Raw genomic sequence first — 130,940 nt, forward strand, 5'->3', positions numbered from 1 at the left:
GACCTCATTCAGATGGATGGTCTTCTCTCTTGGGGCCCAGCAGAGCTCCACAACATTCAGGAGTCCTCCAGACATTCAGGCCTAGTAGTAAGTTACAGTATGTTGTTATTGTCTCTGCTCTGACTCTGTTGGAAAAACTCTGAACCTAGCGAGAGATCTGACTGCACCCAACCTTTATTTTCCATGAACGCCTCTTCAGTGACTCTCACCTACTGCACATTTTCCTCGTCTAAAATTTCCCTTTTACTGTAGATGTATGAGCTCATATGTAGGCTGTGATGGCGTCTTTTCTTTTCTCAGTGTTTGTTAACTATTTGTACTGCAGTTTTCTCTCATACTGTATTGCATGAAGTAAGATGTTGGTGAAATGTATGTCAGTATTGTATAAGTATATTAGCAATGTGTGACCCATCTCACTCATAGACAGTCAGAGGGCGGGATGTTGTAACATCCGCAGCCCTCTATCGCCGGGCATCGCATTATTAATAACGGCATATGCTGTAACATATGTGGTTATTAACGCAAGGGACAGCTCTTGCGATAAGAGCTGTCCCTTGCGATGCGGTGCATGCTGGGAGGGATCCGTGACAGATCCCTCAAACAGCGCTGTGGTAAGAAGCCCATAGGCTTCTGCACAGCGGCATAACTATAATTTGGGCTCCCCCCCTTCCGATAATTAAGCACACCCACCCCCTCCACCTCCCCGGCCGCCCATGCCCCCCCATCCCCCACATATTTACCTGTATTCGCTGCACTGGTCCCGGCTCCCCTCCTGGCTTCATTCTGATGCTAAACACGGACCAGCACAAAATGGCCGCTCCCATACAGCAGACAGTTTCATAGAACAGTTTGCTATATGGGGGCGGACATTTTATGATAGCCCGTCGAAATAGCATCAAAATGAAGCCAGGGGAGCCGGGACCACCGCAGCGAACATAGGTAAAGCTGCGGGGGATGGGGCATTATAATAGCACCGCAGCCCCCCGGCGCCCGCACTTACCCAGCGCCTCCCCGCGACCGTGGGGGCTGCGGTGCTGTAGTTACGCCACTGCTTCTGCAGGGAATCGCCAGCTTTTGCTGGCGATTCCCTCCGCAGCGCTGCCACTGCGGAGGGGCCATACAGCATACAGAAATGCGGTAAAAACCCTGATAACGGGGTTTTTACCGCATTTCTGCTTTAGAGAATGTCCCCCAGAGTGAGGCAAAAGGCCAACCATTGGAATGTAATAGTAGAGTCCCATGTTTAGGGGTGTTACCAGTCTTCAGAGGGGGTGTGGTCAGCTGCCACAGATGATTGGCTAACCATTAGAGAGTGCATGGGCTTGGCCTATTGAAATATGTATATAGTAAATACTGCTAGTGTATGTATGGTAATGTACCAAATTCATAACAGAAATGTTCTTTACAGTCTACACACCATAGTTGTATATAGCAGTATAAGGTAACATATGTATAATGTATAATTCAAATGCACAGTCTGGAACCTGATCCATAGAAGAGGTTGTGTGCCACTGAGTCAGTCCAACGCTGATTGTCTTAAATCCTACATTGAAAAGCAGGAATCTGGTATCAGTCAAACACACCAGGAAAAGGGGCTGTAATGAAGTTTCTGTTCCAGAGCTGTTATCAGGAATTTTATCAGGTCCTGGTTCACTGTAAGGTGTGTTGGCTGGCTGGATGTTTGTCATAGACCGCTGCCTAGTAAAAGGCTGGGAGTATGCATTTGATTTATGAACCAAGATTTACAAGTGTTTAAATTATTCTATAAGATAACACTCTTTAAACAAATTCCTTTGCATTACACTTTATGGGAATTTTGAATCATTATTTTGTAACCATGAACCAAGCTTGTCTATTGCATTATTGATGTTCTGCCTCTGTGCCTCTTGGACTATTTACAAGCATCAAAAATAACTACTAGGAACTTATTTAAAAAATGAGACTGTAGACACAACACTTTTGTTGGTAAGCTGCTCAGAGGTGTGTCACTCAGGTGCCAAAAGGGAGGGGTAATTCTGTCTAGGAAAAAAACATGTTGTATCCCAATTGCACACTGAGTGAGAAAATAACTACATAATAATCAAATAAAACAGAGACCTTGGTTGCATATATCTGCAGATATAGGGCTAAGCCCCCAGGCCGTACGTCAAGGCATCTCTGTCACTGGGGGTCCCTAATACTGGGTATGGGTCTGGGGTGTGGGCCCCCAACATGCCGACACAGGCTGAGTACTCCAGGGCAGCACGAACCCTGATAATTAAGCAGAGCTGGTAAATGAAATCTTGGGGCCCCGTATCCTCATATCTCTGGGCCCCCCTTTAACACCATTGAAAACCAACTCCCCACCTGACCTCTGTGCTGGAACACAAACTAGAAGCTCCCTGTGCCCATTATTGGGGGGCAACCGCAAACACATTACACATGTTGACGGCACAATATCAGCATCATGATGTCAGCGTTATCATCATCAGCATCACACGCACTGCCGGGGCTGGATCAAGTGACAGGGTAATGGGAGGGGGGATTCCTTAATAGCTTTTAAAATTAACTGCTGTCAAGCAGGCAATCAGTTTAAAAAGTATTAAAAGGCACTGCAGCCCCATAATTTGTGCCCCTGATCCATGGCCGGGTCCCTCTGCCCAACAGGGCCTGGTACTGTTGTCCACTTTGATCCTACCTGTCACCAGGCCTCTAATTAAGTTTTAATTAATTAGTCCAGCTGAAGCTTTACCTAGAAAAGCTGTGTGTGACTGAGCACCTACACACTTCACCAATACAACCTCTCTACTGAGCATACAGTATGTGCTCAATCCAATGGAATGTTAGTACTATAGCTATAATGCATAATCTATAAATGACAGAACTGGTAAGCCACATTATTGTGGGAACTCACAATCGGCACTCAGTCTCACTCCAGGGTTAAATATAAATGGCCATGGGAGCATTGTATGAAATCTGCGAAACTGTACAAAAGTAGAGGATTGCTATAGCAACAATTATTTATTTATTTACAGTTACTTATATAGCGCAGCATATTCCTTTGCACTTTACAATTAGAAACAACAGTGAAAAAACAAACTGGGTAGAAACAACCCAACAAAGAGGCAGGAGGGCCCTACTCGCAAGCTTACAATCTCTGCTTCATCCTAACATTTAATAGAATGTAATTGATAAATACAAGCTACAAGTGGATTGGTTGTTGTAGACAACTATTCTGTTTGTCCACTCTTTAGAAGGCTTGATAAATCCCCCCCTTCATAATCCCATAATGTGTCTATATCAACTCTAGTTTATGAAGTCTTCAGGTTCCTCTGCCAACTGACGGATGGCTTTCACATGACCTCAGTGCCTCACAGCACTGAGGTCATGTGTTCAACTCCCACCATGGCTCTAACTGTGCAGAGTTTGTATATTCTCCCCGTGTTTGCGTGGGTTTCCTCCCGGTACTCCGGTTTCCTCCCACAATCCAAAAATATACTGGTAGGCTAATTGGCTCCCAACAAATGAACCCTAGAATGTCTGTGTGTGTGCGTGTACATGTAATAGGCAATATAGATTGTGAGCTCCACTGGGGCAGGGACTGATGTGAATGTTCAAATATTCTCTGTAAAGCGCTGAGGAATATGTGTGCGCTATATAAGAAACTGTGAAAAAAAATACTGAATATCCACATTTTCACTATGTTAACCTGTCATGTTGAAGTTGCAGCTGTCATCTTTCTAGTGTTGACTTAGTAAATGTCGACATTCTAACTGCATACCCATCAAAATGAGGTAAACCCTGTGAGGTCAGGTGGCAAACTTCCAATTGGCCACCGTTGGCTCACAGTAACTGTTGCTCTTTGCATAAGGTTTCTAAATTTCATCTTGTTGTCATGTGTTCCTGTATTTTCCCTAAAAGGACAATGTACTCCTGACCTAATGCTTTTTCTCACACAGCTCACGCTGAAATCACTACTTCCTCTGGAAGTAAGTCACACAGAAAAGGACAATAATGGCATTTCCTATCATTTTCTTCGAAATTCTTGCGGTAGACTTGATCGTGAAGTTAGTGCACACCAGATTTACTATTAAGATATGTTTTTTTTGTTTGTTTTACTTATTCACTATTCGACATCCCACATAATTATTAATAGACGGATAATTCTGAATGCACGGAATTGATGCAAAGACTTGTGTATTAAAAAGAGCCGGTCCAATTACATACCTTACTGGATAACTGGGAAATATGTTCTAGGACAGCGGTTCCCAACCTGTGGTACGCGTACCCCTGGGGGTACGCGTCCACAGGCTGGGGGGTACGCCGCGACCCGGCCTGTAATGGCGGCCGCGGCCGCCAGACAGGTCGCTGGAGGGGAGGAGAGTGCATTGCGCATCTCTCCTACCCCTCCGTGTGCTTCCCTGTGACTGGCTGCCCGTCCGCCAATCAATCAGAGCTTGCGGGCCGGCAGCCAATCAGGAGCCGGCCCGCGAACTTTGATTGACGGGCAGCCCAGTCACACTGAAGGGAAGGAGAGATACGCAGTGTGCTGTACTCTCCTTCCCGGCCTGAGAGAAGCACTGCAGCGCGGCAGCTACATGACAGGGGGACACTGGACTGTCCTCTCCCCAGCAGCAGCGTCAATGGTGAGTGTGCTGCTGCTGGGAAATACTGTGGGGCATTGCTGGCACTGTGGGGCATTGTTGGCACTGTGGGGCATACTTGTTACTGGCACTGTGGGGCATTGTTGGCACTGTGGGGCATTGTTGGCACTGGGGCATACTTGTTACTGGCACTGTGGGGCATTGCTGGCACTGTGGGGCATTGTTGGCACTGTGGGGCATACTTGTTACTGGCACTGTGGGGCATTGTTGGCACTGTGGGGCATTGTTGGCACTGTGGGGCATACTTGTTACTGGCACTGTGGGGCATTGCTGGCACTGTGGGGCATTGTTGGCACTGTGGGGCATACTTGTTACTGGCACTGTGGGGCATTGCTGGCACTCTGGGGCATTGTTGGCACTGTGGGGCATACTTGTTACTGGCACTGTGGGGCATTGCTGGCACTGTGGGGCATTGTTGGCACTGTGGGGCATACTTGTTACTGGCACTGTGGGGCATTGCTGGCACTGGGGCATTGCTGGCACTGTGGGGCATACTTGTTACTGGCACTGTGGGGCATTGTTGGCACTGTGGGGCATTGTTGGCACTGTGGGGCATACTTGTTACTGGCACTGTGGGGCATTGCTGGCACTGTGGGGCATTGTTGGCACTGTGGGGCATACTTGTTACTGGCACTGTGGGGCATTGCTGGCACTGTGGGGCATACTTGTTGCTGGCACTATGGGGGTATACTTGTTGCTGGCACTGTATGGGGCATTGTTGGCAATGTGGGCACATACCCAGTACCATGGGGTCATACCTGGCACCGTTTTGGCATTCCCATTTATGGCACTGTGCGGGCACACCTGGCACCATTGGAGCATATGTGTATCTGGCACTATTGGAAGGCTAACGTGATCCGTTGAATGTCGGTAATAGAGATTTGACAAGGTTCTGTTATTTTATATGCTGTCCGCAGAATGGGCTGAGCTTATATTGTGGCCAAGTGGTTGCACTTTTTTTTTCCCCGTCATTGCCAGTATGACTTGCCCCTGTTAAGCCACACCCCTTTTTAGGCCACGCCCCCTGAAAATTTCATGAGGGGGTACTCCTAAATGAAAAGCCTAATCAAGGGGTACGGGAGACAAAAAAGGTTGGGAACCACTGTTCTAGGAAAAAGGTTCCCACACAAGTAACAGAAGTGTATTAGTGGAGATCTTGCAACAAACTTGGTCATTTTATTGCCCAGGTCCCTCTGAGGGGGGAGATGACCCAAATGAGAAGTATAGCAGGGTGTACATTGGTGTCGAGATTTGTATTGTTGTGGCTGCAATGATGTCATTTTCTGCCAGTTATGTCAGCGAGCCTCTGGGGCGGGACGCCAGTGTACTCTCTCAGGAGTCGCGAGGAGAGCGCGCCAGATATTCTGTTTTATAATAAATTCTATGTTTGTTTGGTAACCTTTGTAATATAGTTATTTTAGGACGCAAATTAAAACATGCAATTAACATTTGTTGGAAATAGGGATTACTCTATACAATACAATCCAGAAATCTGATCATAATACCAGTCAGAAATCTCTGGGAATGTTTTTTTCTTACACTTTACACTCAATAGTGTAAGTACGGCTCCTTGACGGTATTCCTCCAATCTTTGCTGCCTGCCTTTATGCCCATCTCCAGGCCTTGCATGCCGGTCAGCACCCTTCCAGTTCTCATCTATCTGCCCATACACTTCTAGTACTTACATACCTTCAGTACATGCCTGACTGTCACTCGCCTTGCCCACTCACCACCCTGAGTGACTGTAATTACTGCTGGCTGAGTGCCCTCTGCAGTTGCCCCCTAGCAGCTGTAGAGGGGCTTAGAGTGGTACTGATAGGTTAATAATGAAATTACAGTGTGACTGGGGTATCAATTCTCCATGTCTTTGTTATTCATCTGATGCTTTTCTTCATTCTTTTCTGTTGATTCATTTTTTACGAAACACTTTAAAGTCTTTGGGCCAGATTCACTTAGCTTCCAAAGTGATAAAATGGAGAGTGATAAACAGCCAGCCAATCAGCTCCTGCCTGTCATGTCACAGACTGTGTTTGAAAAATGTCAGGTACAGTAGGAGCTGATTGGCTGGTTGTTTATCACTCTCCATTTTATCACTTTTGAAGCTTAGTGCATCCGGCCCTTTGGGTGTAAACATAATGCTCTGATTGAGATGTTCTCATATACATTCTCTCACAGTTTGTCTCTCTTTACACTGTCTCTGTGGAATTATGGGCCTGATTCAGGCCTGTTTGCTAGGCTGTATAGACTCGCAGCCTAGCGAATAGGTCAGCGCCGGCCCATCAAATGTGCTTGCATGTTAGAAGATATGTACGGGAACACATCACCTCGCATGCAGCCGAAGGGGAGAGAAATCAGTCGATGGTCGCCGACCATCGACTGATTTTTCTCCCCTTTGGTAATAAAAATTAGTCAGAACTGACTTTTATTACCATCGGAGATCGCCGAAAAGGGGCGGGCACTGATGTCATGTGACCTCAGCCACCCACCCCGAACAGGAATCGGCCTACATGCTTTCCCAAGGGAACGCCCAGCGTTTCATGGGGACGCCCATAAAATGCAGGGCGTTCCCCTGGGCCAGCATCGGGTCCGCCCTCACCCGCCCCCTCGGAGTGAACTGCTCGGTGAGTGTGAAATTTGCCAAAGCCGCCACATAAATGTGCATGCGCAAACCCCCCACCATCAGACAAGGGGCCAAGTTCCGACCCAAATCTGTCCCTATGTGCCTTCAGTTTATTTTCCTCCTCTCACTCTCTCTCTCTCTCTCTTGCTCTCTCACTCTCTCTCTCTCTCTTGCTCTCTCTCTCTTTAGCTAACTTCTCTCTCCTCTTCTTTGTCTCTCTCTCTCTCTCTGCTCCACTCCTTGGGGTAAATTTACTAAAATGGAAGTTCTATTGAAGATGGGATGTTAGCAACCAATCAGATTGTACTTCTTATTTATTTAGCAACTTTTTGTAAATAATAGATACAATCTAATTGGTTGTTATGGGCAATATCCCATCTTCAATAGTACTTCCCTCTTAGTAAATTTCCCCCTTTCAATCTATGCCCCCTCGCTCCGCTATCTCCCTATATCAGCGACTTCCCCTTGCAGCAAATCTTGGATTATAAAAATATACTACAAAACTTTTCATGTATGAATAATGACAGTCAGCTGTCTGCACTTCAGTGAAGTCACCTCTACCTCAGGGCCAGATGTATCAAGCTTCAAAAAGTGATAAAATGTGCGCTAAACATAAAACAGCCAGCCAATCAGCTCCTACCTGTCATATTACAAGCTGGGTTTAAAAAATGACAGATAGGAGCTGATTGGCTGGTTGTTTATCACTCTCCATTTTATCACTTTTTGAAGCTTGATACATCTGGCCCAAAGACTGATGGCAACAGGGACGGTCTGACTGCATGTTGGGGCTCCCTGATAGCTAAACAGGTGATTGCAACATGTGGAGCAGTAGAGGTGATGGCATAGAAAGGGGCTTGCGGAGCAGACGGCACATGTTACGTTTGCCCTACCTGCAGTGCAGCATGGTTTTAACCATTTTGAGAACAATTTGTCCTGCAATCAGGTCTGAATTAGGCCCATAGTGCAGACATTACCAGAGAGGGATCCAAAGGAAAAAATAACCTCTACTGTAGCTAAACTCTCGTTACTGGCTAATATACTCTGTTAACAGACAAACATCATCTTCCAGTCACGGTGTGCAGATGTTGCTGACCACCTCCTTCCCTCCCAGATCCTGTCAGCTTTGTTTATATTTCATGTTTAATCTGCTAGAACATTATTAAGTATTTTTTAATGTTGCAACACCATATTTTCAAGTTATGCTAATGGAGCCTGGTTTCATACAACTATTTTTCTTCCAGACAATATATCAAGACTGTTGCATAACTTTTTTGGGAAAGCATTTCAATTAGTCCTGCCAGGTTGCTAAATGGTCTAAATTGTTATTCAATGTAAACTTCTCGAAAGGTCCTTCAAGTCATTGAACCATGATAGAGGAGTTTCTCCTTATTTTATAAAAAGTGAAACGCCTAATAAATTCCTATGTACCTTGCTAGCTATTTCAGACGCAGATGGGAATGTTATTGTGGTGCGGAATTGCAGACATGTTTTTGCCAATTTTCAATGCTCTTGTTACATATTGTATATAAACACAAATTTTATATAAATAAAAATAAAAAATAGTTCATCCTGTACACTAGTAACTCATTGTAGTGCCCTTTTACAAATAGGGCACTACAATTAATTATAATTATCAATCCTCCCAACTGTCCCGATTTGCAGTCTGCTAATGGCCCAGTATTGCAAATTATCATCCCCTTACCCTACTTCTCTTTAAAATGCTTAATGATTTTTTTGTCCCTTTCCACTTGCATATATTCCTAGTGAACTATTGCATTATTAGGGGGCTACCCTTTAAAATGAACACATATATTTATTTATGTATTATTTATTACCAGTTATTTATATAGCGCACACATATTCCGCAGTGCTTTACAGAGAGTGTATTAAGCCTGGTGAAGAGATAAAGTGGAGATAAAGTAGAATGTGATAACGCACCAGCCAATCAGCTATGTTTGAAAAATAAAAGGAGTTGATTGGCTGGTGCGTTATCACATTCCACTTTATCTCCGCTATTCTCTTCACCAGGCTTAATACATCTGCCCCATTATTTGAACATTCACATCCATACCTGCCCCAGTGGAGCTTAGAATCTGCATTCCCCAGCACAGTGATTTTCAACCTTTTTACCTTGCGGCACACTAAATAAGATTTTAATATTTCCAAGGAACACCAGGAGATCCCCACAGGGAAAAACACATTGGCCCCCACAGGAAAAAAAAAACTATTGGCCCCCATATAAAAAAAAAAACAATCACACTGGTACCCACAGGTAACAAAAAACAAATACACTGGCCCTTTACATGAAAAGAAAACACCAGCAAATAACAGTTGAACTGGTGGTGGCTGTAAACTGGTTTGGGCATCTCTAGATCTGGGGGCGCACTTGAGAACAGCTAACAACTAATGTGCAACATCACAGTGGTTGAAAACCACTGCCCTAGCAGATGTACACGCACACACATATTCATTCTAGGGTTCCTTTTTGTTGGGAGCCAATTTACCTACCAGTATATATGTTGGGGGGGTTGTAGGCGGAAACCAGAGTAGCTGTCGTAAACTCACACAAGCATGGGGAGAGTATACAAACTTCATTCAGTAAGGGCCATGGTGTGAATTTAATCCATGACCTCAGTGCTTTGAAAAACTGCAACTAAGTACTGAATTAGTCCCACATTATCTAAAAGACAGATCTTTTAACTCCACTAGAGATACGTCAACTATATTGAAGGGCGATAGCGAACAACCCGTAGTGAGACAGTTCGCTAAAGCAAAGATGATGGATGATGTCACTGCTATTAATTTAAATATAGAATATTTGATCACTTTCCACCACTACCTAGAGGTGAGGATAGAGGTAATATATTGTTACAATTAGAAGCATGCTGGATAGATAGATTAGGTATATTGGGGCAGATGTATAAAGCCTGGCGAAGAGATAAGCTAGAGATAAAGTGGAAGGAGATAACGCACCAGCCAATCAACTCCCAACTGTCATATTTCAAATTGGCTGGTGCGTTATCTCCTTCCACTTTATCTCCAGTTTATCTCTTTCCCAGGCTTAATACATCTGCCTCATTATCCCTGAAAGTGTTCAATAGAACTTTGGGCCTGTGCCATATTCGTTGCTCTTTAGTGCGCATGCGCCATCTTTTCATATATCACTGGGAAGAAGCGGAGGCACCGGCTTCCCAAAGCAGCTAAGGTAAGATGATGATGAACCCCATCACCCTCCCTGCTGGATATTCATGTTCCCCCCTCCCATGAAGCACACACTGCTGCTTTGTGGGCCTGCAGTTCACTGCTTGTTATATGTGTTTATTTGTAGAATGCCACACACCCTCTCATTAGGCTAAGACACCGCTGTGGTCAGCCCTGGTTATAAAATAAATGGATGAGTTTCCATCTCTGCCAGCGCAGACCTTGACCCTTATTCTGGTTCACTCGCAAAGGCAAATTCCTTTGTAAATGGACAACACCATGTGCACTGCAGGGGGGGGCAGTTGTAACTTGTGCAGATAGAATTAGATTTGGGTGGGGGTGTACTTCAAAGTGAGATCTATTTAGCAGTGTAAAAATAAAGCAGCTAGTAATTACTCTGCACAGAAACAAAATAACTCACCCAAATCTAATTCTCTCTGCAGATGTTACATCTGCCCAGGGTTGCCAACCCTCCCGGAATTTGCGGGAGTCTCCCGAAAATCAGGTCCCCCCTCCCGGCCCCCGGAAGGGTGGGCAACCCTCCCGGAATCAGGGGGACCCCCACTGAGCCCCCCGATCGCGGCATTTAAATGCCGCAATCCGCGGGTCTCAGAGGAGGGGGCGGAGCTAAAATGGCACAATCGTGTCATTTTAGGCCCGTCCCTTCCATGGAGATCAGTTTTTTCGGCTATTTGCCGTAATGGAGGCGGGGCTTAATGACGTCACCATTAAGCCCCCCCAAACTCATCGTGAAAGATTCCTCTCCGGGCTTCTCCCGGAGAGGATTTTATGCAAGTCGGCAACCCTGCATCTGCCCCCCTGCAGTGCTCATGGTTTTGTCCATTTGAGAAGGAATATGCCTTTGCGAGTGAATCAGAATAAGGGCCCTTATGCAGATGTGAAGTCCTATTACAAACTGGAATTGTACATGCTCGCCCCTGTATTACAAAGCAATGTCCCTACAAACGTCTTCTCACCATCACAAAAAAATGCCCTTACTCCACCCTACTCCCCCTTTCCCCATACTTGCCTACTTTTGAAAACTAGTTTCAGGGAGCTTATAGTTGGTAGTAGAATTGTGCACAGCGCCCCATTGAGGGTGTGTGTCATGCTCCCCCCAAAGGGTGTCTAGTTCCATATATGGAGAGATTGTGAAAAGAGATTGTGAACGTGGCACCTAGAAGTGTGGGTGTGTACTGCTACATCTGAGAGAAATCTTCTAAAATGACATATCCAAATGTAGATGAGCCCCAAAGCAGTTAGTAAGAGCTACTATAATTTCTAAAGTGCTAGTAAATGGTGCTGATGATTCAATGTTAAATGTATCTAGCTCTCATTCCTTTTTTCCCCAAAAATGTAACAGTGTAATGTGGGCTAGGTGAAATGAGGGAGATTGCTAGACTAATGCGGGAGAGAGGGAGAGTGCTGGTATTTCAGGGAGTCTCCTGCAGAATTCAGGAGGGTAGGTAACTATGATGTAACAGTGTAATGTGGGCTAGGTAAAATAAGGGGGAGATTGGTAGACTAATGAGGGAGAGTGGGAGATTGCTATTATTTCAGGGAGTCTCCTGCAGAATTCAGGAGGGTAGGTAACTATGCCTTTCCCCATTATTTGTTACAAACCTTTGTGCACTAAGGCAGAAATCTAGGGACTTTTTGTCCACTACGTTTCATCCATGATGTGCTGCTTGAATGACCACCACTACTGACAGAATGTCATTGATAATCAAAGCAGATAAGTTCCTCGTGTTGTTGTATTTGTAATAGTTTTTCATCTGGCGATATAAAGAGCTTTAGTGAAAACTGCCGTCAAGATCAAGCTTTATGTAAACAGGCGTGATAGCTCAATAATCAATCATTTTCACTGTCTGCATGATTGCTTATACTGTATATGCCTGTTTGTTTTACATGATATCACATTGTACACAAGACTGGTATGTAGAAATATGTCATAAAGTGATAAGTATTAAAGGAATTTAATGTATTTGACAAGGTGAGTTTACCTTACATACCGACTCACCTGAGACAAGGTCATAGATACTAAAATGTGAAAAATAAAGTCTGAGACAGTATTTCTAATACATGATTTGTTGGAATCTGGCAGCATTGAATGGGATTGCATGCAATACATGGTCAGCAAAATGGCTGCATATGATGTATCACATGTGATCTAGACAGCGGTAAGCCCGGTGATTCTCCGGTGGGGAGTTGCCGAGGTATCGCATGCAATACCTTGGCACAGGGCAGGCGACAGGGGGGGTCAAGGGGGACAAGTGTGACAGGCCCCAGAGATATGAAGGGCCCCAGAGCTTCCATGCCTGGGCACGGCCACTGCCTGTACTAGCTGGCCTGTCAGTGACCCTTGCGGGCCGGCCGTCTACTGTGCACCATCTGTTTTTGACTGACTCTGACTGACTCACTGTGTGCCACTGCCATCTACTATGTGTGTGCCCTGCCCCTTGGTTCTCAGAGCCATCTACTCTGTGTGTGCCCATGGCCTGGTGCCGCAGGCGCACAGCCTTACCCACCGCTGGTGCTGTGGCCTCAGTCTCTGGCTCCTGTACTTTTACTGGTCGTCTGTTCCTCACTCTGCGAAAGACCTGCCCTGCCTGCTCGTAGTGCTCAGCATTTTTTTTGTGAAAGTGACAGGCCAGCAGCACCCAGGAGTCAAGTCAGCAGGACTGAGAACGAGAGATGTCCGCACCTGAAAGCAGGATCTGGAGCTGCGAAAGGTTAAGGCTCATGCAGAAGAGCGTTGTGTGGATTTGGGATTAGGTGGGGGGCCCCAGAAATATCATTGTACAGGGCCCCAAGATTTCTGTTGCCGGCCCTGCCTTGGCATAGTGTATGGGGGCCTTTACTTGTATTATATTTGCACTGGCCACACACAGAATATGGGCACACACAAGTGAGGAGATGCACAGTTCTACACGTCTATGCATGCAGTGGCATAACTGGGCTGTAATGCAGTGGTTTCATGTAAGCAGTGCTTAATGAGGACGTGTGGGCTATACACAGATGGACATAAGTATAAATACAACCAGTGGAGGAACTCGTGAGTGGTTGGCCCAGGTGCAAAAGTATAACTTGGGCCTAGGGTTACCACCTAGTCCAGGAACGCTACCACCACCCCTCCGGTCTTAATTACCAGACTGTCCGGAGTAATCACGGATGGGTGGTAACCCTTCTTGGGCCCCCCTCCTCCTCTCCAACCCAAGTTCACAATATGCCACACAGCCGTGGGTGGCAGTAGTGGGCCCCTTATTCCTCAGGGTCCAGATACAGTGCACCTGCTGCACCAATGGTAGTTCCGCCCAAGGCTAGTGCTTCCACTAGGCAGCTTTAGGCAGCTGCCTAGGGCGCAGGAACCTGAGGGGCGGTCACCTGTCACTGCATAGCGGAAACACAGTAGCCACACAGAAAAAAACAGTACCCCGCCGCCCTCCATTCGCCCGCCCGCTACCCTCCATCCAGCCAACCGCTGCCCTGCATCCAGCCGTCCGATGCCCTGCATCCATTTACCTGCCCGCCTGCTCGCCTCCATCCACCCGCCCGCCCGCCTCGAGTCCATCCTATCAATACCGATATTTATATGACCAAAGAACAATAAGTGAAAAGCGTAGGTTACGTACTTTTTCCGTAACTTGCGTACCGTTTATTTCTAGCTACATGCGAACAAAGCAAGCGAACAAATGCGAACAAAGCGAGATCCCTTCACAGTACTTAGTCTCTAATCTGCGAATACACTTTAAGGACAAGGTCCGTAATACACTTTATCGCTAGATGCAAATAATTAGACGAGACCACGATATAACAAGTGAGGATATAGATTCTCCGTAAATAGTGTATTTAGTCCCTAGCGGACAAAAGGGGATTACAGACAGAAGAAAATACAGGGTAACACGTGATACAATTATCTAACAATAATAAATACTTTAAAACACTTACAAAGGAACAGAAACAGATACAATTATAATCAGCCACATTTACATAGAACAGGAATACAAATTTTACCGTCATATACTTGTAGAAATATCGCAGCGCAGTCCGGTCGGAGCTCGCTATGTTAAAATTGAACTTAGCCCGGTCAGGATGAGGGGAGAGAAAAAAGTGCCAAAAAGAGAGAGAGAGCCTCAGCCAGCTCAGGGATAGCTATCTTTATAGTTTACAAACAAAGGGGGGTCAAAGGCCGTTTCCATTGGTTCCACAGGTTCAAATATCAAGTAGCAAAATACTGCACCCAATAAGAATTGGTGCAGGGGGGGGGGGTGTACTTCAGTGTCCTTTGTGTGTTGGCATCGTCGTCGGGGGTCGTAAACAGCAACAAGAACCGGTTTTTAACTGGATTCCATTGTCTCACACAGTATAAGAGAAATAGTCCTTGAAATATGGATTTTGTCCGTAATTATCGGACCATATGAGTTGCGAAAACTTGGCAACGACCGGAGTGCTGCGCATGAGAAATGGAACATAACGATACTAAACATTATACAGACAGAAGTATGTAATGCTGATTAAACTATGTGTAGTGCTCTAAAACTTTAATTAACTATATTTTATTTGGTGTAAGTATGGTATTATGAATTTATGTGTAATAGTATGGCTGCGCTTCTGGTCCACTTTGTCACACAGACTCGGGTATGTATACTTTATTTGCGCAACTCTGCGAACCAAAATGGCGGCCATACTATCCTAAAATGGCGTGTGTGCAACTCGACTTTAACAATCCGACCTCCCGCCTGCCTCCATCCACCCGCGGCTTCCGGCCTCCATCCTCCCGTTACTGCTACCTTCCCTCCGGCCGCCTCTGCTACCAGCGTGTCCCGGATCCACAGTCAGTAGGCGGCCGGGGACGGCAGCAGTGTGACTGCCCACAGTGCCCAGCATCACCAGAGACCAGACACGAACAGCGGCGTCTGGCAGCCGGCCAGCACCCGAAGTGAATCCCCGCACTTTTATGAGAGGTGAGGGGATGCCGGGCTAGAGCGGGGGGGCGGGCGGGCTACTGTGTGTTTTCTAGTTTGCCTAGGGCGCAGACGAACCTTGCACCGGCCCTGGTTCCGCCTCTGAATACAATTGTTTCCAGGATTATTATTTGCACCTAATATGCAGTAGATGCAAATGTTCACTGAGGATGAGGAGTGAACCAAGTGTTTACATAGGGGGAGGGGCAGCACAAGATTCATACAAGTGCGCATACATTGTGCATTTTTCTTGGTTTAGAAGTACATACAGTATACTTGATTTTCTTCCAACTCAGACAGAGCATCCGTGTATATGTTTGCACAGAGAACACACTCATTCCTTATTGGGAAATATACAAGAATGTAAACTGCAGAAATTATTATAGTTTCCATTTTTTTTATATTGTGGTATAGAGATGTGGACAGGTGCAATACACACTGATCTGACAGCACATTTAGGGGGTCATTCAGGTGTGAATGAAGGTGTGGACAAAGTGGCTATTGTGGCAAAGTGGCAAACTGGATCACTGTTTTCTTATGTGTGTGAGCGACAGTGTGAACACGTCGTATTCATGTGTGTGGTTGCAGCGATATTTGAATCTCACAGTTAGTGACAGGAAGTCAGCATTTGGGGGCGGTAACAGAGTATGGTCAGGCGAAGGCAGTAGTGTCATGGCTGTTTGGACAGCATTTTCTCATCATCTGTCCATTAGTATCTGCCATCACACTTGCTACTGGAGAGGCATGTGCAGAGGTGCTCATAGGTTCTTTGCGGTGACCCGATGTATAACAATGTTAGCGATGTTTCTTCAATGAAGCGACGTTGTGCGCAAACTGTATGATCATAATGACTGTACTTTTGAATGGGTATACTTCTGATCATATTGGCCTATAAGCGCAATTCCATACGGCATACAGTTTTTTACATTTTATTTAAAAAAGGACATATGTATAATTGCTTTTATACATACTTAGAATATGTAAACCTCACCTTTCTCTCATTTGCTTCTATGGTTTATTTATAAGGCCAGGATTAATTGCAAATGAATCATTCAGGTGGATACACCTATGCAGAAAACATTGATCAGCTTACTGTGGGTGGGCCTAGACATGGTCAGAATGGTCCACAGGCAGATAGGGGGAATCGTGAGAGGTCCCACTGCCATAGGGTCACACCCATTACTATAATGCCAGATTCCAAACTGTGCACGTGAATTATACATGGGTACTCTATTAGAGGATCAGATACAGGGCTGATGGCTTGTCAAACTGCAGTAGGGGCTCGCAACACCATTTAATCATGGGACAGTAATGTTGAATTCCAGGAGGGACCCAATGCTCTGTTCCTGGACTTCCCCCTGAATGTATGATTGCCATCACCTGTTTTAAACAGGTTCATTGATAAGAAAGGCGTTTCACAACAGGTGATGGTAATCATAAATTAAGAAGAAAGTCCAGGAAAGGAACATTGTGTCCCTCCTGGGGAGAGTCATGTTGGGAGGTATGCACCTGTCTGAAACTGCTTGTCTGTGTAGTGTGGCGGTAGAGGTGGTGTAGACTTTACTACAGCTGCATGACTTACCCTTAAAAGCATTAGCCTGCTCCTTATCTGCCTTTGGTCTGCCTCCTATACATATTATACCCCGTTCTCACTGCCGTAAAAACCCAGGGAATTTTCCGGGGCAAGCGGAAAATTCCTGTGTCGCGTCTCTGTGTGAAAGGGTCTTTGTGAAATTCCCGGGTGTTATGCCCCGGGAATTAGGCACAGGTTTTTTGCAGGGTTTTTCCTGGGTAATACACGGGTGTACAGCAGTATGAACAGCACAGACGTGTGTTTTTAACACATGATGCCAAAAAACAAGCTCATTGGGGGATGTAATCATGTGATATATGACAGCAAGCCAATAAAAGCTGTTTTTAAAACAGCCAATCACAGCAATTTGTACAAATTTCCCAACACCCAATCAAATCTGCTACTACATTCCACACACTTGTTGGAAGGCAGACCATGGAAAGCAGTGTGAAAGGGGCAGATGCGGGAAATTCCCGGGTCTGAGGTGCAGTATGAAGGGGGTCTGTTGGGCTGAGAAGCTCTGTGCCCCGCCAAAAATCCGGCAAGAAAAACCAGGGATTTTGCAGGGGTGGCAAGGCCCTGCTCTGACCTTTAGACGTCACGGCGCACAGCGCACACACCCGCTCCGTCCCACAACCTGCCTGTCGGGTCTCCTACCTGCTCTATCCCACCTCCCGCCCGCCTGGTCTCCCATTATGGTAGGTGGCAATATGCTTGGTGGGCATTAAAGTGTGTGTCAGTATGTGTGACGGGCATTACAGTGTGTGGCATTATGTGAGATGGGCTTTAATGTGTGATGGGCATTACAGTGTGTGGCATTATGTGAGATGGGCTTTAATGTGTGATGGGCATTACAGTGTGTGGCATATAAGAGTTTATAGACACGCCCAGAAGGCGGTGATGGACACGCCCAGAAGGCGTGATGGAGACACCCCTCCAATGGTGCACCTCCTAAAACAATGGGCTGCGCACGCCTATGGGTACCACTGAGTAGAAGCAGTCAGTTCATGAATTGATGGTGAAAAAAATATCGGCATGGAATCCAATGGTCGGTCTGAGAACCGATGGAGCTGGTATTTGGTCTTGGAATCAATGGTTTGTCTTGGAATCATTGTTGCTGGTATTTGGTCTGGGAAATGATGGTTGGTCTATAAACTGATGATTCTGGTATTCTTTCTGTTAACCGATAGTCGGTCTAAGAACTGATGATGCTGGTATTTGGTCTGGGAACCGTTGGTTGTCCTGTGCTGGTAATCTTGGGTTAACCACCAGATAACTCAGGGAAAGCTGGATATGGAAATAGAAGCAGTGTATCTGCTAGCAGGTGAGTTAACCAGGTGCAGAATGCAGCAGCAGGACACAGGTAGTGACAGGTATCTGGTAGTAAGCCTGGAGCCTTGAATGCAGCCTCTGGGAATTCTCTCAGGAGGAAAAATCTTGTTCAAGGCACTGGAGACTTGTGATCTCTCCCCCTTATATCCCCCCCAGTGGCTGCTGATTGGATGTCTGTGCACATGACTGCAGCTGGGTCCTGGGTTGGACAGCAGGGCTCAAACTGTAGAGCAGGGATGTGCAGTCAGAGCCTCACCTGTCATAAATCATAAACATTTTTACAAAGATGATATTTACAACACATATAGGGGGAAATTTACTATTATACCGTGTTCACACTGCGAGTGAGAACTACACAGCTTTTACCCGGCATTAAAACCTGGGGTGTATACAAAAGGAGTTGACCACAAGTTCTGGGTGTTGGCTTCGCAACACTGCGCATACACTCTCAGAGGTGGGGATGAAAATCATTCACAAATCTAAGTGACTCTCAGTTCTCGCAGGGCTCCAGCTTAGCGGACTGACTTTTGCAACGCCAATCACCACACTTAGGGCGGTATTCAATGAGGCTGATTCGCCAGGTTTTTATGGCGATTTTGTGCTGTAAGGCGAATTTTTGACTAAAACGGTGAATCGACCTATTCAATGACCAGATGGCGAATACATTTCAAGGTTTTTTTCGCCATGATTCACCGAGTAGCAATCGCTATCTTTTTATGGTGAAGTTGAATGTGAACTTTTAAAATAAAGTGTTTTGTTTTTTACATTTGGTGTAAAAAAATCAGGAATTTTATTCTGAGGAGGGGCATGCTATTTTTATTCATGTGCTGTAAGCACATGAATATATATTTAATTTAAAAAAATATATATATATATTTTTTTTTTACACAGACCAGCCAGCAGGGGGCCGGAGCCGAGCCGCTAATTAGATATTCATATATTCACTGCACCTGATCATTACATATGCATAGTGAATATACCCGGTCCCCTGCTGGCACCCCCGGGGGGCAGCCTGTGCTGCCTGGCACCCGGGGAGCCCACCTCCCCCCCACAAACGTTCTGGGGCAGGCAGGGAGACTTCCATCTGCCTGCCTGCCACCATCCTCGGGCTCCCTGCGGCATCGCCGCAGGAGTTAAAATTTGCCAGTCAGGGGCAGCGAGCCCCTGACTCGTTGAATACTGGAGCCAGCGAGGCTCCGGAACGCAGCGAGCAGTGGTGAATGTGCAGCCAATCCTAAACAGGATTCGCTGCACATCGCCAAAATGCTCATTGAATACTGCCCTTAATAGCTAAAATACATGCACCTGCACACACTACTCACCCGTGCACCATACAAGTATTTCTCCTTAAGCAATTAAATCACCACATCTACTGAATGCAGGCCCACAGTAAGCACAGTTTTGTAGCTCACACATTTATCCCTTTCATGCTTCATATCTAATATCTATGTGTGGGAATATGTCACACCTTAATATCATTCGCTTAACAAACTGTTGCTTTGTGCCTGGGGGCACTTTCATGTGGAAACCGATTGCATATTACACTAAGCTGACATAGCAATATAAATATAATATCAAGGGCATGCATGATTTAAATGTTTATATTTATTTTAGCAACATTTAAAAATACATAACCATTGAAACATGCGAGTATACATTAAAGAGCACACTTATTTTCAGATAAACACACACATTTAATATAATAAAGGCACTGATGTGTTTTTAACATTCATATTCATGACTGTGTGTTACTGCCGTTCGCATGGATGCGTGCGAACGAATCAACCAGAATAAGGTCAACTGTGTATAATGTGAACTAGTGCACTACTAATGGGCATAACAATAACCATGTGCCCCCCGGGCCAGTAGATTTATGCAGCATTGGGCCGTGTGTGGCTGGGAAGGATCAGCTGACAGCCTGGATGTATCTTTTTCCTGCCTTCTCGGCTGTCAGTGTCAGGCAGCGACTCAGTCACTGCTGTGACCGGCCGCTTAGGAGAGCTCAGAGAGGGCACAGGGCTAATGGAGCTCCACAAAGGGGTGGGACTTAGCAGGGCTCCATGAGGGGGTGGCAATTAGTGGAGCTCCATGAGGGGGTGGGGATCATACTTCCGCTAAGCTCCGATCAGTGAGCTCAGCATGCAGCCAGCAGATTGGAACAGACAGTAGGGGCAGCAGTGGAGCAGTGGCACGCTGGTTGCCGGAGGAAAGAAGAGCAGCAGCAAACACTTCCTGGATGGACCCTGGCCGCTCTGCCTGTGCTGTAACACTACAGATGCAGCCGGACAGCTCCACCCCCATGAGCTCCTCATCATCACCTGACGTGAGGATGCACACCACTATGCAGGGGAGCAAGCTGCAGTCGAAGGGGCTAAAGTCAAGTGGGCTAAGAGACCTTGTCACGTGACAGGGGAGGAGGGGGGGGGAGAGGAGAAGCAAGGTCGGAAAAGGGGACCCAAATGGACTCTCGTGGGCTCGCTTTGGGCACGGTGGCGAGCGGAGCTTGCCACCTAGTTACTAAAGGCAACCAGTGGTGGCATGGATAGTTAAGGAGCAAGCCCCCCAGCCTTGCTCCTCCCCCTGGGCGTGGAAGTCCACTAGAATTTAGCAACTACCATTGAGGAATATCTGCAGAATGGATAAAAAGCATATAAAATGTAAAAAGCAGGTAATCTTTCTGGCTATGGAGAGAGGTTGGCAACGGGGGGCTGCGAGCTGGATATGAGGGGGACTGCGAGGTGGATATAAGGGGGGCTGAGAAATGGACATAAGGGGATGACTGGGTGGTGGACATGAGGGTGGGACTGCAAGGAGAACATGGGGGGGGGGACATGAGGGGTGGACTGCTAAGTGGACATAAGGGGGGACTGCCAGGTGGACATAAGGGGGAGGGGGGTTGTCAGGTGGACATGAGGAGGGGAGCTGCAAGGTGGACATGAGGGGGGGTACTGCAAGGTGGATACGTGGGTGGGACTGCAGGGTGGACATGAGGGGGGACTGCAAGAAAGACATGTGGGGGTGGACTGAGAGGTGGATACGTGGGTAGGACTGCGAGGTGGACATAAGGCGGGACTGCCAGGAAGACATGAGGAGGGTGGACTGAGAGGTGGACATGAGGGGGGACTGCGAGGAAGACAGGAGGGAGGTGGACTGCGAGGTGGATATGAAGTGGGGACTGTAAGGGGGACATGATGGTGGACATGGGGTAGCTGGAGGGGCTGCGAGGTGGGCATGAGTGGGCGGTGCAAGGTGGACTCTGAGGTAGTGGGGGCCTGTGAGGTGGCTTAACACAGTGCCAATCTGGCGACGGCCAGTCCGAATTCGATTAACCCATGCCATCTCCCCCCCCCCCCCCCCCCCATAAGGTGAAAAGGCATGGGTGAAAAATGTACTATAAAATGAACGAAAACACCTCTAATTGAATGCAAGTGGCCATCTGTCTCTTTTTGCTTCCCTGTCATTGTAGTTGACTCCATTGTCTCTCCCCCTTTTGCTTGCCTATCTGCTTGTATGCCTTTTATTATATCTGCCCCCCCCCCCCCCCACTGGCTTCTGCATTTATATAATAATCCATTTTTACCTGTGCCCTTCACACTTTTCCTCTTTTCCTACCCTTCTTCTTTCATCTTTTTCTGGGGTAGTCAGTGGAATCATGGTGGAGGCCAATCCTCGGTGACGGGTGCTGTGCTGGGTTAGGGTTACTGATTCAACCACAGAACTAACGCTGGTTCAGCTTGGGCATTGCTCCAAATTAGTTGGTGAGATTATCTATTGGGGTCACCAACAAAAATCTTGCCTAGGGCATTAAATTGGTTAAGGCCGGCTCTGAGGGACTGTCATTATGTTTGGTCACTGTCTGGCTGCAGACAGCAGCCTTTGTGCAGCTCATCTCCCCTTCTCTCTTTGCTTCCCATTGTCCAGGCACATGACTCATGCCTTAAAAGCTCTGCCCCAACCAGGCAATGAGGATTGATAGTCTAATGCAGCTTAGCACAGCTGCTGCCAAAGGAGTAGAAATGGTCCAGCAGTGCACACAGCGAGTTACGGGAGCCATCACCAGTGGGGTCTGTGAGGAGCACCAGGATGCTGATGCTGCATAGACAGGTGAGCAGGTGCTTAAGCAGCAGAGGCAACACAAGGGCCACTGGTGTAGCAATACTGGCTGACATTTGAAATGTGGTGCCCGCTGCCAGCCAATTAGAACTCTTGAGCTGGCAGCTGAAGATAGCGAATGGCTACTAAACCGCGATCTCTGAAGGGCTCCACTCTCCTCCCTTCCCAATCACAGCGGCTTCTGCAACAGTAGCGGTGACAGATGCCTAACTGGACAGTGAGCAGCACTTGAGGCATAGAGTAAGTGGCAGTTTTGGAGGCATTATGTGTCATTGGCAATACTGGGGAATTGTGTGTATAAGCAGGAATACTGGGGGCATAATGGTGTATGGCATATTGCATAATGAGTATTACATTATGCAGCATATTGTGTAATAGGCATTACAGTGTGTGGTATATTGTGTAATGGGCATTACAGTGTGTGTCGTATTGTGTAATGGGCATTACATTGTGCGGCATAATGTATAATGAGCATTACTGTGTGTGGCATAATATGTAATGAGCATTATGGTGTGTGGCATGTATAAGGGGCATTACGGTGTATGACATAATGTGTAATGGGCATTACAGTGTGTGACAATGTGTAATGGGAATTATGGTGTGCATATTTCTGGTGCAATGAGTCCAACTGAATCAACCTGGCGCAGTCTGTCTAAGAAGCTCCAGTTGGTGCAATCCGCATAAGTGGCACTACTATGTGGTGTAATGTGAATGGTACTATTGGGGCAGATGTATTAAGCCTTAACAAGAGATAAATGCAAGGGTGATAAGGAGAGATAAACGTCCAGCCAATCACCTGCTAACTGCCATGTTACAGTTTGTGTTTGAAAAAAGTCAGTAAGGAGCTGATTGGCTGGACGTTTATCTCTCCTTATCACCCTTGCATTTATCTCTTGTTAAGGCTTAATACATCTGCCCCATTATGTGGCCATGCCGCTTTCCCAGTGAAGCCACATCCTACATTTTTGGTGCACGCACTGTGAAACTCCCCTAGATGTCTAGTTACGGAACTGTTGCTACTGGGCGCATTATGTGTATAAGAGGCACTTACGGGCAATCTACACCCTTTTTTCAGCGTACATGTCGGCAAGCGCTCTCTCTTTGTAAAATATGGGAGGGCACAACACCCTAACACTGGCCCTTAGAAGACAGATATGTGCGCTAGAAGTAAATCCGGGGCCACTTGCTAGTGTTTCCCCCCAGGCTGAAAGTAGCCAGCCAACCCCTGCTATGGTGCATAAAATGAAGTATTGGGGGTAAAGTTCTGGCAAAGCCTGTGGTGATACCAGTGGGTATCAGGCCTAAGGCAGTTGCAGCAGGCATGGGGGAACAGGGCTAGCCAGGACACCTGCCTCTCCCTACACTACCGAGTTATTTGTGGCATGGAATATATATACTCTACAGATTACTTATATGAGTATTGCATGTACTATGTGAAAGTGCAGTACGAGCAGCCTGACACATACGCTTTCCCATTTAAGAGATCTTAAAAACCAGCAAATCTAAACTTTTACAACTGGTACAATACGAGTTCAAGTATAATAAAATAACATTTACCCATGTGTGGACTACCTGGATCTTTATTTGCGGTAGATTTTACAGCTGATTGCTCCCGCTACTTCTCACTGCATATTGTTATTCTATTATGTTGTATTAAAGCTATTAAAAATGCACTGCAGTGTGTGTGCTAAGATTGTGTAATAGATCAGGTATTTTCAGGGGTGCTCTCACAACAGAGGTAGTTTCAACTCATCCAGTCATCTTGGCTTATCAACTGAGGGAGATACATTCCTAAGGGCTGCTCCCTTTTTTTTTAGTCACTCCTGGCTGGGAGCCACCTACAGTTCAGAAACACAGCCTCTGAAAGAGCAAGCACTGATTGAGCTCTTAGGTCAGTTTCCTCTGTTGCAGAGACAAGAATCCATCCTCCAGTTCCTCTTACAGCTGGCTCTTTTTTTTTTCCCAGATAGCTGGCTGCACACACTGTGCACAGACCTCAGTAATGCCGACGATCATGGATACTGAACAGGAAGACAAATATTCTATAGTCTTCAATTAACAACAGAAGAAAAGGATTTTAAGCAGAAGACTGAAAACACTGACTGTAGAATACACAAGTGCATAGACTGCTGAAAGATCCGATTGACTGTGTGACAATGTTCAACTGGCACAAAACCTTTGCAATTCTGCCACATTGGAAGAAAGGTACAGTTATGTTCTGTTATTACTTTGCTTATGGCTGTTATCGCTGAATCACTTTATGAATACGATTTTAAAAATCCCAAATGGTTAGAAAGTTTTTAAACTTACTGTATTGATAGTTTGTTAATTTGAGTATAAAACACAAGGATAGAGTAAGGCACGGGATGTAATTCTCTTTTAGATGGATTTACAATGTGTACAAAGTTTTTATTTGGGTGCATGTACTATCAATACTATCAGTGTCTATTCTCATTTAAAGGTATTAGTATACATGGATGCAGGATCCCTTAATATATATTCATTTCTTACAAAGGGTATTTCTGAATTTATGGCTATGCTATTACATAGTTGCAAATTGGCAATGGCATTATAAAATGTACCAGGGTGGGTTGCTGAGAGCACAGCTGCGAAGCAGTGTGGCAGGATGGTTTGGATGTGCCACTTCCAATTCAATAATATGCATTGTGTCCCTCTCACCAGCTGATAGCGGAGGCTCTCCTACAGCAGAAATGTGGTGTCTGTTCTATTTGTTCACTCACTGTCCTAATAGTGATAGCGGTACACATATCAGGGAAATTAACTAATCATAAGACAAGTTAAACAAGATTAATTTGTATTACATACAGTACTTATGCTGGCCATACACTAGACCAACTTTCATCCAACTAGCTGGTTGGTTGGACTGAAATTCTGGTACTGTGGGAGTAAATGTCAACAATTTGCCCAGAAACCCAGGAAAATGGACAAAAACATTTTCAAATTGTTCAAATCAAACAGATCCAACTACAGTAACTTGTCTGAATGACAGATTTTGTCCGTTCCAGACTTTGGGTGGAAATGAATAAATGACAAATTACATTTGCTCCCATACAGTACCAGATTTTTTATTCCATCCAACCAACTAGTATGATGCATGTTGGTTTAGTGCAGGCTTTTTCAACCAGTGTCAAGGACAGGTGCTCCCCAACAGTGTGCACAGCAGCCTATCTAGTTGTGTATGGAGGGTAGTCCCTTATCCTCTGTGACAGATTGTAAATTGTGCCACGGAGGTGTCATTTATGTGGGGAGCAATATGATTGTGTTTTGTATGGGGGGACAATGTAGTTGCTTGCTTTCTGTGGGGACAATGTGTGTGTTTAAAGTTGGTGTGCCTTGAAAATGTGAAAATATTGTGTGATCTGCCACGAGTTAAAAAAAGGTTGAAAATCACAGGTCTAGTGTATGGGCAGCATTCGGTATCAACTGTTATTAGTTGTGATATACAAATGCTGAGCAAATTCCTGCAGGCACTGAAAGATATGGCTCATTACTTGTCACCTGTCCACACAGGAAGTGAGTAATCTTCATAAAATATATATATATATATATATATATATATATATATATATATAATACATTGTATCTACTCTGCATACAAACGAATAGAGCGTATCTAGTAAGTTTTGCCTACTGGGGGGAGGAGTACGTAATTCTGGCACCTGGAATTCTGCTATGGACTAGCCTGTTGTAAACCAATAGATGTGCAGGTTGCTTTACCTTCATATTAATCATTTATGTCTAAATAACAAATATATTCATATAAATCATAAATCCAAAGCACTGACAGCTCACCTCACATAGACATGCTAAAGACGCAGGATGGGTGCTACATTCTGTACCGCAGCAGTGTCAAAGCTACAGTGTGATCCATGCAGAGCTGCCGCACCAGCACAGACCTCTGTGAACATAAGACAATTTGTGTAATAGGAATTTTACACTAACGGGCTGATGTACAGTTGAACGTATGCCAATGTGCAGAGCACCTCTTGCATGTTCTCAATCTTGCAGAACAAACGCAGAGGCAGAACTCTGGGAGGCAATGGAGTCAGCTGCCGCCGGGCTCCAGCTCCCAAGGGGGCACCTTTCCTCCCCTGCAAGTTTAAATCCGTTAATTGAAAGCCATCAATATAACGTCTGTGGCTGAGTTTTGAAATATTTATCTGTTCTCTCTCTCTCTTTTGCTATTGAGTGATATATAAAGAGGGGGGGCACCTATTTATATATCTTGCCTCCGGGGCACTTGGACGAACTTACGCCACTGACCAAGTGTATGCAAGTGTGGAATGCAGAGACATATGCTTTTCAGTTGCATCTATACTTACCTCTTAGGGGAGAGTGTATCATGTTTAGTGTGATTTTTCATATGTTATACACTGCAGTTAATGATCGTAACATCCTTCATACTATATACATGGTTAGAGACACCATAAAGCGCTATCAAATTCTCAGCAATGATCTGTGTGGCCACAGTCTAGAAGATGTTTGTGAGTCAATGGGGTGTTTTCTCTTCCAGATCTATACATCAACACATCAGATTTGATTAAACCAGGATTAGAAACATACATTTAGCCCATAATTACAATAAAGAATGAGGTAAGAAGCTTGTTCAGTTAAAGCTGTATTACCACCTAATAGCTCAAGTTTACTCATATGCTCCACCTTGGTGGTTCTCCCTGCATCCAAGTTACTAAAACAAACTGGGTAACAACAGAGAGACTTGGAGGTAGGAGGGCCCTGCTGCAAGCTTACAATCTATTGGAACATAGGAGGGAAACACAAGGACAGGAACCAGTAATAGCATAGCAGTCCCACCAAGTTACAAGTCCAGAAGAGAAGCTATATAATACATAAATAAATAAAATAAAACTCACCTCTTCAGGCAAGCCTATCATATTTAAGTTCTACACGCATAACCCTCTGAGGCACTTATGTATTATATAGCTTCCCTTCTGGACTTGTAACTTGTTGGGACTGCTATGCTATTACTGGTGCCTGTCCTTGTGTTTCCCTCCTATATCCCTATAGATTGTAAGCTTGCAGCAGGGCCCTCCTACCTCCATGTCTGTCTGTTGTTACCCAGTTTGTTTTATCACTGTTTACTATTGTAAAGCGCAACGGAATCTGCTGCGCTATATAAGAAACTGCAAATAAATAATAAATAAATAAATAAGTGCCTCAGAGGGTTATGCGTGTAGAACTTAAATATGGTAGGCTTGCCTGAAGAGGTGAGTTTTCAGGGAACACTTTGGAGGCTAGCGGAGAGTCTTAGGGGGATATTCAATCGCCGTCGAGCATCTCCCGTGGGGGAGAAGCTCGATGGGCCCTATTCAATGCTGTCTTCCCCGACAGCATTGAACAGGGTTTCCTTGCAGAACGAGCCCGACATCTCTAGCTGTCGGGCTCGTTCTGCCGAGAACAGCCGGGAAGTGACGAGCTGCCGGCTGCATCTCGTCACTTCCCGGCCGCAACTCGCGGCCACGCCCCCTTCTCGTCCCGCTGCAGGCGGGACATTGAATCCAGCCTGCATGTTCTCGGTCGAGCTGACCGAGAACGGGACTGGGTCACGGCAGGCGAGCAAGCTCGTCTGCCGTGACCCGAAGATTGAATACCCCCCTTAATAGTCATTAATGGTCCATTTTATGATGGGTATTTTTATTTTAATGAGAATATTCTCGCTATTTAACTCCCAAAGTCAGCGGTAACAACAACCGGGGTCCCTGTGAGATACTTTCCCTGGTGCATTGGAGGAGTTTTGTACATTTGAGAAATGAGCACAGTAGGCCTAATTCATGTTTGTACATAATGGCCGTTCATCCAAGCGAGCGATTATCTGCAGACTATACATATTCCAACATCACACTGTGCACACACCAAAGCATTTTTGCACTTGCGCTTGCACTGAAAACTTTAATGCAGAGTGATTGACAGGAAGGGGCCGTTTGTGGGCGTTATCGGAAGGTGGCGGCAAAAATGCAGCCATGGCATGGTCTTTTTTAGACCTTGTATCTGCCTTCATCTACGATCATGTATGTAGAGAAACATGGCACCAATTTTGCTACTGCCATGGCCAATGTGCATATCCATAGGTTTACCCTTACAGTTGAGGTTCCTCATACTTGCACATAGGCTGTGAATATATACACAGTTGTCAATGAGTTTGTGATGGCTCCAGATGTCTCATTTCACTTCTGGACAGCATCTTCACTTGTTAACATTAGCAATTCTGTAGCCTAAAAGAAAAATTGCAGTTGTGTGGGAAAATGCATCCAAACATGAATTAGGACCCAGTGTTACCCGTGGCGGTTTTTACCTATGGGCTGCAGCCCCCCCAGGTAAAATCCGCCACTGTATTGAGGCCAGATGCAGTCTGTGAGACTGCTCTGGCTTCACTGTGACTGGCAGTGACTTCCAATTGGAAGTCTGACCTGCCAGTCACAAAGGCAGTCCCATTGGGAGGTGTTCCCTCCCTCCGGGACGCCTTTGTGCGGGCTGCCGTGCAAAAACGGGCAGATGCGCATGCGCTGGTCCCGGTGCCTGTAAATTACATTGCACAGGCGCCGGGACTGGGCACAGAAGAGGAGGCAGCAGTGGCGGTGACAGGGGGAGAGGGTGCCTGAATCGCGGCACCCCCGCAGCGGCCAGAGGCAGCCCCCTTCCCCCAATAAGGTACGAGCCGCCGCTGAGTGTTACCATCTGATTATGAGCCATGCCTTCTTTATACAATTTCTTCCCATTTGTCCAAAGAATACAGGGGGGGGGGGTATTTTGGTTCACTCTTTCTGACAAATTCCATCTTAGATGGACAAAACCATGTGCACTGCAGGTGGGGCAGATGTTACTTGTGCAGAGAGAATTAGATTTGGGTGGGGTTTTACTTCAAAGTGAGATCTATATTGCAGTATAAAAATAAATCAGCCAGTATTTACCCTGCACAGAAATAAAATAACTCACCCAAATCTAATTCTCAGTGCACATTTTACATCTGTCCCCCTGCAGTGCACATGGTTTTGTCCATCTAAGAAGGAATTTGTCAGAAAGAGTGAACCAAAATAACCCCCACAGTTACAGAACTGGGCTGGCTTTTTTTTTTTTTTATAAAGTCTAATCTGACTTTTCTGTCCAAGGCTTATTTATTTATTTACAGTTTCTTATATAGCATCACAGATTCCGTTGCGCTTTACAATAGTAGACTGAGATAAACAAACTGGTTAACAACAGACAGACTTGGAGGTAGGAGGGCCCTGCTGCAAGCTTGAATTGTTTGCATCTTGTGGTGAAGCCTCTGGATTTGGAGTGGCCAAATCAACAGTTTGGTACATTCTGAGGAAAAAAAGGACACACTGGTGAGCTTGTAAGATCACTCTTGTGAAAAATTTCATTAGGCTAATGCATTAGGCTAATATACAGTATAGCAACGATCCACTAAAGCAGGGGTGGGGGACCTTTTTATGTGCCAAGGGACGTTTGTATGGGGAAAAAATCCTTCGGGGCCATATGTAAAAATTTCTCTTATATATTGTCCTGCTGCAGCCGTCCCACGCTCCGGCGGCTGCCGCTGAATAGGACTGACAGTCTCCGGCTGCTGTTGATTAAGATGAATCTCGCGAGAATTCCCCTGTACTTGACTCCTGTCAAAGCCACCGGGCGGGGGGGCGGGCCACTCACACTGGCTATGGGGGCCGCATATGGCCCCCGGGCCTGAGGTTCCCCACCCCTGCACTAAATAATTCAGAAAGTGCTGTTTCCACATAATTTTATGAAAACAGAAATACTTGCTAAACATTTTATATGTTTTACCAGTTCTATAAAACAGAAACTGGGGAGACATGGAAAATAACATTTCATGGAGTATTCCGCAGGCTTCCAGGGTTAATTTGAGCTTGTATGTTATAACTTGCTGAGGCATCACTACCTACTCGATGTGTGCTATTGGGAGTAGGGTGACATGGCAAAGCAACTGCGTAATCCCGAGATTTGGCCCCAAAATCGCCGGGATTTCAATCCCAGGATTGGAGTTTCCAAATCAGACATGCTAGGGTTCATTTGTTGGGAGCCAATTAGCCTACCAGTATATTTTTGGATTGTGGTAGGAAACCGGCGTACCCGGAGGAAACCCACGCAAGTACCGGGATAATATACAAACTCCACACAGTTAGGGCCATGGTGGGATTCAAACCCATGACCTCAGTGCTGTGAGGCAGTTGTGCTAACCATTACACCATCATCGCAGTCTAATGCTGGGAAGCGGGCACCCCCACACCACCCACCCCGCTCACCAGCTGCTCCTTCTGGCCCGCTCCCCAGCCGCACTGCCTGATGCACCAAGTATGTAAATAAAATTGCGCGGCAGTCGGTTGGTGGGGAGTGGGAGTTTTTTTTAAAATTAGGGATGCCAATCCCAGGATCCTGGGAATGAGCATTTTTCAATCCCAAATCCCGGGATTGAAAAAATGCCCTGGGATTGGCATCCCTAGTACCCACGTATCATCTATAACAGGGAAGGGGAACCTTTGGTACTCCATCTGTTGCTGAACTACATATCCCAGCATGCCCTGCAATGGTTTTAGCATGGCTAAATAGCAATACTGCAGCAGGGCATGCTGGGATGTGTAGTTCAACAACCGCTGGAGTGCCAACGATTCCCCGTTCCTGGATTATAATATGGCTGTTAGGAGCTGATTGGTGGTAGTTCTCTCTCCACGTTATGTGTGTGCAGGGCTTACTATATCTGCCCCATCTAGTGAAGAAGATACCCAAAGCACCCAGTCAGCTTCTGTTATCTAGCTCAGATATGACAGTTAGAAGTTGATTGGTTACTTTGGGCAGCTACTCCATTCTCTGCAAGGCTTGATACTGTCGTTTGGATAAATGATACACTACTATACAATGCTGTTAGAAGTATCAGATTCCCCTGCCTAATGTCTTCTCCCCAGTGTACTTTAGAAATATTTCCAGTTTTGCCTTGTTTTCATATTTACAGATATTGATGTACTGTAACATGGTATGTTGTTCTTGTTGTTGTTTATGTTGTTGTGTTTCCAAGTCTATTTGTGGCAAGGATGTTTTGTGCAGGAAACGAGTGTTTATAGTATACCATTATAATCTTTGGCACAGCCTACTGTTATCCAGAGGGTGAGGAAGAACAGAATGGAGACAGGTTTCTTCATGGAATGTTTTTGTCAATGGAAATGTCCAATCATTCAATATTACATTGCTGTATGGTCTCTTCTGTAAGAATCTAATTTATACTGTAATCTTCTGTTCTATTGCTCTTATTACATTTTTGGAACTTCAGTGTATTAAAGATGAGTATTTAAAATAAAAAGACATTCATATTTTGATCATTTTATATGAACATTGGTTAATACTGTATGGGCATTGCAGTGGTGGATTTCTCACTTAGCATGGGAGGCAGGGCAGCTACTTCTTCTGGGTCAGCACAGCAGGCTCCCCAGTACAGGATGAGGCCAAGTAAATCATAGATTTTTCCCATTACAACTTTTGGAGGGGGGTAAGTTTGGGGCTGCTTTGGAAGTCTGAAGGCATCGGGACCAAGAGGGTAGTGATGTGATGGAGGGGGGGAGGGGGGACACGACGACTAACAAGTAACCCTGTGCCTAGTGGCGGCCTTACCTCTAAATTAGTCTGCACATTTGTGTTACCCTGTGGGCTATTAATGGCTTTATCCTACCGGGGCCATGCACTGGAATGCTGTGTATTAGAAACCATGTAGGGATGAGGATGCTGTTGGAAATGGAGGGACAGCGGTAGATAATCTAATGTATTGTAATATTACTAATACTATTCACTTTATTGTATAATAAACAAAACAATTTACCAGGCTGTAGTATTATTATTATTATTATTATTATTATTAATAATAAGATTTATTGATATAGTGCAGTTGCACTTTGCAATCAGAAATATAACAGTAATACAATGAGACTAGGTAATACCAGACAGACAAAGAGGTAGGAGGGCCCTGCTCGCAAATTTACAATCTACGAGTATTTGTATATTATGTATATCTATAAACTTGCTTTATATTAAAGTGCGCACCGATGGCTGTTTAAGTGAGAGAACGTGTTCCCTTTCATGACCAAATATGAGTCAGTTTGTTGATAAAGGGGCGATTGTGCCCCGAAAAATGTTGGTTTCATCTATGCACTAAAATTGACTTTTATAAATTACATGGAGTGCCGCTATCTGTCTATATCGCCGCCTAAACAATTGTTCCCGATTGTCGGGCTTATCTGCATTATATATATATATATATATATATATATATATATATATATATATAGTAATATTTGGAGAAGCAGGCACTCACCATAGGCAGCTTTAAAAGTTGAAAACGGGTTTTATTCAGTCATAGCTGTTGGTCGACGTTTCGGTCCTCGACAGGGACCTTTGTCAAGACAAGAATATCCAAAGGACTGGAGGCACCAGGAGGCACCACACACTGCCTGGTGCCTCCAGTCCTTTGGATATTCTTGTCTTGACAAAGGTCCCTGTCGAGGACCGAAACGTTGACCAACAGCTATGACTGAATAAAACCCGTTTTCAACTTTTAAAGCTGCCTATGGTGAGTGCCTGCTTCTCCAAATATTACTATATTTGGGACTTTGCTGCCTTTAAAAGTGGAGCACCGCCAAGTTGAATTATTAGCTTATCGAGTGCAGTATCCTACGCCTACTATATATATATATATATATATATATATATATATATATATATATTAGCTATTACTCTGGGCTTAGCCTTTGAATACATGCTGATTACACACAGACACCTTAGTTTATACAGCAGTAATTGTATGATTTTAGTGGTGAGCTTGATCAAAGGAGTTGTGGAATCAGCAAGGGGCCATTGTGCTGATGATATATCCTATAGCCTATCACATCTATCTAAACAGCACTGGAAACTTTAATGGCAATGACTCATAGCTTGCCCAAACACAGCAGCCTCATAAATTATCTTATCTCACCCAGATCATAAACTATATCCTCTAAAAACAGCCTTTTATCTGAAGTCTCAAATTAGGAAAATAGGCTGCTGAAATCCTTTTAACATGTTGAACTGATGTTAGATCTGGGATGCCACAGTGATGTTTGTGCCAATACACTAATTTTAAAGCTATTTCCTTTAAAATCCCAAACACTGTTGACATGTCATCCTTTAATCTTCTTTACTCCTGCCCGAACATGTTCATAACATCTTATCTCTCTCCTGGGTCAGACACTTTAAACTATGCATGTGTTTTGCCACTGAATTCCACCCAGAACGATCTATAGAGGACAGTGAACATTTTTGCTTGTGTGCTAGCTGAATAGGTGATGATTTTTGTAGTGATCACTGCACTCAGTGCTAACAATGCAGCGAAGACGCATTGTCACATCACCCTAGCCAAGTGGCTTGTTCACGTATTTGTAGTGTTGTTTAAATATGCTATTGTAGTGTGCGGACCTATAACTGAGGGAAATACATGTTCACTGGTTAAGTGCACTGTTTGTCCTGCTGGAGATGGGGTTCTAATCTCAATGTGAAGTTGTAAACATCAATTAGTCTTTTTCCCAGGCATTTAACAATATATTGTAATCAGGGACTAGCAGGGAACATTTTCTTCTCAATATTTTTTGAGAGATTTAATATTATTATCATTATTATTATTCATGTTTAAATGCCACATAATGGGGTGTATTCAATGCTCCGGCGTGCACAGCACAGAGTTCTCCATTTTTCGCTCGCTGTGCATTCTCCATTTTTTCTACTCCTCGCCATACCTCCTGCTCATCCTGTTCAACGTGTCAGCGGTGTGCCGCCCCTGGCGGCGAGCATTGACCAATGTGGCGCACGAGGAGTTAAGGGCTCCTTTTGTATGCAGTGTTCCAATATTGCAGAGATATGCAGAAAAATGCAAATTAGCCTAAAAAAAAAAATTTCAAAGCAGCTGATGTGTGAAAAGCTGTAAGGCGTCTAATGCATTATTGAGATGAACCTTTTCTTTCAACTTAAACCTTGATTACCCCTAGCAGTAAATCACACGGACACATGACCTGAAATAACTCACACGGACACGTGACCTGAAATAACCACACGGACAACCACTGCATAAGTTTAAAAAGGTAAAGGGTATTTATTGTGGTATGACCCTATTGAAAGGGATGGCCTAGAGAGCGCTTGGAGACCAGCCAGTCATAAACGTTAGCAATGGCGGCGACTACAATGCCCCAACTTGTAACTAGGGCGAGGAACCGCCCCCATTGAATTCAAAGCCAGCCTGCGCTGTGACTGTCTTGCCGCCCCTCCTAGGGCATAATGAGGACAGTTCTAAAAGTGTCCTGCGTCCCCCCTCGGGGGCAGAACTCACCAGCCTTCCTGGCAGAGGGTGGCAATACCTCACAGTGACCACCTGTACTTCAAACTGGACTGCTGATCGAGAGCGCCCTCCCGCCAATTAATATTAAAATTGATGAGAGCCAAATTTGGGTGATGGCCGAAAGGCCATGTGGTAGATTAGCACAAGGGAGGGAGGGTGGGAATCCAGACTCAAGAGGAAGATGGATCACCTGACTACCTCTTATATACCTCCACCTAAGCTACCACCCCTTCTACACCTGATTGGCTACCCCATCTACTCTGCACCTCTATGGGTAAGTGACACTCTGATTTCTATCTTTGTCATACCATCCCAAACTGCACCGACTCTTATATTCCCTCATGCCTAGACAGCCCTCGCTCTCTCTATATCTCCTCAAAGTCCAAACGAAGGAGTGAGGAAGAAGAGGTGAATCATGGGTAATAACTGAGGTGAATCATGGGTAGAATGATCAGTGAGAAAAAAGGGCAAAGCTCTCTGTTTATTTTTGGCTAACTGGGAGCGTTGAATAGGGCGAGGTACATTTTTGGAGAGAGGATTGCCCTTCTCACCAAAAAAAAGCGGAATGGGAGCATTGAATACTGCCCACTTTCTGCAGAGCTGGCTAGGCAATATACAGTTCAGCTACCAATGCAAAAAGACATTTCCCATGTACTCATGTGGGTTATATTTTATAGTTTATTCCTATCCATACTGTTTTTGATCATAACTTTGTCAATAGTTTCTTCAAATGTTACTATGGATATCAAAGATACTAAAGATAGAAAGTTTAACTCAATTGCTGGAATAACACACACAAATGTTTGTATGTACAATAAATAACAAGAGAAAGACCCTATTTATTCAGAATGATACCCTCATACTGTATACCAGTATATTTGTAGAAAGTTCTTCTAATTGAATCTATTTAACTTATTTCTTTATTTTGCATATGCATTTATAGTAGTGATGAGCGCGTTCTTTTCCAATTGGCTATCGGCTGTCACATGTTTTGGATAACCAATAAGATCTGAGTAAAACCGAACCAGCTCATCTCTAGTATATAATAATAAGTTAACTAAAATAACAATGAAAGAGATGAGGAGGCTTCTGAAATAGGGACAATAGGGTGAGTGAATTGTACATGATGTTACACCTCACCTCTTGTCCTAACACACAACCCGATTGCCCTTTTCATTCAGCGTCTGACCTTTACTGCTCTTCCTCATTCATCACCTCCTCTCACTCCTGCTCTCGGGACCTCCTCTGTCTTTCTCCAAACCTAAAATCTACCAATACCCAGTACATACTTCCTATAAGGACCCAACAATACAACCTTTATCCTATCACTAGTTCCTTATTGTACACCTTCCTAATAAAACAGAACATACAGGGCCACAGGCATTAATAACACAGTAATGTTCTGTACTGTAAATGTTGATCTATGGAATTGTCCAATTGCCAGTTTGGGGTCAAGAAGGATAATTTCTCCTCCCCTAAGATTAACTGGACTATGTGTAGGCAACATAGACTTGATGCATATACTGTACTGTATGTCTTTCTGATGGATAAATCATGTTACCTTTGATTAACTGTTCATTCGATTTTTATTGTTAGATGAGTAAATATAGACGCAACAATAGCAGAACTTTTTATTTATTTTTTTATTAGATTTTTATTGAGAATTTCAATACAGTATAAAGGCATCAATGACAGGACACAGTAGATATATTATAAAACATAAGGGGAAAGTGGAACAGGTTGGGGGAAATAGCAAAACTTTACTGGAAATATAAACAATTGTATAATTAGTACACATTTAGGCCAGATGTATCAAGCTTCAAAAAGTGATAAAGTAGAGAATGATAAACAACACAAACTGTAACATGGCAGTTAGTAGTTGATTGGCTGGCTGTTTATCACTTTTTGCAGATTGATGCATCTGGCCCTTGATCACATAAATAGGCATACTGAGGGCGCTGACTTTTATAAGAATACATACTGTCAGGATGTGTAGAGACAGCTACGTTAGTGCGTTACACTAATTGCTGCCTTTCCCCATTTTACTGCTGTGAAGTGCATGATACAAAGTAAAGATCTTGGGTGACATTCTATGGGTTGAGAATATTAGACTTTTGCGAGTTTTTTCGCAAAAACGGCCGAAATCGCATTTTTTCCATTTTCGCATATTTAATGAGCTGCGAAAATGTGAAAAAAGTGCGATTTTGGCCAACAAGTTGGACACACTGGAAATGCGATGGCTGCTTTTCGCAGCACATCGCATCCAGATGTTTTCACATGAAAAAGTATACAAATCGCATATTTAATGGTATGCGATTTGTATAAAGTGTGTCTATAATTCGCCCAAAAATCAGACCAGGTTCTGATGGGCGAATTAGCCAGAACCCTGCACAGATCGCAATGATCTGTGCAGGGTTCTGGTGTAAAAATCAGTTTAAACAGTTAAAATAAAAAAAAAAACAGCGTGGGGTCCCCCGCCAGAGCATAACCAGCCCCGGGCTCATTGAGCCGGTGCTGGTGACATAAAATCAGGGTCCCCGACAAATAGGGGTCCCCTTGATTTAATGAAACCAGCACCAGGCTCAAGGTCCGGCGCTGGTTCCCGAAATACGGGGGACAAAATGACTAGGGGTCCCCCGTATTTTAAGAACCAGCACCAGACCCAACCAGCCAGCAGGGTAATGCCACAGCCGAGGGACACTTATTATATAAGGTCCCGCGGCCAAAGCATTATCCCCCTGGCTGGTCAGCATGGGCAGGGGTCCTGGAGGGGGGGGACCCAATGAAGGGGTCCCCCCCCTCCAGGACTTAGCAGCCCATGCTGAAAGTCCGGGGCTGTCCCCGATGCCCCTGGGCGGTGGGCATCGGGCTGATGGATAGTGTAAAAAATAGAAGAAAAACTATTGTTTTCTACTGTAGAACTATGAGTCCCAGCAAGCCTACCCCGCATGCTGGGACTTGGAGAACCACAAGTCCCAGCATGCGGGGCATTAAAGGGCCCGCTGGCACTTGTAGTTCTACAGTACAAAAAATAGTTAAATAAAACACACTGACACCCTGAGAAATAAAAGTTTAATACACACATAACACACACACTGATACTTACCTACCTTGAGCCCGTAGGTCGGTCCCTGGATCCTGGGTCCGGGGCACCTGGACAGAAGAGTACGAGTTCCGGGGCCTTGGTCCTGGTTCCGGGGCTGGTCCGGGGTCCTGGGCTCCAGGGCTGATGTCTCCGGGGTCCAGGATCCGAAGAAGTCCAAAAGGGGTACCTAAGGAAGGAAATCCTACTCACCTGGTCCCCGGCGACGACCTCGGCATCTTCTCCGGCAGACGCGCTGCTCCCGGCTGGTACCCGCTCACGGACTGGAGAGACGCAGAGATTTTCATCTTCCGCGCCTTTCCTCCGGATGATTCTATTGGCCACCTAGCGGCCAATCAGGAGCCGACTTTCTCGGCTCCTGATTGGCCGCTAGGCGGCCAATGGAATCATTCTGAGAAGAGGCGCGGAAGATGAAACATCTCTGCGCCTCTTCAGTCCGAGAGCGGGTACCAGCCGGGAGCAGCGCGTCTGCCGGAGAGGATGCCGATGTCGTCGCCGGGGACCAGGTGAGTAGGATTTCCTTCCTTAGGTACCCCTTTTGGACTTCTTCGGATCCTGGACCCCGGAGACATCAGCCCTGGAGCCCAGGACCAAGGCCCCGGAACCGGACTCTTCTGTCCAGGAGCCCCGGACCCAGGATCCAGGGACCGACCTACGGGCTCAAGGTAGGTAAGTATCAGTGTGTGTGTTATGTGTGTATTAAACTTTTATTTCTCAGGGTGTCAGTGTGTTTTATTTAACCATTTTTTGTACTGTAGAACTACAAGTGCCAGCGGGCCCTTTAATGCCCTGCATGCTGGGACTTGTGGTTCTCCAAGTCCCAGCATGCGGGGTAGGCTTGCTGGGACTCATAGTTCTACAGTAGAAAACAATAGTTTTTCTTCTATTTTTTACACTATCCATCAGCCCGATGCCCACCGCCCAGGGGCATCGGGGACAGCCCCGGACTTTCAGCATGGGCTGGTAAGTCCTGGAGGGGGGTGACCCCTTCATTGGGGGGGTCCCCACTTCCCCAGGACCCCTGCCCATGCTGACCAGCCAGGGGGATAATGCTTTGGCCGCGGGACCTTATATAATAAGTGTCCCCCGGCTGTGGCATTACCCTGCTGGCTGGTTGGGTCTGGTGCTGGTTCTTAAAATACGGGGGACCCCTAGTCATTTTGTCCCCCGTATTTTGGGAACCAGCGCCGGACCTTGAGCCTGGTGCTGGTTTCATTAAATCAAGGGGACCCCTATTTGTCGGGGACCCTGATTTTATGTCACCAGCACCGGCTCAATGAGCCCGGGGCTGGTTATGCTCTGGCACCATGGGTGTTTTTCTTACCTGATCTCCGTTGATTGCTAGTCTCTTTCATTGAAAAGCTCCTTGAAAAAGGTCCGTCTACCCAGGACCGAAACGTCGGGGCATATTCTTTTACTTCATGAGACAAATATGACTATACTGGATAGTTGAAATAAAACTGCACAATCTTTGGATTTTACCTGACCCTCTGAATTGATTATTATTAGGCGAGTGCCTCGGACTATTACTGGGATACTCGTTCATTACGTTTATCTCTTGTCTGGCACCCCGCAGTTATATACAAATAATTAAGTGTGAGTGCGGTCTATGCACGTATATATATATATATATATATATATATATATATATACAGTATCAGTGGCGTCACTATGGGGTTGGGGTGCGGGTGTTGTCCAAACCCGGATGTCACCCTCAGAGGGGGTGGGGGACACACACCAAAAATGCCAACTCCTCTGCAGTGACAGGAGCTGGGTGCTGCAATAGGACATTCACCTGCAGCACTTGGCCTCCGTCACAGATGAGGAGCCAGCATAACAGACAGTCCAAGCTCTGGGGGCACCCATCTCCGTGCTGGGCATGCCTCTTGAAATGAAATAATTGGGGGCTGTCTGTGACGCCATGCCCCCCAGGTAGGCTACACCCATTATCTCAAGGGTATCCGAGATTTCCCGCAAGCCATGTCCCTTACAATAGACCATGCCCCCTTTTCAGTCACGCACCTTTGGGGCACATGGAGGTGGCGCACTGGGTGTTATATACTCCACCCCCTGATCTCATACAAAACCATCCGGTGCACATGTTCAAATAGAATGATGATAAACCCATTGTTTGAAATGTACAGAACAGGTGCCTGCCATCAGTGGTTTATGGCACAATAGCAGAGAGGGATTTAGACCTTATGGGGCCCTAAGGCAGAGACCAGTTTGGAGCCCTACCTGCTCAAACAATCCAAAGGACTGTATTTGTGCTGCTGATTGCAGGCAGCCTCAACATAGTAACTTGGTGCGTGCACAGTCTCATGAGAAATGCCCAGCTGCATGAACATTGGCATTGCGTACAAATCTGAATCAGGCTCTAGGCAGGGGCGGATCCAGGATAAAATGACAGGGGGGGCACCATGATAAAAGAGGGTTTCGGTGGGGGAGGGGCGGTGTTAGTGGTGCCAGTGTACATGCTAAGAGAGTGGCAGACAGACGGTGGGAATGGGATTAAAAATAGGCCCTGGCATTTAAAGTACGCAGGCCCACCATGGCGACAAAAGTGAAAGATGTAATTGTGCGCGCGCCAAAGGCACACTCCGGAATAGGGGGTGTGGCCACTCAACAGTAGTGTCATTGAGTGTAGTGTACAACACCATATACAACCTCTACACATTATGCAACAAAAAAGTAGACCCCATTATACTTGCCCCTTACACATGATGCCAAATGGAATGAGCCAAAATTCACATAATGCCACATGGATTGAGCCAAAATTCACATAATGCCACATGGATTGAGCCAAAATTCAAATAATGCCAAATGGATTGAGACAAAATTTACATCGTAAGACACGGATTGAGCCAAAATTCACATAATGCCAAATGGATTGAGCCAAAATTCACATAATGCCACACGGATTGTGTCAAAATTCACATAATGCCACACGGATTGTGTCAAAATTCACATAATGCCACATGGATTGTGTCAAAATTCACATAATGCCACACGAATTGAGCCAAAATTCACAAAATGCCATACGGATTGAGCCAAAATTCACATAATGCCACACGGATTGAGACAAAATTCACATAATGCCACATGGATTGAGCCAAAATTCACATAATGCCATACGGATTGATGCAGAACTCACATAATGCCACACAGATTAAGCCAAAATTCACAATACACTTCATAAACAGGGACATTGTCCACCAAAGGCTTGCATTAAACATTTACACCATAATGTCCATTACACGTTAAGTTACACGCCATTATGTCCATTATGAATTATGCCAAACACCATAATGCCTATTAAAAATGATGCTACATAAGTGCTGCTTATCTACATGCTCATTGCCAAGGGTTCCATGCTCATTGCCAGAAGTTCCATGCTCGTTGCCATGTGGGATTACATGCTCATAGCCAAGGGGGAATACATGCTCGTGGTAAATGGTGGACAGCCGCCAGGCAGAAGTGATAGCCACTGACAGTGGCAGAGCCTGGCTGTATTCAGAGCACTACAGGTCCTGGCTATTTGGAATAATACCCACACCAGAAAAGGCATTCCCAGGTTGGCCCCTTTAACACCAGCCTAGTCCCTGCATTTTCTGGTGTGAGGGGGAGAGAAAACCACCCCTCCCCCACTTTAACCAGTTATCTCATTCAACCTGCTATATCTTTGGAACCAAGTGAAACATTTACATGAGACAAGTATCATATTTAAGAACTTTTGAGTAGGCTTTGAATGATTTTGGTCCAGTGAAACTGGAACATTTGGTTCCAGAGTAATCTGCCCTCAAACAACATGAACAGCCATGAAATTACATACAAAAAAAAAATTGGTTTACATGCAATATCTCTGGAACCGATTGACCGATATGGACCAGCCTGGTATCATATTGAAGACCCAGCGATTTGGAATTGAATGAGTTTCTGTAATGCCAGGGGGGGAACTGGTAGCCGTCGGAACCGGGTGGGGGTCGGAATTGATGGGTCCCATATTATCCTATGGGGAAAAAACGTTACAGCTTTGCCAGGCGATATCTCCGGTTCCCGGGGGGCTAGAGACACGGGGCTGGGCTCGTTGGAAAGCCCTGGTCCTCAGCTACAAAATAAAATGACAGGGGGGGCAGTGCCTGGGTGTCCCCCCCCCTGAATCTGCCACTGGCTCTAGGTCTTCTGGAAGTAGCCTTATTACATATGTCACATTTAAAGCACACTGACTGCCCGCATACAGTGGATGAGATCATTTTGTGGGCCCAAATATTTTTTTCTATACTATTAAGGAACATCAAAGGGACTTTGGGAGTGTGGGCAGGTTGTGTGATATCATGACACAACGTGGTAGATGCACAATGCTCCTCTGGGAACATTTTGGTTGGCCTGGGTCTCTTTATGGGACCTGCTGGGCACTAGGCTGGTGCCTAGGTTGCCTTATGGTAAATCTGCTTCTGCACCATTGGCATAGATGGTAAACATTAATGGAGGCAACACAGATGGCCATCCCTACTGCAAATGTCCAGCAAATATATTCTATTTCTATTAATACCAGCATGTCTCTCCTTGTACTCTACAGCTCCACCAAGTAGTAGCCTTCTGTACTACAACAGCCATAGGCTTCCGTTGAAGCCAGGGGTACACATCATGCTTCCACTATGTAGGTGAAAGGTAAAAGGAACAGATTCCCTTCCTTACACTCACCTTGTGTATCTGTAAGCTGTCAGTAAATTACACGGGTCACTTTATGATTCTCTATATTATGATTTCATATTATTAGGAGTGGCCATTTTAAAGCTAAGCCGTGTGAAATATCAATAATATAACGTCTTGTGAAAAAATGCAGTTTATGTGAAGTTGCTGATAAGATAGAGGAACATTTGTTTGGCTTTACAGAACAATCACTTGAGTGGAGAATTTACCTGACATTGGAATGTCTGCGCTTTATTCAGCAAGAACAGCTTAATGTATTGTTTGCAAAATATGGAATTTTTTTTTCTTTCTGAAATGTCCCATGACATTGTGAAGGGCTTCTGTAAATTATACAGATACTAACCATAATGTACTGGATAAGCTAATTAATGTCAATAGAGGGAGGCCAGGGAAACTCTGTTTGCCTCAGTCCTGGCACTGCTACTGTATCTAGCAGTGTGCTGTCTTTTCGTTACCTCACTCTGTCTTTCTTAGCCCACCATTGTTGAAGCTGGATAAACAGGAACACAAATTTTGCATAACATAAATATTATAGAATAGCGTGATTGTGTACAGCTGTAGATGGAAGAATTATATCTCTTGGAGAACAATGCTTACCTTCTTTGTCTGAGCCAAAGATGTCCCTGTTAATCACTGTGTAATTCCCCTTAAGGGGCCTACACACGTGGCGACTGTGCTGATCAGTCTGTGCTGAGCGATCTGCGCAATGCTAGATCTCCGGTGTTCTCCAGTGAGAACACTGGCCGAGACCGGCGGTGTAACTAGATTTATCCAGCATGCTGGTTATTAATCGGCGGCAGCTACACAGGAAGTGATGTAGGGGCATTTTTTAAGCGATCTAGTTAGATTGCTTAGAAAATGCCCTGAAAATGCCCCGTGTGTAGGACCCATAATTCACTCAAAAACTTGGATACTTATCACAACATCTGTAATTAAAGTGGCAGAAGCACAGTTAGGAGCCCACGTGCAGCAGTTACGGCCATACCCCAAACAGTTAAGCTGGCCTATACATCTACTGATTGATTGTCAGATCTGGCTGGTTCGAACAAAAACCTGGTAGTATTTGAATGACTGTTTTTGGCAGTTTTCCAGCATTTCAAAGCCAATGGTCACCTGTCATTTGCTCTCATCCATTACCAGGTTTTTGTTCCAACCAGCCAGATCTGACAATAAATCTGTACATGTATGGCCAGCTTTACAGTATACTTTGTGCATCGAATGAGCCTGTAGCTAAAGAAACCATTATTTTGGTATTGTGGCAACAATTGCACAAATCACACACACACGCACACGTACACACACATTGGCCATTGTGAGTTAGCATTACAAAGATGAAATGTATGTAAATAAACAAATATAAAAAATGATATGTTAGCCTGGCCGCACCAAATCTACCATTAGCATACTTCCCAAGTTTGAGGAGTGAGGAGGTGGGTTGCTGGTGCGCACAGTAGGTGTGCCAAAAAATTTGAGGGGCATGGCCTAGCAGGAAGGGAGTGTGGCATATACTCGCAATGCTCCCATTAGGCCACGCCCCCAGTTTAGCCGTTGTGGGGGGCATGAATAGATGCTGTGCGCACAGCGTCTATTCATGAGTGACAGGAGGCGACTCCCAACTGCCCCCACCGCGGGGCACTGACGGCCGAGGACGTGATGCAGGAACCTCCCCCAAAAATGGGATGTTGGGAGGTATGTCCTTAGCCCCTGATGTTATCAAACCATCTGGGGATTTTGCTGGACTATATACTGGATGTTTTTGGATATACAGCCTGGCTCAATATTCACATTTCCCCAGAGTGTAATAAGGTAAAGATAGTTATTACAGTTGCATCTGGTTAAATGGGATCTCAAGAGCAGGGCCACCATCAGGGAGGGCTGTGGGGACTAGAGTCCTGGGCTCTGACATAGAGGGGGCCTGGGAGACTAGAGTCCTGGGCTCTGACATAGATGGGACCTGGCACATTTAGGGGTAGCAACCATTCAGATTCTGTCTATTATCTTCTACAAGGTGCTAAAAAAATCAGAAGTAGAATCTGATTGGTTACAGTGAGCAACATCTCATCTTCAATAGGACTCCCCATACACACAGGGGATTTCAGTGCTATTTCGGAGCGATCTGACCAGATCGATTAGAAATGAATCACAGATCGCCCCGTGTGTACACCCAATAGCGGTGGTGATGTGTGGTCCCACTTGTCCCCATCACCTGCAGTGCATGCAGTCAAAATCTAGTCAGATCGCCAGTGTTCTCAGCAGAGAACACTGGTCAGCACAGATCACTCAGCACATATAACATGTGTGTCAGTGATGTGCTGAGCGATCTATGCTTAAGTACATTGCTCAGCACAAGGCTCCCATCACCCCGTGTGTACGGGGCTTAAGTCTCACCTAAAAAGGTATCTCACTTATCCGGTTTCTCACATATCCAGGTTCATTAAGTGTTTGTCTCACTTGTAGAGGTTCTCTCTTATGCAGGTTCACACAGTACTTCTTTCACTGAAAGACGTGCATAAATGCTAAATAGAAATATGCACATTATGTACATGCTTGGTTTCCATGTCCCTTCTGACCTCACTGATCGAAAGTGGAGACTTGTCAAAACCTGTACTAATCCCAGTTATGGTGGTTCTCAAGGCGGTCCTCTCATTTATAGAGGCTAATAAACTGTCTCGGTTAAAGAGGTTTGTCAGTCTCCAACAGAGGTTTTTTGGTGCTAAATACCGGGACCTCACAATTGCTCTCAGTACAGGTTTCCCACTGATCCAGGTTTGACTGTATTACATCTGTAATTATGTTGGGACATGCAGAGGCACATATATGAGTACATGAACTGAACACCTGCTTCCCAGCATTCCAGCAGGTATAGCAGACTGTATAATTATAGAACCAAGTGCTTTCCGGCATAAACTAGTGAGTGTGTGCTTATAGGAAGCCAGTGTTCCTCTCACACAGCCCACTATCTCTCTTTCATTTATTTTTCACTTTAGACAATATTCTCTGGAGTATGTACTTGTATGTACTAATACATGTACAGCTTACCATAAAATCTGTATTATTATTATTATTATTATTATCGTTTATTTATATGGCGCCACAAAGGTTCCACTGCGCCTAACAATACACAAATGAGCAAAAACAGATAATGAATTACAGCACAATTTAGGACAAGTACATGGTAAATATGGATAGTTGCATCAGGGGACAGGACACTGAAGCAATCATCAGGGTGGCAGAGGTTTATATATTCTAAGAAAGGCACATGAGGAGAGAGGGCCCTGCTCGTGAGAGCTTACATTCTAAAGGGGAGGGTTAGGCAGACAGGGGTGACACAGAAGGGGAAGAAGTGGGCATAAACAAAAGGTTAGGATGAGAGGTGGCTGGGTTTATACAGGAGGGTGGTAAGCGGTCAGTTTAGTCTTTGATATTTTAAGTAAAAAAAAGCGCTGGGTCATCCAAGAGTGGACAGCAGAGAGACAGTTGGAGATGTGAGTGAGGATAGAGGGAGAGAGATCAGGAGAGGAGAGGAAGTGTATAATTTATAACTATACTGCATACTTCTACTACTGCAACTACTACTGCTACTACTACTACTACTACTACTACTACTACTACTACGACTACTACTAATAATAATAATAATACAGCTACCAATACATTTTTACTGCTTTCACATTGCAGAAATGGGTAATGACACGGTATTCTTAAATGGGACTTTAAAACGGGTCTGAACCTTAAGACCTTTCACATTGCAGGTGAAAACCGTTTTAAAAAGCATTTAATACCATTCACACATTCAACCCGTTAAACCCCGAAGGGACACGTTTCAAGCCATTGAAATAGAGCTGTTCAAACTGCCAAAAAAACGGCTTTAAAACGTGTAGGACTCTGCTTTTTAACCGTGTTGAAATACCGGTTAACTTTAACCGGTAAATCAACTCTGGCACTTTCACATTGCAGCCTTAAACGTTTTAAAATGGAAAAAAAATGGCAATATACCGTTTTAAAAGTGCGATGTGAAAGGGGTATTTGAGTCCTATAAACTGCTTCATGAAGTCAAGCTCTGTACACTTCTAGGATAATTGATCTCCTCAGGCTGTCAAGTTCAACACATAAGTGCAAAGAGATGATGGAATGCCTGTGGTATGAGCTCATTATAGAAGTTACAGGCTTGGACCTGTCACTTTTGTCCTGTACAATAATAAATCATGAAACTACAATTGGTTCTAGCATGCCTATCATATAATTTAGCATATCCCTGCAATACCTAGTAAATTAAATTGCTATTACCTTAACATAAATTCATAAATCTGTTTTTTTTTCTTTGAAGGCAGAAATAAAATGGCGCAGAAATTATTTTTAAAATGCCAGAAATGGTATGATCCAATAATAATATATAGTATTCTTACCTTTTACCTGTTAACAACTCATTCTCGCTATGATAGAGTTTGCTGTTAGCATATACTACACAGAACCACCTACTTGTCTATCTCCAGTAAGAAAAGACAGGAAACAAAGAATTAATTTTATCCAATAAGTTTTATACATTTATCATTGGAAGATTAAGTATTTTAAATAACAACATTTCAATAAGATGCAGCAAGGATCCCGGCATCTGCATCCTGACAGTTAGAATGCTGACAGAAAATACTGGGGTTAGGGTTAGTGTCAGGCAGCAGGGAAGGATTAAGCTGCGAAAGGGGGTTCCAGTAGGGTTAAAATACACACAGAGATCCATTGTGATTATGTATGTCGGCATGCCAATGTCGGCATTTTGACCACCGAGATTCCTGTACCATCACCAATTTGATTTATGCTTAAATATTTTGTGTTTATTTGCTTTAATCTGTGACCTTCTCTAACAAACAGTGCCAGTTGTATACAACAGTGCCAGTTGTATGTCTGATGCAGCAAGAACATAAGAACATTTCATGTATTCTTTAAGCCGCTAGGTGGGAATAAACCAAAAAGGAAATAAAATACACTGGGCAGCTTTTTCGTTAATAAACTTAGATAAACACCTGCTCCTTATTGCTGTGGTCCAACAGTTCATGTTTTACAGATCACCTGGCAGATGCACAGGTGCACTCATTGTTCATTGACACATTTGAAAAGATCCTCAAGTGGAGCTAATTATTTCACTTGTGATTCTGGGGGTTATTCTATATCAATCGGTCCCACACGCGTTCGCACAGGCAGGGCTGCTACTAGGCATTTTTGGGCTCGGGACTGATTTCCAGTACGGGCCCCTCCCTCCTTTGCAGTGGTTTATGTGCATAAGCAGTCTAGTTAAATATTTATTATTACTGAAGCAATACCTCTGTAGAAACCTTACTACACTACTATGTGATAACAACAATGCAAGATGTATCCAATGCATATTTTTAACTAGCAGATCAGATTTGCAAACATTTCCCCTGGATCAGTGTTGAATTCCCCATTAGACATGAGAGGCATGTGCACAATGGCGTAACTATAAATTTTGCGCCCCCTTGCCAAAAAGTTTGGGCTCCTCTCCAGCGTGTTTCCCCAGCATGTGACGTGATGACGTCACACGCATAACGGAGAAGCTGAAGCAGGAGAGAGGAAGAGAGACCAGCAGACACTGCTGCTTCCCTTGGCTCTGACGTATCCCAGGACGCCCGCCCATCCGCCAGCCCATCCTGTGTACAGTAGCCAACAGTCGTCTCTGTGTGCAGTCAATTAAATCAGTGGGGGGATTTGTCGTCTCTGCCATGGCCACACCCGCACTGCGGCTGACTCGTCTCCGTCTCCGGTGCTCAGCCAGTGGGCAGCAGCAGGCAGCAGCATGTCAGTGCGTTGAGCGGGTGCCGGTGCCCACACAGACCCCACTTCTGCTTGCTCCCTCAAGCAGCAGCTGGGGCTGCCTTACAGTAGTTACGCCACTGCATGTGCATTGGTTTGTGACTAGCTCCCCTTTGTTGTAAGGACCTGGGAAGGAGAGGAGGAGCAAGTTTGGAACAAGGGACCCTCGCCATGCTTCGTGCATGGTGGCTTGCTTCATTCGCCACCCGGTTACTAAAGGCAACCAGTGCTGGCATGGATAGTGAAGGAACAAGCCCTCCATGCCCGAAGTGTGGTGAGCTAAGCGAGCCTGCGAAGGTCCATTTGGGTCTCTTGTTCCAGCCTTGCTCCTCCTCTCCCCGCCCCCTCTCCTCCCCAGGTACTTATGGGGAAGGGGAACTAGCCGCTACCATGTGCATTGGTCAACACTTGCTAGGCATGCTTATTTTATTTCTGTCAGTCTGAAATATCACAGTAACTACAAATATTTTCACTGTACCTTATGCCATCTTCAGTGGAGTGTGGATGGGTAGTAAACACTCTGCCCTGTAAGCTGTCATACTAAATTAATATGAAAATTAAATTAAAAATACATTGTCATAATTTATGGATTATGTTAATATTATATCATATTCAACTGCTAATCACAAAGGGTGGGATGTATTAACATACATCGCCGCCCCTCGCCATGCCGCGATGCCAGCGCATATGTACTAACATATGCGGCTGGCATCGCGGTGATGGAGGCCCCCCAGCGATACCTGTAATGTGGTTTGCGCGGGGGGGGGGGGTGGTCTCCATCACCTCCTGGGCTCTGTGGAGTCCCCTTCTCCCCCCTGCAGCCGGAAGGACATCCCCAGCTGTGACATGCTGCTGGGGGAGGAGGAGCATCATGGAGGACAGGGGAGGGGGGTGCAGACGTCGGGCAGTGGGCGGCCATAGGCCTCATTGGCTTCTGAAGGGTATCGCCACCCAAAGGTGAAAAGGTGAAGACTGTGCAGCCGGGTTTTAGTAAATTGGAGAATGCAGTAAAACGAGACTTTTGCCGCATTTTCGTCATAGTACATCCCACCCCAAATGAGGATTTATAATTCAACAATGAAAATGTTTTAATTGGGAGGCCATTACTGTTGGCCAAGGGGCACCGTGCCACTTAAATCCGCCTGTGCCAAGGATTATTGGTTCATATCAGCAGGTGAATGTTGGATTGCTTGGGATTCACAATCAATCTGCAAAGGAATGTCTGGCAGGAAGGTAATTTTTAGGCATAGACATTAATCATGTTTCAGTGGAAAATTTTAATGGATGAAAAAAATTATTTGGTTCTGATAAAAATAAAAAGTACCACTCCAAACAACAAACTGTTTTTTACATTATAATAATTATTTACAATACAGGATTTATATGATTGAAGTGGACATGAAATCCAGGTATTTAGTAGGTCATTTTCTAGGTGAATTATAAAATAGAAAATGATTATGATTATTAATATTCCGCTAAGTACAGACACTGTCCTACCAAAATAGAAGAGATGTAGGGGTAAATTTACTAACGCTTCTAAAAATAAAAAGAGGTGATGTTGTCCATAGTAACTAATAAGATTCTAGTAAATGGTAAGTATGAATTTTGGGAAGTTATAATACACTTCAATAATTAAGCTTCTAAATTCAGGTATACACCTTGGAATCAGTAGGATATAACAACACACAATGGGCCTGATTCAGACCTTTTCGCTTAAATTCGGAACATGTAAACCGCCTGCCAACTGACCTGACCTCCCCTCCTCCCCCATCACCCGAATGGATGGGTACACTTACACATCCCCTTGCACGAGTGAAAAATCATTTGATGGTCCCGGTCCATCAAACTATTTTTTTTACCGTTTGCAAATAAAAGTCAGTCTGGACTGATTTTTATGTCTGAAAGATGGAGGTGGCCAAAAAGGGGGGGCGGGCCCTGACGTCATGTGACGGCAGCTGCCCACCCTGGGCAGGCATTGACCCGCATGCGTTCCCAGGGGAACGTCCAGCGTTTTCATGGGGATACCCTTAAACACCGGGCGTTACCCTGCTGCTTTGGACAACATCACATCTTTTTTTTTTTTTTTTTGTAAAACTGTTTTATTAAAATGTTATTTTTTCCAAAAAACATTTACAGTTATAGTTACATGGTATTCGAACTTAACACATGAGTTAGGTATTTATACAATTCGTGGATACAAAGGTGATGCTACATCCATCAAGATGACTTCCAACTCAGTGGGCAATGATAGTCGTCTAATTGGAGTGGGTTTAGCATTAACCCACTTAACTGTTATAGTCAAGGCACCTCGGGAAGATATTATGTTTGTAAACTACTTCTGAATTTACTACAACAAAGTAGATCTACAGAGAGACCTAGTGTGCTATATAATACCATGTAACCATGTTGTATCAGGAAACATTATTTTATATTAGGGGAAGATATGGGGGAAGGGGAAGATCGGGGAAAGGAAAAGGCAGGACAAACCGGGGAGGGGAAGAGTAGGCAATTAGTATTCGGCTATGTTCTATTTGTAAAAACAGAGAATTACTATCGTTGAAAATAACAGAATTACTTGTATTTCTTTGAATTTCTTTGAATATGGGTGGAATTATTGAAATCGCTATTTTATCTGGGTGTCCTAAGGTGGAGATAGTTGTTTGTATAGGTACCATGGGGTGGACTCAAAAAGTTTGAATATGAAAGTCTGGGTCTCTGGTTCTAAGCATGCTATGTAAGCTTCCCATTTCCTAGCAAATTTATGGATTCCCGAGTCGATGTCTGGTAGTGTCGCTTTTCTTTCAAAGTACAAGATTTTAAGTACCGCATTTTTGACTGTCTGTAGAGAGGGGGACGATTTTTTGATCCAATGAATTAGTATCTGTTTCTTGGCAACCGCGAGAATTGTGATGATAACTGATTTTATTTTCTTCTTTTCCGGGCCAAGGTCCCATGGGCTCAAATCTAGAAATAGACATGCTAATGGGTGTTTTTTATTTTTTAAGTGAAAGGTCTTATTTATGAATTCTACTACCTTGTGCCAAAATTTGGCGATCTTATTACATAACCAAAAGCAATGGGTCAAATCTGCGTTTAGCATTTTGCATTTGATGCAGCAACCTGTGTCCTGAGGGTCTATGTGTGCTCTTTGGTTAGGGGCCATGTAGGCTCTATGTAGGAACTTTAGGTGGGATTCTTGAAGCGAAGCAGAGAATAAAGATTTAAAAGTGAAAGAAATATCTTTAATAAGGTTGTCTAATTGATTTAATTGTGGAAGATCTCTTATCCATGCTGCAATGGTTTTTGACCACTGCTTTTCCTTTACGGAGGGTTTTAAGGTATGGTAGAAGTATTTTAGTCTGTATGAGGTAGTTTTGGTGAGTGTCATTAAGAAACATATAGGGTCTTTATCGTTAGTGTTGGTTGTTGTTAGGAGAAGAGATTGAACATAGTGCCTAGTTTGTAAATACATGAAGAAATCGTGTTTATGTAGGGCAAATTTTAGTTGAAGTTCAGTAAATGAAAGGAGGTGTTTCCCTCCAGGATCGAAAACATCTCGGATGGCAGATATTCCTCTGTCTCTCCAGAATAGGAAGTGTACATTTTCTAGGCCAGGGGGGAAGTTAGGGTTTCCCCAAAGCGTGATATATATTGATTTTTCAGGGTTGATATTTAGATTTTTGTGAGATAGGCACCATGCACGATACGTATATTTAAATAAAATGTTTTCTCTGATTCCCACAGGGATTTTTCTTAAAGGGCAATGTAGAAGGGCAGCTAATGAAAAAGGGTGAACGGTATCTAATTCTAATCTATAGTTAGTGTAGATGGATCTCTCCCAAATCCAATCTGTTATGTACCTGAACATAGCCGCTCTACTAATCATGGCAGGGTCCGGTATACCCATGCCACCTTCTTCTTTTAGGAGTTTCAGTTTGGAGTAGGGGATCCTAGGTCTCTTGCCGGCCCATAGGAATTTTGTAAAGCTACGTTGTACCGTGTGTGTGTCCTTTTTTGTGAGAGGGAAAGGGAGGGTAAGTAGGAGGTAAGATAACTTTGGAAAAGCAATCCCTTTGATCACTTCTGCCCTTCCCATAAGTGAAAGGGGGAGAGAGATCCAGCTATCTAGTAATTTATCTATTTTCTTGAGGGTGGGGTTGTAATTTAAGGAGTATAGTGAGTGGAGAGAGGTAGGGATTTGTATCCCGAGATATTTTATGCTCTGACGAGCAAGTGGAAAGCGCTTAAGAGACGGGTGAGAAGCAAATTCTGAAGAATCTCCAGTTAATGGTAGTATTTCGGATTTAGTGATATTAATTTTATAACCCGCGAAGGACCCAAAAGTTTCAATTTCTGAAATTATGCTAGGTATAGATGAGATAGGGTCAGAAATAAACAAAAGCATGTCATCTGCATATAAAGAGAGTTTGACCGTAGTTTTGTTAAATCTGATACCTGTAAAGTCTGTCATTTTCCGTAGGGAGACTGCTAAGGGTTCAAGCGCTAATGCGAAGAGTAAGGGGGATAAAGGACAACCCTGTCTGGTCCCTGACTCTATTGTAAAAGGCGAGGATAGTATTCCATTGCCCCATACCTGAGTGAGAGGGGATTGGTACAGTCTATGAATAAGGTCCACAAATCCAGTAGGTGCTCCAAATCTGCGCAGCGTTTCTAGAAGGTGGTCCCAAATCACGAGATCAAACGCCTTCTCCGCATCAAGCGAGAGAAGGACGTTTGTCTCCTTAATTTTAAAGCTGTTTAATCCTTGTATTATTGCGAACACCTTCCGAAGGTTGCTAACAGACTGACGGCCTCTTATGAATCCTGTTTGGTCCTTTCTGACTATATCTGGTACAATATTTGATAATCTATCTGATATGATTTTGGTAAAGATTTTATAGTCAATGTTTAATAATGAGATAGGGCGATAGGAGCTAGGGAGTTCGGGGTTTCTGCCTGGTTTGGGAATGACTTTTATTACCGCAGAGTTGAAATAGCTGGGAAGTGATTCTCCTTTTAAGAATGTGTTGTAAAGTTTGACAAGGGGGTCTATGATTTTAGGGGAGAGTGTTTTATAGAATTCGTTCGAGTAACCATCAGGTCCTGACGCCTTCCCGAATTTTAAGCCTTTTATGGCTCTTGATACCTCTTCTACTTGTATAGGGGCAAGTAGTGCAGTGCTCTGAAGGTCATTAATCTGGGGTAATGTGATTTTTGCCCAAAATTTGTCTTTATTAGTTTGATTTATTTTAGGGGAAGTGTATAGATTAGTGTAGAAATTTTTAAGTATGTCTACTATCTGGGTCGAGACCCTGACAGGAGCTCCACTGGAATCTAATAAGGATTTAATGACTACCTTCGGATGGCGTCCCTTCAGGAGTCTCGAAAGAAGTCTACCTGATTTGTTCCCATAGCGGTAAATATTATATTCCTTTGAAAAGGAGTATTTCGATTCGAGCTGAGATAGCAACGAATCAAATTTTGTTTTTTGACTAAGGTACTCCTGTCTGAGGCTCGGGGTGGGAGAGGCTACATATTTTTGGTAGGCTTGTGAGAGAGTGGCTTGTGTTTTAAGGTAATCCGTGTTTAATTCGCGATCTCTTCTTTTACTGTACGAGATCAAATGACCCCTTATTACTGCCTTAGCCGTTTGCCAATATAGAGAGGGGTTGTCTAACAGAGTTTGTTCGTTATGTGTGTGGTAATCGATCCATACAGCTTCTAGTGCGTCTCTAAATGACCTGGAGTTACTGAGGTGGGAGGGGAAGTGCCATGAACGATTTTGGTTAGTTTCTGTGGTAATCACTAATTTAAACCAGAAAAGCGCATGATCTGATAGACAAATGTCTTCTATTTTTGAGTCTGCAATTTTTGGGAACAGAGAGGTAGTTGTTAGGAGGTAATCAATTCTCGAGAGAGTTTGATGGGCTGAGGATAAGCAGGTAAAGCTCTTGTCAATGGGGTAGTGAGCTCTCCAGATATCTGTCAGAGATAATCTAGAGCAAATAGAGGGTATATCTATTTTAGGGGTCTGGTGATGTCGTGTGGGTGGGGAGCTTCGATCTAATATTGGTGAAGATACCATATTAAAGTCGCCTCCTAATACAATGGGGACATCGGAGTAGTTAAGAATTTTACTAATGAGTTGGCTATAAAATAATTTAGAATAGTTATTGGGAGCGTATATGTTACATAATAGCAGTCTGAAACCCTCAATTATAGTATCTGTGAGCGCGTATCTGCCTTGAGGATCTTCGGTAGAATTATTCACTGAAAAGGATAGAGAATTCCTAATTAGAGTAACTACACCCCTAGATTTGGTTGAGTAGGAAGCCGAGGCTAAAACTGACCATCCTAATATGTTTAATTTAGCAATTTCTTTTGGCATAAGATGCGATTCCTGTATAAAGGCAATGTCTACCTTTTCTTTACGAAGATATAATAAGATTTTCTTCCTTTTTGCAGGGGATCCAATGCCACCCACATTCCATGTCCCGATTTTTATACTAGACATGTCTTAATACAAGTGAATCTTATGAATTTCTCTGTTATGCTAGTAGTGAAAATATTGGTCTTCAGATTACCGTGTATCAAACAGTGGTTCCTTAGGTTTTTAGGGAGGGGGGAAAGACACACGAGGGAAGAGTGGGAAGGAAGGAGAGGGGAAAAGAACAAAGTCGCATTGCTGCGAAACCAATTCCAAATTTTTAACAAAAGCATGTTAACAAATAGACATGCAGGCAACAACATTTGTGGAGCGTACCTATAGGCTATAGAGGTGATTTAAAACTAAGTAGTAGCTTCGACTTTCCTCGGGCCACTCCCCCCAGTAACATGTTTCGCCTCTGTTTATCAAAAGGCTATGGAGAAGCTATATACTGGAGCGAGAAGGCCGGAGGGAGAGCCGGAGCTTAAAAGGCTGGTCTAACACTGTTTAGCATTAATCAGTAAACATTTAACTCAGGAATGTCTATATCTGAAGAAAAACCATAGATTAACTATGTAATGAACAAAATAACTAATAGGAACAATAATTATTAGTAGAGTTCTCTTTAGAGAGACCGGATGTTTCTCTAGGCATAGTGTAAAATGTATCCTTTAAGAGGGTATAATGTACTAAGAAACCTTCATCTGGGTGACTGAGAGGAGTCATCTTCTTCTTCCATTGCAGACTCTGCTAAGAAGGCCTCAGCGTCTGCTACTGTGCTAAAGTCTTTAAAGGATGATCCATCATGTATTCTCAGTCGAGCTGGATACAAAAGAGCAAACTTTCTTTTGTCCTTGTAAAGCCTCGAGCAAAGTGGGGAGAATTCTCTTCTAGCACGTGCAACTTCCGCGGAAAAGTCCTGAAAGATAGTTAGACGAGAGCCCTCGTATTGGAGATCTTTTTGTTTTCTTGAAGCTGTCCATATTAATTCTTTATGGATGAAGTTGAGGCATTTAAAAATGACCACTCTGGGTTTACTGTTAGGAGCTTGTCTGGGGGGGCCAATTCTATGGGCTCTTTCAATAATTAGACCATTGCATTCTTCTTTAATATTTAGTTGCTCTAGTAACGAATTATGTAAGAAAGCAAGCAGATCGGGGCCTTTGAGTGACTCAGGGATGCCCAGAATTCTGAGGTTTGATCTTCTTGATCGGTTCTCCAGATCGTCAAGTTTAGATTGGAGGTGGTAGTTAGATTTCTGTAGTGAGTCCACTTTCTGTTTGAGATCACCAACGTCTTGAAAGGTCTCTCCCAGTCTTTGTTCGTTAGTTGACACAGATTTGGATATCTGCTTCATTTGGGATTTAAGGTCTTTGACCACTTGCTGCATCTTGGTTGCATGGGTTTCCAAGATGGGTTCAATAGTCTCTTTGATTGCGTCTCTCACTGCTCTTACTACGTCAGAATATGTGACTGGTTGGGAATCAATGTTACTTGGAGTGTCACGGGTTATTTCGCTCATTTGTTGAGCAGGAGTGAGAGAATCATCATGAATTTGGAGATCATGTGGAGTGGCTGACTTAGAGGTCATCTTTGAATCTGTGGCATTTTTTTCAGACCTTTTTTCAGGTCTCGATTTTTGAGCTTTTAGGGACATTGATGTGGAGACAAATTTGTCCATCTAGTTGTTGACAAAGGGTGGATATGGGGCTCTCTTCTCTTCTCTCTCTCTTTTTTTTTTAATTTAGCTAAACAAATGCTTTGCTCTTGTGTGGTTGTATGGTGCGAAGGTATCTTTGAATTACATAGATTGAGAGGTGAGATTATAATTTATTCTCCTCAGTGGACCAGCGAATTAATCGGAGACGTCTAGTCTGTGCTCCAGCATAATGCGTGCCCGCGCTGTCTAAGTTACAGGACTTTTATTTTCTCATGCTTTGGTTGTTGCATTTTCAAGAAAGGAGGGCGGTAGTGCCACAGGTCTCTGTAGGTTGATATTGTAAATGTAACTGGGCTTGACCTGCAATGCCCTATACTCTCAGTGTAATAGAGATTATGTGGTCGCTAGTAATATTACTTATTACCCCTTTGTTGTCTTCTTGGGAGGGTATATTGGGGGAGTCTGGATGTTATATTTACAAGACTGCAAGGTAGGGCAAGCGGAGGGAGACTTAACAGTTCAGTGAAGCAGACTGTTTGGACTTACTGCGTATCCAAGATGGCGCTGAGACTCCTTCATTGGGGTGTAAGAGCGTTCTCCTCTGCAGTGTGGCAGATTTCAGGAGTCACTGACACTGGTGGGATTAGCAGGACACCCCGGGTTGCCTTCCGCAGGGCGAGCTTTTTATGGAGAGGCTTGTTTTGGGAGTGCGCTCGTCAGGTGGCTGGCTGCCGTCTGAAACTCAGACCGCGGCTTCCGTGTCTTGTGTAGGCCGCGATCACGATCTCCCGCAGTTGATGGATTCGGCACCAGTTGGGAGCGCAACTCACGCCGGAGGGTGTTCGCCAGCGGTCTCCTTGGTCTGCGTGCGGGAAAAGCTGGTATGGGGTAGGGAAATCGCTGTCTGTAACGGAGTTCTCCGGGAGCTCACAGAGGATGCGACTGCTCACCTCCGCTGCCAGGCCACGCCCCCCAACATCACATCTTTTCATGTTTAGATGCTTTAGTAAATGTATCCCCTAATACATCATTTGATTCTATGCTTAGGAAATCAATTACATGTTCACTATTGGTCAGGTCACTGCCTCAAACAAGAACACACGCATGCTTAAATACTTTGTGCTGTAGTGAGCATTGACATTTAACGTTACAGATTTGTATTTCCCCACCTACTTGAGTACAGGAGAGAAATGAACATGCATTAACAGGTGGTTGATAAACGTGTTCCGAAGTGCACCTAATAATTAAAGAAGTCATCTAGTGATCTGATATCTAATAACAAATAGTAAAATATTTGCATTAGATTACTAAACAATAGCAGTAACTTTGTTTGAAGAATAAATCTACTCACAATGAAGATGAAATCCACAGACCTTACTTTCAAGGTTTCAGAATGACGTCTTTCATAATTTAGTTATGTTTTACTGTTATATTTCTTAACAGGCAAGAAAGGTGCCAGAGCTGAAGGAGAGGTGGTGCTGACCCACATGAAGAAACTAATAAATGAATATGAAAATGATCCGCACAGTCTGAGTCGGGACGGCTTTGATCACACAGATGCCGCTTCAGATTGTCCCTCTGATGCACCAATGAAAGAAAATAATTTATGTGAAATACCAGGATGTAATCCTCTGCAGCAATTCAAGCGGTTGTATAAATTTGAGTCTGAGGATTCGGGGGTTGAGATGCCAAGTGGAGCCAACTCACCTTCTACTCCCAAAGGTTCTGAGAAGAGCTTTGTGGTGCATAGTAGAGATTCATCCTGTGATTCAGGTGTCCTTAGCGCCTCGTCCTCACCTACCGTAGGCCACATGGAAATGAAAAATTGTACAACTGAAGATGAGGCCCATGCCTTTCTATCAGATATTGAACACTCTAAGGACTATGTTGAAGATGTTAAAGAAGATGTTGAAGACCATGAAAATACCATAGAAGATTTTATAGACTGCCAAGAAGAGGATCTAGACTTACCCCTATGTAGTAATGAAAATGAACCTGCAGCCACCACTTTGTTCAGTACAGAACTGTCATCTACAATGGCGGAGGAAACAAAAGCCATGGACGACTTTTACAAAGACACTTTCAATGAAATTCAGGAGTTGCATCAATTAAAAAGATGCCCAACAAGTGACAGTCTGGACGAATATATGGACGAGTGTTGCAGGCTGAGTGAGGTAGGAGAATTCTTACATATATTTATTTATTTACATATATCACCTTTGAATAAGGTTTCACCTACTTATATTACATAGATGTGGTGTAGATTTGATAACTACAACACATTTTATAGTTATGATTATCTCAGGAAATAGAAGTATATTTTAAAATGTTTCTTATTCAAACCTGCTCCCCACTGTACCCATTCATGCACCCGTTCAATCCTTAATGTCTGCCATAAAAACTGGCTTTTATCACAATCCACAATATACTTCTATTTAATTGTTCGTAATAAATGTGTGGTGATAATTCGCAGGTGATAATCTTGAGGAAAATCCCTATTTTAAGCTAACGTTTTTTGGATTTGGTTCAGAACTCCAGGGACACGCCCTTAATGACTAATGAGGCATTTTTTTAACATTATTTTTAATTAGTTAAAAAATTTGAAATGATGAAAATTGTGATACAAAGTATGGGAATTGTGTATTGGGTTCCTTTATGTGTAGTACAAATGTTTTTAGGTTTGCAAGTGGGAGTATTTTGTTTATTAAAGTTTTTAGAAAATGGCTTAAAAACCCCCAAATATTTATACCCATTTTCATTTACCCCTCATTCAATTTGAGCACATCTTTAGCTGAAAAAAACACATGTAATTGCCATTTGACACAATTTAACTACCCCAAATCTTTTTATTCTGACCATGAAAATACTTCTTATATAAGTTTGTCTTTTTGGGGGAACAGTCAGATTTTCCCATTTACATCTCTGGTTTTAATTTCAAGAATTATCATAAGAATCCCTTTTTTGTGAATTTGCAATTAAATAGGGTGAATTGTTGAATTGCACAGACCCATGAAAACCCGTTTTTCTTGTATATTTATTAGAGATGTCCGCAACTATTGCATCTAATTGAATCATCCCCATAGTCTTCATAGGAGAAAGGTAAAGGTCCATACACACTGGACAATTTTGACCAGCGTGTATGGACAACGATGATGGGGAAAATCGCTGGGCTGAAAATCACAGTGCATACACACGTTTTTCGCCCTTCTGAGCGATTTTTCCCTATGGTGGATGACTTTATATAGCAGGAGGCTATGGAAAGCCGTCCACCCCGTCACTCATCTGTTGGTGATACCAGCAGATGAGCAGCGGTGGCTGGCGATGATACGAAATTGCGCTTAACCGCTCATCGCTGCCCCATACACACTGGTCGGCGTTTGAAAGCAGCAAAAACAACAAAACTGAGCTGCTTTCGGTTCAAAATCACCCAGTGTGTATGGGCCTTGATGATGCACTTTCAACTAGGTAAAAGAGGTTACTCAAGTGCGAGTCCCTTAAGCCACAGCTTCTATCTGCAGATGATTTTTTCAAGGCTCAGCATTGGCTGTAATAGGAATGGAGCTCTGGGGCTCAGGATAGGAGAAGGGGATTTCTGTCAAATATTTTACTATATAGTAATGTAGCTTTAAAGAATAAATACTTTACAATGTTTCAGTAATAGGAATGTATCTGCATTGCTTCTATAAAGAGTTCTTATGTATTAGTGAGAAGTTTTTGTTTGATCAGCCGATGCTTAGATCAGCAGCCCACATACTGAGCCTTTACAGGATTGCTGCAGGGAAAAAAGTTTAATATAAACTTTAAAGTTGCAATAAAGACCTCAGCTGCTCCCATGTAATTGCAATCCAATATTAAACAGTAAGTAATTACATTGCATTACAAGTGTAATAAGTCTGTAAACTAGATGTGCCTATCTGTGTTGTCTGTGCAATGAAAGATAAAAACCTTTTGTAGGAGAGTAAAGTTCAACCAGAAGGGTGTCCTATATACAGCTAGCTATGGGCATTCTACCAGTATGGAGAGGTCTGCTATCAATATACTGTATAAGCTGAGAACAGTTAATCATTGGCCGGTAGCTCTGCTGAATGCAAGTGTTCTGGACATCTGACAAATAATGTTGACATCTTGACAAAGAAAACTATGCCCTTATTCAGATTGAAGCGGTACGGCCCGCATGCGGCCGTACCGCCGATGTTTTCTCTCTGCACATGCGCAGAGGTCACTCTGCGCATGTGCAGGGGAAATCTCCGTTTAAAAAAATTAGACGCCGCAAAGGGGGCGTATAGGGGCGTGAGGGGCTTCAGTCCCTCATTTCCCTATGTATACGCCCCGCGTTTCATGGGCGTTCCCATGCAAACGCGGGGCGTACGCATGGTAATGAGGGCATGACGCCACTCATGGGGGCGGAAAGCTGACGTCGGCGGATGTCAGCTTTCAGCCCCCATACAAGCTACCACACGGACAATCGTCCGTGTGGTCTCAGCTTGCGGGAGCTGCCGCGGCGTGCGGCCCTGCCTTCGATGGTCGTCGACCATCGAATGCAGGGGGCAGCTCCCACCATGGTGGAGGCGTACGCCTCCACCATTTTCGTGCGGATCGCCAGCCGTCCGTGTACGGACGGCCGTGGCGATCCGTAGCGTGGGCGGGGATTCGTCTGGTGCGGTCGGAGCCGCATATGCGGCTCGACCGCACCAACCAGAATAAGGGCCAGCAGTGAGCTACCCAAATAACTGTAATATCCAAACCGCTAAAATGTGGCAGAACTTAGTGGTGGCCAAAGTTGTCAAACTAAACATGTTACTCAATGCTTACTTTCTGTACAGGGATGACTTTAAATGACTACTACATGACAACATAGCCATTAAGAAATGTCATTATTTTAGGTGTACGTGAGAAATAAAAGTATTTGTGTTTAAACATAGCGCACATTCCCTAAATACTTCAAACTTCCTACTTGCCGACCTATGGCTTGCCACCTCCGTGAGGTCAGCACTGTCTAGGGTGTGGCAGAGGTGGATGGTGATTGCGCACTGTCCTCTGCAATACAAGGCCACAAGTACTAGCATTGAGAAGCAGGGGGGCAAGGACCGTCAACTTCACTTTGGAAGTAGGTGGCTAAAGGAAGCTTGTCTACTTCTCCAGGTGTCCAGGGATAGCCAAATTATTGGTTTGCTATGAAAATTTTATTACAATTCAAAAAAATGTCATTAGATATTGTAGAACTAATACACTTTTATAGTTTCCCATTAAAAAATTTCAAAATGGCTTTAATAGGCTTTTATTGAATTATTTTCATAAAAACTATCTAGATTAGGGGCAGTCAAACTATGTTCCACAGGTCATCGATGGCCCGTCTCCTGCTAAAGTCTGGCCCCCGCCTGGCATTCTCGCAGAGCTTCGGACACATCCCACTAACTGCATCATTTGGGCACAATGAGTCCTATTGGAGAAAGTGTGCTATAATTATATACAATGTGTATTCATATTTCAATGATTTTCCCAAGCACACTTTGCCTATGAATAGAAAATTACGCATGTGATGATGCCAATGTAATGCAGACAGATCACTGTACATACTATATATTAAAATAACCACTTGACAGTATGACTGTATAGTGTTTTTTTTTTTTTAAATAATCTGTTCAACAAAACGGACACATGAATCAGAAAGATAAGGAGAGCACAAACCATCCACTTCAATTACAATAAGGTTGTGTAGAATACACAGGAAAGGATTAAGTTACAGGAAAATGTTGTTTAACAAGCTGTAGACGCAATGTATGCTATAGTTGTATTGACTTCCAATCATAGGCTGCATACATCATTAATCCTTAAGGACCACTATTCTCAGCTAAAATCTTTAAGACATTCCATCTCTCTGGCAGACCCTTCTCATACAGCTAATTGGCCTCCATTGGAGGCCACACGTGACAGACAAGGTGGACATAACACACAGAACATTCATTATGTAATATTTAAAGTACCCGACAATCTATGGGGAATGTAATTCTGTGTCGATTGATTTCCTTTGTCCTCCACGTTTCTTTCTGAAGGTACAATAAACGACATTTTTCAATGTGAGTTCAACATTGATTAAAATATTTACGTTTTAAGTCAATAAAGGAATCTTTGTTGAATAGGGCTTTATAAGCATTTGGGCTCCCTTCCAGCTTTTGTGGCCTCTATACTTCAGAAGCTCAGGTTTAGCCTCTGCGCTGACAGATTGTTGTTTTAGCTTCTAACTGTATCATCACCAAGCTTTAAAAGCAATCTTCAGAAGAAAAAGCAAATTGTGATCATAGATATTGTGCTTTGTCCAACATTCATTTAAAACAGCATTAATCTCGTGAGAACATGGTAAACATTGCAACAAACATTAAACAGTATTAACGGATCGGATGAAATGTTTACTCTGTAAATCGATGCGCTTATTACGCTTATTAGTAGGACATAGTGCAGACTCTCGGCATGGATCAGACAGCGGCATGCGTTTAACCTCAATCTGTTGTTTGTATCTTGGGGGCCTATATTCACATCATCGTCCACAAAACACACCTTTTTTTTGGGGGGGGGGGGGGGGGGGATACGGTCACTAGTTCGACAAGCATTAGGTCAACCACTGAAGGTCAATATACATGAAGGTCGACCATAATTGCTTACTTTTGAAAACTAGTTTCAGGGAGATTATAGTTGGTAGTAGCACTTTGCAAGGCGCCCCATTGAGGGGGCGTGTCATGCTCCACCCAAAGGGTGTCTCTAGTTCCATATATGGAGAGATTGTGATAAGAAATTGTGCATGTGGCACCTAGAAGTGTGGGTGCGTACTGCTACATCTGAGAGGAATCTTTTACAATGACTTATATGCAAATGTAGATGAGCCCCCAAAGCAGTTAGTAAGAGTTACTATACTTGGTAAAGTGCTGGGAAATGGTGCTGATGATTAAATGTTTATGTATCTATCTCTCATTCCATTTTTTCCCAAAAAAGTAACCATGTAATGTGGGCTAGGTGACATGAGGGAGATTGCTAGACTAATGAGGGAGAGAGGGAGATTGCTGCTATTTCAGGGAGTCTCCTGCAGAATGCAGGAGGGTAGGCAACTATGAGGTCGACATGACTGAAGGTCGACATGCATGTAGGTCGACACGACATAAGGTTGACATGGGTTAGGTTGACAGGGACATTAGGTTGACACAAGCATTAGGTCGACATGGGGAAGGTCAACAGTCGGAGGTCGACATGGGGCTTTCACCTTTTTTTGAGCTGCCATGCCCTATCATCCACTAGTGCGTGGAGGGAGAATAGAATAGTGTGCCGAGCGTAGAGGGCCCAAAGCATGGTGAGAGCAGCGAGCCATATGAGGGGACGTGGTGCACTTTTTTAGTGCCCATGTCGACTGTGTCAACATGCGGGTAAAAAAAAAAGCGAAAAAACCCACGTCGACTTCCCCCAAGTTGACATAATGCTTGTGTTGACCTAATGACCCTCTCGATCTAACCCATGTTGACCTTCATGCATGTCGACCTAATGCTTGTAGACCTAATGTCTGTCTATCCTATGATCCGTAAAAGTCACAGTTTCCATTTTTGCCAGGTAAGATTATACCATGGTCCAATTCCTCTTATGAACAGAGGAAGCTTACCTGACAATACTTCCAGGGGTTAAAGTGAGGGGGAACTGAGTGAAACTGAGTTCCACCTCTACCACTGCCCTGAACAGTAATTGCAACACAAAAGTATACGATGCCATGCCATCACCACTGCTGAAGTGAAGAAGAGCCACTAAGCGGAGCAGGCTCTGTGCTTGCTGAAGACAGGTAGAGAGGGGGCTGGGGGTACTCAGAGGGACACAGGGCATGGAGCTGCTGGAGTAAATGAGACAGATGTGTATAAGCAGCACAACTGTGGATATATTGTGTATAAGGGGCACTACTGTGTGATTTAATATGAATCAATGGCACTACATGTGGTGTAATGTGTATATGTGATTGTGTTCTGTGTGCAAATTCCCTGGCACTGGTCTAGGCTGTAATAGAGTCGCTGAGCACTGACTTCTACACTTCAGCTTCCCACTGGACAGTTAAGGTGTAAGTGGGGCATTTCATTCTGTCCAATTCAATATAACAATGTACTAGACTTTATGCAGTGCCAGGCATTTACACAAAGAAAGTGTACGTAAGTATTTCATTCCTATATGACAATTCTGGGTTATCTTATATACAATTGTAAAATGCAATGGAACATGCTGGCACTATATAAGTAATTGATTATAAATAAATAAATGATATACAAATACATTGTTGGATTTGTATAGAACAGGAATTCTTAAATAATTTCGATCGGGGACCCGGTCAGACAATTTCAATTATTACAGAACCCCAAAAGTTACTGGAGAATGGTGTCGCACATACTTGGTAAGCTTCCCCATGCATGCACATTAGCAATGCAGAGCCACAGAACAGAAGTGAAGTGACTGCTAATATTATCACTCCGTTTCTTACACATCCCAGGGACAAGCTCCTCTGGGAGCTCTGTCCCACATGTGTTTTTCTATTACAACATTAATGTAAAGCGCTGCGGAATCTGTGTGCGCTATATAAGGAACTGCTAATAAATAAATGTTAAGTTTATACCTCTGTGAAGGCTTTGGGGATGGCAGGGAGAGTCAGAAGGTGACAGAAGAGAGACAGTAGGTGACAGGAGAAGTGGAAGGTGACAGTCAAGGGATAATGGGTAACAAGGGAGAGGCAATGGGTGACAGTAAAGAGGTAGTGGGTATTGGGGGAGGTGGAGGGTGACAGGGGAGATATACCTCTGTGGTGGCTTGGGGATGGCACAGAGAGTCAGTAAGTGACAGTGGGTGACAGGAAAAGCTGAGTGTGACAGTTGAGAGATAAAGGGGTGACAAGGGAGAGGCAGAGGATAACAGGGCAATAGGTGACAGGGTATAGGTAGTGGGTTTTGTAAGAGGTGGATAGTGATAGGGGAGAGAATCTGGGTGACAGGGAGAGGCAGTGGGTGACAGGGGAAAGACAATGGGGGAAATTTACAAAGATGTGTACTACTGTCCCCCCCTCCAATGGGTGATGGGGAGTAAGAAGGTGGCAGGCAGAGACAAAAGGTGGCAAGGAGAGACAGGAGGTATTGCTATACAATTCAGGCAAATTCACAATGATGTCTATTTAGCTGAATTTAGAACCTAAGCTCAGGTGTGATTGATTAATGAGACCTTGCTATTGGTCAGTGGACATTTCATATGGAGCCCAGGCAATAGAGACCACATTGTTATTAATCCCTTTGAAGAAACCACTATATTATTTGTGATTCCATCTTCTTATCACCTTAGACCAGTGTTTTTCAACCACTGTGCCGTGGCACACTAGTGTGCCTTTAGCTGTTCTCAAGTGTGCCCCCAGGTCTAGAGTTGCCCAAACCATTTTACAGCCACCACCAGTTCAACTGTTATTTACTGGTCTCTTCTTTTCATGTAAAGGGCCGATGTATTTTATTTGTGTTACCTGTGGGGACCAGTGTGATTGTTTTTTATATGGGGGCCAATAGGTTTGTTTTTTTCCTGTGGGGGCCAATTTGTTTTGTCCTGTGGGGATCTAATGGTGTGCCTTGGCAATTTTAGAATCTTATTTAGTGTGCCGCAAGGTAAAAAGGTTGAAAATCACTGCCTTAGACTATGCCAGATATTGATTTTTTTCATTTATTATTCATGTTCCATTCTTTATAACATATGTAATATTTCTGTGATTATAATTTATAATCTGATCAATTTAAATCCCACAGCTCCTAACAGGTAGCAGCACCAGCTCTGTCCCATCAAATGGTTTCCCATGGTAATGGAGGAATTCTTCTTGTGCTGTATATAACCAAGCTGTTTGTGTATACAGTAAATAACGGCTTTGTACTTTTTTAATTTGTTTACTTGATTTAATAGCTTAATTGTTCAACAAGATAGAATAGGAGATTAAACTTGAAGATAAAAGAGTAGATATCATTTATCATCAGACAATTTCAGCCTCCCGCAAGGCAGTGAGGACATTAAGTTTTTCCAGCACATCCTGGACCCCATCTTAGAGGAAACTGAGAACAAGAAGGGGACGATCCTGCTGTGAAATTGTTCCCAGCAGCAGACGTTATTCCTGTCTATTAGGATGTTATTAAAAGACATTCGGCAAGTAAACAATGTCTCATACAATCCTCAAGGAATTGGGATACTGCGTAGTTCTGTGGTTTCTAAGGGGAATTCTTTCATTTTTACATCACTCAGGAAAAATAGCTTACAGTATTAAAACAGGTGCTAATGTTTCTATTTGTGGCCCTGGCATATGGGGCCCAATTCAGGTTCATTCAGAACGGGGGAATTCGGACCCATTCCAATGTTTGGGGGTCTGCACATGTGCAAGCGCATAATCGCGCATTAGCAGACCCTGGCAACAAACGGCCTTGACGAGTTACATACTCGCCCGGACGGTCGTTGTGGGGAGGGTGGGCCGGAGACGGACGGCGGCGGGAATGAGGCTTGCCCATGGGAACACCCAGCGTTTTATGAAAATGCTGGGCATTCCCATGGGTCTGCGGGCAAGCCGGCACCTTCCGTGGGCAGACGGCTGACGTCACAGGACATCAGATGCCCGCCCCGTCTTCATTTTCCACTGACTTCTATTTGCGAAGGCAGGAGAAACATTCGATGGTTGTCGACCATCGAATGATTTCTCCTGCAGCGGAGGCGTACAAGGGGATGTGCTTTCGTTACACACCCCCTCGCATGTTACCAAGGAGAATCGTCGGTGGTGGTGGGGGGCGGGCATTGGGGGGGGCGTTGGTCGGCGTCTCAGGTACTCGGTAAGCTGCGATGTTCAGCCCTATAATGATTAGGAAACATTCAATAATTCAGTTGAGCTGTGAGAATGTTTTGTCTCAGCATTACCAGTAAAAATACATATATTTTAAGGCACCAACATGTCCCATGGTTTCCTTGTATATAAGATAAGACAACATGCCTCTTGTACAGATGAAAAACACCTGACATTTTCTGAAATAGAAAACTATTTAGGTTTATGCTTTTAGTGAGTTTACATTGCTTAAATGTCAATGTTTGCGCTTTTTTTGGTTCAGTGATGCTGAAAATATATAACACATACAAAAGACCATAACAAAAATTCCATTTAACCAGCTAATCCAGTTAACAAAAAAAAGAAGTATAAGCCTGCAGACCTCTGCTCTACACTGCAAAGCGTAATGCAACACTGATGTGTGGGGTCTAACGAGTAGGTTAAAAGTCAAATTTGGTACTTTGCAAACGATTAACAGAAACAACTTCTGACATTCTAAATAATAAAAGCCTAGCGATGCTCCTCACCTCTGTTGTGCCGCAGGTGGCCACTGGTGGGCGCACGGTGGAGCTCGGTAAAGGGAGACACACAGGCACAGTAAGCCCCTGTTGTTACCCAGTTGCTGCTAGCCTCACCCTCCATTTTGCTGAGTTGCTGGCCTCCTCCCCCCCCCCCCAACCCCCCTCCTCAGTGCGGGTGAGTGCTTACTTACAGATCCGCGTGGGCGGCTTCACCTTCCCAAGCTGTCTTCTGCTGCAGGGTGTTGACCCATGTTCTGTTCTAGCTGCCTCTCTATTTCAATGCCTCTGGCTCCTGTGCAAGCCGTGGTGTCCACCATTTTGATGGACTTTCAGCTAGTTATTTCATACAAGACAAGTGCACTAATAACACTGTTTCCTCTGTGTTACATTGTGTGAATAACCTTGTTGGGTTGGCAAGGGTATATAAGGAGGGGGGGCATAGGCAAACGTAGGGGAACCCCCCTTCTCTTGGCAAGTATGACACTGGTATATAATATGATCAATAGAGCTGCCACCACATCATGCAATGTAAGGGACAGAGCAGAGCTGCTGCACATGCCCAGTGTACCAGCTTCTTCTACCACATTTACTGTATGTGTGGATCTGAGCCCTCAAACATTGCAGTGACCAGAGAGCAGCTGTCAGGAGGAAGAGACAGGAGCCTTACCATGAAGTGGGAGATTGTGAGCTTAGAAAGCGCATTACTGTTTCCGTTATATATTTTTGTATTTATTATGATATGTTTAACCTCTTCCTGACCACTTATCTTATTTAAATGTTTGAAACAGCCTATTCTATAGACCATCTGTACTAATAAATATTAATACTGTATTCCATTGAGCAGAGCCGGCCTTAGGCATAGGCAAACTAGGCAATTGCCTAGGGCATTTGGAATGCCTAGTAGTATCAGCAGCTTCTGCTGATTAAAATGATATGCAGCATGCCTATATTCTGTGTGTGAGTGAGGCTGTATCTGCATATGAAATAGTGTATTCATGGAAATCACTGTAACATAGCATTCTCTATGCAGGTACAGCCACAGTCGCACACAGAATATATTCATGCCACATATCATTTTAATAATCGAAAGCTCCTTGTGTGTGCTGGTCATAACAATGCAAATAAGATGAATTTTCAGCAAAAAATGCACCCAACGTTAGCAGAACTGGCCAGGAGCTGCATGGCCTATTGAGTCAAGATGTATGAGGAAACATCTGTATCCAAGCAGAGGCAGAGGTCACAGTGTTAGCGGCTGTGCGAGTGCTGTCTGTGGGTGGGTTGGTTGTGCAATAGTGTTCGGCATATGTGTAAGGGGCATCATGTGTGTCATGTATAAATGCATTAATAATGTGCGACATATGTGTAACAGGCATTATGTGTGTCATGTGTATAAGGGCATTAATAATGTGCAACATATGTGTAAGGGGCATTATGTGTATAAAGGGCATTAATAAAGGTTGGCATAATGTGTAAGGGGCATTATGGTTATAAGGACATTAATAATGTGTGTCATGTGTAAGGGGCATTACTGTGTGGTATTATCAGGGGTACCGAGAGAAAGGGGTAGGGGGTACAAATTACCCAGGCCAAAGTCTGATGGAAGGCCCCAGTGGGGGCCCCGGGCCCCCTCCCCTTAAGTGACAGCAGCAGCTGCAGCTCTACTCCTCTGCACACCACACACTGATTTGTGCTGGGTTGCAGTGTGGCCATGGAGGTGCTTAAAATACAATATTTTCTCAGGATTTTTTTCTAAGGGAATAATGTGAGGAGTAATGTACATAAGGTAAAGTGGTACTACTGTGTGATGTAACGTGAATAAGAGGCACTATCGCATGATATATTGTGAATAAAGTTGCACTACTTTGTGGCATAATTTGAATTGGGGGTATTATTGGGTGGCCATGCCCCTTCCCAGCAAGAACACACCCCTGTTTGGGCTGCGCACCGAATGTGTGCAATGTTTCTGTTTAAAATATTGCCGGTAGGAGCACAAAAATGATGACTTATGATGAGAGTTGATGATGCTGGGAAAGGGGAGCAGAGTCAGAGGCGAAACTAGTGGCGGTGCTAGGGGGCACCAGCCAAAATCTTGCCTAGGGCGTCATTTAGGCTAGGGCCGGCTCTGCAATTGAGTATCCCGTGTCTAAAAAGAGTGGGAGATTTTTGGATTACATTTGGAAACCCCCCTCTAAAAATCCTGGGGGGGGGGGGGGTGGGAGGGGTGTATGTGCAGTGCCCGTCTGAACCCTTCCTCTATAGCTAGGTGGCACAAGATATATACCAATACATATCCCAGCAACACTGTAGATACATACAATATTGCCATTTATTCTTAGCGTACAGTTTTATTTTATGCCTTTTTTAGGATGTAAAAAGCATCCAAATTCGACGACTGTGAGGGTTGCCGGCCAAACTCTGAAGTTTTTTAAAGGGGCAATCATTTACAAGGCAAAATCATGCCTTGTAAAAGATTGCCCCTTTAAAAAAAAAAGTCAGAGTTCAGCTAGCAACCTGCACGGCCGCTGAACTCGGACGCTCTTACACCGGCCTTGGAAGTCCTATTTCACTAGACACATAAATCCATGGTAATTGTCACATAGTTTTTGTTTTCTTAAACAGCGACATTGTAATATACAGCTAGAGTCCGTTTTTCAGGATGTCCTACTATAGCTCAGACTTCCCTTTCTAAGTCACCCTGGTCTATGTATATGTCTGCCACTGGTTTCTGCTTGTTCCTAAGGAGAGTATAATTTGATGTTTGAAGCAGTCAGTCATTTATTTATTTACCATTTCTTATATAACGCAGAATATTCTGTTGTGCTTTACAATTGGAAGCAACAGGGATTAAATAAACTGGGTAGAAATAAACCGACAAAGAGGTAGGAGGGCCCTGCTCGCAAGCTTACAACCTATAGGCATGGTGCTTCTCAAGATGTCAGGTTGAATCAGAAGGCATATGGGATTATGTTCTGAAAGTGTATGCTTCTTTGCTCACTATGGTCATTGGTTCCCAAACTGTATGCCATGGCACCCTGGGGTGCCTCGGGGCACTTGCAGGTCTACTGTTCTGGCAATTTTTGGTAATGTTTAGGGTGCAATTTGAAAAATCACATCCTATTACATTTGCAATTTTTATGTTTTCTATGAAAAAAACATCTGGATGCGATTTAGAATGTGTGATTTTTTTTGGGGGGTCACGGAAAATTTTGTGTGTGTGATTTTTACCGCAAATTGCACACTATTACATGTGTGATTTGCGTTAGATGTGCAATTTTAGCCATTTTTGACCCAAAAAAGAAAACGCAGTCTAAAAAATTGCACCCAATTACATCCTGCACTGTATCTGACCTGCCCTGTATCTGATGCACACCTTAACCAACATTGTTCTAGTGTGTGTATATGGGAGAGTGATTTGATTTATTTATTTATTTATTTATTAGCAGTTTCTTATATAGCGCACACAGATTCCGCAGCGCTTTACAGAGAATATTTGACCATTCACATCTGTCCCTGCCCCAGAGGAGCTTACAATCTATATTCCCTACCACATTTACACACACAGACATTCTAGTGTTAATTTTTATTTTTTTTTGGGAGCCAATTAACCTACCAGTATATTTTTGGATTGTGGGAGGAAACCGGAGTACCCGGAGGAAACCCACGCAAGTACGGGGAGAATATACAAACTCCGCACAGTTAGGGCCATGGTGGGTATTGAACCCATGACCTCAGTGCTGTGAGGCAGTAATGCTAACCATTACACCATCCGTACTGCCCATTTGATCTCTGTGTGTGTGTGTATATATATATATATATATATATATATATATATATATATATATATATACATTTATATGTATAATCATCTGAATATATGTCTAGTGCCTGTGTGTCTCCGAAACACTGCCATCCGTTGGCAGCGAGTGGAACTACATCTCGTTCTCTCTCACACATGCACAAACACAGAGGCAATCACAGGGTAGCAGACTTGTTTTCAAAGCATTTGCTTCGGGCGGGCTTACTAGTGTGTGTGTATATATCGGGAACTAAGCAGGTGGCACTCAGAGACAGTGTAAACAGGTGAAATCAGTGTAGTTTTATTTCAACGTTTCGGAGCCCGTAGTTCCTTTGAAATAAAACTACACTGATTTCACCTGTTTACACTGTTTCCAAGTGCCACCTGCTTAGTTCCCGATATTGACAGCAGGCTTGCCTTCACGGGAAGGCACCGGGGCAGGTCACCCCCAATTGGGGTCATTTGAAGTGCCGGGGACCGCAAATTCTTGCGGCTCAAAACGCTGGTGTTGGTTATCACCTATTTGCTAATAAAGCATTGAAGTTTCTGCAAATAAGTCTCCGAGTGACGCCTTTGCCTTGCTGTATATATATATATATATATATATATATATATATATATATATATATATATACACGAATCTCCAGGTAGTTGTTGAGGCTAAATGAAGACAGGAGGCGGCACTCTCCAATAAAATGTGAAAAACGCTGTATTTTCAAAGTATCAAACAAGCATGTCAGCAAAAAATGTGTCGACTAGTTTCAAGGCATAAAGCCCCTTCATCAGGACAACTGACGTGAAGACAATTCAAACAGTGATGTGCAGAGTGTTTGTGCATCACTGTTTGAATTGTCTTCACGTCAGTTGTCCTGATGAAGGGGCTTTATGCCTTGAAACTAGTCGACACATTTTTTGCTGACATGCTTGTTTGATACTTTGAAAATACAGCATTTTTCACATTTTATTGGAGAGTGCCGCCTCCTGTCTTCATTTAGCCTCAACAACTACCTGGAGATTCGTATATATACCTTCATTGTGGAAGGCACCTCTGCAGCTGCTTCTAATTGTCCCAAGTGCCGGTCCCGTGCTCACTATATATATATATATATATATATATGTATATATATATATATATATATTGCAGAAGAAACAACAGTGAGCGCTAAACTGATTCACAACACAAGTACAGTCCAGTTTTTAGGTCCTTTTGAATATTGCACAAAGGATTGGGGAAGCACCAGAGTCCGTTCTGAGACCCGCAGCCAGTTTTTCAGTCTCAGGAGGAGAAGATCTCTGGAACCCACAGAGATAGAAATCTATTGGGGAATGGAGGAAAAACAGCGCTTCATAGTGCATTAAACTGAGTTTTTAATTAGGACAATAAAATATCCACGGTACAATTCAGAATAGCCCTGTACCAAGATTATGCACTCTGTGGACTGGATACCACACGGTTTTGAATAAGCACAACACAGGCATATACTGCTCACATGACCATCGATGGACCCGTATGGACCTCTATCAGTGCGCCGCCACGCTGGATTGCAGGACGGGGAATGAGAAGCCACAGCCGGAGAACACGTCTGGGAGGCAGGTAACAGGAGCGACGTAGGCCGTATATATAACAGCATTGATTCTGGCACTCACTGCATATAAGAATAACTGGTTCTGGTGCCTTCCGATGGACTAGCCTAATGCACAGCATGCAGGGGTCCTTAGTATAGTCGGGTTGCGGCGGCACTCAGTCACAAAGAAACATAGGTACAGCCTTTAAGATGCCAATGTTTCAATATTTAATCATATTTTCTGGCTGCCCTGACGAAAATATGATTAAATATTGAAACGTTGGGGGCGTGGCTTGGCCGGCAACACGAGCGGAGGCGGGGAGCTAGAGCTCCGACCAGATCCTTATTTAATATCCTTCCCCGTGGTCCCAACAACCTGCAAACGCACCCCCACAGGCTCCGGAGTTGCTTCTGATCCCCCGCGCTGCTTGTCTCCTGTCTGGGCGGGACACAGAGAGCTGTGCGACGGTGCAGGCCTGACTGGGTGTCCTATCCTCCTGGTGTGGGCGCCATATTGGATCCGCTGGCGGCTCTGGAGTTCCCGGAGCGCGCCCTCTCATTTCAGCGGCGCAGGTGCCTGGTCCGGTGGTCTGGCGGGAGGTGGTGACCGGCAACCCTCCAGTGGATTTACAGCGGTGAGCGGGGGACACCTCTGTCGAGGTGCGCTGCTTGGCTGGCTGGAGGCGCGGGTGTAGCACTGGTCGTCTGGCCCCTGACCTGGGTTACCTCTGTGACGCGGCTTCTTCACAGACTGGGATCCACGGGCGCTCATTACTTCTTCTGAGCCTGCAAATCTGTTTAAAGGTCTCCCTTACCTGACAAGTGGACTGAGTACTTCACCTAGACCAAGATCTGTACAACCCTGCTGCTAAAATGGTGAGCCTTCTACATTGTATACTACAGGCTATAAATAATACTGCTGACAGGCTGTGTCGGGAGCTGTCTGCGCTACATGATTGTACCTTGGGTACTCCATATGCTCAAGAGAACCCTCCTATTGTAACCACTGTTGCTGCGCCCCAGGACCTTACCCCTGCTGCCTATCTGGGTAAGGATGAGGCTTTATATGCTCGAGGGGAATGTTCCATGACCATGAGTCCTATGCCTCTGACTCATTCTGATACAGCCTCTATGCATCCTGCGATGGATTACGTGCTGGGAACAGTTTGTGTGGATATGTTTCCATCCCCTCACTACCCTGTAACAATACATGCAGACTCTGTGACTCCCAATAACCCGCTGCACCTCTATGGATCCGCTTCTATACCATGCTTCACCCTTATAGATCCTGATGCTACGATTATACATCCGTTTATATACCTGCTACCTCTCCGAGAAGTCTTGAGATTCTGGACTATGCTTTACAAGTGTTCTGATCCTACCCCAGTCTACACGTGGATGCCTGATCTCCTATTGTATGCTATACATAGATCCTTCCTGGGACTGAAGAACTGGCCCGATTAGCTCCGTATCGATATACACAGATCCTTTTTGGGACTGATGAGCTGGCACGACTAGATCCGCATGCTGTTTGGAAAAATACAATGTTTTTGCATTTATATTAGGCTATAGCTGCTTTGCACCGATATGCCCTCATGTAAAAAAAAATTTTTTTCCTAGGCCTGCTCTAACTGCTCCCATGTGCCCTTTTGTACAAAATGTTTATCTACATATACCAGCTTAGAATGGGAAAGTAGACACAAATTGGTTATCATATTTAGTGGGGGCGCCGAATATCGAATTGATGTCTTTGGAGTCTGGGGGAACTGCCCCCAAGCCACCACGTTCATTTAACTTACTATCCTGTATCAGTAGAGGAAGGGGAGGGGGGGGGGGGGGGTTAGTATAGTAAAGCTGGGAGGGGGGGTAGGGATTAGATAGATAGTTAAAGTTTGGGCTGGGACTATAGTTTAGGGATCCAAGTGCACCCTAGTTGGGGATGGGTAGTACAGGGTGGGGGGTTTTCAGGGGCGGGTTGATTTGGGCGTTTGGGGGGGTGTGATTTATTTTAGTTTTCCAGTAACCGAGATGGATGGTTTTGCTTAGTAACTATTAAAATAGTCTAGGTTATTTTATGCTACAAACTATTCAGTGATGGATGATAATGGTTTTTTTTTTTAGTGGGCATGATTGCTTCATATAAGGTACCACCGTAATTCTTACCCGAGTAGGCGCCCTCGGGTTTGTACACAAATCCGGTATCACATCGTAGCAGTACGATTTATAGAATGTTCTATCTCAGCTATACCTTTTTGGTTTACTACCACTCTGTTTGCTGTATGATTGGATTCGCAACTCCATCTGTCAGTCATTCCATTTTATGTATGTTTTTTATGTGTGTGGGGGGGGTTTCTTTGTTGTATGCAAAAATAATAAAAATTATTGAATTAAAAAAAATATATATTGAAACGTTGGCGTCTTAAAGGCTGTACCTATGTTTCTTCGTGACTGAGTGCCGCCGCATCCCGACTATATATATATATATATATAAAACGTGAAATCAGAAGCCAGCACATTCGATTCTTTTATGAAGAAAAAAGTCTTTATAATTCAATAAAATTGGATATATCACACTATTTGTCGCTGAACCCTTATTCTGTACTAAAATATACATATATATATATATCATCTATGTATGTCTAGTGTCCGTGAGTCTCCAAAACACTGCCATCTGTTGGCAGAGAGTGAAACTACATCTCTTTTTCACACATGCACAAACATAGAAGGTAGTAGACTAGCTTTCGAAGCTTATGCTATATCTACAAACACACACACACAGGACCTTTGAAAAAGCCAGTTCAACTGGTGAAACGCGTCAGTTTGCCATAGACCAGCCTCTCACTGGCAATTGCCAGCATATTGGACCTTTCTACAGGTGCTGATTTACCAATCCCAGACCATGCCTACCATTATCCACCTTTAGGATCCTCTGAGCAACCCACCTCCTTGGGCTTCAAGATCCCCCTATGTTCCAAAGAAATTTGCACTCCAGGAAACTCCTTGCCCACAACAAGCACACAGCGAGTGAGAATCTACAACTATTGAGTGTCTGAGATCTGTCTCTAAGGGACTTCCACCACGGCCATAGGTCACTATAGTAATGGGACACTGGTATCTCCATCATTTCCATTCATATTATGTGAGAGACTGGATTTTAACCACGGTACCATTCTAATTCAGCAAAGTTCCACACACACTGCTGCTACTAATGATGCCTATCAAATGTTGATTTATAGTTTAACATATTTAAATTTTTGTTTTTAATCGTGTCTAGTATCATTAATTGAATAAAAAATTTTTATCATCATACCATGGTATTTGGTTTAACTTAATTTCTCCTCATTTGAGCGCTGTGTTCCATTTGTCCTTTTTTCTTCACACACACACGGGAGAGTGATTTGTGTGTGTGTAGATATATATATATGTAATTTGTTCTCAGTTTGTATATATCTATTTAATAATATTTTAAAACTCACTGAACAGATACTTGGTGAAATATGGATTTGATATAATACTTAGGTACGCTACACATCAGAACAATATGTAGGTGGCTGGTCTGGCGGGCGCCAAGACTCTGCTTTAGCTAGTGCACACACCCGTGCCGATGCAAGGGGGCAGCTGAGCAAAGGAGGATGCCATGTTACATTAGGCAGCATGTCATCGTTTGCAATGTCTTCTGGTGGAGCCTGCAGCAGGGCTGACCAGAATACATCGTTAACAACCGCAGGAGTGCGCAAACCAGACATACATAGTGCCCGATATGCCCAAAATGTATTGTTGCGATTTTGTCATAATGGACAAATTGGCCAGATTGCGACGTAGTGAGTATCTAGCCTCATGTTATTTACAGCATATGACAATATAGCTTTAAAGCCATGGTCAAGTAAAAGCCTATTGCCCATTGGCTAATGATTTTTGCTTAATTGATGGAGATCCAGCAACACATCTAGATGAATATAGTGCTAAGATTTTCCTTCCCTTGTGTTCTGTAATGTTCTGCTTACTTGAGCATAGGAGGGAACAGGCAGATGCCTTACAGGAAGCCAGCTGTATAATTGCTGGACACTTTATTACTACTTAATGCAGCTCATGGAACTATACATAAAATGCTTTTTGTAACAGAGTACTAGAAATAAAACAAACTTTCTACAAATTCCTCAGCTCATTTTCATGTCTAGTTGATGAGTCTGAAACCCCTGTAGTCGCTTCAAAGAGATTTCTATTTATTGACCTGAAGCAAAATGTCTAGCTGTTCTGCCAGCTGTTTGCCCTCAGTGTGAGATTACAGCAGCAATACAATGGTATAAAAGGCTTTCTCCCTGTGGATATCAGGCATGTAGGAGCAAGCATGAGGCATAAACATTACTGTGACCTGTGTAGTCGTGTATCATAACCTCTATGTTATTCAGTTACTGAATCCTGAAATACAGGTCGGGTCTCCCTTATCCGTGTACTCCAAAAAACGAAATATTCCAAAAACAGTGGTTTCTCAGAATATTGCGGGTTTTTAAAAAATGTTCCCGCCCCTTTATTCATACTTACCTCATTACCTCACTAAATGTGTCAATGTAACCTATGTAATGCCCCCCCCCCCCCTCATCCCTGCTTGATGCTGCACTGTATATCCAAAACAAATTCCGAGTGTGCGCAAGCACACCTGGCCAATAAAGTTGATTCTGATTCTGATTCTGATTCCCCGATGTTCACGGCGGCCTTTGGATCCTCCTTAGGGCACCTCCGGTCCCAGGGGTGCATTGCACAATTGCATGGAGGCGTTGGTGATGTCGCACAATTCCCCCCCCGGGGCCGGAGATGCCGCTAAAGAGGATCCTCAAGGCTGTCGTGGATGCCGGGGGACACCATGGACGTCTGGGGACCATCGAGGCACCACCAGGGGACCAGGTAAGTATGGAAAAAATTATATTCCAAAATACAAAAAAAATCCCTTTTCCAAAATGCTCATGGTCCCTGTAGTGCTAAGTAATGCTAAAATGATGTTATTGTATATGTCATAGATATACTACTTAATCATTCCAGTATGCAGAAATATTTACTATGTAGAAAATGTTGCAGTGGACATATAACCACATTCCATAAATAGACATATCAAAATTTATAAAGCATTTTTAAAAAGTGATATTTTAAATCCCATAATCTGTCAGGGAATTTGAATGCTTCCTATGTTACAATTACACACAGAATATTGGCATGCCAAATATCATTTTAATCAGCAGCTGCTTGTGCCTCCAATTTGCATCCACTGTGAATAAGAAGCATTTTCAGGGGAAAATGTTGAAAATTTTTATGTACAGTATATAACCTATTTTGAGAAGCACATTTTTATTGTTAAGGTTCGAAATAATTAAAAAAATATCTATTTGTTGCAAATGGGCTGTAATTGTTTATTTGTAATTGATTTTTAACATTTCTAAATACAATTCACCCCAAAAATACAGCTGTATGTATATCTGACTTTGTAGAGCTGTTTTGTGAGTTCAGGCAGAGTCTAGGTATTGTTAATAGTCCATCATCTGCGGATCGCAGTAATCGAGATGGGCAGTAAGGGATCAGAAGCTGCTTCAAGTACCTTTGGGCTCTGGTCATGAAGGGCTTTGAAAGTCATTAAGCCCATCTTTAAAGCTTTTTGCCATCTTACTTTACACCCTAGCCTGCAACTGTTATACTATACAGTGCATTTTGGTTGGTCTGAAAAAGTTGTGAGCTTCCTGGTTTAAAAATCAAGTGAGAAATTGGATCCGCTTTGCATTCAGAGCGTTAAAGATGCACGCCATTACATTGGCCGAGTTCCAACATTATTATGTCTGCCTTTGTGTGACCTTTTCTCGGATCCCAATTCATCCTGACCTATAGCTCTTTTAAATTTCATTAGTCAGTGGAAGCCCCTATGACCTGAGGACATTCAATTATCTTGATTCCAGCAAATTATCTGCAGGATTCATATTTTCCTTCTTAAATAACAGAAAATGAAGAAAGAAACATGTAATCTCATAAAAATGAGACTCCTGCTATTCAAGTATTCCATAGTTTATTTTGGAATTCTCTCTAGCAGAGAACAATCATGAAACTTTTAACTAACACCCTCAAACCAAACAATATTCTCTGTATCTGGGGTTTCCCTACATGTGTTATTATAAATCACAAAAAGAAAAATCTATTCTTCTGACTTTTTTGGAAAAGTGGAATTTTCCTGAACCTTGAAAGTAAAAGTTACAAAAACACCCATCTGTACAGCCACGCGGAGCTCCAGCCTGGCTAAAGCACTGGCCTATAAAAATAAATCCACAATCATGCTTTTACTAATCCCCACAGAATATTTGGAACCTGTTGAATACCTCCCCACTGTCCCGATTTTTGTGGGACAATATCTTTTATTGGGACTGTCCCACATCCCAGCCAGGGCTAGCAGTGTCCCATGTGTGGGGCTAGCCCCCATAATGATGGATAATGATGGAAAATGATGGTTAGGCTTGCAGCCACGGCAACCCCTTATGAGGCCATGCCCCTTCAATGTAGGCCATACCCCCTTTCCACGAGTGCCCTGATCTCCCAGATTAAAATGTTGGGAGGTGTGCCTGAAATGCCTTAACACCTATAGGATAAGCAAGAATGTGGACTGCTATATCTGAGAGGCACGTTATATAAATCACTTACATCCAAATGTAAATGAGCCCCAAAGAAGATACTATGATCTACTTGTTGGTGAAAAGACATAGAAACCTAGAATTTGACAGCAGATGAGAACCACTTGGCCCATCTAATCTGCTCATGTACATGCACACTTTGGATTGTGATAGGAAACCCACACAAGCAAGAGGAGAATATACAAACTCACGCAGTCAGGGTCTTGGTGGGAATCAAACCCATGACATCCGTGCTGTGAGGCAGTAATGTAAACCATTACACCAGAGGTCCTCAAACTATTTTGCTCTGGGACCCCACCAGACAATAAAAATAATGACAGGACCCCAGCAAGTTACTGCAGAAGGTCATCACATCACATGTGTAGTCAGCAGACAGCACATACATGGCAGCATTGTGGAGGCACAATATGATGGGAGGAGTCTGAAGTAACAGACATTTCAACAGATATTTCAGACTCCTCGAATCACTAACTGAGATCAGAAAAGTCATCAGCCCGATGGTCAGCAACATGGAGTCACGACCCCATGCTGAGAAGGCCGGGACCCACTTTGGGGTCAAGACCCACAGTTTGAGAACCGCTGCATTACACCATCCATACTGCCCTGCACTGATACTTTCAGGACTCGCTTGTGTGTTCTGTTTTATAAGTGGTTCCATATAAGTGGACACGAGAAACCTTATATAAAAATGCATACAGCCATAGGGATTATTGTGTTTTATAACAAGGCCCTGGATTTTAGGAACTTGTGGGTGGTTGACATAGGTGCAAAAGTCAGGAGGGAGATGTACTTAGGGGCTGATTTATCACTAACCGAATCCTCAGATGTGTGTGTGCTGAGATAATATTGTATCAAACTGCATTGCGATAATTGATTACATAGCATGGATGTATCTTCAATTATCACTTGTAGTGACAGAGATTGCGAGAAAGCTCTGTCCTTGCAATGCCACTCTGCAGTCAAATTGGGGTAATTTTCACGAAAAACACCCTAATTATGTGCTGCACATGAGCTGCTGCATTCATTCCAGTACAGGATGGCAGGGGGTGGTAGCAGGGGAATGCCCAGAGTTTTATGGGGGGACCAATAGAAAAGCTGGGCATACCCCTGCGAACACAGGTGCGTCTACGCCTACTTGGGGCAGGCGGCTGACATCAGCTCCCGCCCAGAATTCGACCATGTCCGTCCAGGATAAAAGTCAGTTTAGACTGAGTTTTATCTGCGATGGGGGGGGGGAATAATTTGTTGGTAGCAACCATCGAATGATTTTTCTCCCATGTGGCCGAATGCGAGTGAATGTGTAAGAGTACAAACCCACCGGCATGGTAATGTGGGATTCATGCAGTGGGGTGAGGCAGGAGTTTGGTGGGGCGGTGGGTGCAGGTCTGAATAAGGCCCATAGTGCATTATACACAGCCACCCCATATAACACACAGCAGCATATTACACAGCTTACCCCATATTACATGATAAAAAGCAGACTCCATATTACATTATATAGAGCCCATTTGTGAACGGCTTGCGAATACAGTGATCACTGATTTTTGGCGCCATTTAGCCTCTTGCACGCACGCTACGGTCCATGTGCTTGTGCAGTCGTTTCATAAACGGCTGCCGGGTGAATTCCCACAGCAGCGATCAGGTCTGAATAATCCTATTTAGTCCTCTACAATTTATTACTCTCCGAGGCTTAGTACCTCTGCCCCTTAGGATGAGTCGCAGGGTCAGGCTTCCATAAAGTAGTTCCCAGTGCTGAGACCACATAGCTCTATCTTGTCTTATCATCAAACACTGTAATCCTACATAGGTGACCTTCAATATACTTAGTTATTTATATTAACTCTGTAGATTGCTCTAGATGTACATCAGAAACTATCTCTATATATATATATATATATATATATATATATATATATATATATATATACTGTATATAAAAAAAATGTATTTAGTTTATTATTATTATTATTATTATTATTAATAAGTGGGGATCTTTTTATTATAGCCACTGTAAGGCAGGAACACTGTTATTTAGTTTGTAAATGAATGAGTAATGAACTTGTGTAACTCTGCCTAGGTAAGGCATCTCCCTAATTCCTGTGCGGTCATCGTGCGCCCCGGGTTTTATTGTTGTTGAACATTTGATCTTCTCGCTAGTCCACACATAATGCAGAGAACGGAAAGTCATTGGTTTGGCATTTCCCTAATAGTGCGTTTGTTATGGGAAAGCTACGAGTTCACTTCCTGCTTTTGTAGATGGCGATGAAGTATCTAACAAAAAATGAGCACGGCCTGTTTCCACAGAATGAGTTCAGCTGATGACATTGGCAGCAGGGACAGGGCTAATGTGTATTTGGTAAATGAAAATATATTTTCTTTTAAATTCAGCGCAGGTGGCATAACTGTACTTTAGTTAGTTGCTAGTCTACATTGCTGGGTCTCTAGGTCTCATACATGATGGTTTACTCATCACCCCATTCAGAAGTGGAGGCCCAAGTGTGTGTGTGTGTGTGTGTGTGTGTGTGTGTGTGTGTGTGTGTGTGTGTGTGTGTGTGTTATAGCTTTGCATATTCTACCATTGTCTAATGCCACAAATTCACAGTGAATTACCTCATCACCTGGCATCAGTGCCAGATTAAGGCCCACATGGCAGGAGGTGTTACCAGAGATGTCTATGTGTGTCCAGTGGCGCCAAGAGGGGGGAGCGGGTACTTTTTGCTTGGGTCAAATGGAGGGGCCCGGGTCCTGCTCCCCCCCTTCCCCCTAGCAAAGAGCTGAGCAGTGGGGAGAGAGATCCGACTGCCGCTACTGCACGGCCTCTCTCCCCAGCCCAGCACACACTGCTCAGATTCCCCCCCACGTTCACAAGTTAGTTTTTTGTTCCGCGGTGCATGGTCATACCCCTCATGGCAGCCACGCCTCCTCCATACTACTGGGTCCAGGCCAACCTGTAGGCGCCCCTGTGTGCATCTGTGGGGTGGCAGAGGCATGACCAGTGCTGTTGAGGTGTGGTCTGCATGATTGGTTTTGGCTACTGTCTTCATTCACTCATCTAATTTGCCCACCCTACTTTAAATTGACAGTTTAATGTGATAACATCAGTGACTAAAATATAATGCAGTGAGCATCAGTGACTGGCATCAGCAGAGCAGTAACTAGGGGTTTTAGCGCCATGGGCAAAATGTAAATGGCACATAGTTATTACACTATTATTAATTATTCAACATTACAAATAACCCAATCTTCATTAAACTAATCTTATTATTCCCAGTAGCACCTCCCTCATAATAATCTTCTCTCCGACCCCATTCACAAGCTGTAGTTTCTAAATCCACCCTCACTAGTTGATGATCAGGATGGGCTGCCATTACAACGTAGGGGCCATGTGTGCTGAGAAGTGTTGCTGTTACAATAAACAACAATAAAAAAAACTTTATTAAACAGATCATCAGATGCTACAAAAGAAATCCATCCCGCTTCCCCTCTATGCAGCCTCAGTGTGATCAGTACGTTACAGGCTGCAGCTGATGCTTAGTGTAGCAAGCCTAGGCCCTGGTTATTAGTAGCTGCCCCCTGGGCCCTGTCAGCACCACTGCTCTCAGCTAGTGCACAGGTGTTTGCATTACTAATTGATACTGATACTAAAGATCCTCACCAGTCTATAAAATATGAACTGTTAGGGAACTATGCGGACAGTGTATGGCTACTACTGATACTCTTGGAGTATATATGTGTAAGACAACCTTTTGGTATAGACATACTTGCCTACCCTCCTGGAATGCCCAGAAAGGTTTTCCAAAAATTGGGTCCCCTCCCAACGCCCTGGAAGAGTGGGCAAGCCTCCCACATTTACCTGGAACCCCACATCAGTCCCTGCAGCCCCCTCCATCACCAGTCAAATACCGGCATTCGCAGGCGGAGGTATCAAAGCTAAAATGACCCCCCCCCCCCCCGAAATAGTGCAGAGAGTGTCCTCTACGAGCTTCTCCCAGAGAGGAGGTACAATAAGTAGGTAAGTATAGATAGAGATAGGATAAATATCACATAAGAATAATAATAATAATAATAATAATAATAATAATAATAATAATAATAATAATTCCAATGACAGGTAACTGCATCCTAGTTTATCAGATGAATCCTCAGTCACTGAAAGGGAACATCTGTGTGCTGGGGTTCTACAGTGTGTTAGCAGAAAATAGGCCAAAGGTGACAACAAGTAGGGTGTTTGACCCTAGGACACAGAGGTAAATGTGGCCTGTTCCCAGCACTCTGCCATGAGGTCAGCCACGCATCATTACACATCTTTTGTTGATATAACCTTGTAACACTCTTTATCTGGTTAAATGCAGTGATCCCTTCCTTTCCCTGTAACTCTCAGAGACACCTCCTTGTAGTTCTCAATTTTTTTTTTAACGAAAAGGAAAAACGTTTTGCTTCTTAATAGCCCTGGAGTGACGCACGCTTCCTCTATGGCCATTAATTGCAGTAGCAGTGCTGTAAAAGGAAATAATAAAAAATCGCATTATAATTTTAATCATTAAATGGTCACATTTGTAGCAGTAGTAAATGCATAAACTGGCTGTATTAGTTTTTAATTTCTTTCATTCATTAATTCTAAATTCTTATCTCGTTTCAATTGCAGGTAAACCAAGGAGCATCTAAGGTGCTTGGGTCAGGCCTTGGATACTTGGAACACATATGTCAACTCATAGAAAAAATTGGGCAGCTTCAAGAGCATAACCTAAAACTACAAAAGCAAATCTTTACCTTACAAAAAGAAGATCGCATGAAACAGATGAAAGAGGTAGAGTACAGTACCATGACAATTACCATTTTTGGCTATGAGCACAAATAAGTATACTGTAAGTGAATCAAATTGGTGGATACCTATCTGTAGTTAAGAATTATCTTGTGACAATGGGGTAAATGTATGAAGCTTGGAGAAGTGATACCTATAAAGGACGTTATGTGCAAGGTGATAATGCACCAGCCAATCAGCTCCACTATGTAAATGGACAGTTAGGATCTGATTGGCTGGAGCATTATTATTATTATTATTATTATTATTATTCACAAAGTACATTGACAAATAAGTGAAACAAGAAAACAGTGACAGTACGAGACATTGGGGGAGATTCTCTAAACTAAAAATGTGGTAAAAACCTCGTTATCTGGGTTTTTACAGCATTTTGGGATGCTCTAAGCACCCCCCGCCGGGTAAACACGATGGGGGGCATCGCCAGAAAAATCTGGCGATGCCCCATAGAAGCCTATGGGCTTGTAACGCGACCCACCGCCGTCCCGCACCGAAACAGATGGGATAGAAGTGGATATAGAATATAGGGTTAGGATGAAATATATGTGTTTCATAACGCAGGTCTTCACATCGGTACTTTCCCCAGTGGAGCCTATAGGCTATATAACCTAAGAAACACACAAACACACACATCTCTGCCGTAGACACTAGCAGAATCATGGTGCAGGAGATCTGTGCGTATGTACTAAAGTGGGCCCTGTTACCACATTGTCTGCATAATAATATCCAGCCTTGGTTTATTAGTGTCTGCATAATAATATCCAGCCTTGGTTTATTAGTGTTCTTCAATTTTAAAGCACGTAGTATTGTGTTGATGCTATACATATAAATATTAATAATAACATCCATTTAGATCATTAGTTGCACCTTAAGTATCTAAACCTGCTCTGTGCTTATTGTCAGTGTGTGTACATTCAAATCAATGTTTGATGAGTTCATTATACTACAGGCATGAGGCAAAAAGCAGATAACATAGAACTTAGATAACCCAAAACACAAACATACTTCAAATGATGCTCATAAATGCAGGTTAAAGTATACAAATAGTCAAATAATCAATCACTCTGCCTGTCTACCCAAAGAGGGTATGAAGAAAATGGTAAGTTAGGAGACCCAGGAATTCCATTAGAAAGAGCTTAGGTTTGGAATGCCAGCAATGTGAGCATGATATCACTGCACTGACTGGAAGGATTGAGATGTAACAGCTCTCTTCTTGGTGTAGGAGTACTTTCGACAGCATTGCTCCTGTGGAGCAGCGAATGTTTCCCTCAGTCCGTACCAGGAGGCTAAAAGGCATTTTCCTGTAAGGAGGAACCGGCCGCACAGTATGTTTGTACAAAGTGGAAACCAATCTGACCTTTCCATGATCCCAGAAATTGGCATTAACAATGAAAGGTTTGGCTACAAAGGTTGGTTTTGAATCACAATTTGTCTGATTTAATGCATCGTGATAAAATTCAATGGAGATATATAAATATGTAGTACAAGCTTTCATTTGATTTTTTTCATTATGTTCTATCAGCAAAAAATGTGTTGCTTGAGTTTTATCCAGTATTTTTCCACCAAGCAGCCATATTTAATCTACTTTATATGGTTGAGATGTGCTATTATTGCTTAATCATTTATTCTATACAGGCTGTCCCTTATACTGAGCCTGATAAAGTGAGCATATAGGAAAACAAAAAGATCAGGCAAACATATCAGCATTTTTTAGAGCATATGGCCTTACACTAGAAACTACTGACACCAAATAGACATGAGCCACCTCCTTAGTCTTATACTACTGTATTATTTAGCGACTGATGTCAGGATTAATGCAGGGAGCTTAGGCAGTCTGCTGCCTACTCCATTAATGGCCAAGCCACGCCCTCTAACAGAACTCCCATCTTAGTAAAACCCTTTTTGCACCGAAATCCTGGATCTGACCGGGCATTTGGAACACGGATCCAAGCCAGGTCGAATCAGGGATTTGCACCATTTACACTGCGGTGCCTACCTGCAGTGTAAACTTGGGCGGCGCTTGGAGATGACATCATCTCCAAGCGCTGGGACCGACGATTACCCCGCTGGGAATGCTGATCATTGCGCTGGGGGCAAGCCTATCACCAAGGTAAGCTGCTGGGCTGCCCCCAGCCCCCATCCGCGAGGTGAATGTCTGCTACACACAGGCATTCATTCACCTCCTCCCTGCCTTCGCTGCTGTCTGCCCCCGCCCAACCTCCATGTTGACCGCAGGATGCTGTGGTCTGGAGTTTGGGCTTCCCCCATTTACACTGTCCTCTACCCAGGTCCTGTCTGTGTTCTACCCTGGTCAGGATCTGGGTAGTAGTCCTGTGTAAAGGGACACAGGTTAACCGCATTTTACACCGCTGCTGATTGTCTCTTTTTCCATACATAGCGTAACTAATCAGCCCCCACTGAGACCTATGGGGATGCATGAGGTAGAGAAGCGATAAGAAAATCTGTGTAACATACAAAACACAAGGAAATCCTCAATTTCATCGTAGTTTTCTTCTCTGTAAATAGGGATAAAAGAAAAATGCTCTTCCTACAGCAAAAATTCTGGGGAAAAGACATATTTCTGTTTGCTAAATAGAGCCCTTCAGAGGGGATTTAGCCATGACATTGAAATGCGTTATTATATTGTTGAAGCTCCATCGTGTTCTATAGTCATTAACCACCACTCGTCATTCACAATATCATCATCTCCATCGTGTTTCTTGCTCCAGGGAATCCGGCACAGACTGATGGCTGGAGAAGTCCTTCCATACTGGGGCTAAGGAAAACCTTTAGTAAACTGAAATATGAAGACAAGGAGAGTAAGCTGGCATGGGACAGGAACTACAGCGACACCTTTGCACAATCTGAACAAGATATGAAAAAGGTTTGTAAAGGTTTTATCGTTAATTGCCGATATCTATTTGTTGTGTCTGTGTTGTTTTTGTGTCATGTTTACCAGCACGGACACATTTGAAGTAGTACACAGCCGCATTGCTGTCTGCACCTCTTACCTTTATGTAAATGCCGCTACAAATCCTGTCTCTGGTGTACATCCATATGTCCAAGTGTGCAAGGGCTGAGACATCCACTTTCAGCGCCTGTATACTCTGAAATACCGTCTTATGATGCACCATTGAAATTTGCACCTGCCGTATATCCTGAGCCATATACCAACCACTGTCCAGGAACTCCCAAAACATTTTTATAGGCTGTGTGTCTCCTATGTGTCTCAACTCGTACTCTGTGCTTCACTGCTTTAGACATTGCCGCTACGATCGACTCAAAATCAGTCATAACTTTTGCTCTATCACTTATTTAAAACAAGCAGTTCAAATGTCCGCAAGAGAATGAGCCAAATATAATCCTGCCGAGTACGCCAACCGTGCGGGATGATAGCCGAACTCGGACATTTTTTTTTTAAAAGGGGCAATCACTTAAAAGGCAAAAATAAGCCTACATGTAAAATTATGTATCATCACTCATCTGCTCAGAAATTGGCAACGATTATCTACATCTGCGGAAAAAAACGATTTCAGGTTTTTATAAGTAATGTCTAATATACGGTACTTGCAGATTATTCATATATTTGCAATCGGAGTTTACATTTTGGACTACCTGTACATTTTCAGACATGCTAAGCTTCTACACAATAACAGGATAAACTATGTAATAACAAATTCAACACAAGCTATCATCTGGAGCGTGAATTGTATTTACATAGAAAACACACAGCTGGATAAACAGGCATGAAGCATCTTTTTCCAAATGGGTTTAATAGAATTCTGGGAATGGTATGTGTATGCAGCTGTATGCAGCGTACATTTGTGTCTGGGCTCAGGGAAGCTTAGAGTTTAAGCCATCACAATAAAGGTCTGCATTACGCTCATATATTAACTAATAATGAACAACTAATGGATAGTATAGATAAAATAAGACTGACCGTGAGTCACTTATACAGGTCTTTAAATGTATGTTCTACGAGTCTGCCTGAGAATGCACACTACATACTGTACTGCTGAGGAGGATAGATAAATTGCCTGGTTACCTGGTTGGAAATATTAAAGAGAGCACCCAGTTACAAGGAATTGTTCAGTTATTACATTATCATTTTTCTGTATCTGTTTAAGATTATTATTATCTATGTTTGGGCATCAAATTATTTTTCACCACAGACAAGTGAATCTGAATTACAGTTATGCTGGATGCACACCAGAATGATTTGGGCTCAATTCCACCAATTTCGATGCAATTTCAAACTTTCATGAGCAAGACCCTCCCTCATGTGCTTTTCCTCATCTTACCTAAACCATATTTAATAGCACCAAATCCTGCAGTTTTCTGCCACTCTAATATTTATTTCAGACGGGGGAGATGGCTGCGGGCCCTATGCTGTCTTCCCCGACAGCATTGAACAGGGGTTCTTGGCAGAACGAGCCCGACATCACAAGCTGTCGGGCTCGTTCTGCCGAGAAAAGCCGGCTGGAGCTCGTTTATTTCCGTCCTCAGCTTGCGGCCACGCCCCCTTATCGCCCCTCGGCGGCCGGGACAGTGAATCCCGACTGCCGAGCTCCAGGCGAGCAAATCGAGAACGGGACAGGGGCACGGCTGTCACGCTAGCTCCGACAGCCGTGGCCTTGACATTGAATACCCCCCATAGGCTGATGCAGCTCTGTTTATGTACCCTGTACTTCTCCTCACAGCAATATCTCATTTACGTATTTACATTTGGTGACAATACAGGTATACTAGCACCAGCATAAAATATAAGCGTAAAAGGGGCCTACACAGGTTGAGTGGTGCTAAGCTATTTAGGGTAGGTGATTTCTACTAGAGAGCCCATACAAGCGATGTGAGCTAAGCGATTTTGCTAAGCGATTTTGCTAAACAATTATAAAAAAAAAAAAAAAAGCAGGGTAATGGTTCAGGATGATGTAGATTGCGACCAATATCGCTTATTCTGTACACATAGAGTGATTTGCAGTCATTTGCTAAGCAATTTGACTAGATTCTGATTGCATGGACTGACTTAACTAGCGGGCGAAAGCGGTGTGTGGGACTGCGCATCGCCATTGCTTGGGGGCAATACATGGGGGGGTATGCAATCTGGGATCATGGCTGTCGATCCCCGCTGACAGCCATGATCCTGGCCTGTTTGCGGTCAGATCGACCGCATAACGACAGACGGGATTTGATGTCCCGCCTGCCGATGGGTGCAAAGGGGGCATGGCCGCGAAAACTGCCGTGGATTGTCAATCTGCGGCCTGGATAACGACAATCCACGGCCATTATTGGCAGAACGGGCTCGACAGCTTCTGAAGTCGGGCCCGTTCTGCCGTGATTCCGCATCAATGCTGTCATTAATGACAGCATTGAATAGGGAGCCGCCACTATTTCCCACGTCAGAAATAGCGGCGGCATATTGCATACCCCCCACAGAAAGTGATCTGTTCATACTTTAGATAAGAGCACAAAATCTCTCCGTGTGTATGCCCTTTAAGACTATTTAGCCTCTAAGAAGTGGGGTAACATCTTATAAGTTCAGGGACTGTCAACCAGGCTTCGTAGAAAAAAATACAGATGTTTTTATCTTATTCTTTTGCAAGTTCAGACATTCCTCCATTATTGTCACAACTTGCATAAACCTTGCAGTATTTGCTTTCAACTCAACATGAGATCTCTGGCAGGAACAGCCTGTTAGCAATGCACAAGTGCTGTAGTAAGTGAGTAATATAAATAAATACTGAATATTGCTCCATGGTAAAAATAATATTATTACTTACCGTATACAATGGAAATGCTTCAAAAAAATTAGCAGCTGGGATCATAAAAGGTTTTATCAAAATATAACCCAGGGTAAGATTATATATATTATATTATATATAGTTCTGGTCTTATTAAAATCATTGCTATATACTTGGTGAATGTGATTGTGGTATAGGGGTATATTCAATGACTTTTAGAAGCTGTGGCAGCGAGCAGTACTGACTGCTCCCTGTCACAGCTTGCACGATCAGTGTTCAACTGACCCCCCTGCACACGCCGTTTCCACCTCGCTAGGTTTTTGTAGAAACGGCGTGTGCGGCTGCTAAAACAGTGAGGCTTGTGGCTAAATACAGTGGGTTCCCTGCAATAGCCGCGAGCCTCGCTGTTTGGGGGAATCCTCGCCATCATCTGACAGCGATGATTCTATCGGAATGTAGAGTAGGGTGAGTGGCCGGCGCAGGGGTTAAGCGGCGAGGGTCGCTTGTTTTCGGCGATCCCCACCGTTTAACCCCCTCATCGGCCGCATTGAATATGGCCCATAATCTGTTAACCAATATTTGCAGTAGATCTTGTAATATGGGGCCAGGTATGCCTTACTGTAGTAACTAGTGTTGAAGTTATGGTATTAAATATCATATTAATATCAGCAGTCTAATAATACAAGTCAGTTCTATATAGCTTTGTTGTGTTTTCTATTGGCTCATAGTGATTGGAGGGCTTGGATGTCGCCAGGCGTACCTTACGTTATGAACTGACCGCTATTTGTTATCTTTAGTTTGATCTGCACCCATGGGGACGAGTCCGAGATCTTCTTAAGAAGACCAAAAATAGGAATCAGAATAAACTGGGATTATCCTCCGCATCACTAAAGAGATCCTGCCCGCAGCTTTACCGGTAAGATGGAATACTGGTTTTCAATATATTCGGAGAAAAATTAATGTTGTACATCATCTCTCTTATGTCATTCCTGTTACTGAGAATTTTTTCCCAAATGGGATTATGTCCGGCACACCGGCCATTTCATTTTAATATATTGAAGCATTAATAAAAGTTATCAGTCACACTGTAAAGCTCATATAGAAGCATAAGAGTCGCTGGAGCAAGGTTTCCACACTTCTTTGTTTTCTTTTATCTACGCATACACAAGGGGGGGTTTCCAGATATATACGTGTGTGTGTGTGTGTGTGTGTGTAGACCGTATAATGCTGGGCGCATTAAAGCATTATTATTGCATTACCGTCGCAGCACTTTAACAGAGATTAATTTTTTTAACACCATTAGAGGGGGGCGATGTGGCAGGGGGAGAGCAGTGCTGTGGAGGCGCAGAGTCTCTCACAGCATTATAGAGACCCTGCGCCCCTCCAAAAATGGCCACAGGGTGCGGAAGGGCATTGGTGTGATAGAACACAGGCTGTGATAGAGCCCAGGCCACAGTGTGAGGGTGTGCATCAGTGTGATATAGTGCAGGCCACAGGGTGAGGGTGTGCATCAGTGTGATATAGTGCAGGCCACAGTGTGAGGGTGTGCATCAGTGTGATATAGTGCAGGGTAAGCGAGGGCAGGCAGTGGAGTGAAAGAGCGCATCAGTGTGATAGAGAGCAGGCCACAGGGTGAGGGAGGGCGTTAATGTAATAGAACACAGGCTGCAGGGTGAGTGGGCACGTCAATGTGTTAGAGCGCAGGCCACAGGGTGAGAGAGGGTTGTCAGTGTGATAGAATGTAGGTCACAGGGTGAGGGAGTGAATCGGTGTTATAGAGCGTGTGATAGAATGCAGGCCACAGAGCATATGGTTTATGTTTCTACATGGGGGGGGGGGGGGGGGGGATTGATAGCACTTGAGGGGGTGAAGGCCCCAAAATTCCTATTTCTACTCACCACCGCTGAAGGAAGCAGGGCAAGGGCATCACCATCTGCTTGTTGGTGTCCAGACAGCGACACCAGTGCCTCGCAGTAATGTCCTCTTCCTTCTGCGGTAGCGGAAACTTGTTTGCACCCCCACACACACACTGCATCAAGCTGCAGCTGGGTTACCACATGACGGCGTCCGTGTGGTGGATTCTGGGCTTAGGGATGGCCATCGACCATCGATGATTCGAAATCATCGATGGTTCATGGCCGATGTCAAATACTTTTGCCATCGATGGGGGAGAACCAGATGGTTTCCCTCCATCAATGGAACAGCAAAACAATGGTTTTTTTTTTCAAAGTGCTGGGACACGGAGCATAGCTCCACCCCCGACACCCACAAAGCCCTGCCCCAGTGTTTTCATTGGCCCACAGGCCAAACAATTAAACACAATGGATGACCATCGATATGTAAAAATATCGATGGTCATCCATTGCATAGTATAGCACTATCGATGGCCAGTTGCAGAATTGCCATCAATGGCAACCATCAATGACAATGGCAACGATGGCCATCCCTAGCTGGGCTCCTCTGCACTACAATGTATGTTACATGAGTGCAGGGAGCCAATCACACTGAAAGAAAGCTGCTGACAGGGGAGGACTGAAAGTAGCTCACACTGACGGCCAGCAGCATGGAGCCTAATGCCTGCCTGCCTGCTATCCCACCCCACAGACAGCTGGCTGCTACATAGTACAGTACCTGCGTGCAGCTCCCCTCTATCCCCCCTCACCAGACCCTTAACTGCGGGAAGGGAGCACCTTCGCCGGTCTCTGCTTCCTCTTCCTCTTCCTCTCCCCTCCGTTTCCCCAACCCCTAAGCCCGGCGTAAGGGAGCATCTCCTCCTGCTCTCCCCTCCGTCCGTGCCTCTACCCCGCCCCTTAAGCTAGGAAGGGAGAACCGCCACCTCATCCTCCTCTCCCCTCCGTCCCCCGACTAAAGATGGGCAAAAGGGTCACTGATGAGAGCTGGGATCCGGAAGCACAGCCCGTGAAAAGATCCGGATCTTTTCACGCCTCCCCGGTTTACTTTGAAAGAAGGGGTAATTTGATAATAAAGAAGCATAATTTGTCTTACAATAATTTTTTTTTTTTTACTTTTTATTTTTTTAAACCAGTGAGCTGAACAAATAAGAACATACACGACTGAGTAAAACACTGATCGATGGCTGGGTGCAGAATCGCCATCGTTGGCAACCATCGATGGCGTCTGCACCGATGGCCATCCCTAGCAGCAGCAGCCTTGTTATTTCTTTTACTTGCAGTCGCAGCACTGCACTCAGTCTCCAGAGTTAGTACGTCTCAGCTGCCACAGGTGGCAGTGCTGAGATCAGACAAATGCATTGTACGAAACTGAAAGTAAAAGAAGGACGGTTCACCTTTTTGGGATCGGCGGCTCCCTCAGTCTTTTAAGGGATCCATTCAAAAGACCCGCTTCGTTCGCGAACGACCCATCTCTACCCCCGACTCCTAAGCCCGGCAGAAGGATGAACCTCCACAGGCAGCTGCCTCCTCCTGCTCTCCCCTCCGTGCCCCTACACCCGCTTCTTAAGCCGGGAAGGGAGCACCACTGCCTCCTCCTCCTCTCCGTCTCCCGACCCCTAAGCCCGGCAGAAGAATGGACCTACTCAGACAGCTGCCTCCTCCTGCTCTCCCCTCCGTGCCCCTATCCCCGCCTCTTAAGCCAGGCAGGGAGCACCACCGCCTCCTCCTCCTCCTCTCCCCTCCGTCTCCCGACCCCTAAGCCCGGTGGAAGGATAATCCTCCACAGACAGCTGCCTCCTCCTGCTCTCCCCTCCGTGCCCCTATCCCCGCCTCTTAAGCCGGGCAGGGAGCACCACCGCCTCCTCCTCTCCCCTCCTTCCCCTGACCCCTAAGCCCGTTTGAAGGATAATCCTCCACAGACAGCTGCCTCCTCCTGCTCTCCCCTCCGTGCCCCTACACCTGCCCCTTAAGCCAGGGAACACTGCAGCCGCCTCCTCTCTCCACCGCCGCTGCCTCCAGCTCATGCTGATGGTCTCATCCGCCAGCAACACCGATTGTAACGGCCTCTGTAGGGACTGTCTTCTTCACCCCCAAAACATTTTTTGGGCCTGTCAGGGGGGGTTCCAGGTACTCAGAAACCCCCCCTGTATGCGCCATTGGTATGGGTCTGTGGTTGTATGGGAGCATCGGGTTCTACTGGGGCATGTCAGTATTGTTTTCTGTGCATGCCGAAGCCAGTGACTGTGTCCTCAGATACAGCTTCAATAGCCCTGGCTGCAAGAATTCGGACACCCTGATTAACCTCTGGGTTACTCAGATACCCGATAGCCATAATGATCTGATGCTAAGTTCTAAGGTGCAGCAGCAGATCAGAGAAGATGCCAGGAGGTGTCTCTTAACATAAGATGGCTGTCCAACTGACTGGGGTTATATAAAGGCATTAAAGGTACCAGAGGATCCACTCGATGACATCGAGATGGAGACTAAATGATCTTATTCATTATAACATGTGGCCAGCTCCCTAAAATTAGAATTCCTTATATCCGCAGTTCATGGCCATAAGGAATTCAAATGTATTATTATGGATTAGCCAGGATAAGGAGTCCCATAGGAGCAGGAAAGTTATTGCCTTCACAATCACTTAGCTTACGCATGCGCAACTTCCGCCAGTGCTGTGCAAGCACTGAGTGAGCATTCAGATGCTTCTCCCGATAGAAGCTTCAAAATGTAGCCCATAGGCTACAACAGGCTAACTCCATTGACATATGGCGTTAGCTGTCTGGGCCGAGCTCTGAAATTCCCATAATTCTGCAGCATAGTAAATCTGACAGCCTTGCAGCCCTCCATAGAAACCTATGGGGGAAGCTTTTGCAATTGTAAATGAAGAAGAATGCAGCAGATATATCAGTGAATTTTCATTCCATAGTACATCCAGCGGATCCTTAACAGTATTTGTGAGTATCCTGAAAATAGTGGGGCAGATGTATAAAGCCTTAACAAGAGATAAATGTAAAGGTGCGTACACACGTACAGATTTTCTGTCTGATCTATCTGGTGGGAACAAAAATCTGGAAATGTATGGGAGCAAATGACAATCAAAAAATTGTTCCCAAACACTTGAAAACAGACAGTGATCAGTCAGACAAATTGTTTAAATCATTCTGATATAACAAATGTATCAAAGCATATATTTTTTCCTGTTTTCCTGCATTTGGGTGGAAATTTTTTATTGTCAAATGCTCCCAAATGCTCCCATACATATCCAGGTTTTTGTTCCCACCAGATAGACCAGACAGAAAATCTGTACGTGTGTACACACCTTATGGGTGATAAAGAGAGATAAACATCCAGCCAATCAGCTCCTTACTGACTTATTTCAACCACAGCCTGTAACATGGCAGTTACGATGTGATTGGCTGGATGTTTATCTCTCTTTATCACCCTTGGATTTATCTCTTCTTTAGGCTTAATACATCTGCCCCATTATTTGATACATAGGCCCCTTAGTCTCATGTAAGTAAATACATGTGAAGTAAATAGAAAGAGGATTTAATTTTACATATGTGTCCTTACATTGTTCACAACTACCCCTATATTGCCCTGCCTAAAATAGAGCATGGCAGAGCCATATTACCCATGGCCTCCAGTGCGTCAGTTTTTCACCTGACAATATCTGATGTTTGGGAAGCCGGGCTTATCATTGTCACTTTTAGTATTCACATGGACAACGTATGAAGGAAAGCAGATAAATCATGTAGGCACAAAGTGGCTTATCTAAATATCAAAAGAAAACAGAATGTCCCAAGGCGCAATTAAGGAGTCCGTACTGCCTCAATGTTGATGGAGGATCACTGGAAACGCCTCCTTTGAAAAGTACTGTAGCCAGAAAACAACTCCAAATAATAAGTGACGGTGAACCAATTGATGTGACGTTCATATGTAAGAAAATAAAAAATATATACTGGGCGAGATTTATTGTATTGACCGTTTTTCCGAAAATGCGATTTTTGCTCAAATCGCCCTGTATCGCTGTTTTTTTAAATCACATTTTTTCACAGAAATCGATTATTTAATGAGGTGTGTATTCCGGCATGAAAAGTGCGAGAAAGTGCGATGTCGGGCGATTTTCGGGATGAAAAGTGCGATTTTTTTAGTCATGAAAAGGTACGATTTTTTTTAAAATGTGCGATTTTGTGATTAAAAAAAAACAAAACATAAACTTTTAAACATATTTTACCAAAGAACCATACACAGATCACAATGATCTGTGCATGGTTCTGACAAAATCGCCATGTTTCTGACAAAATCGCCAGTCAGGATCAGGTCTATTTTTTTTTTGCGATTTCCAAATTCGCATCTCATTAAAAACGCGAATTGTATATTTTTCAATGGGGAAAACATCTGGATGCGAATTCCGGAGTTAAAAAAAAAATTGCACTTTCAGAAAGTGCGATTTCGCTGCAAAAAGTGCGATTTATGCCGCAAATCGCCACCCATTAAGTAGTTGATTTGGGAAAAAAATGAAAAAACAGCCGTTTTTGCAATATAAATCGTTAAAAACCCAACATCGATCTCTAATAAATGTCACCCACTGTGTCAGATTCTTCACAGTGAATAAATCATATATGTGAAGGGAATAGTGGATATATTCGTACCAAACTCACAAAATGAATTGTGCCTCAGCTACAAAGTGGCTTATCTTCAATATATATGTCTAGTGTCCGTGCGACTCAGAAACACTGCCATTTGAATGGCAGCGAGTGAAACGACATCTACTAGCTTTCGAAGCATTTAGAAACATAGAATTTGACGGAAGATAAGAACCACTTGGCCCATCTAGTCTGCCCCTTTTACTTCGAGTGTGCTTACTCGTTATTAACAACTATATTTTATAATTCATTTTCCTTTAAAAAATGGCACCATGTACTGGACAGCAAACATAGCAATGTAATTCAGGGTTTTGTTAGGGTGTGATATCCTGTACTGAACATAATGTAACTGATGTAAAGGAGGAGGAAACTATAAGTGACATTTTTGTACTCGCTCTTTAAGGAAATGGCCTATTTTTAACAAGAAACAAATCCATACTGTCACATTTACAGCTGGAATAAATATTTTAGTTTCCTTCTATTGTTTTGCACTCAAGAAAGTCCAGACTGAGGCATATTCTATGCATTTCCTTACCGTTATGTTTAAACATGCATTTTTTACCTCACTTTAATCACACATAGAAATAATTTTGAAAAAAATGACAGTTTGATGTATAATAATTTATTGCTTAGTCTTCTACTTCAGAAATCCTTTCCTATCTCACAAACTCATCGAATCATTTTGAGTTCTATTGGAAAAAGAGCGCTATATAAATAATAGAGAGCTATGACCATTGGCATCAAGACGGGAGGGTGTACTAATTACCCAGCCCCATATCTGATGGAGAGGCCCAGTGGGGGCCCTGGTCCTTCTCTCATCCCCTGGAAGCAGCAGCTCTTTTCAACCCAGGACATGCTGCTGTGTGACCTGGGAGGTGCTTAAAGTACTATATTTTCTGTATTTTAGTTTAAGGATTCATGGCCACACCTCCTGTGGTTAGGCCACGCCCCCAGAAAAATACCTGGGCCTGGCCATCAGTTAGTCAATGAAACACTCAAAACAGGTTTGTTCATTACATTTATATCCGTTGATAATAGTGATTAATCTCTTCCCAACTGCTGTGTCTAACAACACTAAACATGCATAAGAAGGTGATCCATAGAGTTATTTTATTGGATGTGAAATAGAAAAATAGTAAAGTATTAAATATGTTAGTATACAAAACCTATTTCTATACAGTGTTCCTTCATAGCAGAGTTAAATAACAGTTTAATAACCCACAATCACCATTTATATAGATATGTAAATCAAAGATGTTTACAATCCATAAATATTCAACTAAATAAAAATATATTTTAAAATGTTAACCTTTTGAGTGCCTACATCTCTGAGAGATGCACAAAGTATCCATTTGTTATATAAATTCAAATATAAAATATGTAAAAAAAGATTATATTTCCTATATAGGGTAGACATTACAGATCATTATGATGAATAAAAAAGTTTTCTTGCCAATTTTCACACCTATTTTAAGAAATACAATTGGCACTCAAAGAGTTAATTTACACAGTTGAAACACACAGCACACATTAATAACAATTTTCAATATGGGTTATAGAAAACAATACTTTAGATATACTTGTTGCATTTTCTTTATCTATAGTATTTTGTGTCTTCTTTTTAAGAATGTCAATTTATCCTTTCGATGCATCGGACTGCAACCAACAACCAGTCATTGTGGTTGCTGAAATACTCTTTTCAGTGTCATTTCCACTTATACCCCTTTTAGACATACTACCCGGGATTTTGGCCAGGTTTACCCGGGATTTTCAACCCAGGTCACTCCCGGGATTTTAGTAACAGACCCCCTTTCACACTACACCTCAAATCCGGGAAAAACCCGGGTATACCCCTTTGACACATAAGCCAGGCTTTTCAAGCATTTCAGTGTTTCATCATTAATATGGGACACGCCCCAGCAGCAAAAAAAAGCAACATCACATGTTTAAAACTGAAAAACCCGGGTAAACCCATTCAGACATAAGCCGGGTATTATACCCGGGAGTTAAATACCGGGAAAAACCCTGGTCAATTGCAGGTGCTCAGTATCCGGGAGTGAAATCCCGGGTATACCCTTTCAGACATACACTAGTCCCGGGTTTGGGCGCGTTCATGTGAAAAAACCCGGGATTTTCGCTTATGTCTGAAAGGGGTATTAGTGTTAGTTTGAGACACAATTTTACAAATTTATGTTATAATCCCTCCTGCGAGCCAAAACAAATGGGATGGAAAGCTTTTTTCTGTTTTGGCTCGCAGGAGGGATTATAACAAAATATATGTGTCTTGAACACATTACTTTGTGAACATTTACGTCTGTGGTGAGGGGTCACCACGTGTTATATTTCCCACCCGCTGACCACTGGCGCTGAGATTTATCTGTTTTACCATTTTTTCTTAATTTTACAAATTTGACTAATATTTTTTCCAGGAAAACCAGGCTTGGAATAGTGTAGAGGAAATAATGATACAAATGAGTGGCATTGTGCATGAGGCTGTTAATAAGAATTTTGTAGATAAGGCTGTTCATGAGAATATCTATTACAGTACATGCAATTAATCTTAATCTGAAGATGCTCAAATATGTTTCAAAATGGTTCACAAAACCAATTGACGAAGTAGCCAAAAGTTTTTGCAAAATGTTTTTTTTAGCTTACTTTAGTTAAAGTAAAATATAATGGTAAATTCAAAACATTTAAGCCTGTTGTACAGTATAATCATTTAATGGTTTTTCATGCAAATGTTTGCCGTTCAAATGTTTTTTGTTTTTTTAAACAATTAAACGCACCCATCAAAAAAGGCAATGTTTATAATGTAACACCTTTTGTTCTAGCTGTAAGTTTGAATTTTGAATTGCGCAATTAGGAAAGAGCCACAGATCACAATTTGTGGCCCTTTATAAGCACAAGCTTCAAAGCAGTTTGAATACTTTTTACATATCTTCTGTTCTGTTCTTATCCTTCCCTGTTTTTTTATGTGACTATTTAGGATGCAATTCCAAAATAGCTTCAGACCTATAACATATTAATCACTGTCTCATGTTCTTATTTCCACAGGCCTGACATTGTACACGGTGACCTTAAAAGAAGGGACAGAAATTCAATGATTGTTCTTGGACAGAATGTGAACATGGAAAATGCTTGGACCAGTCTGCATGTCCTTAACAGGTAAATACATTTTATCTTTAAATATATACTGGCTTCTACTGTATTTGTAAGAAATGAATAGTGATGTACAGCGGCGATTCTTTTGCAGCTACAATAAGCAGCTAACTAATAGATTTTAGCGTTAGCCATTAGCGCTGCTACCAGAATACTGGTCCTGGTATGAAAAAAAAGTTAACAGCCCTTTTACCATTCACCTCTTCTTTCTGCAAATAGAAATAAAGAGCCATTAATAGGATTAAATATTTATTAAATGGAACCTTTATTTTTTATAATTGACAATAGAATCTAATCTAAATATCACAATTTTTGTGTTAATTACAGACTGATTACTAATCCAATATATGGAACGTTATAATTTAAGGTCTGATGTGTGTTTTTTTCAGGAAAGAAGATATGTGAAGACGAGATGAATGCAGGAAAATGAAAAGGGAATATAACAGACACATACAGAATGTATAAGCATGTTTGACTGTAATGGGCAGGAAATGATTTGGGAAAAATGTCTAATGAGTTTCAAAAGGAATGTTATTACATACCGTAATATATTGTCATCTTGGAAGGTGATTATGTGAAACTTACTTCTATCTTTGTATTTATTCTGCAAACAATTTGTGTGCTCCTATGGAAGTCGTCATAAGGTGTGCACACACACGATGATCCCCACTGCCGCTCATATCGGCGGATGCGGAGGCCTGGCGGGATGCCGGCATTCTGCAGCATGGCCCTCTTAACGATCCGCTCCCTCGTCTGTACATGATGGAGAGAGTCGTTAACAACCCACGTGAGCGCGTATCGCCCGTAATCAGGTGTGTACACACTGGGCAAAATAATGAGCAATGTTATTTACAAGGGCTAAAATAAGTGATATGGCTCAGTGTGTACCGCGCTTTACTATTTATTACTTCTAAGCCTAATCTGTGATACATAAATACAGACAACATGATTGTAAGTCAGCTTAAACCATAAAATACACTTGTACAGAACAATTCCTCTCCAACACATAAGTAGCAGTTTCTTGGAGCACAGGATGCACTTTCTCTAGATAAATATTTTCCCCACATTTCTTAGAATAGACTCATTAACCGAAAGTACCATTTCTATATTCATTTGCGTAAATAAACACTATGTTTTACATCACTACCTTGTAAATAAAATAAAAAAAAGGAAAAACGCTTATTATAAGTGCAGCACTTAATACTCAACCCTTAAAAATCATAAAGATCAAAAATGTAAACAGCGTTAGAAAAAGGGATCATTATTTTATTGGTGAATTAAAAAATGGTATCCCTTTTTCTAGCGCTGTCTATATTTTTTTCTCTACCTTGCATACATTGAATATGGCTCCTTCTCAGTTCTCTCTGTATCTTTACCACATTAATGTTCATCCTTGCTCATCCAGGGCTTTACAGATTTGTGCTTGTAGTTTCTCAGTCATAATTTCCCTGCCCAATTGAGTATATTATGAACCTCAGGGTATAGCTATACACAGTGCCTTTGTTCTAGGAAAACAGTTGCCGGTTGCCTCTTCCACACTCTGGGCAAGTGTGTAAATATATTTTATTAATTTCTGAAATGATTTCACCAATGGGAACGGGAACTAAATACCAATGGGAACGGAAACTAATTACCTTGGTAGTGTACCAACACCTAAATGCATATTATGGGTTCCCTTATTATGGGAGATGCCTCAGCAAATAAGAAATGCATCAGAGAATCAGAAAAAGTGCCATTTAGCTTTAGTCAAATGGCATGTTTCAGTTTTTTTGCCAGTTTAGATCATTTATGAGTTAGATGTCTTTAAAAAAAATTGTACATTGGCCAAGGCGGGCCTAGAAATGTGAAAGTGCAACTAGAAGGGCAAAATGTATTCCATGTAAAGTATAGGACTAAGCATGGTGGTGCACAACTAAGTTAATTTGCAGAGTGAATATAGCTGTGTACAGCTCCGCAATGCACAGAATGCCCCTACAGTAATACCCTTTCAACCAACACTTTATCTTATTCCCATCGTTTTAGGCTACAAGATGAAACATTGTTCTTGCCTTGCTTCACTGCAGAGGCCAGGAAATTTCCGTCCAAATCCAGACCATTGCCCTTCCTTCCTACCCCTACAATGGCATCAGACTGTCAATCAATGATAGTCTGGTGCTGGCCTGCTTACTATGTCGCATTACTGGTTCACGCACGCTCAGAATGGGTCCTGCGCGTGAGCAAAGTACTGAAAATTGGTACATTGCCCCGAAAGTCTCGGGTGCAACCATGCCTGAATGACCTCCAACATGCGAAGCATTACCTTTTGTTAAATAAAAAAAACAAAAAGTTAAATATTGCAACTAAACTGCTGTAAAAGTGCAATTCAGTAAATAAATCTTCAAGTTTTCCATTTGGTTTCCCACTTGGTTTGAGTTATCATCCTTAACACTGAAGTTTTGATCTGAAAACTGCATCCAATGAATCCAGCTTACAAACCACATCATAAACCTCATGTTTTCCTGTCTCTGTCCCTTGTTTTCTCATTTCCTATACCAAGTGGCAGAACTTGAGGGGTGGTGTGTCCCCCAAAAAATCATTTGGGCCCCCTCCTTCACACCAACCCAAATTCACAATATGCAACACAGCAGTGGGTGACAGGGAGAGTCAGGGGGAGACAGAGTGGGATAATGAAAAACAGTGGGTGACAGGGGCAGCATTGCTGCACCAATGGTAGTTCAGCTACTGCCTATTTCTGTAATTATGATCGGAGCTTACAGGGAACTCAGATAAAGGTGAGCATAAAAGATATGTTACATAAAATGGGAGGGGAAATATAGGGTGTTCTTAAAATATCTTGGGATGATGGAGTACTGTTATTTGCATGTATTTTTTGTTTGACTTGTATTTTGTAAATTATATATATTTGCATTCATTTATTTTCTATAAATTTTACCAGTCATTTCTGTGGCTGAGAAGATGGTTTACCCCGATTATTCCGTGAATAGTCCGTCTATTTCGTTGGCAAAGTGTTTAAATATCAATATATTGTTACATACTCACATTCCATTTCATATAATTTTTATAAAATTATCTTACTGTGTTTATTCAAGCATTATCCTAATCTACTTGCATATTATATTTATAATATAACTGTATCAATTCATACTTTTACAAGATGTAAAAATGTAAAATGTAAAATCTTTAATAAACTATATATAAAAAGTATACAGTGTTTCTGATGTGTCTGTTCATGTGATAGGGAATATATATTGTAAGCTCCACTGGGGCAGGGACTGATGTGAATGTACAACTATACTCTGTAAAGCGCTGCAGAATATGTATGCGCTATAGAAGAAGCTTATTAATAATAATAATAATAATAATAATAATAATAATAATAATGTGTATTTTGGAGCGAATAGGTAGGGGGGAGATGTATCAGAAAATATAAAGTTGCGAGCGATAAACCAGTGGTGGTTCCAGAGGAGAGGCTAAAACGCAGTCTAAAATTGAAATAGGGGAGCTGAACCAACTGCCAGTGAATATCACCGTGTGATGGTTGGCAGTGTTTGGGGTGGCAGTTGGTGTTGAATTCTACACTGCGCTGCAGCCCCACCACTGGAGCTGCCAATGGTACTAACCAATTTGCTTCTAACTATCATTGTACAGGCACTGGGGCAGATGTATTCAGCCTTAGCAAGAGATAAATGCAAGTGTGATAAAGAGAGATAAATGTCCAGCCAATCACCTGCTAACTGTCATGTTACAGGCTGTAGTAGAGAATTTCTTGTTGTATCTGCGCACTGAGATTGATGATATGACTAGCTGCGAACACTTATGGATCTGAATGGAATCCAATCTTTTTGAACGTATATAATTTTTGTGGGTTAGTGTCGCGCTCTGTCTTCATTATTAATCAATATGCAGTGAATATACATATATATATATGGGTGCATATGGCTGTATACAGTAGAAATTGGTAATAGACTCAGTATGTTTGCAATTATAATTTACTTTAAACAAGGATTCAATTAAAATGTACACAATTGGCCACAAAAAAGTGTAAATTGGTCATAAGCATAAGTTGAATAGTCTGTATGCTCAGACTTCAAACAAGGATTCAATTAAAAGGTACACAATTGGCCCCAATTGTGTACCTTTTAATTGAATCCTTGTTTGAAGTAAATTACAATTGCAAACATACTGGGCAGTATTCAATGAGAAAAATTCTCCGTGTTTTATGGAGAATTTTTGCTTTTTTCGCCCTGGACGGAGCATTTTGCTCTCCAAAAGTGAACCTATTCAATGTGAAATATTCGCCGTCTTTCTAAGTGATTTTCGCCGTCTCTCTCCGTGTAGAAATTCTCCATCTTTTGAATGTGAACTTTTAATCTAAAAGGTTTTTTTTTTTATTTTGGTGTCAAAAAATCAGGGTTTTTTTTCTGTGAAGGGGCATGTTATTTTTATTCATGTGCTTATAGCACATGAATATATATTTAATAAAAAAAAAAATAGATATTCATATATTCACTGCACCCGATGCACGTTCGGGTGCAGTGAATACTGGGTCCCCCGCTGGCTATAGGGGGGGGCAGCCTGTGCTGCCTGGGTCCCGGGGGGGGCCCCCTACCCTCCACATATGTTCTGGGGCATCCAGGGAGACTTTAATCTCCCTGGATGCCACCGTCCCACGGCTCCCTGTCAGCTCCCTGCCGCTGACGCTCGTCCGCTGCAGGGGTTAAGACTCGCCGCGAGTGGCGGCGAGTCTTAAATACGTTGAATAGTGGGAGCAGGAGGCTCCGGAACACGGCGAGTGCATGGCGAGAGAAAAAATCTCTCGCCATGCACAGAGAATTTTCTACATTGAATACTGCCCACTGAGCCTATTATATAATTTCTACTGTATACAGACATATGCACCAATATATATGTATATTCACTGAGACTTATCAGACTGTTCAGACTGTTCCTAAAGTTTAGGCAATCCTAGGAAGGAATCACCAACCTTTGATGCGCACAGTTAGGACTGAGCATACAGACTATCCAATTTATGCTTATGACCAATTTACACTTTTTTGTGGCCAATTGTGTACATTTTAATTGAATCCTTGTTTAAGGTAGATTATAATTGCAAACATACTGAGTCTATTACCAATTTCTACTGTATACAGCCATATGCACCCATATATATGTATATTTACTGCATATTGATTAATAATTAAGACAGAGCGCGACACTAACCCACAAAAATTATGTTATAGGCTGTGTTTGAAAAAAGTCAGTTAGCAGTTGGTTGACTGGATGTTTATCTCTCTTTATCAACCTTTCATTTTTCTCTTGTTAAGTCTTAATACATCTGCCCCTGTTTGAAAAATGTCAGGAAATGATTGGGTGTGTACCTGGCTTAAGTAATATAGGGGTAATAATCTACCAACCAACCAGCTCCTAACTAGCATTTTTTAACAGCTTCTAACGGCTTTAATCTATCAATGCTCTAAACCAGGACTAATCATTGTACACAATTCACACTTTACTGTGAAAGGAATAGTAGTACAGTCTTCAAAATGGCTGCTCCCATGGAAGTCCAAATGAATTGATAACTATATTACAATATTGGTTATCGCCAACTTTACACTTCCGTGTTGTATTTAGGGGCCTATTCATGACCAATATTGGGACGATTACATACTGAACGCAGAAATGGGCTAATTCATCATTAGAGGCCTGATGGGGCTGCCTAGTATTCAGCTAAACTGAGCATTTAGTGGAGTTTGCTTGAGGGAATGAGTGGTGTTGGTTGGGATCGTATGGTGTTGGTTCTCAGAGCTTGTGGTAAGAAGGACTGGATTTAAACAATGGTGTCTTTCAGACGCACAAGCACATTATCACTTCTGGGTCTGCTCCGTTAGTGTAAATTTCTACCGTTACTAATCTACTACTATCTGGACCAAAACAACTGATACCTAAAATGTATGCACCTGTTTATGACATCTGTGACATTCTTTATTGATGTTTGCCTTTTATAGCACATGGAGATGCTCTTTACAGATTTTTATTGCTCTGAGTTACCATACAACTAAATGGAGTCTTGCAGCAAAATTTGTCCAGGAAATTATAATTGCATAAGTGCCCAAGCATTCAGTAAAACTCTAACATAAAGTGGTGAATATATTAACAAGTGCGGGAAACATTGTTATGGAACCACGGTCATTTATAGTATGTCTTAAGGCATTACTTCTTGCATGAATTAACTTAATGTGTATAGTACGTGCCAATGTCTTCTCCCTTTAGGAAAATCACAAGGTAGTAAGGGATTGACTCGAATGCTGAGTATCTGCATTGTCTGGGCAATCATTCACAAGAACGGCATCATCGCCATGCAACAGGGTCACAAGCGACACAGTGTTTTAGTGTACCTGCTCTCTGTAAAGCATTGCACAACCTAATATAAAACGTATTTCTAATACACAGGACAATTTAATAATACTCAGCACAACCAAATACTCAGCACAATGTAATAGTCACCATAACTTATTATTACTAATCAAAACATAATAATACTAAACACAAATATTACTCAGCGCAACCAAATACACAGAACAAAGGGCCTAATTCAGACTTGATTACCAATTTGTTCTTAAAATGGGCAAAACCATGTTCACTGCAGGTGGGGCAAATGTAACATGTGCAGAGAGTTATGGTGTGTACACACGGTACAATTTGACATTAGATTTTGACTATATAGTCGGGATCACATATACATCGAATGGAGATCAGAAAGGTTTTCATCCTTTCGATCCCGATTCGATGCTGATGCGTGCTCCCATTCATCAGAAATCGAATAGCGATATAGACAGGGCATATTGAATGTAGATTGTATAAATGGAATGCTGTTTTTATGCCTTGCGATTTATATGTGATGCGATCCCGACGCGTTGAACAACCTTTAATTACAATTTACAGTATAGTCAAAATGAAATAGTCAAAATTGCATGTAAATCGCAGCCCATAGTCAAAATTGCATTGGGATCATATCGGAATAGAAAGTACAGAAAGTCAAAATCACAAAGAAATCACACATGAGTAAGCAAAAGTTGAAACCGCAAAAATCGAATGGCACAAATCACATAGCGATCGAATCGCGAAGGAATCTCAACACACCATTAGATTTGAGTGGGGTGTGTTTAAACTGAAATCTACATTGCAGTGTAAGAATAAAGCAGCCAGTATTTACCCTGGACCTTGCTCCCTTCTTCCATCTCTTACTCCCACCTTCCATCTTCCCCTGCAACGTGCTTCCAGCTTCCATCTCTCACTTCCACCTTTCATCTTCCCCTGCACCTCGCTTCCACCTTCCATCTTCCACACATGTACCTAGCTCCCACCATCTATCTCCCCCTGTAACTTTTCCCACCTTCCATCTCCCACACCCATACCTAGCTCCCACCATCCATCTTCCCCTGCACCTCGCTTCCACCTTCCATCTCTCACTTCCACCTTTCATCTTCCCCTGCACCTCGCTTCCACCTTCCATCTCTTACTCCCACCTTTCATCTTCCCCTGCACCTCGCTTCCACCTTCCATCTCCTGCTTCCACCTTTCATCTTCCCCTGCACCTCGCTTCCACCTTCCATACCTTTACCTAGCTCCCACCATCCATCTCCCCCTGTACCTTGTGCCCACCTTCCATCCCCCACATTCATACCTAGCTCCCACCATCCATCTCCCCCTGCACCTTGTTCCCACCTTCCATCTCCCATACCTAGCTCTCACCATCCATCTCCCCATGCACCTTGCTCCCACCTTTCATCTCCTACACCCATACCTAGCTCCCATCATCCATCTCCACACCCCCGAGTACGTCGCATACCCAGAAACAATTAAAGGTGTAGTAACACTATCACAAAACAGAAACCCACTAAGGAAACAGCGGCCTAGTCACAGAACGCGACAAACACAAATGATGGCAATAACTGAAATAAATGGTTTGTTTAGACACTGGAGGCATGACTGTGCGCACAGCTTCTATTCCCTGCACTGAGAGGGGGGACTCCCAAACTGCCCACCCCCCACAGTGGAACATTGTCGCCCCTGTATGGGACACGGGACAGTCTAAAAAAATTAGACTGTCCGGCAAAAATCGTAACAGTTGGGAGGTATGTTATAGGTAAGATTCGTATACATTTATATAGTGTCAATCATGGGATGGGGAGCATTTTTGGGTGTGGTAAATAAAACACTTATTTTAGCACTGTCTAGCACTCTAATTTTTTTTTATCATTGTAGCAATTTCACACTTATTATCTCTCATCCTTGTAATACTACTAACACATAGTAGCTGCTCTCACTTATCTTACACTTTTTAACACTTTACTCGCTATCTCTGACTAGTGTGGGTGCCTTGGGGTGTTTGGGGTCGGCTGGCTTGTTCGTGTTTCATGCCCTAGATCTGAAAATTTAGAATGCTAGGGACTTACCTAACGATGAAGTTACCTGGGCACGATGGGTAATTCCATACTTTAAGCTAAAATTATGCAATAGCAACATTTCTTACAATTCCAATTATTAATGTTTGGAGAGTACACTTGCACTGTTTCTTACTGTGTGTGGCACTAAAAGTCCCAGCATGGTATTACCCCATATAACTGAAACAGCCTTCTGTACTTTGAAGCCTTTTTTATGTATAAGGCAAGAAATAATTTTACGTTACATCTTCTTGACACTGCTAATATTCAGTGGCGCACTTCCACCATGGCATCACCACGTTTCAGCAAATTATTATATTTAACAAAATTCCAAATGAGCCACTCTAAACTAATTTGAAATAAAACAAAGAAAATGAAAGCTTATAGTTTTAAGTGTAATGCAAATAATATTCTCATGAGGCTGTAGTGCTCAGTAGTATTAAATTCAGCAAAATATTATTTTTGTCACATATCCCAGAAGCCTAAACCAATATTGACTGAAAACCAGATTGTTCTCTGCCAAATTAGCATTTACACTGGGCTGTTGCCAAATAATCTTCCAGTGCAGTGTAAAAGTCTCACAAGCCAAAAGGTTACTGTAAAGCAAACTGTAACGCTTAAACAATCATTTGCAGTGGTATAGACATGTCTATCTATTTTATTGTCTTCAGTGGTGCAAGTAGAATTTTTTTCTTGGTGGTACTGATAGCCTCCACCAAAAATGGGCATGGTCATGTGTCATCAGGGGGCGTGGTCACACAAAGCTAGCGGAGTGACTAAATGACAATAGAGGCGTGGACACAGGAGACAGGGAATGAGAAACTGGGAATGACTGGGGGTGGGTTGGCTCTTGCTTGGGGGAGAGCCAGGCAGCTTGTGCTTACAATAGTGGAGCCTGCTCTTCATGCTGTCGGCGCTGCTGATGCCAGTCAGTGTGACAGGCTAAATCAGCAGTAGCCGGTAGCTGCATACAGCACCAATCATAACGCTGGGTGGGCGGGCTGCGGATGCATTATATTTAGACTTAAAATGAAAATAGAAATGACAGTGTATCAGGGGTAAGTGGTACTGCGTACCTGCAACATATTTCTTACAGGTACTCCGTACCACGCCGTACCCCCTTACTTGCAACACTGATTGTCTTAGATCAGTTGATTTTGTGTTAAATCCAAGCAGGGGCATCTTAGGAGAGTAGGAGGCCCGTGTGCAACCTCCTCTGCCAGGAGCAGCTCCTGGAGAAGCAGGGTCTGAGCACTCAGATTCTACTGCGTATGCTCAAACTTCCACTGCGTTGTGAAGACTGAGCAGTAGAGCGCTCAGCCACCACTGAACATGTGCAGATTGTAAGAAAAATGGCCGCAGCTTAATTTTCTGGAGAGAGCAGCGCTCATACCATTGCCGAAACACTGTGGGTGTGTGTGTGTGTGTGTGTGTAAGTATTTACATAAATGGGTGCATTGTGCACAGTGTGGGGCCCCCAAGGGAATCAGGGGACCCGTGTGCACCGCACACACTGCACCCCTTATTGATATGCCACTGAATCCATGTGCTTATATAAACAGCTGTTTACACACTGATTTATCAGGGAGAAAATCAATTGCTTATATGAATTGTGTGGAATACACTACTATTATTATTATTATTATTTTATTTCATCATTACATTTTATTTATCAGGTGCCACAAGTGGTTCGCAGCACCATACATATACTGTAGCACATTAGAACAATACAGGGTACACAAAACTTGATATATCCCTATAGATTGTAAGCTTGCAGCAGGGCCCTCTAACCCCCAAGTCTGTCTGTTACCCAGTTTGTTTTATCACTGTTTACTATTGTAAAGCGCAACGGAATCTGCTGCGCTATATAAGAAACTGTAAATAAATAAATAAATATCAGTAACTGAAAAACTAATACAGAGAACAAGGTAATGATTACAACCGCAATTCTCAGTACACAATACAGCAGAGATGTAAGGAAACACAGTTGTCTACCTAATACCAGGGGAGTGTTGCAGTTTGAAGAGATGAACGATTACGAGTGAAAAAAGATGTGGGTATAGATGGTCACTGGAGTAGGAGAGCTGTATTTAAAGTGCGAGAGAAGAGGGCTGCAAGAACAAGAGGAAAGGGGGCCCTGATATAAGGGGTTTACAATCTAGAGCAGGGGTAGGCAATTAATTTTTGATGGAGTCCGGAAGTTTGAAATTATTTTGTTCGAGGTCCACAAAATCACACAATGAGATATTTTGAATGTAATTAATTTTTATTTTGATGCAGAAACATATACTAATTATTACTTACTTTGTAATGTACAACTGCTTAGTAGTAACATACTGCATTTCTTAAAAGGAATTTTAACTATGATTGCAAACCACGACCAGACAAAAAAAACATCTATTTTCAAACATTTGCTCATCAGTGGTGAGGTAGGGGTGGGGGGGCTGAGGGCTGGGAAACCTTCCTGCTCCCCCTGTATATTAAAGATAATAGGACACCACAGGCTGCTCCCCCTGCATACCAAAGATAATAGGACACCACAGGCTGCTCCCCCTGTATACCAAAGATAATAGGACACCACAGGCTGCTCCCCCTGTATAATAGTAATAGGATACCTCAGTCTGCTCCCCCTGTATAATAATTACAGGACACACACAGACTGCTCCCCCTGTATAATAATTACAGGACACCACAGGCTGCTCCCCCTGTATAATAATTACAGGACACACACAGACTGCTCCCCCTGTATAATAATTACAGGACACCACAGACTGCTCCCCCTGTATAATAATTACAGGACACCACAGACTGCTCCCCCTGTATAATAATAACAGGACAACACAGGCTGCTTCTAGTGTTGCCAAAGTAGCAGCCACACCACTAGTTTGAATACTGGCAATATACATTAAAAAAAACATCTGCTAACCTTTATGAACTCAGTACATGTGCAGGCCACAACCCGCAAATGCACTTAAAAGTGCCTCCCGGCTCCGTTGCGTGCACCTTCCTCTCACCCTCCCTCAGACCAGGTCCAGTCTGGGGACACGGGGAAACGGTGGCAGCCCCTGCTCAGGCGGGCTTGCAATGCGCGCCGTCTGCCCCTGAACAAGTCGGCCGCGGTTATAAAAATGGACATCGCATGAGAAATATCTTGAAATATCTTGAGAAATGTGCAGTTGTTAGACCAATCGGATTGCGATTTATATCACCAACATGGTACAGCATGAAAGATGCCCACCGATTGGGCAACACAGGTCCCGAACATTATGCATTGGATCAAGAGAACAAAATTTGACTCAAGTAGTTTACTCCATATCGTTCTTCTCCCTGGTCATGGTCTTTGGTAATGAAAATGTATTCATCTCTTGGCCCTTCATACCTTCGAGGAGGGGGCGGGGATAAATGACACAATTTGCATATGTAGTCCCACCCCATCCCCGAAAAGCCGCGAATTGCAGAAAATTTGGCCTCCGCATTCTGGGAGGGTTGCCCACCTTTCTGGGGGGGCAGGAGGGGGACCCCGATTTTAGGGAGTCTTTCGAGCATTCAGGGAGGGTAGGCAACCCTGATTTAGACCCAACGCTGTTCATGTTTCACATGAATATCGCTGCAAGGATTGTACCTTTATTGAATAGTTACATCTGCACAATCTGGGTTTATTAACAACGGGATTGTTAGATGTTTTGCCCAATTGGTTAAATGAAGCAGATTTGACTAATTTGTCTGAACAACTGTTTCTGTATGTTTCCCAGCATTTGTGAGGCAATGATCAATTGTCATACACTGCCCTCCATTACCAGATTTTTGTTTCAACTAGCAAATTGGATGGAAGGAAAATCTTTGGGTGTTTAGGCCACTTTTCTAAACAGTTTTTCAGTTTGTTCTAGTTTTGCTGGCTATATTTCTCCTTTAATTTTTAAGACAGAAATCATGTTTCTATGTGCGTTTTAAACACTAGATTTACAGACAATGGGCCTGATTCAGACTCAGTTGCAGGCCGCAGCCCTTTAGTGTTTCTGATAGACCTGCATTGTCCGACTGGACCACTCCCACAAAATTTCGCATCCCACACCTGGAATGCGGTGTCACTGCCCCTGGCCAGCACCGAACCTGCAATTTTCCTGTGATGGCAGTTTCAGGGCTCACTCATGCCTGCTCTGGTGTGGGTGCATGCACATACTGTAAGTGCAAAAATCGATGTGTACTTATTTATTTATTAACAGTTTCTTATATAGCGCAGCATATTCCGATGTGCTATACAAAAGGAGACAGTGATAAAACAAACAGGGTATTTAGTATTTACAGACAGTCAAAATGTAGGAGGGCCCTGCTTGCAAGCTTACAATCTATAGTGAAATAGGCATTGATACATAAGGATAGAAACTGTATTCTTTTTTGGATCGATTCCACCAGAATGCAAGGTTCCATGACTGGTTCTGGAATTTGATAAGCTTACCTGAAGAGATGAGTTTTCAGGGAACGCTTATAGGTTTGGAGACTGGAAGAGAGTCTTATTGTGCTTGGGAGGGCATTCCACAGAGTTTGTGCAGCCCGGGGAAAGTCCTGCATTCGGGAATGGGAGCGAGTAATGAGAGACGCAGATCTTGGGAGGAGCGTAGAGGTCGGGTTGGTAGATACTTTGAGATAAGAGAAGATATGTATGTTGGTGTAGTTTGGTTTATGGCTTTGTGTGTAAGTAAAATAATTTTGTATTGAATACGGTAGAATACGGGTAACCAATGAAGTGACTGACAGAGTAGCTGCAGATGATGAACGTCTGGCTAGGAAGATTAGCCTTGCAGCTGCATTCATAATGGACTGTAGTGGTGAGAGTCTGTATTGGGGAAGGCCAATAAGGAGACTATTGCAATAATCAATGCGTGAGATGATGAGAGCATGGATTAGAGTTTTTGCAGTGTCTTGTGTAAGGTAAGGGTGAATTTTAATATGTTTTTTTTAGGTGCATGTGGCATGATTTTGAGACAGATTGAATGTGGGGTACAAAGGAAAGTTCAGAGTCAAGGATAACACCTAGGCAGCGAGCTTGAGAGGTAGGAGTGATTGTCATATTCTCAACAGCAATAGAGATATCAGCTTTGCAACTACTATTTATTGGCAGAAATATAATTAATTCTGTTTTGGAAATATTAAGTTTGAGGTGGTGAGATGACATCCAGGATGAAACAGCAGAAAGGCATTCAGAGACACAGCTCAATACAGATGGGGACAGGTCCGGGGAGGATAGGTAGAGCTGAGTATCATCCGCATACAGATGATACTGAAATCTAAAAGAGCTGATTAGTTTGCCAAGAGATGAGGCATATATTGAGAAAAGCAGAGGACCTAAGACTGAACCCTGAGGTATTCCAGCTGATAGAGGTAGCGAAGAGGAGGTAGAATCAGAGAAACAAACACTAAAGGAGTAGTTAGATAGGTAGGCTGAGAACCAAGAGAGGGCTGTGTCTTTAAGACCTAGGGATTGTAGTGTTTGTATGAGAAGTGTGTGGTCAACAGTGTCAAAAGCAGCAGAGAGATCTAGAAGAATTAGTAGTGAGTAGTGGCCTTTCGACTTAGCAGTGACCAGATCATTCACAGCGTTAGTCAGTGCTGTCTCTGTGGAGTGTTGGGCAGCGATTGTAGGCAAGTCTTTTAAGTAGTTTGGAGGTACATGGAAGTTGAGAGATGGGATGGCAATTTGAGAGAGAGCTTGGGTCAGTTTGGTCTGTTGTTTTCAGAATCGGAGTAATAATTGCATGTTTAAACAATGAAGGAAAGACACCAGTAGAGAAAGAGAGGTTACAGATTTTAGTTAAGATTAGGATGAGCACAGGAGACAGAGATTTACTTATTTGTGAGAGTATATGGTCAAGAGGAGAGGTAGTAGAGTGGGAGGAAGAGAAAAGTGCAGATACTTAATTTTCATTCCTGGGATCAAATGAAATAAATGCGTCAGAGGGCTCAGGTATGGAATCGAGCAGATCACCAACTGAGGCCAGTATTCAATGCTACCGATTCACCGGGTTTTTTTTCGGCGAATCGGGCTGTTTTCACTCCTTGCGGTGAATTTTTTTCACTGAAAATATGATTCACCCTATTCAATGTTCACTGTTCGCCGAAAGCATTCGACATCTTTTTAAGGTGAACTGGAAAGTGATCTTTTAAAATAAAGGGTTTGTTTTTTATTTTTTTGGTGTAAAAAAAATCAGATTTTGTTTTCTGTGAAGGGGCATACTATTTTTATTCATGTGCTTGAAGCACATTAATATATATTTAATTATTATTTTTTTACACATTCGCCAGCAGGGGGCCGGGAGCCGCTCATTGGATATTCATATATTCACTGCACACTGGTCCCGGCTTCTTTTGAGTGGGACCAGTGGAGCATAGTTGCCGACCCTCCCGCATTTAGCGGGAGAGTCCCGCTTTTTAGGTCTTTCTCCCGGTCTCCCGAGAATAGCCTGGATCCTCCCGGTTTTTCAGACTGGAAGGAGAAAATCTGTGAGTGCGCATGCGCTAGTTACGAGTGCCGGGTCTCATGACATCGCTGCTGTCATATTAAATACCGGCCGATGCAGGCAGTGGCGTAACTAGGAATTACAGCATGATTCTTTAAAGCCAGCCGTGCACCAGCCAGCGGACCTCCACAGGTATATAGCCTGCCTGCATGCACAGACGCAGGGGAGAAAGCAGGACCAGGAAGGGGAGGAGAGTAAAGGAAAGAGCCTCTCCTCTTTATTTGCCTGTGTCAAGATCATATAGCCCGGCAGGGGCCGCAGGGAACATTAATGGCCAGGGGGGTTCCTATCTTAACAGTGGCACAGGCAGGTATTGGGTAGCGGGTGGTATGACGTGGTGGGGAGCTAGCCGCAAGGAGCCGGCGTAGCCACCAACAGCCTGCGTAGCCACAGGCTTTCACTTGTCTCCTTCTGAGGCCAGAGCAGCCAACCCAGCTCTGTACAGCCATGCACGTGACTGTCAGTGCGTGCCTGTGCAGGGGAGTACACAGCAAGAGCGGCCGGGGAATAGCTGCAGCCTCCTCCAGCATTCATCCTCCTGTCACTGTCTGCAGTTCAGGCAGGTCTCATTGCCACGACAAAGTGGTTAAGGGTTCCCAGGCTCCAATTCCCCCTCCAGGAATCCATTAAAATGGTGACTCTGGTCTTTATAAAAATTATATGATGCAGTAGGGACAGGGGAGAGCAACAATATTGAAGCTGTGGGCGTGTGGAGAGTGCAGGAGGAGAGGATCAATTCTATTTATAAATTTGCAGCAGTGTGGAGGGGGAGAGGAAGGATTGTTTTAAGTGTAGTGGCTACGTCCCCAAGTGTAATTTGGGTAGCTTCACCCATGTTGCCGCCCCTTTAACATACCGGGCTCTGGCCCCGCCCCCTATTTCCTGTAGCTGGCTGCCCTCTCCCGGAAAGGGCAGCTGAGAAGTTGGCAAGTATGCAGTGGAGCGGCTCCTTACCCCTGTCCCCTGCTAGCTATCCGGGGGGGGGGGGGCAGCCTCTGCTGCCTGTGTCCCCTTAAGCCCTCTTTCTCCCCCACAATGATTGTGGGGCAGGCTGGGAGGCTTACATCTCCCTGCCGGCCACCGGCCACCGGCACCCTGCGGTTAAAATTCGCTAGCAGGGGTAGCGAGCCCCTGCTGCATTGAATAGGGTGACAGGGAGGGCTGGCAGCGAATGCTGCAGCCCTCTGCAACCCTGCGAATGTGCAGCGAATCCTAAACAGGATTCGCTGCACATGGAGAAAAAAATCATTGAATACTCTCCTGAGTTGGAGCATATCAATTCATCTCTGAACTTGTCAATCTTACCCCTGAAGTAGGAAGCAAAATCTAGACCTTTCTATCTAGCCCCCATAAAATACCACAAAAATTACTTTGTCCAAATTAATTTCAATTCAGCAAAGTTTTGAAAATATTTCCTTTATTTTAATGAAAATAAACATTATACAGCAACTTGCATATGGTTATGGCATCAATTCACTTATTTTTTAGTATGCATTCTAAAGGTCAGGCTAATGTGCTAATTAAAATAATCAGACAAGTTTGCAGACCTCTGTCTTCACCAAGGGAGTTTAAATAAACAAATCTGCAAGGATAACTCAACCTGCATGTCTCTTCTTGTTCCAGTCTGCTACTTTGCAGATTTATTTCTTATCTAGACCACAAATACACCCTTCCTCACATCATCGACTTTATGGACGTCCTGGAATTCTAACAAACGTATTTTGTCATAAAAGGACAAGTTTCATTTAAGCTAAAGTTGGTTCAAAAGTTACAGAATAACAAAATAACAAAAACACAGTATATACAGTATAACACACTAATGATTCCTGCTATATTAATAGCATCATACAAAATCCTACAAAATAAAAAATAAAATAGGAATTAAAGTCCTGACATTAAGAATTGTAGTATAGAATTGTAGTATAAAAAAATAACAAGTGTCCCTTCAATTTTTTTCAGCCAACTACATTGGAACAGATGGTTTAAATCAGGGGTGGCCAAACCGGTCCTCGAGATCTACCAACGGTCCACGTTTTCCAGGTTACCTAGCTGGTGCACAGCTGTAGTCATTACTAACTGTCACATTTTCAAACATGCTGCATTCATTCCTACTATAGATCCACAGGTTGCCTGGAAAACATGCACCGTTGGTAGATCTTGAGGACAGGTTTGGCCACCCTTGGTTTAAATGCATATAAACAGCAAGTTATTGAGAATAGATGAGTATGTTCACTTCTCAGGTTGCTTTGGAGCCTTGCTATGACCTACCCAGGCCTGCTTACTGTGGGAGCTGGGGTCTCTTTTGGGAGGGGTTTGGGTTCTGGCAGAGGACTGGCCTTGCGGCTTTCCCTGGGGCCGAAAGGACACTGACCATGACTTTGGAGGAGCGGATGGCAAAAAGGCTGTCTTTTGTCAAGCTCCGGCCCAAAGAGGACATTACCCAAAAAGGGTAAGGCCTCTAGAGCCTTTTTGGAGTCCATGTCTGCGTTCCACGTGTGCAACCAGAGGGCTCTACGGGCAGCAACAGAGGATGAAGAAATTTTAGATGAAAGGGCCGCAGCATCTAAGGCCGCTTCTTCCAAATATGTGGACGCCTCTCTTATTAAATTAACAAAGGACAAAAGGTTTCAGCATTGAGTGCCAGAGGTTATCTGGTCTTGTAACTTATCCGCCCAGGAGCCAATTGCCTTTGCCACCCATGCAGAGGCTAAGGCCAGCCATGCAGAAAAACCTGCATTGGTAAAAAGTCTCTAATTAGTCTCTAAACAGTGTTCAGTTTTCCTGTCTGTGGGATCTTTGAGTGAAGCCATGGTAGGAATGGGTAGCATAGTAGCTTGACCAGGCATGCCATGTGGGCATTGACCTGTGGAGAATTTTCCTACTTCTGGTGATCAGCCGGATTAAATGAGAAAAAGGACGTGAGATGTTTGGACACCAAAAACATCTTGTTTGGGTGAGCCCAGGCCTCTGACAATACTTCCTCCAAGTTTACATTACAGGGAAATATTGCCGACTCCTTCTTTTTCTTTTTGAAGAAAGAAGTCTCAGGTACTGCAGGCTCATCTTCCTGATTTTAAGAGATGACGAACTGCCTTGAGTCATCCGATCCTCCTTAGAAGTGTTGGAATCATCAATCTCATCATCGGTGTCAACTTAAACCTCCCCATCCAAATCCTCAGAGTCGGAACCCTCAGACTCATGTGTGATGATAGGTGGGGGGCCCTATGCTTAGGCGGAGGTGCTTTTAACATAGACAAAGTTAACTGGATACTTGTAACAACCCCTCAACAGAGGAGGACAATCCCTGCACCCAAGCAGGCTCCGTCACCTGACTATTCATATCAGTAGGTGCGGTTCGCACAGTAACTGTCTCACCAGGCTGTGTGCGTGCCATGGCTGCGGCTAACTGCGAGGCTCCCATACACTATGCGATTTGGCATGATTTCATTGTCGGATGAATCGGGCTGTGAAATCGGCCCAAATTGCACATGTAGACATCCAGAGAGCCAGGGCATAGGGAGGAGGGGGCGCAGGGAGCCGGGCAGGAGAAGATGTTGCTGGGCAGCGCCAGCGACGGGAGCAGAGCACTAAAAGAAAAAAGCCCATACAAATGAATAGGAAGCCATTGATTGGCTGAGACCTCTCAGTGGCTGCCCATTCATTTGTATGGTTTTTTTTTTAAAGTGCTCCTGCCAAAGCAGAACACTGGCCATGCCCCAACCGCTGCAAAATGGGGGCCTGCCCTGTCTCTCTGTCTTCATGAGTAGACACTGTCTATTCACTCCCTCTCTTCTCAGCAAAGCAACTACGGCAGTGGTGGGGAACCTCAGGCCCGGTCTGAGTGGCCCTTCCACCCGCCCAGCGGCTTTGCTGGGAGTCAAAGTACAGGGCAATTCTTACGATAGGTCTGTAGTGCTTGCAAGATTCCTCTTAATCAACAGCAGCCAGAGACTGTCAGTCCTATTCTTTGGCAGCCGCCAGAGCGTAGGACGACTACAGCACGACAATTTTTAAGAGAAATTTTTACATATGGCCCCCAAATAATTTTTTCCCCATTCAAATGGCCCTTGGCACAAAAAAGGTTCCCCAACCCTGAACTACGGGCAGGAAGGAATCCCAACTGCTGCCACCACCTTGAGACACTACCGGCCATGGGTGGGATGTGGGACAGACACTAAAAATCATGTTTCCCCCGTGAAAATTGGGACAGTTGGGAGCAGGGGTTAAAGTGAGGGGGAACTGGGGGGAACTGAGTTTATTTATGGTCAATGTAATAGGAAAAAACAGTGCTAATCACCTAAATAAACCTAAGTAGGACATCTAAACAGAATTTACTTAATTTTCAATTTCATATAAGAAAGTTTTGGCTTAGTGGTGCCGTGAAAGAAGATTTTGATACTTTATGGTGCTGTGAAAGTTTGGGAACCACTGGGCTAATTTCTTCTATGTGACATTATATTGCCATCTAGTGGAAGAAATTAGGTTTTGGAGCAGTTCCACAATTTTTAGAGTTTAAGAGCCTGACACAGTGTAATTGCTTGTCATTTACTTCAGGGTACAGGGCTGGACTGTCCTACAGTGGCTCCGGTGGGCTCCCCTAGGGATCAGGTTCCAGACTGTGCACTTGAATTATACATTATACATATGTAACCTTATCCTGCACAAGACTATGGTGTATTTTCTACAGTGTTTTCCTTCTACTAATCTGATGTATTATAATACATGCACTAGCACAGGACAGGCAAACTGTGGCTCTCCAGATGTTGTGAAACTACAAATCCAAGCATGCCTTGCCACAGTTTTAACACTCCCTTATAGAAACACTGTGGCACGGCATGATGGGATTTGTAGTTTGACAACATCTCGAGAGCTACAGGTTGGCCAGGCCTGCCCATTTACCACACTATGCGGGTTATTCTGGTTGATATGCTCGAATGTGAATTTGCATGCAAGGCAGAATTTAGCTCATTACGCATGTGCAACTGCCACAGTGCACATGTGTAGGTTTCATAGTCCATGCATGCTCGCACCCTTGCACACAGAAATAAGCTTGCGAACGAGTCCTAAAATGAAGGGTGTTGTGGGTGCTTCTTTGGCCGTGGCTTCGCAAGAGGGCAAAAATGATCGGAAACATGGGCATATACAAGGGGAGTTGACCACAAGTGCTGGGCGGTGGTTTTGCAACCTTGCATGTACACTAACAATGCTCGGGCTGAAAAACATTTGCAAGAAAAAAGTGACTGCAGCTTAGCGGACCAACGTTTGCAACACCAATCAGCACGCACAATAGCTAAAATACATACACCTGCACACACTACTCACCTATGCACCATACAAGTTTTTCTTATTAAACAATTAAGTAACCACATCTACTCAATGCAGGCACACGGTAAGCACACTATTGCACTTTAAACATTTCTACCTTTCATGCTTCATATCTATTATATAGGTGTGCGATATATGTGTGCGTATAGGAAACAAGGGTGCCCTTCACCTCAGAAGGCGCTAAGAAATAAGGATTATTCCCTGTTTATGGGCACGTATCCAGGTTGGATCTCTTGCGATTTTTTTGTCGAATATGAAAGACAAAAAAGAAGAGCGCTCCACCCTCGTGTAATACTGATATATGTAAATCAATACGGTGCAAGCATATCAATACTGAAAGTCGGATAGTGTGGATCTGATGTATGCTGGTACTGTAATCGGGGGGTTCCCCCTCCCAGAATACTCACACTTATCAAAAAAAATACAGCTTATCAATATCAGACGGATGGAAATCCTTATTCTGTAGAAGTAGCCAAATAAAGTCGGGGGTTCCCCCTTTCCAAGTACTCACTCTTTAGCGACTTGAATGTAGTGTATCACACAGGATTCCCAAACTTCTTAATCCGTATAGTGACGACAGAAATCCGCCAGAATAAAAGTAGAATGGATCCTTTATTTATACAATGAATAAAACAATAAACACACCATCAATGCCCAGCCTGAACTAAGCTGCTGCAGCCTGATCCTGTGAGCTGCCCAGGATTACCAGGCTGCACAGTGGCCCCGCTCTCCTTGGTGCTCACCTTCCTTGCAGAGCACTTTCCCTGCAGCCCACTGCCAGTGCCCGCACTCCTTGCAGCACACCAATTGCCACCAGGACGGGACGGTCATGGACAGCACATCGCCGCCGCCGCCACCACTCACCAGCAGCAGGGTCCCCTGCTTTAGTGAGTCACCTGCCCTGGTGCCTGGAGCAGCTGCTATGTCCTCATCCTCTTTTTCCGGAATCATGGACTGGGAGTCCGGGTGCTGCAGGGCTGGATATAGACTTTACGTCTAGGGGGGGGGGGGATGACGGCCCCTTCACACCTCCCCCCCCCCCGTATCCATCCCTGCACAGAAGGTAGAATGGCAATATAACATCAGGTGCAGTATATTTACCACTCACAGGTTGTGCTTCTAGGCGGGGCACAGTTCAAACGTATTAAGCACAATACTGACTGCAGGTGCTGATAGTCATATGGTTGGTGCTATGATCCTCCCGGGGTCACTATAGTGATGCCGTCTCTGGTGTATAATCCACTCCAGGATGTGTGATTGGCCACTAGGCGGCCAATAGAATCGGAGGAGAAGTGTGGAAGATGAAACATCTCTGCGCCTCTCCTCAGTCCGTGACAGCTGATCGCCGGGACACTCGCGTGTTCCTATTTTGCGAAGACTTGGACTATTTCAGTAAAGAAGAGGACCAGATCTTCGGCACAGGAGACATGTACGTAGAATTTCCTTCCACAGGTCCCTATGGATTACTTCGGACCCGGACGCCGACACGGACGCTGCTGACATGGACCCGGACGCCAACATGGACCCGGACCCAGGGACCTACCTATGGGCTCAAGAAAGGTAAGTATCAGTATGTATGGGCTTTGGATGTATTAAAGTTTTATTTTTATTGTGTGTCAGTGTGTTTATTTGACTATTTTTACAGGGTCACCGGGGACAGCACCAGGCTTCAGCCTGGTCAGGTAAGTCCTGGAGGGGGGGACCCCTTTATTGGGGGGTCCCCACTCCCCCAGGGCCCCTGGACAGGCTGACTGGTCGGTAGGATGAATGTTTTGGCCGCAGGACCTTATATAATAAGTGCCCCCCGGCTGTGACATTACCCTGCTGGCTGGTTTAGCCTGGGGCTGGTTCTTAAAATATGGGGGACCACTACTCATTTTGTCCCCCGTATTTTGGGAACCAGCCCCGGACCTGGAGCCTGGGGCTGGTTTTAAAAAATCAGTGAAGCCCTATTTGCCGGGTTTCCTGATTTTTTTATTACCGGCCCCGGCTCTTTCAGCCTGGTGCTGGTAATGGCTGTGGGGTGGACCCCGCGCTGTTTTTAAAATGTATTTATTTTTCTATTTTTTTTTACACATTGCAGCCTGCACGGATCTGACTGATCCGTTCAGACTGCCTATATGAATTCGTATTAGCGGCTGTATATACGGCCAGCTAATAAGAATGGATACGCCATCGGAGGGTTACAAAGCAGTCATATTTGACTGCTTTGTAAATTCCCCTCCAGAACACGACTTTGCATACGGCTGAAACAGCCGTATGCAGTCCTATTGATTTGTATTAAGAATACTAATACGTTTTTTTGTATTCGTATTCTTAGTAAATTCCTCCCATTACCTATCAAGGGTTTATTACAGAAATCCTAGCGGAAGTTAGGTATGTATTTCCACACCTCCCTTATAATTACTAGTAGACTAAAACACTACTGCATCACTAAAAGTGGTAAGACAATTGCCTGGGCGCTATTATGCTATGTTATGCTGCCTATCCCTCACCCTAAAGGGTTATTCCTAAATGACCCAATTATTGTTGTAGAGAGGGGGGTTTTTGGATGTGGGGTATGGTGCTACACTGGGTCAAGCACGGTTCGTGAGGATGGGGCTACTTAACTTAAGTCTTCCTGGTCTTTGATCTTCCCTTGGTTTCTTCCTCGTTTAGATATTCTCTCATTGATTTTATGTGGAAGAGAAAAAACAAAGATATGGAGGGGTTTAGGTTGGAACGGGGGTTTGGTGCAATTTTCAAGATGATGGTGTTTGTCCCAGGTTTATAATACTTCTTACCTCACTTACATAAAAATGTAGTGAGGGTAAGGTTATCTGGGTATCTTTTTCAAGATGATCTGTGGGAGGCGTACCTCACTTACACATCAACATGCAAAGAAACTTGCATCAGGGTATCTTTCTCAAGGTGCGTACCGGTACTCACGATTTTCTGTGTATGTACACGAACATCAAGGTATCTTTTATCACTCCAGGCTCGCTTTTTTTTTAATTGGTAAAAATGTTTTATTTTACAACATAAAATTCTTTCAAAAACGGAAAAAACTGTTCTGTTGGGTGACAGCTAGTAGGGGGGGATGCTCTGTTCCTGGACTTTCCTGGTAATGGAAAATGGAGCAATCCTCCATTACCAGGATGTGTTGATGTGTAAGTGAGGTACGCCTCCCACAGATCATCTTCAAAAAGATACCCAGATAACCTTACCCTCACTACATTTTTATGTAAGTGAGGTAAGAAGTATTATAAACCTGGGACAAACACCATCATCTTGAAAATTGCACCAAACCCCCGTTCCAACCTAAACCCCTCCATATCTTTGTTTTTTCTCTTCCACGTAAAATCAATGAGAGAATATCTAAACGAGGAAGAAACCAAGGGAAGATCAAAGATCAGGAAGACTTAAATTAAGTAGCCCCATCCTCACAAACCGTGCTTGAACCAGTGTAGCGCCATACCCCACATCCAAAACCCCCTCTCTACTACTGCATCACTGACCTTATATATCCTAACCCTATAGGAGTAATGAATCTATTATTCCCTAAAGAAAAGAAAAACCTTATTCCACTAGAAGTGTCTGAAAATTTAAATTGAAAGTTTATGCTAAGAAAAACCATGCTGGAAGGTATCATTACCACTTTTTATTCTTATTGTATTTTCCAATCATTTTGAAAAATACCATTGTATCACTCATTACATATATCCTGACCTTATAGGAGTAAGGAAAACAGAAAAATAGAAAATAGTGTTGAAAGGTATACAGTGCGTACCACTCTTACCATTTTTTTCAATCATTCTTCCATTTTTTCTTCAGTCAACCACCACTCTCTTTCTTCTTCCTCCCATCACTTTTGTCACGGTCTTAGACTCGGGATGGTGAATACCAGACCGGGAATTGGCTTGACCTGACTCAGGGGTGCGGAGTCTAACCGTACTGGTGGTTTTCGCCAGTGACCCCTCCAAACGGGATTTGGACCAGTCGCTGCACACGGTACGCCGGTCATGGTTCCCTGGTCAGGTTTCCCACATGGTGCTGGGAAACACTGGGAGTAAGGCAGGGTAAGCTCTGGAATGCTCATGGTCAGACTAGCCGGGTCATACACTGGGAGTTCACAGGAAGCAGTACTCAGGGATTTGGCAGGAGAATGGTCACAGAACAAGCCGAGATCATACACAGGATGTCACCAATGCAGTACACAGGGAGCAGGCACGAGAAGGGTTGAGGTGAAGCCGGGTCAATAACAGGAAAACACTGGAAGCAGTACAGAAGGGTTAAGCAGGAGAGTTGTCATGGGAAAGCCAAGGTCAATCACTGGAAGTCTGAAAAATTAAGTACAAGGAACTCTGGAGCAGGTTGCAACCCTATACCCTATACTTTTATAAGGAGCTAATGAGCTCATCTGTCAGACACTGGGCTATTACCTCACAGGTTTGCTAATCAAGGAGATTGTGCAAGGTCTCACTCAGATACTGTAATCAGCCTGCAGTGTTCAAACTAACACAGAGCTGGTTAGCAGCATGGAGCAGAGGAATGCAGAGTAGAAACAGAAGGAATTCACAAGACAGGTAAACACTGAAAATACTTGAATGTTGTGACAACTTTCTTTATTGTATTACCAATTCTGTATCTCCAAAAATGAGCTGAATCGGTCTATTGTGAAGCATGTTTTATTATTGTATATTGAAACAATGTTTGTATTTGTAGATTTGTATATGGTTCCCCTGATGAAGTCTGTATAAGACGAAATGCGTCGGGGAGACGTTTCGCTATTGCCTTTTTGCTTGTGACAACTCGTTGAAAATAAACAAATATTGGACTAACATCTCTCATTGCTTCACTGGAATTGGACATTTAATATAAAGTTTTAGGCGCCATATCATTATTGGGTTTGCAATTGTAAATAAGTTTGATAACATTAGCAGATCCATAGACTAGAAATTGCAATCTTGTACAAACGTGAATTAGGCCCAATGTTCAGATTTTCTGACATAGCAAAGAAAATGAAGAAAACAAAAATAAAATTATTGAATTCTGAATTGAAAAAGCAACCCTGAGACCTATTGCCGGTGACCTGAGGGATAATCAATCATCTGCACTTGTCAGCTTTACCCATTTACATCAGTGGTCCCGGTCCAGCTGGATAACACAGCACAGCAATTCCAACATCACCGCTGACACAGAGGAGTGCGCATACAGCCCACACATTCGGGCGACATCCGGCAGAGGTGTGCTCTCTCACATCAACGGAGCCGCGCACCTGCTGCGAACGGACAATCTCTGCCTCCTACCCAGTCTGCCGGTCGGTTAAGCCACTCGGAGCTCGAGAGACGCCGCTAAGTGAGAGCGGCGGCAGCTCCATCCAGCAATTGGCATGTCGGATATTCCATTAACAGCAGTATTACAGACGGCCCGACACAGTGGTCACTGCTGCCAGTGTACTCACCACAAATAGACAGTGCTGTTTGCCTCAATTATCAAGTCCGGAGCTATGTGTGAGTAGTCACCAATTAACCCCTAATAAATCTATCGGGAGGATTTACGCTTAAATCTTATGGACACACATTTACCTTTGGGACTGACAGCTAAGCTGTTTAAATTGTGCAAATAATCAGGATTGATCAAAGCACATTATTCATGACGGTCAATTTTACTGTATAAATGCATATTGGTCCTATTTTAGATATATTTTATATGTTATTCTTGCATGCATGCAACTAATTTTATTGTTCATTAAAGTGTGGTTAGTTTTTGTGTACATTGGCGCCTATGGTTCTTCTTTTTCTCTTGTTAACCTGTTGAGGGCGGCCTGTGTAGACATCACACAGACACTACCCAAATCGCTCTAGACCCACATTTTCTGAAAGAAAATGAAAAGCTATAAATGAAATGTCCAGTCATTGCATCAGACAAATAATGTAGCCCATACACTTGTGAGAGATTGCATGCAATCATTCAATTTCGACCACATTTGTTCGATAAATCAAATGTCGCGTTGATAGCTCTATCTATCAAATTGTAGGAGCGATCGCATGTGGTTCATAACCACATGGGATCGCTTGAATGCAATCTGCGGGTTGGCTATTTGAAGGAGCGCTAGCAGGCGGCGGGGGCAGAATTTTAAAATACTGTTTAAAACACTGGGCGACCCTCTGATTGGCTGAGCTCTCTCATTTTTTTTTTTTTAGTCTGTTGCCGCGCTGACCCTCGCCGCCCACTAGGGCTCCTTAACAGCACTACGCTACTCCGCCACCTTCCAACCGCCCTATTTAAGCACCTGATGTTCCATCGCAAGACAGCATGCGACATTGGGTGCTGGAAGAGGGCACTTTTTGCATCATAAGATGCGGTGGAGATCGCACTGCGATTTCGCATCGCATCCGATCACATAAATGTATGGGCAGCATAAGTATGAAACAACACTAGACACCATTGCTATGTTTTAGGGAAACAACAAGAGAGAGAAAGATGTCCTGTGTAGGTGCACCAAACAGAAATAAAATTTAACTTTTAATACTTCTTTTAAGAACTGCGAGATAAAATGTTAACAAATAACAACAAACAAGGTGGGGTTCACACAATTTTTAAAACCAAGGTGGCAGGCAGATGTTGCAAAGATGTTATACTGTATTTCACTTATTAGGTGGTGTGCGTCTGGTCTGTCCAGAAATATTGGTCTGGCAGATCAGTAGACGTTTCTGAGCGTAGGTTGAAACAACCTCTTATTAACCCCTTCCTGACAGAGCCAGTTTTTGCGTTCCTGACAGAGCCCTTTTTTTCAAATCTGACATGTCTCACTTAAGTGGGGATAACTTTTTTTTGCTTTTACTTATCCCAGTGATTTTGAGATTGTTTTTTCGTGACACATTGTACTTCAAATTAGTGGTAAATTTGGGTCGATACAGTCTGTGTTTTTTTGTGAAAAATACCAAAATGTCGTAAAAAAATGGAAAATTTAGCAATTTGCAAAATGTTAAATTTTCTGCTTGTGAGACAAATAATCATACCACTCAAAATAGTTAATAACTAACATAGACCATATGTCTACTTTATGTTGACATCATTATTTCAACTTCCTTTTAATTTTTTTGGACACTAGGAGGCTTACAATATGAATAGCAAATTCTCAAATTTTCAAGAAAATTTCAAACACTGATTTTTTTAGGGACCAGTTCAGTTCTGATGTGACTTTGAGGGACTTGTATGTGAGACACCCCCATAAATGATACCATTTCAAAAACTGCACCCCTCACAGTATTCAAAACAGCATTTTGGAAGTTTGTTAACCCTTTAGGTGTTTCACAGGAATTAAAACAAAGTGTAGGTGAAATTTCAAAATTTCATTTTTTTTGCAGATTTGCAATTTGAATACATTTTTCTAAGGAACACAGTACATTTTACTAGAGAAATGTGACTAAAAATTGATTCCCCCAATTCTTTTGTTTTCATAAATATCCTATATGTGGCCCTAGTGTGCACGTTGACCAAACCACAGGCTTCATAATAGAAGGAGCACCTACTTGATTTTGGAGCCTCCTTTTTATGAGATTATTTTTTAGGCACCATGTAGGTTTCTAGGCACCATAAGACGCTAAATGTTAGGAACCCCCCCACAAGTGACCCCATTTTGCAAACTACACCCCTCAGGGAATTCATCTAGGGGTATAGTGTACATTTCAAACCCCAAGGGGTTTCACCAATTTTGATACAAGTGGGCAGTGAAAATGAAAAATTACATTTTTTTACACAAAAATGCAGTTCTGGCTCAAAATTTTTCATTTTCAGAAGGTATGAAGGAGAAAAAGCACCCCAAAATATGTGCCCCAATTTCTCCCGAGTACGGCAATGCCTCACATGTGACAAAAAAATACCAGTTGGGTGCATGGCAGGACTCAGAAGGGAAGGAGTGATTTTTGGATTTTGCAGCTCAGATTCTGGTGGAATTTTGGTGGGTGCTATGTCGCATTAGCAAGACCCCCCAAGCACCAATACAGTGGAACCCCCCCACAAGTGACCCCATTTTGCAAACTACACCCCTCAGGGAATTCATCTAGGGGTATAGTGTACATTTCAAACCCCCAGGGGTTTCACCAATTTTGATACAACTGGGCAGTGAAAATGAAAAATTACATTTTTTTACACAAAAATGCAGTTCTGGCTCAAAATTTTTCATTTTCAGAAGGTATGAAGGAGAAAAAGCACCCCAAAATCTGTGCCCCAATTTCTCCCGAGTACGGCAATGCCTCACATGTGACCAAAAAATACCAGTTGGGTGCATGGCAGGACTCAGAAGGGAAGGAGTGATTTTTGGATTTTGCAGCACAGATTTTGGTGGAATGAATGGTGGGTGCTATGTTGCACCAATACAGTGGAACCCCCCCACAAGTCACCCCATTTTGCAAAGTACACCCCTCAGGGAATTCATCTAGGGGTATAGTGTACATTTCAAACCCCCAGGGGTTTCACCAATTTTGATACAAGTGGGCAGTGAAAATGAAAAATTACATTTTTTTACACAAAAATGCAGTTCTGGCTCAAAATTTTTCATTTTCAGAAGGTATGAAGGAGAAAAAGCACCCCAAAATATGTGCCCCAATTTCTCCCGAGTACGGCAATGCCTCACATGTGACCAAAAAATACCAGTTGGGTGCATGGCAGGACTCAGAAGGGAAGGAGTGATTTTTGGATTTTGCAGCTCAGATTCTGGTGGAATTTTGGTGGGTGCTATGTCGCATTAGCAAGACCCCCCAAGCACCAATACAGTGGAACCCCCCACAAGTGACCCCATTTTGCAAACTACACCCCTCAGGGAATTCATCTAGGGGTATAGTGTACATTTCAAACCCCCAGGGGTTTCACCAATTTTGATACAACTGGGCAGTGAAAATGAAAAATTACATTTTTTTACACAAAAATGCAGTTCTGGCTCAAAATTTTTCATTTTCAGAAGGTATGAAGGAGAAAAAGCACCCCAAAATCTGTGCCCCAATTTCTCCCGAGTACGGCAATGCCTCACATGTGACCAAAAAATACCAGTTGGGTGCATGGCAGGACTCAGAAGGGAAGGAGTGATTTTTGGATTTTGCAGCTCAGATTCTGGTGGAATTTTGGTGGGTGCTATGTCGCATTAGCAAGACCCCCCAAGCACCAATACAGTGGAACACCCCCACAAGTGACCCCATTTTGCAAACTACACCCCTCAGGGAATTCATCTAGGGGTATAGTGTACATTTCAAACCCCCAGGGGTTTCACCAATTTTGATACAACTGGGCAGTGAAAATGAAAAATTACATTTTTTTACACAAAAATGCAGTTCTGGCTCAAAATTTTTCATTTTCAGAAGGTATGAAGGAGAAAAAGCACCCCAAAATCTGTGCCCCAATTTCTCCCGAGTACGGCAATGCCTCACATGTGACCAAAAAATACCAGTTGGGTGCATGGCAGGACTCAGAAGGGAAGGAGTGATTTTTGGATTTTGCAGCTCAGATTCTGGTGGAATTTTGGTGGGTGCTATGTCGCATTAGCAAGACCCCCCAAGCACCAATACAGTGGAACCCCCCCACAAGTGACCCCATTTTGCAAACTACACCCCTCAGGGAATTCATCTAGGGGTATAGTGTACATTTCAAACCCCCAGGGGTTTCACCAATTTTGATACAAGTGGGCAGTGAAAATGAAAAATTACATTTTTTTACACAAAAATGCAGTTCTGGCTCAAAATTTTTCATTTTCAGAAGGTATGAAGGAGAAAAAGCACCCCAAAATCTGTGCCCCAATTTCTCCCGAGTACGGCAATGCCTCACATGTGACCAAAAAATACCAGTTGGGTGCATGGCAGGACTCAGAAGGGAAGGAGTGATTTTTGGATTTTGCAGCACAGATTTTGGTGGAATGAATGGTGGGTGCTATGTTGCACCAATACAGTGGAACCCCCCCACAAGTCACCCCATTTTGCAAACTACACCCCTCAGGGAATTGATCTAGAGTATAGTGTACATTTCAAACCCCCAGGGGTTTCACCAATTTTGATACAAGTGGGCAGTGAAAATGAAAAATTACATTTTTTTACACAAAAATGCAGTTCTGGCTCAAAATTTTTCATTTTCAGAAGGAATGAAGGAGACAAAGCACCCCAAAATGTGCCCCGATTTCTCCCGAGTACGGCAATGCCTCATGTGTGACCAAAAAGTGGCAGGACTCAGAAGGGAAGGAGTGATATTTGGATTTTGCAGCACAAATTCTGGTGGAATGATGGTGGGTGCTATGTCGCATTAGCAAGACCCCCAAAGCACCAATACAGTGGAACCCCCCCACAAGTGACCCCATTTTGCAAACTACACCCCTCAGGGAATTCATCTAGGGGTATAGTGTACATTTCAAACCCCCAGGGGTTTCACCAATTTTGATACAACTGGGCA

The 130,940-nt window shown here is 43.5% G+C and overlaps 1 protein-coding gene across 1 annotated transcript; it reads left to right on the forward strand.

The window, feature by feature from the left end:
* Positions 1–24,301: 24,301 nt before the first annotated feature.
* Positions 24,302–103,444, forward strand: LOC146008997 (uncharacterized). The gene is made up of 8 exons (XM_083148941.1): positions 24,302–24,651; positions 58,016–58,746; positions 84,605–84,766; positions 86,001–86,187; positions 87,508–87,662; positions 91,317–91,435; positions 100,136–100,246; positions 100,630–103,444. Exons 1-8 carry the CDS (start codon positions 24,603–24,605, stop codon positions 100,643–100,645), a joined length of 1,530 nt encoding a protein of 509 aa, XP_083005067.1. The 5' UTR covers positions 24,302–24,602; the 3' UTR covers positions 100,646–103,444.
* The last annotated feature ends 27,496 nt before the right edge of the window (positions 103,445–130,940 follow it).

The sequence above is a fragment of the Crinia signifera genome, chromosome 6, assembly GCF_055691185.1.
Source record: "Crinia signifera chromosome 6, ASM5569118v1, whole genome shotgun sequence".
Taxonomy (NCBI): Eukaryota; Metazoa; Chordata; class Amphibia; order Anura; family Myobatrachidae; genus Crinia; species Crinia signifera.

Excerpts from the sequence above, each read along its gene's own strand:
- LOC146008997 (XM_083148941.1), top strand. The coding sequence starts at position 24,603 with ATGTTCAACTGGCACAAAACCTTTGCAATTCTGCCACATTGGAAGAAA. Across the intron at positions 58,747-84,604 it reads AGTGTTGCAGGCTGAGTGAG|GTAAACCAAGGAGCATCTAA; the intron begins GTAGGAGAATTC and ends TTTCAATTGCAG. Across the intron at positions 86,188-87,507 it reads TGAAAGGTTTGGCTACAAAG|GGAATCCGGCACAGACTGAT; the intron begins GTTGGTTTTGAA and ends TTCTTGCTCCAG.